The 135,731-nt window shown below is 51.4% G+C and overlaps 10 protein-coding genes, 1 long non-coding RNA gene and 1 other non-coding gene across 22 annotated transcripts in view; 4 read left to right on the top strand and 8 right to left on the bottom strand.

The window, feature by feature from the left end:
• LEUTX (leucine twenty homeobox) overlaps positions 1 to 1,287 on the bottom strand; it is a 5,313-nt gene extending 4,026 nt beyond the window's left edge. The window contains exon 1 of the mRNA XM_044260120.1: positions 1,281 to 1,287. Coding sequence (XP_044116055.1) covers positions 1,281 to 1,287 — 7 coding nt within the window. The remainder of the gene's footprint in view (positions 1 to 1,280) is intronic.
• Positions 1,288 to 12,039: 10,752 nt separating this feature from the next.
• Positions 12,040 to 13,434, bottom strand: LOC122912025 (ferritin light chain-like). The gene has a single exon (XM_044257289.1). It carries the CDS (start codon positions 13,119 to 13,121, stop codon positions 12,324 to 12,326), a length of 798 nt encoding a protein of 265 aa, XP_044113224.1. The 5' UTR covers positions 13,122 to 13,434; the 3' UTR covers positions 12,040 to 12,323.
• A 4-nt stretch (positions 13,435 to 13,438) lies between these two features.
• On the top strand, positions 13,439 to 14,640 carry EID2 (EP300 interacting inhibitor of differentiation 2). Its single transcript, XM_044257290.1, has one exon. It carries the CDS (start codon positions 13,525 to 13,527, stop codon positions 14,092 to 14,094), a length of 570 nt encoding a protein of 189 aa, XP_044113225.1. The 5' UTR covers positions 13,439 to 13,524; the 3' UTR covers positions 14,095 to 14,640.
• Positions 14,641 to 48,108: 33,468 nt separating this feature from the next.
• On the bottom strand, positions 48,109 to 56,797 carry DLL3 (delta like canonical Notch ligand 3). 2 transcript variants are annotated; one of them, XM_044260562.1, is made up of 9 exons: positions 56,729 to 56,797; positions 56,314 to 56,598; positions 55,445 to 55,499; positions 54,182 to 54,424; positions 52,425 to 52,639; positions 51,964 to 52,186; positions 48,847 to 49,438; positions 48,527 to 48,611; positions 48,109 to 48,199 (listed from the first exon to the last, which is right to left on the bottom strand). In XM_044260562.1, exons 1-9 carry the CDS (start codon positions 56,795 to 56,797, stop codon positions 48,194 to 48,196), a joined length of 1,773 nt encoding a protein of 590 aa, XP_044116497.1. In that variant the 3' UTR covers positions 48,109 to 48,193. The 2 variants fall into 2 exon arrangements, with proteins under 2 accessions (XP_044116497.1, XP_044116496.1); XM_044260561.1 differs by lacking the exon at positions 48,109 to 48,199 and having other exon boundaries at positions 48,431 to 48,611.
• Positions 56,798 to 61,810: 5,013 nt separating this feature from the next.
• On the bottom strand, positions 61,811 to 68,087 carry TIMM50 (translocase of inner mitochondrial membrane 50). Its single transcript, XM_044257288.1, has 11 exons — positions 67,726 to 68,087; positions 66,689 to 66,845; positions 66,130 to 66,161; positions 65,893 to 65,914; positions 64,352 to 64,410; positions 64,141 to 64,260; positions 63,640 to 63,744; positions 63,441 to 63,539; positions 62,913 to 63,069; positions 62,473 to 62,579; positions 61,811 to 62,020 (listed from the first exon to the last, which is right to left on the bottom strand). Exons 1-11 carry the CDS (start codon positions 67,831 to 67,833, stop codon positions 61,919 to 61,921), a joined length of 1,068 nt encoding a protein of 355 aa, XP_044113223.1. The 5' UTR covers positions 67,834 to 68,087; the 3' UTR covers positions 61,811 to 61,918.
• A 1,247-nt stretch (positions 68,088 to 69,334) lies between these two features.
• On the bottom strand, positions 69,335 to 97,616 carry SUPT5H (SPT5 homolog, DSIF elongation factor subunit). Of its 3 annotated transcripts, none has more exons than XM_044257282.1 (30): positions 97,516 to 97,616; positions 97,183 to 97,260; positions 92,157 to 92,322; positions 88,394 to 88,459; positions 87,852 to 87,863; positions 87,292 to 87,361; positions 87,107 to 87,175; positions 86,943 to 87,008; positions 86,665 to 86,695; positions 86,256 to 86,324; positions 80,494 to 80,745; positions 79,340 to 79,429; positions 79,160 to 79,230; positions 77,585 to 77,690; positions 77,249 to 77,342; positions 77,022 to 77,158; positions 76,417 to 76,572; positions 76,171 to 76,317; positions 75,189 to 75,335; positions 74,976 to 75,101; positions 74,080 to 74,164; positions 73,633 to 73,752; positions 73,448 to 73,550; positions 73,231 to 73,358; positions 73,029 to 73,134; positions 72,451 to 72,609; positions 72,168 to 72,336; positions 71,616 to 71,819; positions 69,844 to 69,939; positions 69,335 to 69,770 (listed from the first exon to the last, which is right to left on the bottom strand). In XM_044257282.1, the coding sequence occupies exons 2-30, from the start codon at positions 97,255 to 97,257 to the stop codon at positions 69,627 to 69,629; spliced, it is 3,264 nt and encodes a 1,087-aa protein (XP_044113217.1). In that variant the 5' UTR covers positions 97,258 to 97,260; positions 97,516 to 97,616; the 3' UTR covers positions 69,335 to 69,626. The 3 variants fall into 3 exon arrangements, with proteins under 3 accessions (XP_044113217.1, XP_044113216.1, XP_044113218.1); XM_044257281.1 differs by having other exon boundaries at positions 97,508 to 97,607; XM_044257283.1 differs by lacking the exon at positions 87,852 to 87,863 and having other exon boundaries at positions 97,508 to 97,607.
• Positions 97,617 to 97,678: 62 nt separating this feature from the next.
• LOC122912023 lies at positions 97,679 to 99,037 on the top strand. Its single transcript, XR_006385529.1, has 3 exons — positions 97,679 to 97,903; positions 98,025 to 98,110; positions 98,497 to 99,037. It is a non-coding gene; the product is annotated as an uncharacterized LOC122912023 (long non-coding RNA).
• LOC122912020 lies at positions 98,204 to 102,796 on the bottom strand. 3 transcript variants are annotated; one of them, XR_006385527.1, is made up of 5 exons: positions 101,420 to 102,483; positions 100,795 to 100,953; positions 100,632 to 100,676; positions 99,238 to 99,781; positions 98,204 to 99,199 (listed from the first exon to the last, which is right to left on the bottom strand). XR_006385527.1 is itself a non-coding variant. In XM_044257285.1 (4 exons), the coding sequence occupies exons 2-4, from the start codon at positions 100,903 to 100,905 to the stop codon at positions 99,527 to 99,529; spliced, it is 411 nt and encodes a 136-aa protein (XP_044113220.1). In that variant the 5' UTR covers positions 100,906 to 100,953; positions 102,769 to 102,796; the 3' UTR covers positions 98,204 to 99,526. The 3 variants fall into 3 exon arrangements, 2 of the variants coding, with proteins under 2 accessions (XP_044113220.1, XP_044113219.1); XM_044257285.1 differs by lacking the exon at positions 101,420 to 102,483 and adding an exon at positions 102,769 to 102,796 and having other exon boundaries at positions 98,204 to 99,781; XM_044257284.1 differs by having other exon boundaries at positions 98,204 to 99,781.
• Positions 102,797 to 102,849: 53 nt separating this feature from the next.
• RPS16 (ribosomal protein S16) lies at positions 102,850 to 106,492 on the top strand. Of its 2 annotated transcripts, XM_044257287.1 has the most exons (5): positions 102,880 to 102,998; positions 103,134 to 103,235; positions 105,897 to 105,993; positions 106,107 to 106,154; positions 106,296 to 106,492. In XM_044257287.1, the coding sequence occupies exons 1-5, from the start codon at positions 102,951 to 102,953 to the stop codon at positions 106,439 to 106,441; spliced, it is 441 nt and encodes a 146-aa protein (XP_044113222.1). In that variant the 5' UTR covers positions 102,880 to 102,950; the 3' UTR covers positions 106,442 to 106,492. The 2 variants fall into 2 exon arrangements, with proteins under 2 accessions (XP_044113221.1, XP_044113222.1); XM_044257286.1 differs by having other exon boundaries at positions 102,850 to 102,998; positions 105,897 to 106,154.
• A 3,360-nt stretch (positions 106,493 to 109,852) lies between these two features.
• PLEKHG2 (pleckstrin homology and RhoGEF domain containing G2) lies at positions 109,853 to 119,987 on the bottom strand. 5 transcript variants are annotated; one of them, XM_044257278.1, is made up of 19 exons: positions 119,191 to 119,987; positions 118,408 to 118,537; positions 117,287 to 117,558; positions 117,109 to 117,209; positions 116,276 to 116,342; positions 116,081 to 116,127; positions 115,671 to 115,821; positions 115,225 to 115,362; positions 114,817 to 115,017; positions 114,458 to 114,550; positions 114,282 to 114,368; positions 113,888 to 113,921; positions 113,700 to 113,801; positions 113,530 to 113,577; positions 113,412 to 113,450; positions 113,222 to 113,238; positions 112,940 to 113,116; positions 111,903 to 112,830; positions 109,853 to 111,823 (listed from the first exon to the last, which is right to left on the bottom strand). In XM_044257278.1, exons 2-19 carry the CDS (start codon positions 118,514 to 118,516, stop codon positions 110,208 to 110,210), a joined length of 4,227 nt encoding a protein of 1,408 aa, XP_044113213.1. In that variant the 5' UTR covers positions 118,517 to 118,537; positions 119,191 to 119,987; the 3' UTR covers positions 109,853 to 110,207. The 5 variants fall into 5 exon arrangements, with proteins under 5 accessions (XP_044113213.1, XP_044113214.1, XP_044113215.1 ...); XM_044257279.1 differs by having other exon boundaries at positions 117,287 to 117,555; XM_044257280.1 differs by having other exon boundaries at positions 117,287 to 117,555; positions 118,450 to 118,537.
• A 349-nt stretch (positions 119,988 to 120,336) lies between these two features.
• TRNAI-UAU lies at positions 120,337 to 120,429 on the top strand. Its single transcript is given in 2 exon segments — positions 120,337 to 120,374; positions 120,394 to 120,429. It is a non-coding gene; the product is annotated as a tRNA-Ile (tRNA).
• Positions 120,430 to 123,693: 3,264 nt separating this feature from the next.
• ZFP36 (ZFP36 ring finger protein) lies at positions 123,694 to 126,227 on the bottom strand. The gene is made up of 2 exons (XM_044257275.1): positions 126,122 to 126,227; positions 123,694 to 125,280 (listed from the first exon to the last, which is right to left on the bottom strand). Exons 1-2 carry the CDS (start codon positions 126,143 to 126,145, stop codon positions 124,321 to 124,323), a joined length of 984 nt encoding a protein of 327 aa, XP_044113210.1. The 5' UTR covers positions 126,146 to 126,227; the 3' UTR covers positions 123,694 to 124,320.
• Positions 126,228 to 135,731: the final 9,504 nt, after the last annotated feature.

Here is a 135,731-nt window from a genome sequence, read left to right as displayed (position 1 = left end):
AAAGATTTTATTTATTTATTTGACAGAGAGAGATCACAAGTAGGCAGAGAGGCAGGCAGAGAGAGAGGAGGAAGCAGGCTTCCTGCTGAGCAGAGAGCCCTATGCGGGGCTAGATCCCAGGACCCTGGGATCATGACCTGAGCTGGCAGAGGCTTTAACCCACTGAGCCACCCAGGTGCCCCTGAACGTCTGATTCTTGATTTCTGCTCTTCTGCTCAGGTCATGAACTCAGGGTTGGTCATAGAATTAAGCCCTGAATTAGCCTCCCACTTAGTGTGGAGCCTGCTTTGGATTCTCTCTCTCCTTCTCCCTCTGTCCCTCCCAGTGCACTCTCTTGTGCGTGCTCTCTCTCAAAAAAAGAAAAATAGCACAAGGAGTCTCAGTTTCACTAGGTAATAAAAAAATAGGAAATGGATCAAATATTAAGTACTATTTTATACCGTTAAAAACAAGACAATGGGCCCAAAATGGAGTGGCTCATGCTAATCCCCATATCACCATACTGACACTTAGTTTCTGTTCTCCCAAGGATGGAATCTTAAAACCAATCAGAAATTACTTGATCACCACTAGTCAGGGAACCACCTGGTAGACCCCTGCTAGCCCCCGCGCAGGAAACCAACTTTGCAATAACCAATCCGCTTGTTTGTCTAGTCTCACTTCCTCTTTCCCTGCTCCTTTCTACCCAGAAAAGTCTTTCCTTTAGTACAACTCCCCAGAGGTCCTTTCTGTTGGCTAGATTGGATGTTGCCTGATTCACAAATCGTCGAATACAGCCAGCGCGATCTTAACAATGTACTCAGTTGAGTTTCCTCACTGAACACACACCAAATGGCTGACATTTGAAAGTCGGACGGTAGCAAGTATTAAAAAGAACTTGGAGGGGCACCTGGGTGGCTCAGTGGGTTAAAGCCTCTGCCTTCAGCTCAGGTCATGATCCCAGGGTCCTGGGATTGAGCCCCGCATCGGGCTCTCTGCTCGGCCGGAGAGCCTGCTTCCCTCCTCTCTCTCTGCCTGCCCACTTGTGATCTCTGTCTGTCAAATAAATAAATAAATAAATTTTAAAAATAAAGAACTTGGAAAAACAAAATCTCGCGGCTAGTGGTGGAGTCCAGTTATAAAGCGTTTTCCAGTGCTCCCTGTTGGTACAACCCAGTGGTTTCCCAAACTGGCCACTTGGTGTTGGCAAGAGGCTACAACAAACCCTCACCCACTCTCCTCTGCTTGTCCACAACCCTCTAGCATCTCACTGCTATGCTTTGCCTTTGCCCCCAGCTTACCTGCCATATTATCCCCGTTGAAGTACAGACTCCAGCTCTGTGTTTTCCGACCTCCTGAGTTTCGTCTGTGTATCTGCTGGGTTTAGGGAGCTCCCATTTAAGCAAGATTTTAATGTAATCAGCCCCCTGCCCAATCCCTCCCTCCACGTCACACCTTCCAGTAATCCATTCAGTACTTGTGCATTAAGAACTGATTCTGGGGGCGCCTGGGTGGCTCAGTGGGTTAAGCCGCTGCCTTCGGCTCAGGTCATGATCTCAGGATCCTGGGATCGAGTCCCACATCGGGCTCTCTGCTCAGCAGGGAGCCTGCTTCCTCCTCTCTCTCTCTGCCTGCCTCTCTGCCTACTTGTAATCTCTCTCTGTCAAATAAATAAATAAAATCTTTAAAAAAAAAAAAAAAAAAGAACTGATTCTGTGCCTGATGCTGTGCTGATTTCTGGATAAAGCAGAGATCCCAGACAATCTCTGAGCTTCAACAGTGGAGGGAAACAGACGGAAGTCAAGCAAACAGAAAATGGATAAAATGTCCAGAACTTCCACTCAGGGCAAAAGAGGAAGCACATGGGATGCTGGGAGAAAGAGTAGGTTGGTAAGATGAAGGAATCCAGAAGCCGAATGATGGGCTCTGTGCATGGGCAGCTCCCAGGGAGACCTTCAGAGCAGGGAGAGAGGGGACAGGGAGCATGGAAAAGCCCCTCATCATACCCCCTACCAGGCTGTTGTTCTCAGAAGAGGCAGCAGCAGACAAGGGTGAAGTTCTTAGCAAAGCCTAAATCAGAGACGTCCTTGTAAATTCTGTTAAGGAGTTTGCATTTGGGACCATTGAAGTCCCAAGGAGAGTTCTGAGCAAATGCCAATTGCTTTTTTTTTTTTAAGATTTTATTTATTTATTTTACAGACAGAGATCACAAGTAGGCAGAGAAGCAGGCAGAGAGAAAGGAGGATGTGTTAGGACCGATTTAATGTTAAAACCTGTTTACTATGAGGGCCTGCTTAGCCAGAGTGACTCCATATTGCCTCGGTAGCCATATTGTTGTTTATATCCACGGACTTCATTCCGGAAATAAACGCCCCAGTAGTTCCTGATATTGGTTCCAGGTATCAATTCCGGGAGTAAACACCTTAACAATAGAAGCAACATACCTTGGGTCTGCAGTTATGCCCTATAAAACCAGCCTGTGAGATCGAGACGGGGGTTGCTCTCTTCAGAGATGGCCCTGGCCAGTCAGTCTGACTTCTAATGCTTGGCATAGAATAAAGCTTTGCATAACTTTCACTTTGTCTCAGTCTCGTTCCTTTGATAACGCACCCCAACATTCTGGGGGCTCATCCAGGATCAGACGACTAGAAATGAGCCAGGATCAGATTTCTGGGAAAAGCCTATGGAGGTAAGATATAGAGATTTTATTGTGCGAGATCTGGCCTGTCTATCTGTCTGGTTGCGGAGCTCCAGGGTATAGCCCACTGGGGGGAAGCTGGAAGCAACATTGCTCCCCAGGGCTGGTGTGGATGCAGGGACGCCCGGTCCCTCCACTGAGAGATCGCCAGGGGGTATGGGTCCCCCTAGGAGGTCAGGGGACCGAGAGAGTCCCCACTAATGGGTGTTTGCAGGGGACCGAGAAAATCCCCACTGGCCACTGGATCTGTGGTTGTCTTTGTCTTGTCTTTTCATTGTCTATTATATTGTTTGTTGTGTTTAAAGGAATGGGGCAAGCAGGGAGTAAAGGGATTCTGACTTTTACTCATTTCTTGTGTTAATGGCTATAGCTGGAGCCAACTGTGGTTAATCTAACTCGAGACAGAGACTTTAAGGAATATTCCCAAGCAGCTGCTGAAACTCCCTTTGTTTCAGGGAAATTCCCTGTCTTCTCTGGCCCGACATGGACTGCCTAACCCCTCCCCGCTTGCTGGTGGGAAAGCTTGGTGTCTGCTCCTCTGTTGAAGCTGATGAGCTCTAAAACTGGAAACCCTTTCTCTGCCTTCTGGCAGCACTTTGTTCTTCTGTCTCCCCCTTCTGTTTCTGCACCAACTTGGGTGCGGCCTGCATAACTGGCCTCTAGACCATCCTCGGTGCTTCCTGCACCATGGCTCCTTCTCTCTTCACTGTCAAGGAGCAAGAAGAGCAGCCCCTGGACCCAACACCCCCCCACACTCCAGATCTTCCCACCTGGGTCTCAGGTAAACATTAAAAGTGGAGTGGGTCAAGGTGGAACGTAAATCAGTATTTGAACTAAGTTAAGTTTGTTGGTTTAATTAAGATAGACATGTCTTGGGGCGCCTGGGTGGCTCAGTGGGTTAAGCCGCTGCCTTCGGCTCAGGTCATGATCTCAGGGTCCTGGGATCGAGTCCTGCATCGGGCTCTCTGCTCAGCGGGGAGCCTGCTTCCCTCTCTCTTTCTGCCTGCCTCTCCGTCTACTTGTGATTTCTCTCTGTCAAATAAATAAATAAAAACATCTTTAAAAAAAAAAAAAAAGATAGACATGTCTTGGCACGCCTGGGTGGCTCAGTTGGTTAAGCAGCTGCCTTCAGCTCAGGTCATCCCAGCATCCTGGGATCGAGTCCTGCATCGTGGTCCTTGCTCAATGGGGAGCCTGCTTCTCCCTCTGCCTCTGCCTGCCACTCTGCCTGTGCTCGCTCACACGTGCTCTCGCTCTCTCTCTCTCTCTCTCTCTCTGACAAATAAAATCTTAAAAAAAAAAAAGATAGACATGCCTTTAAAGTTACAGCAATAAATGTGAAACTTCAATTAAAGTTTACTGAAGGTCAAATAAGTTCATGTTATTTATTAAAATCTGTTAGCAAAAAATAACTGAACTGATGGTTAATTGTCTGTCTCAAAGTTTTAATGGGTAATTGTTAAAATAGCTTTCAAAGTCTTTGGTAACCTGAAAGTTTAAAGTTTTGATTGGATGACAAATGGAATTAAATTATGAACATCTAGGTCTTAACCAAAAGGGATAAAATGCTAAAGCATTGAGTACTTGATGTAGGTTTGTGCTTTTGATTTATTACCGCAAAGAAACTAAAAATATTTAAATCTATTGGTAAACATGTTTTGTGCTTAACTGATTCATAAATTTGCCATCTAAAAAAATCTGTTATAGGGATGCCTGGGTGGCTCAGTTGGTTAAGGGACTGCCTTCAGCTCAGATCATGATCCCAGCATCCTGGGATTGAGTCCCACATTGGGCTCCTTGCTGTGCGGGGAGCCTGCTTCTCCCTCTGCCTCTGCCTGCCACTCTGCCTGCCTATACTCTCTCTATCTCTCTGACAAATAAATCAATTTTTAAAAATTTTGTTATAACAGTTCACAATTGGTTAATACTTAGCCATCACTAGAGACTGAAGTATTTATAGAATAGAAAATTCTGCTAACTATAACTAAGACCGATGAAATAAAGGAAGCAATTCTATATGTAAAAAAGTAGGAGATATGTAAGAAAGGTATAAGGAATGAAAATACATTTTGTTGAAGGTAAGAGAAGGTAATTTTGTCCTAAATGAGATGGTTGTTTGGAAGAAAATGGCTTGGGACAAAACCTGGATGCAAAAGAAAGTTGTAAAAGGTCTGTGAAGGAAAATCTTCAGAAAAGAAATTTTAGGTATGGTCAGGATGGACTAAGATTAAAATGACATTTTTTAAAAGATTTTATTTATTTCTTTAACAGACAGAGATCACAAGTAGGCAGAGAGGCAGGCAGAGAGAGAGAGTAGGAAGCAGGCTCCCTGCCAAGCAGAGATCCCAATGCGGAGATAGATCCCAGGACCCTGAGATCATGACCTGAGCCAAAGGCAGAGGCTTTAACCCATTGAGCCACCCAGGCGTCCCTAAAATAAATTTTAAAATGTAGCACGTCAGGGCGCCTGGGTGGCTCATTGGGTTGAGCCGCTGCCTTCGGCTCAGGTCATGATCTCAGGGTCCTGGGATCGAGTCCCGCATTGGGCTCTCTGCTCTGCAGGGAGCCTGCTTCCTCCTCTCTCTCTCTGCCTGCCTCTCTGCCTACTTGTAATCTCTCTCTGTCAAATAAATAAATAAAATCTTTAAAAAAAAAATAAAATGTAGCACGTCAAAGTGGCACAAACACATGAAATGACTTCATGTATTCTGGACAACCAAAAGAAAAACGCCGTAAGGTTTTTATTAAAAGTTTTTTTTTTTAAGATTTTATTTATTAACTTGACAGAGAGAGAGAGCACAAGCAGGCAGAACAACAGGCAGAGGGAGAGGGAGAAGCAGACTCCCTGCTGAGCAGAGAGCCCAATGCGGGGCTTGATCCCAGGAACCTGGGATCATGACCTGAGCTGAAGGCAGAGGCTTTAACCCACTGAGCCACCCAGGCACCCTTTTATTAAAAGTTTTAATGCTGTCTGAAAAACCAGAGGGAAGGCAGTTGACTGACAGTAAGTTTAGAAAAACTCTACACACAAAAAAAGAGGGCCTAAGAAAATGAATAGTTTTGTCTTAGAGTAAAAATGTCTGGTTGCACCAGAACATGAAAGGAGATAATAAAAACTAAACTTGAGGGTATATACTAAGTTGTAGAAGGATTGGGGAAAGTGACTTTTCTTTGCCTTGGTTTGTAGGTTTGAAAGGAAACAATGAAATATGTTGAAAATTTGACCATATTAGATCAGTTTTCCCTTCACAAGAAGGGAAAAAAGACTAATAAATCTATTCCTGTAAAATGTTTCTGTTCAAATGAGACATAGTATTTAAGGAAGGAAGACTAAAGCCCTGTGTCATGGCAAATCTATATTGGTGATCCATTCAAGTAAATGTTGACTATTATGTAAACTAAAAAGACACTGGTATAAAAAAAATCTGATTTCTCTCTGTTCAAAAAAACAAAGTTTTCTTAGATTAATTGATCTGCTGTTAAGAAGAAAATGTAAATGGTTTTCTCTTTGCCTGCCCAGAGAAACCAGTTTCTATGTTTTGTTTTATCAGATCTTAAACATCCATAATCCTATTTAGGCATGTGCTTTAAAACTTAGATTTTAGCAATTGTCAACAAGATTTAAATTGTAAATGAGATCTCTTTGACTAATAAGGCTTTTGCTTGGTATGCTAAATTACTCAGGAAGTACTGCTAAACCAATGATAAACCTTGGGTTACATTTGGGTAAATGCTATAACTATTATAGAGATTCTATGCATTTCCTAAAGTTTTAACCTTTTGATAAGGTCATCACTTGATATTATAATTATTGAAATGTTATGTGTCACAGAAGTAACCTGATTTTCTTGCCAGTTAAATTATAAACTCTCATCTCATCAGCTCTTTAACCATATCTATTCTGAGCTTTTGTCACTTACAATTGTTTTAATTCTCTTGTAAAATAAGTTTTACCTTAAAGGAGATTCATATAAAGGACTTTCAGGACAAATACAGGTATTTGATATGTTTAAAATCCTAAAATTGAAATGGGTAAAAATTTCCAGAACTATGTAAAAGCTGCATTCAGATTAAACCAGAATTAATAACATGGGACTAAATAAACTAGATTACAATGTTATATCTGTTAATTTAAACATTGCTGGTTCTCTAATGTCTGCTCTTCCAGACTAAGGAAACTTTTTTCTTAAGATGTCTGTGACTGGGACGCCTGGGTGGCTCAGTTGGTTAAGCCGCTGCCCTCGGCTCAGGTCATGATTCCAGGGTCCTGGGATCGAGTCCCACATCGGGCTCCTTGCTCAGCGGGAGCCTACTTCTCCGTCTGCCTCTGCCTGCCACTCTGTCTGCCTGTACTCACTCTGACAAATAAATAAATAAAATCTTAAAAAAAAAAAAAGATGTCTGTAACTTACAGAAATGTAAAAATATTCATTTGTAAACAAATCAAAGCATTCAACTTTTCTCTGTATCTAAACCCTCTGAAACTCAAAAAGGTCTCAGCAAGTATTCTTTTTTCCATGGCAATCAGTCATTTGTATAAGTTCAGTAAAAATCTGTTCTCCTTGTAACAGGACACCATTGGAAACATTGGTTATTTTACCAAGGCTTTGACTGGAATGTTATATTTGAAAAAGATTCTGATATGACCAGACAGCTTAAAGGAACGAAGGTTGACTTTATAAAACCTGGAGCCATAAAGCCCCTTGGAACTGTTGGCCTGATACCTTGCTTACAGAGTTCCCAGCAGCCTCACCAGGTGAGTAAAGAATGTCACTTCCTGGCAGGGAACCTCAGGATACATTAGGGACCCCAGGAAGAGGAATTTGCCCAAATCGACAGGTATTGCAGGTATGTTTGATGTCAAGTACTTGGCTTGACTTCTGGCCTGGAGAGGCTATTACAAGTTCAACCTAGAGATTCCTTATAAGAATTTCCAGCAAAGGGGCACCTGGGTGGCTCAGGCATTAAGTGTCTGCCTTCGGTTCAGGTCATGATCTCAGGGTCTTGGGATCAAGTCTCGCGTCGGGCTCCCTGCTCATTGGGGAGCCTGCTTCTCCCATTCCTACTCCCCCTGCTTGTGTTCCCTGCCCCCCTGTCAAATAAACAAATAAAATATTTTAAAAAAGAAGTTCCAGCAAAGCAGATTCTATAAGATCTATACGATCACACTCACTGTTCTTGCTGAGCTTATGTAAATAATTAAGCCAAGTTTGTTAAAGCTGGACTTGTTTTTCAAATAAATTAGTCCTGATTTGGCTATCTCTGGAAACGAGGGTTAAAAGAGAAAAAGAGAGAAAAATTACATTTCAGTAACACACCTTTGGATGTTAAGTTCTAGATTTTGTTGTCTTTAAATGTTTGTTTACCTAAGCTAGACAACTAGTTTACCTTCTCTGAGGTAAACTTCAGAGAAGTTGCACAATAGCTCATTTAGACGATCTTGCCTAATATTCGGTAGGGATAATAACAGAACCCATTGGACACAAATATATGTTAGTTTTTAATGGATACCTTTTCAGGCTGGGTAGAGGCTTTTTCTGCCAAACATGAGACAGCAGGAAAGATAGCCAAAAGCTGCTAGAAAAAAATAATTCTTAAGTTTGGGTTGCCTCTTACAATCGGGTCAGACAACAGCCCTGCATTTGTGAGTTCAGTCTCACAGGCATTGGCTAAGGCCATGGACAACAATAATTGAAAACTACACTGTGCCTACTGGCCCCAGAACTCTGGACAAGTAGAGAGAATAAACCGGACTCTTAAAGAGACCTTGACAAAGTCAATTCTGGAAACTGGCAGTGGATGGGTAGATCTTCTTCCCTTCGCCCTCCTTAGGGCACGATGTACACCCTACTTAAACAAGTTTACCCTATTTGAAATAACAAGAGGTTGCCCTAGTGGAAATGACTGATCAGTCTATACTCCAGTCACTGCAAGTGCTACAGTCTGTCTTATGAATAGAACTGCATCCTTACCAACCGGAAACTTGGTTTGGATACGCTGCCACCAAGTAAAAAACTTGGAGCCTTGCTAGAAGAGACCATTCACTGTCATCCTGACCACACCCACGGCAGGAAAAGTAAAAGGCATCAGGGCCTGGATTCACATGTGTCACGTCAAATGAGCCAAAAGCAAGGACACCCTCCAGAAATGGGAGCCACTGCCGGTGGACCCCACCAACTGTGGACTAAAACTAAGACTCAAAAGGGTTTATAACTTGGTCACTTTTTTTTTTTTTTAAAGATTTTATTTATTTATTTGACAGAGAGAGATCACAAGTAGGCAGAGAGGCAGGCAGAGAGAGAGGAGGAAGCAGGCTCCCTGCCGAGCAGAGAGCCCGATGCGGGACTCGATCCCAGGACCCTGAGATCATGACCTGAGCCGAAGGCAGCGGCTTTAACCCACTGAGCCACCCAGGCGCCCCTAACTTGGTCACTTTTAACCCTGTTCCTACTCAGCAGCAGCCAGGGCACACCTTACAGGCCTAAAACAGCCCAGTGGAAAATCAAAAAGACAGCTGATAGAACAACATTCAAGGGGATGCCGTGGCTCAGTTGGTTAAGCAGCTGCCTTCGGCTCAGGTCATGATCCCAGCGTCCTGGAATCGTGTCCCACATCGGGCTCCTTGCTCAGCAGGAAGCCTGCTTCAAAAAAATTCAAGGTTAAATGCAGAATAGAAGAGTGCTTGACATATTATTCCTAAAAAGGGGGGGAGGATTTCTGCATAGCCCTGGGAGAGGAATGCTGCTTCTGGGTATTAACGCCCTAATGTCATTTGTACAAGAAAAGGAATTGGGGCGATAAAAATGTTAGTCCTACAAACTCAATATAACCCCTTACAACTGGCTGAAAAGTCAAGGAATTGACTTATCTCCAAAGAAAAAGGGGGAATGTTAGGGCCAATTTGATTTTAAGACCTGTTTAACTATTAGGGCCTGCTTAGCCAGAGCGACTCCATATTGCCTAGGTAGCCATATTGTTGTTTACATCCACAGACTTCATTCCGGGAATAAATGCCCCAGTAGTTCCTGGTATCGATTCCAGGAGTAAACACCTTAACAATAGAAGCCACATACCTAGGGTCTGCGGTTATGCCCTATAAAACCTGCCTGTGAGATTGGGAAGGGTTCACTCTCTTCAGAGGTGGCCCTGGCCGGTCAGTCTGACTTCTAATGCTTGGCAGAGAATAAAGCTTTGCAAAACTTTCACTTTGTCTCAGTCTTATTCCTTTGATAATGGACCCCAACAGAAGCAGGTTCCCTGCTGAGCAGAGAGCCTGATGTGGGGCTCAATCCCAGGACCCTGAGATCATGACCTGAGCTGAAGGCAAAGGCTTAACCCACTGAGCCACCCAGGCACCCCAGGATTTTTTTTTTTAAGATTTTGTTTATTTGGGGTGCCTGGGTGGCTCAGTGGGTTAAAGCCTCTGCCTTCAGCTCGGGTCATGATCCTCAGCGAGCCCCGCATCGCACTCTCTGCTCTGTGGGGATCCTGCTTCCTCACTCTCTCTCTGCTTGCCTCTGCCTACTTGGGATCTCTCTCTGCCAAATAAATAAATAAAATATTTTTTTTAAAAAGATTGTTTATTTCTTTGACAGAGTGTGTGAGCACAAGCTGGAGGAGTGGAAGAGGGTGAAGGAGAAGCAGGGAGCCCGATGTGGGGCTCGATCCCAGGACTCCAGGATCACAACCTGAATGAGCCAAAGGCAGATACTTAACCCACTGAGCCACCCAGGTGTCCCGATGAAAGATCTTTTATAGCCAGTGGTTCTTAAACTTTAGTGTGCATGAGAACCACCCAGAGGGCTTGTAAAACACAGCTGGGTTCCACCTCCAGACTTTAATTCAGTAGGTATGTGCTGGGATCCATAAACAGACATCTTAAGAAGTTCCCAAGTGTACTGATGCTGTTGGTCTGGGGACCACACTTTGAGAACCACTGTTCCTAGCAATCCCAGGGTCACCTTTTCATAGAGACTAAGACCTCTTGGGGACTTCTTGGATGAACTATGAAGTTTTAGGCCAGCTCTATATCTATTATAATTGTTACCAACATTAAGTTTTAATGATAGTTTGGGTTTTTTTTTTTCTAAAGATTTTATTTATTTATTTGACAGAGAGAGATCACAAGTAGGCAGAGAGGCAGGCAGAGAGAGAGAGAGGAGGAAGCAGGCTCCCTGCTGAGCAGAGAGCCCGATGCGGGACTCGATCCCAGGACACTGAGATCATGACCTGAGCCGAAGGCAGCAGCTTAACCCACTGAGCCACCCAGGCGCCCAATGATAGTTTACTTTTAAAGAGCCTTTTAAATTTAGGACACAGTGAGGTGCCTGGGTGGCTCAGTCGGTCAAGCGTCCAACTCTTGATTTTGGCTCAGGTCATGATCTCAGGGTTGTGAGTTGAGCCCCACATGGGGCTCCTTGCTCAGTGGGGATCCTGCTTCTCACTCTCCCTCTGCCCCTCCCCACCTGCTTGTGCCGTCTCTATCTGACAAATCAATAAAATCTTTAAGAAAAAAACTGCTATAAAGGGGAGCCTGGGTGGCTCAATGGGTTAAGCCTCTGCCTTCAGCTAGGGTCATGGTCTCAGGGTCCTGGGATCGAGCCCCACATCAGGCTCTTTGCTCAGCAGGGAGCCTGCTTCCTCCTCTCCCTCTGCCTGCCTCTCTGCCTACTTGTGATCTCTGTCAAATAAATAAATAAAATCTTAAAAAAATTTTAAAGAAAATGAACTATTTATAACCAATGAAACAATGAAAAACCTGGTGGAATCTCATAAAGACAATGTTGTGTGAAAGAAACCAGACACAAGAGTATATAAAATTTTAAAAAAATAATAAGCGAAACTAAAATACAGGAATGCACCCCTGGGTAGTAAAACAAAAAGCAAAACAAGGAAGCAATCACTGTAAATACCCAGATAGTAGTTACCTCTGGATAGGAAGGACAGGACAGTGAAGCAGGAATGTTAGAAATCGATTTCCAGGGGCATCTGGGTGGCTCAGTGGGTTAAGCCTCTGCCTTTGGCTCAGGTCATGGTCTCAGGGTCCTGGGATAAGAGCACCCCATCTGGCTCTCTGCTCAGCGGGCAGCCTGCTTCCCCCTCCCTCTCTGCCTGCCTCTCTGCCTACCTGTGATCTCTGTCTGTTGACTAAATAAATGAAATCTTTAAAAAAAATTGAAAGAAAGAAATCAATTTCCAGTGGTGGTTACGTGGATGTTGGCTTTCTGATCAATCAACCCACCGTATATTTCCTATACTTTTCTATGTTATACTGCACAGATATGATTTAGAAAAAAAAATGGCCAAGAGTGGCCAAAGAAATGTTAAAGACAAGAGGGAGTATGATTAGAAAGCTTTAGTAGTTCAGAGGATTGTTGTGGGGAAGATAAACAAACGAATAAACGGAAAGTAATAAAGAACACCCTCTCCCTCCTCCCGCCAAAAACCCCACAAATCTAGACTATTTTGGTATACAATACAGGCGGCTTTTTTTTTCTTTCTCCCCTGCAAAAAGCTTTATTGTTTCCATTTGGTCCACAGCTTGGGGGAGGACCTCTCCCAGGTGGTTAAAAAGCTGCCCGGCTGCTGGCTGCTCCGACAAACCCAGACAGAAGCCCCAGGACTAAAGGGACGTCAGAGGGGCCCCTCAAAGGTCGCTGGGCTCCAGAGGCTGACCGTCACGCTTGAGGGTGAGCCTTTCGAAGAGATACTCGCCCAGCCCGACCTGGGTGCAGGACACCCTGCGGAGGTTTGTCAGGTGGTCGCCCATCTTCTTGATGATTTTCACCTCCTCGCCCAGGAAGTGGCTCTCCAGGAAGTTACAGAGATGGGCGTCCGCACGGGAGGAAGCCAGGGCGTGCAGATCCAAAAGGGCCTCGTTCAGGTTCTTCTCCAGGACCATAGCGGTTTCCATGGCGTCCAGGGCTTTCCCCCACTTGTCGTGGGACGGCTTCTGCACGTCCTGGAAGAGGGAGCTGCCGCTGCGCTGTTCTTGCAACATCAAGAGCTTCTGGGCGCCTTCGAGCTTCTTCTGGGCCAACTCTTGGAAGAAGTGGCCCAAGCCCTCCAGAGCCACATCGCTGCAGTCGAAGTAGAAGCCCAGGGAGAGGTAGGTGTTGGAGGCCCGCAGGTGCATGTTGACTAGGCAGTTGACGGAGGCCTCCACCTCGGTGGAGTAATTCTGGCGAACCTGACAGCTCATGGTTGGTTGGCAACAGGGAGCTAAGCTCAAAAACCGGTGTGGGTTCGCCCCAGAGGCAGAGGGTAGCTGAGGAGATGGTTCCGAGGGTTGAGGCTGTACAGAGGGTTGAGGCTGCACCAGCGGCTGGAGGGCTACCGGAGTCTGGAATAAAGGGTGGCCCTGGGTCTGTTCACAAATTCTGTTGAAACACTGGACAGATCCAGGGGCCCGCCGGACGCACTGTTGGTGGGGCATTATAATCATGGGAGAAGAAGCTTTGAGTGAAGCATCTTGGATGGGATCTTGGGAAAGCCAACAAGAAGCAGTCTTGTAGGACTTTCCTTGTAAACGTTAAACTGGTCCAAATGGAATACATGGCTCCGCCCCCGGACGTTCGGTTACACCCTCCACCCCCACGGCAGTTTCAGCTGTGATGGCACATCCGACCGCTAGGCGGCGCCTGGCGGAGAGCGGGTGCCCGGCCACGACGCGTGCGCAGTGCGCCTGGGTTGAGCCGTAGGCCCTGCGCTCGCGCACACGGGATCGCGCCCTGCGTTTCCTGGCGCGCACGGCGCTGGCGCATGCGCACTCAGCTGCACGCCCGTAGTCGCGCTGTACCTTTACCGCAATATTTCTGGGAGCGGCTGAGCTGCCCCCGCGGTCCAAGATGTCCGAACTGCCCGCCGATAGCAGTATCCGGCAGACGGACGCGGCGAATGGCCACCGCGACGTCCGGCAGGCGGAGGTAGGCGGCGGGAGGCGGGAGCCGGCCCCGGCGCGGCCTACGGAGCCCGGAGAAGGTCCGGTGGCGGTGGCGGCGGCGGCGGCGGCGGCGGCTGCCGGGGAAGCCCGCGAGCTGGCAGGGCCGGCGGAGGAAGAGGGCGCGCAGGCCAGACTCCGGTCCCGGCCCGCGAACGGTCCGGGCCTCGCTGCGCTGCCGTACCTCCGCCTGCGTCACCCGCTTAGTGTTTTAGGAATTAATTACCAGCAGTTCCTCCGCCACTATCTGGAACACTACCCGATCGCCCCGGGCAGGATCCAGGAGCTGGAAGAACGCCGCAGGAGGTTTGTGGAAGCCTGCAGAGCCCGGGAAGCCGCGTTCGATGCCGAGTATCAGCGGAATCCCCAGAGGATGGATTTTGACATTTTGACGTTTACTATAGCTCTCACCGCGTCTGAGGTTATCAATCCTCTGATAGAAGAACTCGGTTGTGATAAGTTTATCAGTAGGGAATAGTCTGGCGACGGACCTGCGTGCAGGGGAGTGAGACTTGGCGCCGGCCGTGTCGCTGCGTTGTAAGAAGTCCTTGTATAGGAGATAAGGCCCATGCCTCGTCGGGGGGAAAGGGAGGTTTATCAGGAAAAAGCATCAGGAAGGAGAGAGAAAAGATTCAAAGCCTCGTGACTTCTGTGACGTTGGGTTTGCGACTGATAACATTCTTGACCCTGCTCTCTGCGTGGTGGAAATGTCTTTGAAAAACTGCTTCCCCAACATGAAGGAGAGGTTTCATGCAATTGAGACTCGGTGTGAAATATTGGCCATAATAGAGCCGGTGATGAGGAGAGAAATGGTCAGATACTCATGGTAGCAAGAAGGAGTCACAGCTGAGTTACCCTGTAGACAGACTGGAAGCCCCCGGAAGAGAACTTGAAATTGTCAGAATTTGCGCTCTCCTCGCGTCAGGTTTTAGTCTAAGGTGATTTTGTGTTTTCTGAGGCATTTCAAGTGGCGAACAATGTAACTGTTGTATATATTACGTGATAAATTACGTGTTCGAGAGTTTCTGAAGTTTCTGGATTTTTTTCTTTCATTTTTAATTTTTACTTAAGGTGGGGTTTGGTTTGGTTTTGTTTTTTTGACAAATGTATTCACACATCCCCAAAAGTAAAATATATGCTGAAAAGCCTTCCCTCCCTGTCCCCTCCATCCAGTACCACAACCCACATCTGTAGGTGCCTCTTCTGCCTTTGCAGTGTCCTTATGTATACACAAGCAAATGCGAATTTGGGTATTTGGGGGGGGGAGGTGTTGTTTTTCATTTCTTCACAAAAGTTGGCGTATTTACTGATTTATAAGTTACTTTTCTAGTAAGAATGTATCTTGACCATCCTTCCAAACCACTAGGTTTCCTCATTCTTTTTTTTTTTTTTTTTTAAAGATTTTATTTATTTATTTGAGAGATAGACAGTGAGAGAGAGCATGAGCGAGGAGAAGGTCAGAGAGCGAAGCAGACTTCCCATGGAGCTGGGAGCCTGATGTGGGACTCGATCCCGGGACTCCAGGATCACGCCCTGAGCCGGAGGCAGTCGTCCAACCAACTGCGCCACCCAGGCGTCCCTTCCTCATTCTTTTTTAGAGCTGCATTTTGTTTCATTCTGTGGCTGGTTATGCTGTAATTTACTTATCCAGGAACCTACTGATGGGCCTTTGGGTGGTTCCCCATCTTTTTTTTTTTTTTTTTTTTTTTTAAAGATTTTATTTATTTATTTGAGAGAGAGAGACAGTGAGAGAGAGCACGAGCGAGGAGAAGGTCAGAGAGCAAAGCAGACTCCCCATGGAGCTGGGAGCCTGATGTGGGACTCGATCCCGGGACTCCAGGATCACGCCCTGAGCCGAAGGCAGTCGTCCAACCAACTGCGCCACCCAGGCGTCCCCTAGATTTCTTTTTAAAGATTTTATTTATTGGGGGCGCCTGGGTGGCTCAGTAGGTTAAAGCCTCTGCCTTCAGCTCAGGTCATGATCCTAGGGTCCTGGGATCAAGCACCACATTGGGCTCTCTGCTCCAAGGGGAGCCTGTTTCCTCCTCTCTCTCTGGCTGCCTCTCTGCCTGCTTGTGATATGTCTCTGTCAGATAAATAAATCTTTTTTAAAAAACGATTTTATTTATTCATTTGAGAGAGAGCACAAGCAGGGGCTAGAGGGGCAGAGGGAGAAGCTGACTCCTCGCTGAGCAGGGAGCCCAACTGGGGACTTGATTGATCCCAGGACACTGAGATCGTGACTTGAGCTGAAGTCACACATTTAATCAAGTGAGCCACCCAGGCGCCCCTTGACGATATAATACAGCATTTTTCCCTTAACTTTCTTTTCTTATACTTTTTTTTAGATTTTATCTATTCGACATAGAGATCACAAGTAGGCAGAGAGGCAGACAAACAGAGAGAGAGAAGCAGACTCCCCGCGGAGCAGAGAGCCTGATGCAGAGTTCAATCCCAGGACCCTGAGATCACAACCTGAGTCGAAGGCAGAGGCTTAACCCACTGAGCCACCCAGGCGCCCCTCTCTTAACTTTTATAAAATGATGGAGCAGCTTATAATCAGCAGCTTCTTAGATTCTTTGTTATATATAATACTCATAGTGTGAATTTACAGAATTCAGAATTCTGGGCCAAAGGTACTCATTTTTTTTAAGATTTTATTTATTAATTTGACAGAGAGAGATCACAAGTAGGCAGAGAGGCAGAGAGAGAGAGGAGGAAGCAGGCTCCCCGCTGAGCAGAGAGCCCGACGCAGGACTCGATCCCAGGACCCCAAGATCATGACCCGAGCCGAAGGCAGCAGCTTAACCCACTGAGCCACCCAGGCGCCCCAAAGGTACTCATTTGAAATGTTACAGATCCTGCAAAGTTGCCTTCCGTACATGTTGTACCACATTCCACTTCTGCCAGCAACCGAAGGACCTTTCCTTCCAGTCTCGCCGACATAGTAAGCCACCAATGGTCTGGATTTTTCCAATCTATATACTTGAAAGGTAGTATGTTGTTGTTTTGAGAGAGAGAGAGCGAGCATGTGCACACTAGCAGGAGGAGGGAGGATAGAGGGAGAGGAAGAGAGAGAGAATCTCAAGCAGACTCCCAGGGGCTCAATCCCAGGACTCTGAGATCATGACCTGAGCCGAAACCAGGAGTCAGAGGCTTAACCCAGTGAGCCACCCATGCGCCCCAACAGTATGAGTTTTTTCTTTTAAAAAAAAAATTTTTTTTTTTTTTTTAAGATTTTTATCTACTTATTTCACAGAGAGAGAGATCACAAGTAGGGAGAGCAGCAGGCAGAGAGAAGGGGGGAAGCAGGCTCCCTGCCGAGCAGAGAGCCCTATGCCGGGCTTGATCGCAGGACCCTGAGATAATGACCTGAGCCACCCAGGCACGCCTGGACAGGATGAGTTTTAATTTGCTTCTCTCTTAGGATTGAAAAATCTTTTCTGAGAGTTCTGCGTATTCCCTTTTCTATGAACTGTTCATAGGTTCTATCCATTTCTGTCCTGAAGAATTTTGCCCTTTCCGTGTTGATTCCAGGGCTATTTGTGTAACAGTGATATGATAGAATAGCTTGTAATGTGAGTTACAGGTGTGTTTTCCCAGTTAGTCATTTGCATTTGGTTATCCTGAAAGCCTTTTGGTATGGAGTTGGGATTTTTTTGTTTGTTTTTGTTTTTGTTTTTTGTAGTTTTTTTTTTTTGCTTTTGCTTTTGTTTGCTGTTTTCTTTTAAACGGGAAAGATTTTGAATCTCAAGGTTTTCTTGGAGGAGGTGTGTGTAGTTGAGTATATTTGAGTCTTTGAGCCACTTGGAATCTATCCTGTAGGAGGTAAGGATACAAAATTTCTTTCTTAGAAAGAAACTGGTATTGTTCTAACACCAGTTAATAACCAGTCCAGCTTTTCCCCACTAACTTTGTTTAAAGATGCTTCTAGGTATACTAAACTGTGCTTTTCATTTTCTGACTACATCTATTTTAAATCTGGTAGTGCTAACCCTCGTCACACTTATTTTTCAGAGTATCTTTGGCTGTTTTGTTTCTCTTACTAGTCAGCCTCAGAGTCAGCTTACGTTGTTTCAGGCAAAACTTTTCTTTTTTTTTTTCTTTTGAGAGGTACTTGGGTGGCTCAGTTGTTAGGCGTTTGCCTTCAGCTCAGGTCATGATCCTGGGGTCCTGGGATTGAGTTCCACATCCGGCTCCCTGCTCAGCAGAGAGCCTGCTTTTCCCTCTGCCTGCTCTGCCTGCTGTTCCTCCTACTTGTGCTCTCTTGCTCTCTCTCTCTCTCTCTCTCTCTCTGTGTTAAATAAATAAAATATTTTAAAAACAAAACAAAACTTTTTTTTTTTTTTTTTTTTTAAGAGAGAGAGAGAGTGTGTGGGGGTCAGGCAGAGAGAGAGGAAGAGAAAGAATCTCAAGCAGTCTCCATACCCAGCACGGAGCCTGGCTGGAGACTGGATTCCACAACCGGGAGATCATGACCAGAGCCGAAACCAAAAGTCCCGACACTTGACTGACTGAGCCACCCAGGTGCTCCTCAAGCAAAGCTTTTTTATTAGAATTCCACAGCAGTTAATTTAGGAGTAACGGCTATTGTTAAGATACTGAGACTTGGGGTGCCTGGGTGGCTCAGTGAGTTAAGGCATGTGCCTTCAGCTCAGGTCATGATCCCAGGGTCCTGGGATCGAACCCCCATCGGGCTCCCTGCTCAGCAGAAAGCCTACTTCTCCCTCTCCCACTCCCTCTGCTTGTGTTCCCTCTCTCACCGTGTCTCTCTGTCAAACCAATAAATAAAATCTTATTAAAAAAACAAACAAACAGGGGCACCTGGGTGGCTCAGTGGGTTAAGCCGCAGCCTTCGGCTCATGTCGTGATCTTAGGGTCCTGGGATCGAGCCCCACATCGGGCTCTCTGCTCAGCAGGGAGCCTGCTTCCTCCTCTCTCTCTCTCTCTGCCTGCCTCTCTGCCTACTTGTGATCTCTCTCTGTCAAATAAATAAATAAAATCTTTAAACAAACAAACAAACAAACTGAGTCTTTCCATCCCAATGGTCTATTTTCCCTTTAAAAAAAAAAAAAATTTATTTTATTTTATTTTTTTTAAGTAATCTCTACACCCAGCATGGGGCTTGAACTTACAACCCCGAGACCAAGAGTCCCACACTCCACCAACTGAGCCAGCCAGGTACCCCTATTTTCCCATATTATTAAAAAAGTTTTCCTTTGTGTCCTTCAAAGGAATATTAATGTTTATCCTCAAATGAATGTTCCTAAAGCAGGCCTTTCACAAATCTAGTTATGTATTCCTACATACATTTACCTTTTTTTGTTTTTCCTATGTAAGTGAGGATTATTTCTGTTACATTTTCTCAAAGTTTGCCTGTGTGTTTGAAAATAATTGGTTTAGGGTGCTTGGGTGGCTCAGTGGGTTAAGCAGCTGCCTTCGGCTCAGGTCATGATCTCAGGGTCCTGGGATCGAGTCCCGCATCGGGCTCTCTGCTCAGCAGGGAGCCTGCTTCTTCCTCTCTCTCTGCCTGCCTCTCTGCCTACTTGTGATCGCTCTCTGTCAAATAAATAAATAAAATCGTTAAAAAAAAAAATTGGTTTAAAAAAAAAAAAGGAATTCATTTCTACATACTTACTTCCTGTTACCACACTGAATTCTCTTAATTGTTTATAGAAGTATTTCATGTGGTTCTCTGAGGTTGGAAAACAAGTCCTATTAAATAGCGAAAATATTGCCTCTTTACCTTTTTATACCTAAAACTTATTTCTCCTTATAAATTCCAGTTCCTTCTGTCAAGTGTAAAATTATGTGAAAGACAGACATCCTTGTCTTGTTCCCCATTTTGTGGAAATACCTCACGTACACATTTGTCCCTCTGGGGACCTGTGTTTTACAAAGAATGATGATTGAATTTTGTCAAAGCCCTTTTCAGACTCTTTAGTGATCCTAGGGTTATTTTTAATAGAATACTGATAATTTGTGATGTTTCCATTCTTCAAATGATCCTTATTTACAAGGATGTTTTTTAAGATGTATTTATTTATTTATTTATTTATTTGACAGAGAGAGAAAGAGAGATTCACAAGTAGCCAGAGAGGCAGGCAGAGAGAGCGGGGGAAGCAGGCTCCCTGCTGTTTCTCTGGTGTGGTGTGTATCTCAGGGTCAAGGCCTGGAGTTTCTGCTTATCAGGTTACCCCGGAGGCTGCTTATTCTCAGTTCTTCCAGGATCTGGCCTGAGACAGAAATAGCAGGTTGTTGCCCAGACAGGAAGCAGCAGCGTGATAACTCTGACGTCCACAGTTGTAAAGCCCTCCGAAGACCTCTTGTCCCTTTATTTGTCCAGAAAAGAACACAGAGGCTTAGAAGGCTCCAGGTCCGTCTAAGATCCTGTGTTCTTCCCACTGAAGGGCATTAACCTGAAAGTGGGGATAGCCTCTCAGCAGGGGAGCGGGACCAGGGCTTTGCGGAGGGTGGATATTAACAGCATCACTTGGGGTGTCAGACTCCTGGGGTTCACAATCTGATTTTGACAGTTTTCTGTGAGACCCCGGGCTTATTACTCAATGCTCTGTTTCTCCTTGAAGATACTCCCACTCTGTTCCTTCTGCAATCTTTATTGGTGATGAAATCTTACAGGGGTTAAATGCATATGCTTTTGGAATTTCAGAGGAGGGTACACAAGAATCTAGAGTTCCTGGACCAACACGGGTTCCTTAGAATATGTAAATGCATGTTGTAACATGACCAAGTTAAGTTTTCTTGTATGAAAATCCGCATATATGATTGCCTAGCAGAGTCCCAGAGTCTGGGACTTTTGGTTTGGAGAAATGCTCCCCCACAGATCATCCAAGCGTGGGAAGGGTGTCCAGTTAAAAATGGCACTGGGACTGCCAACTCCGAACTGGATGTAATTAGGGTCGTGGATAAAGCTCTGTTTTCTTCAGGGACTGAGTGGAAGACACAGAGAAGGAAAGTAGGTCATTCTCAGCCCGCTAATGAAAATGACTAAGTGGTTTCCGTTTCCTCCTGTCACCAAGACCTACCCATACCTATTGTTTTCTGCAAGGAAAGGGAAAAATACGGCCCTTTCTCCAGAAATGGATGGGCCACACCGCACCCCCGGGAACAAGCACCCAGCTGAGAATCCTTTCACCTCAAAGCAGACATAGCCTTTATGGTGTAACTAGGTATGTGGTCTTTGCCCCTTGTTCCTGGCACAGAGCTCCTGAAATTCACCTAGGATTCCCTGAATGATAAGAGTGATCCGTGTCTTTTGTGGATAAGCGTCTTTTGTTCGAAGGAGGTGACTCTCAAGGTGGCCCCATAGATAGCTCCAGGATGAGGACTAGCTGCCAGAAAGACCAAGCCTTGATTAGAAGCTCAGACCTTTCAGCCCCACCCCAGGCTCTGGGGAAGGGACAGCGGCTGGAGGCTGAGTGAATCACCCACAGCCACTGATGTCATCAGTCATGTCTGCATAAGGAAACCTCCATAGACAAGAGTTTGGAGAGATTCCACAAGTGGGTGAACACATTGAGCCGCAGGGAGCTCCATGCCCCTTCCAGCATACTGTGCCCTGTCTCTCTCCCAGTTGGCTGCTCCAGACTCATTCTGGTGAATTATCCAACTTGGAAGGAGCTGTGGGAACCCCTGAATTGATAGCCAGTTGGCCAGACGTGCCGACGACAACCTGGGACTTGGAGTGGGGTCCAAAGTGTGGGCAGCCTCATGGGACTGCGTCCTTCCCTTGTGGGATCTAACGCCAACTCCAGGAGAGTGTCAGCACTGGACTGACCTGTAGGACACCCAGCTGGTGTGCAGAGAGCTGGAACTGGTGTAGATAGCACCTATGCACCTGATGTCAGGCCCATCATTCAGGGTAGTCTTCGGTTTGACTAATTCACGGGGCAAAATCCTTTTTGTCATTTATTGTGACATGTCCTGGGAGTGATAGCCCGTCCTATACACGTGTCCCACCCACACTCAAGGGAAGGTGGGGTTATATGAAATGACCCCAGTATGCATCACTAGGGGTCATCTTAAGATTCTGCCTGCCATAAAAAGTAAATATTGGGGGCACCTGGGTGTCTCAGTCGTTAGGCATCTGCCCTTGGCTCAGGTCGTGATCCCAGGGTCCTGAGATCCAGCCCCGGTGGGGCTCCCTGCTCAGTGTGGAGCCTGCTTCTGCCTCTCCACCCAGGTGCCCCCAGATAAATGAGATCTTTAAAAAACCAAAATAAAACAGGGGGACCTGGGTGGCTCAGTGGGTTAAAGCCTTTGCCTTCGGCTCAAGTCATGATCCCAGGGTCCTGGGATCGAGCCCTGCATCGGGCTCTCTGCTCAGCAGGGAGCCTGCTTCCCTTCCTCTCTCTCTGCCTGCCTCTCTGCCTACTTGTGATCTCTGTCAAATGAATAAATAAAATCTTTAAAAAAAACAAAACCCAAAATAAAACAGTAAGGAAGCTTATTCTTCCCTCCTGTAACTGTTCCCTATTATTGCTGTCTCCTTCCTCCGCTCCCATGGACACCTTCCCTGGCTCTTCAGGACGGTGCACCGTCAGAGTCCACATTCCAGGCAACAGCATGGCTGGCACCCTTTCCCTTAAGAGCACAACCAAAAACTGCACACCTCCATTTTCTCACATCCTACTGCCCAAGCTTAGTCATGTGGCCATGCCTGGTGGCAGAGAAGTCTGGGAAATGTAGTCTTCAGCTGGGGACTCTCAGGAAGTCCGGGAGGACAGATACTGAGGGACATCTAGCGGTCTCTGCCACACCCTGGATGGCCAAATCCTCATCTTCACTTTCCAGCAGGAGACACCAAGCTCAGAGTGCAGATGTCACCAAAAGCTGCTGGGTAAATAAATCAAAGGTGGAGGGGGGAAGGGAAACTCTTTGTACTGTACCCCAAGACCAGGGGCTTTTACCAGCTCAGAAGAGCTGCTCTCTCATCCCTGGTGCAGGAAGAGGCAGGTGGGGATAAATGAAGGTGGGGAAATGCATAAATTTGTGACAAGGGCTGGGAGAGGGTCTCTCATGGTTGCCACTTCGTGTCTGGGTGCGGGGTTGCGGGCGGCGGGAGAATGTTCTGAATTTACTGAGGCACCAGTCCTGAATGCTCCCTTCCTCTCATGCTCTTATCTGAGCCATACAGTGCGGTGGGCAGCGCGGGGCTCTGCAGACTGACTGACTGCCCTGGATTCTCGAGGCAGGACTTCCACACTTGCAAGCAGGTATGCCCTGAGAGAGTTAACGTGCACAGAGTCCCTGTGCCAGGAAGCACTCTTCGGGGATTTTCACATACTTAACTTGCGGACTTTTTTCAACAGCCCTAGGTGGTCAGTGCTACTACATCCCCCATTTTACCGATGGAGCGACTGAGGCACAGGGAAGTGAAGTTGCCAGAGGTGCCAGAGCTAGGATGTGGCAAAACTGGGATTCGAATTCAGGTAGGTATTTGGCTCCGGGGTCTGTGCTCTTAGCTAGTAAGTTTTAGGGTCCTCCAGGTCTGCCCCACCCCCAGCTGCACGGGCTAATCACGGTCAGGACTAGAAAGAGTCCAGACTCCTCGAAGGCCCAGAGCTTCACTTTGGAAGTGCGGGCAGCATGTCTGCCGTCTCTCCAATGACCACCGCATCTCAGCCTCTGTGCTGTGGCAGACCCTGTTAGGGGCCTGCACTGCGTCTGTCCCCCCTTCTTCCACTGGAGCCGAACATGGGGCTGACTCAAACCAGGAGCTCTCATCCTCTCCCCACAAGCTTGTACGAGAGTACAAGCAAGGAGAGTGGGAGCTCAGGGAGAGGGAGAAGCATGCTCCCCCACTGAGCAGAGAACCCGGCACGGGACTTGATCCCAAGACTCTGGGATCATGAACTGAGCCGCAAAGGTATACACTTAACCCACTGAGCCACCCAGGCACCCCTGAAGAAGGGGATTCCGACATAGAGGGTGGTACTAGGATGGGGGGGGCGGCTACAAGTCCCTGATGTTTCCCCTCTGTGCCCAGAAAGGTGATGGCTTTGGGGATGAGGCCAGGCTACAGAAAATTGTGAGCATTATCAGTGAAGAGATCAGGAGAAGGTAGTGGGGCAACAGGCAAGCTGGAGGGGAGGGAGGTGAGCTGGGAGGGGCGGCAGAGAGATTGAGGGGCACAGGGGAGCGCGCCATCCTGGCATCACAGCCAAGACTGGGTGGGGCTTCCAGGAAAGGTTTGCCTCCCTAGAAAAAAAAAAACCATGCCCCAGCTGGCATTTCCTTCCTTATTCAACCTTTCTCCACCAGGAATACAGACATGATGGGTAGAGGCACAACAGTGAAATGTGTGTGAACCCAGCCCCCTCCTACCAGTTCATGGGAAAAACTATTAATTGGTCCTGTTGTGTGAGCCACTGGTGGTCTGGTTTGCTGTTAACTTGCAGAGAACACCACTCCAAATGAAACCTACTTGTTCTGTGCCAGGCCTTGAGAATTCCATGATTAAGTAGTGTTAGGATCCCCATTTTACAGAGGAGAATATTGAGGCTCCCAGAGGGAGGGTCCCTTATTGGAGGTCACAGCAAAGGTCTGACTCCCACACTTTGCAGTGACCTCTTGGCTACTGCCCGGTGACCCCATAGCACCAGGTGCAGAGTAGGGGGCCCATCGATGTCCCACGAATCCACACACGGCCCTTGCCCCAGGTCACTGAGACCCCCTCCCAACACAGGAATTCTAGGACCTGAGGCTAGATGACCAGGAGCAAACCTGGGGAGGAACAGGCCAAGGCTTCTTTTCAAAGCTGCCCTCCCTTCCTCTCACCCCCAGTCCAGACCCTTGCTGATGCTGGGACCCAGGAACAGGTGACTGCCACAGTCTTCAGGAAACTGTGGGCCAACATTAGACACCATCAGACCAAACACAGGGAGGCAGACTGTATGTATTTCCCTGTTCCCCTCCCCAACCCACCCCAGCCCCAGCCACCATCAGGAAAGGACCTGACTTGGCAACATTTCAGCCCTTCCCGGCATCCTGCTGAGGCTCCTGAAATAGAGAAAGAGAGAAATTTTTCTAAAATACAGTAAATAGTTATTTAAAATAACAACTGTAGGGGTGCCTGGGTGGCTCAGTGGGTTAAGGCCTCTGCCTTCGGCTCGGGTCATGAGCCCAGAGTCCTGGGATGGAGCTCCGCATCGGGCTCTCTGCTTGGCAGGGAGCCTGCTTCCTCCTCTCTCTCTCTGCTGGCCTCTCTGCCTACTTGTGATCTCTGTCTGTCAAATAAATAAAATCTTAAAAAAAAAGAAATAACAACTGTATTTTTAAAAATAGCATTATATTAGGGTTTACTAGGTGTCAGGCACCATACTAATGCTCCCCACTTGAGACTCCTTGCCATTTCTCAAACACACCAGACACATTCCTACCATAGACCCTTTGCACTTGCTGCTCCCTCTGCCTGGAATACTTTCCCCCAGATATTCACATATGCACATGGTTCAATCCCTTACTTCTTTCAAGTGTTTAGAGATTAAAAAAAAAAAAAAAGTGGTTTTCTTTGTGGGGGTTGGGAGAGATAAAGCGAGAGAGCTTGACATGGGGAAGGGGCAGAGGGAGAGGAATAAACAGGCTCCCCGCTGAGTAGGGAGCCCACCTGGGTCTCCATCACAGGACCCCCATATCATGGCCTGAGCCAAAGGCAGACCTTCAACTCCCTGTGACCCCCAGGGGCCCCTCAGTTTAAATACCATCTTCCAAATAAGGTCTTCCCCACCACTCAATTCAGAATTGCAAAAAATTCCCAGCACTCCCCCACTCCTTTCCTGCTTTGTTCTCTTCTCACTACTTATTTTAATCTTCTGTTTGCTTTGCCTGGCTGTACCAACACTAGAATATCAGTCCCCCTAGGGCAAGAGTTCTTACTGTTTTGTTCACTGTCCCATCGTCCCCAGGACCTAGAACAATATCCAGCACAAAATAAGTACTCAGCAAATATTTGTTGAAAAAAAAAGAAATCCAAGGAGGTGAAGGCTGTCATAGTTTCTGGGTTACAGAGGAGGAAACAGGCAGAGAGAGGTGCAGGCATTTGCCTTATGTCACACAGCCAGTAAACAGCAGAGCTGGGATTTGAAGCCAGACAACACTGACTTAACTATTATCCGTCCTCCAGATTTGTAATTGTTGTTCTGGTCCACCCAACTTTCTCCCTCCTTATCCCTCTTCTTCATGTGGTTTGGGGGGACCAACTCCATCCCCTTGTCCAGGAATGGCCACATGAGAGCACTATGTTCCCTTGGGTCTCAGTGATTGATTCTGGAAGGAAAATGTGACCTAATCCAGGTCAATGGGAACTTTCTTCAGGATTCATGCCACCATGAGGGGGAGCCTGTCTGAGATTAAAGTTAGCCCAGGAAAAAAGCAGAACATGGAGTAAAGAAGAGTCAGATTCCCAAGGCCAATGTTTTGGTGCCTGGATCAAGCCATGCCTGAAGCTAATTAGCCTCTAGACGTTTATTCTTATGAGCCAATTTTTTTTTCTTAAGCCAAACTGAACCAGGTTCTCTATTGCAATAAGAACAGTCATTACTTATTCCAATAACAGCAGCTGTCACTGAAGAAGGGATTTGACTGGCCTTTAATTCACAACGCCTAACATCACCTGCTTCAGCTTTGTGTAGCTGGTGGATCCAGGGTTTGAATCTAAGTCTCTGTAACCCCAGAAGCTGCATGCATAACCATTATGCTTCTTGGCAAGTGTGAAAAACAGACCTCTCATCTGCCTCCCAAGCCCCCACCCCCGGATGGCTGCTGGAAAACAGACTTACTAAGTGCCTGGCACATAGTAGGGATTCCAGAAATCCTGTTTGTAATTTAAAAAAAAAAAAAAAAACAGCTAATATACCATGTGAACACTGTCTGGAATCTGATTCCCAAACCATCTCGACAAAAAGATATTTTTGAGGGGCACCTGGGTGGCTTGGTGGGTTAAGCCTCTGCCTTCAGCTCAGGTCATGCATGATCTCAGGGTTGTGGGATGGAGCCCTGCATCGGGCTCTTTGCTCAGCGGGGAGCCTGCTTCCCGCTCTCTCTCTCTGCCTGCTGCTCTCCCTACTTGTGATCTCTCTCTCTGTCAAATAAATGCAGTCTTTAAAAAAAAAAAAAAAAAAAGATACACTGGAATAGTATTAAATGCCATTAACACATTTTAAGATTTTTGTTGGGGGATGATGGGGCACCTGGCTGACTTAGTCGATAGAGCATGTGACTCTTGAGCTCAGAGTCGTGAGTTCAAGCCCCGTGTTGTTCATGGAGCCTACTTAAAAATAAAATAGGGGCACCTGGGTGGCTGTATCCATTAAGCATCCACCTTGGGCTCAGATCATGATCCCGGGGTCCTGGGATCGAGCCCCATGTCAGGCTTCCTGCTCAGTGGAGTCTGCTTCCCCCTCTCCCTCTCTCTCTCCCCTTGCCTAATAAATAAAGAGGGGGGAAAAAGTCTAGAAAATGCAAACTAATTTATGATAAACAGATCTATGGAAAACAGATCAGAAGGGCACCTGGGTGGCTCAGTCAGTTAAGTGTCTGCCTTTAGCTCAAGTCATGATCCCAGGGTCCTGGGATCGAGCCCCATGTTGGGTTCCCTGCTCAGTGGGGATCCTGCTTCTCCCTGTCCCTCTTCTCCCCCTCGTTTATGCTCTTCTGTCATCTCTCCCTCTCTCTCAAATAAATAAATAAAATATTTAAAAAAAAAAAAGGGGCAAGCAGATCAGCAGTTGCCTGGGGCAGGGAAGAGAGCATGAGAAATTACAGTCCCCAAGGAAATTTTGGGGGTGACATACAGTCATATGTCAAAACTCATTAACTCGTATGTTTTAAACATGTACTGTCTCTTATACATCACTTGTGCCCCAAAAAGGTGACAACTTTTTGTAAAAAACAGATAAACAGATTAAAAGTATTAAATCTGTAGCAGCTTGCAAATGTGTATGTATAGTAAGTGGTTTTAAAAATGCACTACCTGGGGGGGAAAAAAAGTCCAGTATGTGGGGCACCTGGCTAGCTCACTCAAAAGAGCATGTAACTTTTCAGGGTTGTGAATTTGAGCCCCACACTGATATATAAAGATTATGTACATAAATTTTTTTAATGAATAAAAAATAAAAATCCAGTATCGGTGGCAAAAAAATAAATAAAATCCAGTATTGGCGGCAAATAAATTATTGTGCATATGGTTTAATACTTTATACCAGTTCCAACACCAGTGGAACTTTCTGCAGTGATGGATTCTATATCCTCTGTGCTGTCCAATCCAGTAGCCACATGTGGCTATAGAGCACTTGAAATGTGGCCAGTGTGACTAATAACTGCAGTTTTTAAGATTATTTATTTCTTTGTCAGAGAGCGCATGCTCGAGACAGACAGGGGGAGCAGGAGAGGGCAAAGCAGCCTCCCCGCTCAGCAGGGAGCCCGACGCCTGCCCTGGGACTTGATCTCCTGACCCTGGGATCATAATTTGAGCCAAAGGCAGCTGCTTAACCGACTGAGACACTCAGGTGTTCCAAAAAGTGAGTTTTTATTGTATTTCATTTTAATTAACTTAATTGTAAATTGCAAAGCATCGGCCTGCTATTGGATAGTACAGCTTTACAACTAGGAGCTAAGAAAGGAAAGAAGGAACCTTAAGTTCTTTTGGAAGAAAATTTAGCCGACATCCCACTGAGCCCTTCTCTGAGCCTTGTAAATTTATTATGTTAAGTGAGGCGTCTTATGGGAGCGTCTCAACAAACCCATTTTACAGAGGATGAAAATGAGGTTCAGAGAAGGGTAGAGCTGATTTGTCCTGATCTAAACAGGGAGGCTGGGCTCAGCTAGGACTGTGACTAAATCACCTTTGACTCCCAGACAGTGCCCTGCCCCCACCTACCCAGCCCCCCCATCCTCAGCCCCACCTCACCTCCCTGACCTCACCTCCAGCTGGTCACCTGCTACCTTTTGCTGATCTCCTCCTCGATAATGCTGAAAATTTTCTGCAGCCCGGCCTCATCCACAAAGCCATCACCTTTCTGGGCACAGAGGAGAAACAGCACGGACATGTAGGTCTCCCACCCCCAGGGGATCCCAGCACTGCCACCCCCCCGCTCGCCCTGTCTGGGCCTTTGCCAGAATCACCTTCTTTGAATGGACCAGTTTTCCATCCACAAACACTTCAAACTCCCCTGTAGCCTGGGCAGCTCTTTCCTCCTGCTGGAGAGGGAAGGTGGGGGTTGGGGGGAAGGTGAGAGCTCCCCTCCAAGCCCCTGGAATCTCCCAGCCCTGACTGCCCCCCTCAGGCCACTCACAAAGTGGAGACGATTTGGAAATTGCTGCTCCAGACTCTTTCTCAGTAGAATGAACTGCAGAGAGGAGTGGGGAGCATAGGGTCATAGGTCTTGGAGGGAGAAGAAACAGGACCTCCTTCTAGACTTCGTGTCCTAATCCCCCTTCCCCGGCCCCGCCACCCACCTACAAAGTCAAAACTACTTACCCGAAGGCTATAGCTTCAGAGGCCACTGGAGAGAGGGCAGAGAGAGATGGAGGGAAGACACTACATCAGTATCTCTCAAGCCCAGAGGGAGCCTGGGAACAGTTTGATCCCGTCCCTCCGCTGCTTGGAACCCTCCCATAGTGGCAGCTCACCCAGGGCAAAAAACCAGTCCTCTGCATGGTCCACAAGCCCCCCACCCGCTCTGCCCCGTCTCTTCCTCCACTCTCCCCCTGGCCTGCTCTGCTTCAGCCACAGGGACCTTCTCGATACTCCAGGCATGCCTGCCTCAGGGCCTTTGCACCACCTGTTCTCTCTGCAGAGTCCTGGTATCTGCACAGCTCCTTCTCTCCCCTCCTTTAGGTCTTTGCTCATACATCACCTCAGGAAGACCATCCTGACCACCCCAGCTAAAACTGTGACCGCCCCCTTGCCTTCTGCCATTAACACCTTCTAAGATGCTATATAATTACTGTGTGTCGTATTTATTGTTCATTCCCACCCTCCTCTCTACACAAGGATGTGAGTGCCGTAAGGACAAAGATTTTTTTTTTTAAGAATTAGAGAGCAAACGAGAGAAAGAGGATGAGCCTGGGGAGCAGCAGAAGGAGAGAGAAACAGACTCCCAGCCCAGCAGGGAGCCTGATGTGGGGTCCATCCCAGGACCCTAGGATTGTGACCTGAACAGAAGGAGATGCTTAAAGAATTGAGCCACCCAGGCACCCCCAACGATCGCGGTCTTAATCACTGCTGTGCCCCTAGTGCCAAGGACAGGGCCTGGCACGAGGTAAGTGCTTAATAAATGAATTAGTGAATTAATGAATCCATGGAGCCAGAGAAAGAGCTGGAAAGGAGAAGGACAGGGGTGCTTGGGATCGAGCCCCACATCAAGCTCCTTGCTCAGCAGGGAACCTGCATCTCCCTCTGCCTGCTTCTCCCCCTGCTTGTGTTCTCTGTCAAATAAATAAAATCTTTTTAAAACCAGAGGGAGAAGGGCAGAGAGAGATGGAGGAGATGAGGAAACATAAGAAAAAGGAGAAAGACACTGAGTTGTGGGGAGAGACTATCTGGGCACAGAGAAATGGAGTGGGGGGAGAGAGAGGAAGTGGGGGGAAGAGTGAGACTGGAGAGAGGAAAGGGGGAGAGAACATTCTAAAGCAGGAGAGGGGGATGGGGATGGAAGGGAGAGACCAGGCCTCAGCCTCGGAAGGTCAGGAAGGTCACCGCTGTTACTAGGGCCGCTGACGCAGAGACTCAGCTCTGAGACCACCGAAGAGAACAGAGGCCAACTTCCTTCAGCCTTTGTAGCTGGGCTCCTCCTCCCCCACCTTTTACCTAGATCCCTTCCCCACTCCCCAGCTCTTCACTTAGAGGCCGTCTTCTCATCTGGGGAAAGGCCATCCCTGATAGTCTGAAATTCCCACACCCCCAGTGCTCCCTGGTGTGCTTTGCATCTGCAAGGCCCAGCAGGGCCTGGGGAGAAAAGCAAGGGGCTTGAGTCAGCGCTCCATCTGAGGCATAGGCCCAGTCCGTGTGGGGCAGCACACTCCAAAAATGGATAAATGAGTGAGGGGGAAGCTCAGAGCAGGGATGTGAAGCCCCAGATCTCCAGCCCGTATGAGCATGGCAGGTGGAGCCAAGACTGGGACTTGAGACTCCCTCCCTTCCCGCTCCTAGCAAATCCCCAAAGCCCCACCGCCCCGCCCCCCCACCCCCTCCAGCCTTGCTCCACAGGGAGGTAGGCAGGCATGCATCAGGACGACCCTCACCAGTAGATCACTCGAATCAGGATCTTCTTGTCCATCGGGAAGTTCTCGCTGGCGGGGGCTAACGGTCCGGGCCCCAGGATGGGCACCGGCTCAGACTCAGGAGTGGAATCTGTCAACTTCGTGGCGGAGGAGTCGGTCTTCGAGGTGGAGCCAAGGGTGAGCCTTAGTAAATCAGAGGCGGATGGAGTGTGGACAAGAATGGACTCTTGGTTGAACCCGAATTCACTGGTGACGGATGGAAAGTGCTTCACACTAGGCGGCCGCGAAAGATCCTTGTCGCGCGACGAAGCGGGTTCCGAAGCGGGTTCCGTGGGCTGATCCAAAGGTAGGACCGAGTCCGGGAAGGATTGCGACACAGGGACAGCAGTCGTGATCTCGACCCCGACCCGGGATGAAACTGGGGTTGGGGCAGGGACTGGAGGCGGGGTCCAGATTGTAGTAGGTGTCTGTGCCGGAATAGGGGTCTGGACCCGGGTCGGCATCCGCGCCCGAGTTGGGGTCCGGACGGGAGTGGGGTTCCAGACCTGGGTCAGAGTCTGGACGGGAGTCGGGGTTTGGGCCGGGGTCGGCATCTGGACCGGAGTTGGGGGCCAGGCCGGGCTCTGGGCAAAAGTCGGGGACCAGGCCGAAACCTGGGTCTGGGCAGGGGTCCAGGCCGAAACCTGGGTCTGGGCGGAAGCCGGGGTGTGGATGGGAGGCGGGGTCTGGGCCAGGGTTGGGACGGTAGTTGGAGTTTGAGGCGGGGCCTGGGCAGGAGAGGGGGTCCAGGCTGAGGCAGTGGTCTGGGCGGAAGCCGGGGGCCAGGCCGAAGCCTGGGCCTGGGCAGGAGTCGGGGTCCAGGCCAAAGCTGGGGTCTGGGCAGTAGTGGGGATCCAGGCTGAGGCTGGGGCCTGGACGGGAGTCGGGGTCCGGGCTGGGGTCCAGGCCGAGGCTGAGGTCTGGACAGGAGTTGGGGTCCAGGCTGAGGCCCGGGTCTGGGCAGGAGTCGGGGTCCAGGCTGAAGCTGGGGTCTGGGCAGTAGTGGGGATCCAGGCTGAGGCTGGGGCCTGGATGGGAGTCGGGGTCCGGGATGGGGTCCGGGCAGGAGTCGGGGTCCAGGCCGAGGCTGGGGTCTGGACGGGAGTCGGGGTCCAGGCCCGGGTCGGGGTTCGGACGGGAGTCGGGGTCCGGGCCCGGATCGGGTTTCGGACGGGAATTGGGGTCTGGGCCCGGATCGGGTTTCGGACTGGAGTCGGGGTCCAGGCCCGGGTCGGGGTTCGGACGGGAGTCGGGGTCCAGACCCGGGTCGGGGTTTGGACAGGAGTCGGGGTCCAGGCCCGGGTGGGGACCGGAGTTGGGGTCCGGGCGGGGGTCAGGATCTGGACAGGATTCGGTGTCCGGGCGGAAGTTGAGGCCCAGGCAGGCGTTGGGGTCCGGACCGGCATCGAGGTCCTGACTGGGGTCGAAGCCTGGGCCGAGGTCAAGGGGGTTGGGGCCCTTGCCTGGTTGTTCATGGTGGGGGCAGGGGGGGTCCCCCCGGGTAACAGGGGGTTGGGGAGGGGGGATTGGGCTCCTGCCCGGTTCTCCTTCCTCGGGCAGGGAAAGCCTCACCCACACCAGGATTCTAACATGGGAGATGACCACAAGGGGGCACTGTGACATCATTTTCCACCCGGTAAGAAGGTTCTATTGCTCTGGACCAGGGACCAGGTGGGAGGGACCTCTGGATCTCACCTAAAAATTCCCATCCTTAGGGACGCCTGGGTGGTTCAGTTGGTTAAGCAGCTGCCTTCGGCTCAGGTCGTGATCCCAGCGTCCTGGGATCGAGTCCCGCATCGGGCTCCTTGCTCAGCAGGGAGCCTGCTTCTCCCTCTGACTCTGCCTGCCACTCTGTCTGCCTGTGCTTGCTCTCCCTCTCTCTCTCTGATAAATAAATAAAAAATTAAAAAAAAAAAAATCCCATCCTTAAACGCCCTGCCACCTCCAAGGTAAGGAACACAGACATTGCTCCGGTGTTCTCCTCACTGTCACTAAACATTCATTCATTCAGTACCTATTTCTTGAGTGCCTGCGGTGTGCACATTCCTATGCTGAGTGATTCCGAGGTCAGCCCTCATCAGGAAAGCCCTCCCTAGTTCAGGAATCAGTTTCCCTGTCCAATGGGGAAACATACCAAACAGGACAGCCCAGGGTGGCCAGGGCTGGAGGGGTCAGAGATGATGGAGGCCCAGAAATCTGCAGGATCTCCAAAGGTGCTGTTAGGGTCTGTAATCAAAGGAGTGAGACTGATACAAAGCAAAGGTCAAGCAAAGCTTTATTTCGCGCCAAGCGTCGAGAATCAAACTGACTGGTCAGGGCCATCTCTTGCAACGAGGTGACCCCTCCCAGCCTCACAAACTAACTTTTATAGAGGTAGTTTAGTCAGGCTATACACAGGTGGCCAATGAGATTGCAATACACAGAGAAAACTGCACAGTCATGCTAAGTCTGCCACACACAGAAAAAACTGCTAGGTAACACATGGGTGGCCAATTGAATTTTAATTTACCCTAGTAGATATATGCGCACCCCACTGATTGGATGTCTTCACCTGGCCTGACCCACCCTTGTAGCTAGGCTTTGCAAGTTAAGTTCCTCTGGGAGGGGCAGGGTCAATCTAAGTTTACTGCATAAACACAAAATGACTCCCTCTGACCAACCAGGCCCTTACATTCCCCCTCTTCTTTGGAGATTAGTCAAATCCTTGACTTTTCAGCCAGTTCCATGTTCTCTGGATGTAAGGGGTTATATTGAGCATGTAAGTCTAACATTTTTATTGCTCTAGTTTTCTTTTGTACAAATGACACTAGTGCACAGTCGGCTGATGAGTTAGCCATTTACCGCTTCATCTAATTTCCTACCTATACTTTACATAAACAGGTAACAATAAGAGCAACAATAAACTCATAGTCTTTTTTTTTTTTAAGATTTTATTTATTTTACTTGACAGAGAGAGATCACAAGTAGGCAGAGAGTCAGGCAGAGAGAGAAGGGGAAGCAGGCTCCCCGCTGAGCAGAGAGCCTGATGCGGGGCTTGATCCCAGGACACTGAGATCATGACCTGAGCCGAAGGCAGCGGCGTAATCCACTGAGCCACCCAGGCACCCCAAAACTCATAGTCTTTGAGTCTTAGCTTTAGTCCATGGTCAGTGAGATCCATTGGCTGAGGCTTCCACCTCTGGGGGGGGCGTCTTCGTCCTCGGCTCATTTGAAGTGACCCGCATGAATCCAGCCCTGATGCCTTCTACTTTTATCGCTGTGGGGGTGATCAGGATAACAGTAAACAGTCCCTTCCAGCAAGGCTTCAAGTTCCCCACTTGATAGCGACGTATCCAAACTAAGTCCCTGGGTTGGTAAGGAGTGGTTCCACCTCCGTCTCCATCCCAGTGTGGGCAGTCCGGACCCCTGCATGGATTTTTTTTTTTAAAGATTTTTTTTAATTTATTTATTTGACAGATAGAGATCACAAGTAGGCAGAGAGGCAGGCAGAGAGAGAGAGAGGAGGAAGCAGGTTCCCTGCCAAGCAGAGAGCCCAATGCGGGACTCGATCCCAGGACCCTGAGATCATGACCTGAGCCGAAGGCAGCGGCCTAACCCACTGAGCCACCCAGGCGCCCTGCATGGATTTTTTTTTTAAGACAGACTGTAATGCTTGCAGTGACTGGAGTACAGACTGATCAGTCATTTTTGCTAGGGCAACCTCTTGTAGCCAAGGATTGGGGGGGGGGGTCTCCCAAACATTATTTCAAATGAGGTCACCTTGTTTAAATAGGGTGTACATCGTACCCTGAGGAAGGGCGAAAGGAAGGAGATCCACCCATCCACCGCCAGTCTCCAGAATTAGTTTTGTCAAGGTCTCTTTAAGAGTCTGGTTCATTGGGGCACCTGGGTGGCTCAGTGGGTTAAGCCGCTGCCTTCGGCTTGGGTCATGATCTCAGGGTCCTAGGATTAAGCCCCGCATTAGGCTCTCTGCTCAGCGGGGAGCCTGCTTCCTCCTCTCTCTCTGCCTGCCTCTCTGCCTGCTTGTGATCTCCGTCTATCAAATAAATAAAATCTTTAAAAAAAAAAAAAAGAGTCTGGTTCATTCTCTCTACTTGTCTGGAACTCTGGGGCCGATAGGCACAATGTAGTTTCCAATTTGTGCCCACAGCCTTGGCAAACGTCTGTGAGACTGAGCTCACAAATGCAGGGCCATTGTCTGACCCAATCGCAAGAGGCAGCCCAAACCTAGGAATTATTTCTTCTAGAAGCCTTTTTTGCCTACCACTCCTGCTGTCTCATGTTTGGTGGAAAAAGCCTCTACCCAGCCTGAAAAGGTATCTACAAAAACTAACATATACTTGTGCCCATATTTTCCGGGTTTCATTTCTGTAAAATCTATTTCCCAATAAATTCCTGGTTCCTTACCTCTTTCTCTTTTCCCTCTTCCCATTCTAGTTCCTCCCACATTAACTGCCTGGCATTGAGCACATCTATCAACTATATACTGAACCATATGCCCTAATTTAGAAACCTGGAACTGCTTGCCTTTAAGTTCCTTAAGTTTGTGTGACCCCAAATGAGTACCCTGATGTATCTCGTCTACTAACTTCTTACCTAGTCTTCAAGGAAGAATTAACTTTCCTCTTTTAGTCTTATCCCAGTCCCCTCCGTAGTCTAATTTAGCCCATTGTTGTAAATACTTTAAATCTTTGTCTGAATAGTCCGGGTTTTTTGGTAGGGCTAGAGACAGGAGTGTAACCAGCTCTTGCACTGTTTCTCGGACTGCTTGCTTTGCGGCTCCATCTGCTAATTGGTTTCCTTTTGAAATCAGATCAGTCCCCTTTTGGTGTCCCTAGCAATGCAGAACAGCTACCTCTTTTGGGTCCCAAATAGCCTGGAGGAGAGTCAATATTTCTCCTCTGTTCTTAATTCCTTTTCCTTCTGCTGTTAATAGGCCCCTAGCCCCATGTATATGGAAAATACCAAAGGCATACCTGCTGCCCTTATAGATGTTGGTGTTTTGACCTTTGGCCATCTGCAGTGCCTTAGTGAGTGCAATCAGTTCCGCTTTTTGTGCCGAAGTTCTATGTGGCAGGGCTGCTGTCCAGAGTTCCTGCTCAGGAGAAACCACTGCATCCCCCACATACCTCTTTCCATTGACCATGTAGCTACTCCCATCTGTGAACAGAGTCATCTCGGCATCCGGGAGGGGAATGTCTCTGAGATCTGGCCTTATTCCTGTGACTTGGGTTAGGACCTCCCCACAGTCGTGTGGATGGTCAGCTAGCTCCTCTGGCAGCAGTGTGGCTGGATTTAGCACCACCGGGGGCTAGAAGGTCACTCTTGGTTCGTTGAGGAGGAGAGCCTGATACCCTGTCACTCAGGTGTTCATCATCCATCAGTTGGGTGGAGTCCGGAGAAGGCCCTCGATAGCGTGGGTGGTGGTCAAGATGAGATTTTGACCCAAAGTCAATTTACTTGCATCCTTGACCAGGAGGGCTGTGGCAGCAATTATGCAAAGGCATGGGGGGAACCCAGCTGCTACTGGATCTAGTTTCTTGCTAAGATAGGCTACTGGCCTTTGCCAAGGCCCCAGAGTCTGAGTTAAAACTCCTTTGGCCATCCCTGCTTTTTCATCCACATACAAGTGGAAGGGCTTGGTAACATCTGGGATGGCCAATGCTGGGGCACTCAGTAAGGCTGTTTGTAATTCCTGAAATGCTCCTTCTGCCTCAGCTGTCTACTCTATCATAGGTCTGTCAAATAAATAAATAAAATCTTAAAAAAAAAAAAAAAGTTCATTGACCTTATTAAAAAAAAAAAAGAAATAAAGCTTTGTCTTTTTTTTTTTTTAAGATTTTATTATTTATTTATTTGACAGAGATCACAAGTAGGCAGAGAGGCAGGCAGAGAGAGGAGGAAGCAGGCTCCCCGCTGAGCAGAGAGCCCAATACGGGACTCCATCCCAGGTCGCTGGGATCATGACCTGAGCCGAAGGCAGCAGCTTAACCCACCGAGCCACCCAGGCGCCCAAACTTTGTCTTTTTAAACAGAGAAAACCAGCTTTTCTATACCAGTGTCTTTTTTTTTTTTTTTTTTTTGAGTACGCAGATAATGAGTTTACTAGGATTCCCTCCCATCGTTAATGATGTCCCAGACAAAGGGAGGGGAATCTTTCAGATGCTGTCCTGCTCGCATCCCTTGCGGGAACTTAGGAGCGTCTTAGCTAAGGTCTGTCCTTATAAACCCCAGACCAGACTACTCCGTGGAGTAGATGACTGTTATGCCATATGACACCCGGCGAGACTCAGGATGCAGCCCACCCAGACTCCATAGCAGAAGCGGTGGAGCCTTACAGACACATTCACACAGTCAGGCACTCCTCAGATTCAAACAGGTTGGACATCCTCCCCTTTGGGTATCCCTGGCTAATGGGAGGTGATGAGTCTCCCCTTCCATTCTTTTACAAATGGATTTAGCTCCGACAGTGGCTTCGGGGCTGTTTTTCTTTTTACATATCTCCTACTTTTTACATACAGAGTTGCTTTTCTCATTTCCATCAGTCTTAATTACACTTAACAGAATTTTGTACTCTTAGAAATACCTTAACCTCTACTGAAGACTAAATATAAGCCAATTGTGAGTTGTTACAACAGAATTCTTTAGATGGCAAATTTATCAATCAGTTAAGCACAGAATGTGTTCACCAGCAGATTTCAAAAGCACAAACCCAGTTCCAGCACCCAACGCTCTAGCATTTTATCCCATTTGGTTAAGACCTAGATGTCCAACAAATTTAATTCCATTTGTCATTTAAGCAACCCTTCAGTTTCAGGTTACCAAAGACTTCAGAAGCCACTTTAACAATTACCCATTAAAACCTTGAGACAGACAAATAACCATCTCCACTTCAGATGCCATGCTCTCCCGCCAGCAAGGGGGAGGGGCTAGGCAGTCCACGTTGGGCCAGAGAAGGCAAGGAATTCCCCGAAACAAAGGGAGTTTCAGCAGCTGCTTGGGAATATTCCTCCAAGTCTCTGTCTCGAGGTCAGTTCATCCCACAATACCAGTTCTGCTTACCAAAAGTGGCCTACTAGGCACTCATATTCCATGCCCAACTCCAATGAGCATCAGCATTGGGCACCTTAACCAGCATTAGACTAACCCCGGTTGGCTCCAGTCATAGCCCTTAACACATGAAATGAGTGAGCAAGAAGCCTCACATCTATTATGAAGAACAGAGAGATGAAAGTCAGAGTCCCCTTACTCTCTGCTTGCCCCATTCCTTCAATCATAACAAACAACAGACAACAAAAGGGCCAGGCAAAGGCAACCGCAGGCCCAACAATTCTTACCCATAACCTGCCACTGGTGGGGGCTTTCTTTATCCCCTGACCGCCTAGGGGGACTCAAACCCCTCAACCGTCCAAGGGGACTCGAACCCCCCAACCATCTAGGGGGGACTCGAACCCCCCAACCGCCCAGGGGGACTCGAACCCCCTGTCGATCTACCAGCAGAGGGATGGGGCGTCCCCGCATCCACTCCAGCCCTGGGGAGCATGGCTGCGTCCAGCTGCTCCCCGGTGGGCTATACCCTAGAGCTCCGCAATCAGACAGACAGACAAGATCCCAATACCTCTAGAGGCTTTTCCCAAAAATTCTAATGCTGGCTCAGTTCTCGTTGTTTGAATCCAGGTGCCCCCTCCAGTGTTAGGGTCCGTAATCAAAGGAGCGAGACTGATACAAAGCGAAGGTCAAGCAAAGCTTTATTTCGTGCCAAGCATCGAGAATTAAACTGACCAGTCAGGGCCATCTCTTGCAATGAGGTGACCCCTCCCAGCCTCACAAACTAACTTTTATAGAGGTAGTTTAGCCGGGCTATACACAGGTGGCCAATGAGACTGCAATACACAAAGAGAAAACTGCACAGTCATGCTAAGTCTGCCACACACAGAAAAAACTGCTAGGTAACACAGGGGCCAATTGAGTGTTGTTGTTTTTTTTTAAAAGATTTTATTTATCCATTTGACAGAGAGAGATCACAAGTAGTTAGAGAGGCAGGCAGAGAGAGAGAGGAGGAAGCAGGCTCCCTGCCGAGCAGAGAGCCCGATGCGGGACTCAATCCCAGAACGCTGGGATCATGACCTGAGCCGAAGGCAGCGGCTTAACCCACTGAGCCACCCAGGCGCCCCTGGCCAATTGAGTTTTAATTTACCCTAGTAGATATATGTCTTCACCTGGCCTGACCCACCCTTAGGCTAGGCTTTGCAAGTAAGTTCCTCTGGGAGGGGCAGGGTCAATCTAAGTTTATGGCATGGGGTCAATCTAAGTTTACTGCATAAACACAAAATGACTCCCTCTGGCCAACCAGGCCCTTACATTGCTAGAACCAGCCTGGGACAGAGCGGGCTCTCTGAATAGGGTAACTGGGTGATCTGGAGAAAAAGCACCATAGTAGCCAAGATAACGGAGTTTACAAGTATATAGTGCAAAGTGCTACCCCTACAAGCACAGTAAGTGACACTGCCGGGATCCACATGGAAACGGCCAGGCTCGGGTGTCCTGGCTCTTAACCACTGTGGCTCATTCACTGCTGAATCCCAGGCTCCTAGATAGAACAAGGCCTGCCTTGTTTGCAGGAGGTGCTTCCTAAATATTTGTCTTTTTATTTTGAAATAATGAGACACTCCTATGTAACACTTATAGGAAACTGAGTAAAACTGATACTGAGCACATCCTGTATCCTTTCCACCCAGCTTTCCCCAGTGACAGCCTCAGCTGTAACCCTAGCATGTTGTCAGCACCAGAACTCTGACATTGGTCTGAGACCATTAGGTCAGGTACACACCTTATTTTGAATCATGAAAGGGTTGGGTTTGGGGGTTTTTTGTTTTAAGATTTTATTTCTGAGAGAGCAAGCATGAGTGGGGGGGAGGGGGAAGACAGAGGCAGAGGGTGAGGCAGACTCCCCACTGAGTGGAGCACAATATGGGGCTTGATTCCAGGACCCTGAGATCATGACCTGAGCCCAAGGGTGACACTTAACTGAGATGGATGCCAGGGGCCCCATGGGTGTGTTTGAAAGGGATAAGAGTTAGGAGCACCTGGGCAGCTCTGTCAGTTGAATGGCCAACTCTTGATTTCAGCTTGGGTCATGACCTTGGAGTCCTGGGATGGAGCCCAGATCAGCCTCCTTGGTGGGGAGTACCCTTAAGACTTCTCCCTCTTGGGGCGCCTGGGTGGCTCAGTGGGTTAAGCCGCTGCCTTCGGCTCAGGTCATGATCTCAGGATCCTGGGATCGAGTCCTGCATCGGGCTCTCTGCTCAGCAGGGAGCCTGCTTCCTCCTCTCTCTCTCTGCCTGCCTCTCTGCCTACTTGTAATCTCTCTCTGTCAAATAAATAAATAAAATCTTTTAAAAAAAAAAAAAAAAAAAAAAGATTTCTCCCTCTTGGGCGCCTGGGTGGCTCAGTGGGTTAAAGCCTCTGCCTTCGGCTCAGGTCATGATCTCAGGGTCCTGGGAGTGAGCCCCGCATTGGGCTTTCTGCTCATCAGGGAGCCTGCTTCCTCCTCTCTCTCTGCCTGCCTCTCTGCCTACTTGTGATCTCTGTCAAATAAATAAAATCTTAAAAAAAAAAAAAAAAGAATTTTCCCTCTCCCTCTCCCCCTCCCATCCACCCACACATGTGCACTCTCACTCTCAAATAAATCTTAAAAAAGGGGGGGGAGGGTGGAAAGTTATGACCTACTGTACTTTGCAAGCACTGAGCCCTTCTCGTGTTAAATCTTTGGCCTGGGTCTCAAAAACTATGAAGATCATGAGAGACCAAATTTTCTGTGTGATGCCTACAGGAAAATATTGAAAATATTGATGCCTACAGGAAATATTGAAAAGGGTCCTCTAAGCAAAGAGAGAGCCTATAAGTAACAGAAAGGAACAGAGACAATATACAGTACAGTCACCTTACAGGCAATACAATGGCATTAAATTCATATCATTCAATAGCTACCCTGTGTGTAAATGGGCTAAATGCCCCAATCAAAAGACACAGGGTATCAGAATGGATTTAAAAAAAAAACAAAAAAAAAAACCAAGACCAATCGATATGCTGTCTGCAAGAAACTCATTTCAGACCCAAAGTCACCTCCAGATTTAAAGTGAGGGGGTGGAAAACAATTTACCACGCTAATGGACATCAAAAGAAAGCTGAGATAGCAATCTTTATATCAGATAAATTTTTTAAAAAGATTTTATTTTTTTGACAGAGATCACAAGTAGGCAGAGAGGCAGGCGGCGGGGGGGAAGCGGGCTACCTGCCAAGCAGAGAGCCTGATGCGGGGCTCAATCCCAGGACCCTGAGATCATGACCTGAGCCGAAGGCAGAGGTCCAACCCACTGAGCCACCCAGGCACCCCCAGGTAGATTAAATTTTAAGCCAAAGACTATAATAAGAGATTAGGAAGGACACTATATCATACTTAAAGGTCTGTCCAACAAGAAGATCTAACAATTTTAAATATCTATGCCCCTAACATGGGAGCAGTCAATTATATAAACCAATTAATAACAAAATCAAAGAAATACATTGACAATAATATAATAATAGTAGGGGACTTTAACTCCCCCTCACTGAAATGGACAGATCATCTAAGCAAAAGATCATCAAGGAAATAAAGGCTTTAAATGACACACTGGACCAGATAGACATCACAGATCTATTCAGAACATTCCATCCCAATGCAACAGAATACACATTCTTCTCTAGTGCACATGGAACATTCTCCAGAACAGATCACATCCTGGGTCACAAATCAGGTCTCAACCTGTACCAAAAGATTGGGATCATCCCCTGCATATTTTCAGATCACAGTGCTTTGAAACTAGAACTCAATCACAAGAGGAAAGTTGGAAAGAACCCAAATACATGGAAGCTAAAGAGCAACCTACTAAAGAATGAATGGGTCAACCAGGAAATTAAAGAAAAATTGAAAAAAATTAATGGAAACAAATGAAAATGAAAACACAACAGTTCAAAATCTTTGGGACACAGCAAAGGCAGTCCTGAGAGAAAAATATATAGTGATACAAACCTTTCTCAAGAAACAAGAAAAATCTCAAGTACACAACCTAACCCTATATGCAAAGGAGCTGGAGAAAGAACAGCAAAGAAAGCCAAAACCAGCAGTAGAAGAGAAATAATAAAGATCAGAGCAGAAATCAATGAAATAGAAACCAAAAGACCAGTAGAACAAATCAATAAAACCAGGAGCTGGTTCTTTGAAAGAATTAATAAGATTGATAAACCCTGGCCAGACTTATCAAAAAGAAAACACAAAGGACTCAAATTAATAAAATCATGAATGAAAGAGGAGAGATCACAACCAACACCAAAGAAATACAAACAATTATAAGAACATATTTTGAGCAACTATATGCCAGCAAATTTGACAATCTGGAAGAAATGGAGGCATTCCCAGAGACATATAAACTACCATAACTGAACAGACCCATAACCAGTAAGGAGATTGAAGCAGTCATCAAAAATCTCCCAACAAGAGCCCAGGGCCAGACAGCTTCCCAGGGGAATTCTACCAAACATTTAAAGAATTAGTACCTATTCTCCTGAAACTGTTCCAAAAAAAAAAGAAAAGAAAAGAAATAAAGAAAAACTTCCATTCTCACTTTATGAGGCCAGCATTACCTTAATCCCAAAACCAAAGACCCCATCCAAAAGGAGAATTACAGACCAATATTTTTGATAACACAGATGCAAAAATTCTCACCAAAATATTAGCCAGTAGGATCCAACAGTACATTAAAAGGATTGTTCATCACAACCAAGTGGGGTTTATTCCTGGGCTGCAAGTTTGGTTCAACAGCTGCAAATCAATAAATGTGATACAATATATTAATAAAAGAAAGAACAAGAACCATATGTTACTCTCAGTAGATGTTGAAAAAGCATTTGCCAAAGTACAGCAATCTTTATCAAAACTCTTCCATTTGCCAAAGTACAGCAATCTTTCTTTATCAAAACTCTTCAAAGTGTAGGGTTAGAGGGTACATACCTCAATATCATCAAAGCCATCTATGAAAAGCCCACAGCGAATATCATTCTCACTGGAGAAAAACTGAGAGCTTTTCCACTAAGATCAGGAACATGGCAGGGATGTCCACTATCACCACTGCTATTCAACATAGTACTGGAAGTCCTAGCCTCAGCAATCGGACAACAAAAAAAAATAAAAGGCAACCAAGTTGGCAAAGAAGAAGTCAAACTCTCACTCTTTGCAGATGATATGATACTTTATGTGGAAAACCCAAAAGACTCCACCCCAAAACTGCTAGAACTTGTACAGGAATTCAGTAAAGTGCCAGGATATAAAATCAATGCACAGAAATCAGTTTCATTTCTATATAGCAACAGCAAGACAAAAGAAAGAAATTAAGGAGTTGATCCCATTTACAACTGCACCCAAAACCATAAGATACCTGGGAATAAATCTAACCAAACAGGCAAAGAATCTATACTCAAAAAACTATAAAGTACTCATGTAAGAAATTTAGGAAGACACAAAGAAATGGAAAAATGTTCCATGCTCATGGATTGGAAGAATAAATATTTTGAAAATGTCTGTGCTACCTAAAGCAATCTACACATTTAATGCAATCCCTATCAAAATGCCATCAGTCTTTTTCAAAGAAATGGGACAAATAATCCTAAAATTTATATGGAACAAAAAAAGACCCCAAATAGCTAGAGGATGGTCGTAGAAGAAAATCAAAGTTGGTGGCATCACAATTCCAGACTTCAGCTCTATTACAAAACTGTCATCATCAAGACAGTATGGTACTGGCACAAAAACAGACACATAGATCAATGGAACAGAATAGAGAGCCCCGAAATAGACCCTAAACTCTATGGTCAACTAATCTTTGACAAAGCTGGAAAGAATGTCCAAAGGAAAAAAGTCTCTTCAACAAATGGTGTTGGGAAAATTGGACAGCCACATGCAGAAAAGTGAAACCGGACAATTTCCTTACACCACAAAAGTAGACTCAAAATGGATGGAATACCTCAGTGTGAGACAGGATTCCATCAAAATCCTTGAGGAGAACACAGGCAGCAACCCCTTTGACCTCAGCTGCAGCAACTTCTTCCTGGAAACACTGATAAAGGCAAGGGAAGCCAGGGCAAAAATGAACTATTGGGACTTCATCAAGATCAAAAGCCTTTTTTTAAAAGATTTTATTTATTTATTTGACACAGAGAGAGAGACATGATCACAAGTAGCCAGAGAGGCAGGCAGGGTGCAGGGGAAACAGGCTCCCCACTGAGCAGAAAGCCTGATGCGGGGCTCCATCCCAGGACCCTGAGATCATGACCTGAACCAAAGGCAGAGGCTTAACCCGCTGAGCCACCCAGGTGCCCCAAGATCAAAAGCTTTTGCAGAGCAAAGGAAACAGTCAACAAAACTAAAAGAAAACTGACAGAATGGGAGAAGATATTCGCAAATGACATATCAGATAAAGGGCTACTATCCAAAATCTATAAAGAATTTATCAAACTCGGGGTGCCTGGGTGGCTCAGTGGGTTGAGGCCTCTGCCTTCGGCTCAGGTTGTGGTCCAGGGGTCCTGGGATCGAGCCCCGAGTTGGGCTCTCTGCTCAGCAGGGAGCCTGCTTCCTCCTCTCTCTCTGCCTGCTTCTCTGCCTACTTGTGATCTCTGTCTGTCAAATAAATAAATAAATAAAATCTTTAAAAAAAAAAGAACTTCTCAAACTCAACACCCAAAGAACAAATAATCCAATCAAGAAATGGGCAGAACATGAACAGACATTTTGGCAAAGAAGACATCCAGATGACCAACAGACACATGAAAAAGTGCTCCACATCACTGGGCATCAGGGAAATACAAATAAAAACCACAGTGAGATACCACCCCACACCAGTCAAAATGGCTAAAATTAACAAGTTAGGAAACAACAGATGTTGCTGAGAATGCAGAGAAAGGGGAACCCTCCTACACTGTTGGTGGGAATGCAAGCTGGTGCAGCCACTCTGGAAAACAGCATGGAGGTTCCTCAAAAACTTGGAAATAGAGCTACCCCATGACCCAGCAATTGCACTACTGGGTTTTTACCCTAAATATACAAATGTAGGGATCCAAAGGGGCACGTGCACCCAAAATGTTTATAGCAGCAATGTCCCCAACAGCCAAACTATGGAAAGAACCTAGATGTCCATCAACAGATGAATGGATAAAGAAGACGTGGTGCATATATACAATGGAATACTATGCAGCCATTAAAAGAAATGAAGTCTTGCAATGATGTGGAGGGAGCTAGAGGGTATCATGATAAGCAAAATACGTCAATCAGAGAAAGACAATTATCATATGATCTCTCTGATATGAAGAATTTGAGAGGCAGGGCCAGGGACTGTGGGGGGTTAGGGAGTGTAAAATTGAAACAAGACAGGATTGTTTGGGAGACAAACCATAAGAGACTCTTAATCTCAGGAAAAACTGAGGGTTGCTGGGGTTGGGGGGGAGGGATTGGATGGCTGGGTTATGGACACTGGGGAGGGTATGTGATCTGGTGAGTGCTGTGAAGTGTGTAAACCTGATGATTCACAGACCTCTACCCTTGAAGCAAATAATACATTATATGTTAATTTTTTAAAAAATTTTAATAATGGAGGGGGGGGTCTTGGTTCACCTATTATTGATTCTCCTGGTTTTCACCAAATTTTTAGTTTTTATTTTTTTTATTAATTTGCTATGTGCCCTCCGGATCATCCCCGGAAGCTTCAAATGGTCTGTCATTTTGGTTTTTTGTTTTAAAATTTTACTTATTCATTTGACAGAGAGCGAACACAAGCAGCGGGAGCAGCAGGCAGAGGCAGAGGTAGAAGCAGGCTCCCCACTGAGCAAGGGACCCAATGCAGTGCTCAACCCCAGGATCATGACCTGAGCCAAAGGCAGAGACTCAGCTCATTGAGCCACCCAGGCGCCCCTGTCATTTTGTTCCCCAGTGAGCAGGGAGCCTGAGGTGGACTCAATCCCAAGACCCTGAGATCATGACCTAAGCTAAAGGTAGACACTTAACCAACTGAGCCACCCAGGCATCCCTTGTTTCTATAATTTTCACCCGTTTGCCAGCAGGGAGGTCTGCCAAGCTCCTCATTTGGTCAGGTCACTGTAGTAATAACCCCATACAGTCCATTTTAAAAACACAAACGGTAGCACCCTATCTGTTCTTCTGCACCTTATATTTTCCCCCCTTGGACAAAATCTATCAAAGATTTCAGTTGAGCACATCTGTATCTCATCATTTGAACACTGGTGTAATAGTTTCCCTATAAATGGCCCCTAATCAATGTAGCCAGTCCTCCCTCATCAGACATTTAGATCGTTGACAGCCTGTGGCTATTACCAACAATTACTCAACTACAGACACCTATAGTCACCAAAGTCTACATGTAGGGTAAATTCCCAGATACGAAACCATCCGATTAAAGGGAATGTGAATTTTTTTACTTTGGAAGTTATACTAAACGACTCTTCTGATGTTTTATTTTGTGCGAGACCATAAAAACATCAGGGTATTGCAGGCGGCCAACACAGCTGCATTTTGGCTTTTAGAAACAAAGAAGCAGGGGCGCCTGGGTGGCTCAGTGGGTTAAAGCCTCTACCTTCGGCTCAGGTCATGATCCCAGGGTCCTGGGATTGAGTCCCATATCCGGCTCTCTGCTCAGCAGGGAACCTGCTTCTCCCTCTCTCTCTGCCTGCCTTTCTGCCTACTTGTGATCTCTGTCTGTCAAATAAATAAATAAAATCTTAAAAAAGAAAGGGGGTGAGCACAACCCAGGTCCACAAAAATCCGACAAGCTCTTTGGCAAGCTTTCTAGCAGGAAGGCATCCTGCAGGACGACTGCATCCCAAACCCCCCAGTCACTCCCTATCTTTGCAGCAGTTACTTCAAACTCCCTGAGCCTCAACTTTCTCTTCTGTAAAATGGATCCTTTCCACTCTTATTGACTGGTTCCATGGGGTTAAAAAGAAAACACAGGCTTGTGGCACCCTGCTGGCTCAGTCGGTGCAATGTTAAACTCTTGATCTTGGGGGTATGAGTTTGAGCCCCAAAGCAGAGATTACTTAAAATCTTATTAAAAAAATAAAATATTAACAAAAAAACAAAAACAAAACAAAAAAACCCTACAGGCTCAAAATGGCATCACTTAGGCTAAGTCATCAAACTGGGGCTTAATACCTAACCTAACTGCAGTTTCAACTTCGTGGGAAAATTAAGTCTCACCAGGCCAGTCAGGAATTCTCTGATCAGCACCAATAATCTGTAACATGGACCCTCTCCACCCCCAAAAGGAAAATGAGGTAATTCCCCAATGACTCCCTGCCCTTCCCCTACTAGAAGGTGCCCTTGCCTGGAACAATGCTTTCTTTTCTTTTGCTAACTTTCTTGCCCCACTCTCCTTCCTATAAAAATCTTCCTTTTTGGCCACCTCCTCAGAGCTCCCCTCTACTCCACGGACAAGACGCTCACCAATTCATGAATCACTTATGCAGCTCTTCAAACTTACTGTGCTTTTCTTCTGGAACAGTTGGTTTCCCGGCCCGATAGGGTACTGACGTCTAGTAAGTAAGAAACACAGATTTGGGGTAGACACAAGGCCGCTGCTTCACCCACACCCTCCATTTGCTCTGGAAAGCCTGACTGACCTCACTTCCCGCTGCGCGCTAAACAAATTGCCAAGATTGGCCAATCAGAATAAGCCATTCTGCCTGGGCCCCGCCCTGCAAGGCCATGTGACAAGCCGGAGCCAGTGAAAGCCCGGTTTACAAATGAAGTCATTCCCAGACACAGCTGAGTGAAAAGATACTGAAGGCACCGGGTCCGTGAATCCAGACCCGCTGAAACTACATCTACCACCAGATGTTTCATTTTTATGAATAAACTCTCCTTATTTAAGCCACTTTGAGTTGCTTCTGATCCCTCCGGGAGAGTCCTGCTACTTCTCTCAGGAGATAGTAGCTCTCCCCTTCGTCCCAATACTAAGTACAAAGCACTTAGGCAATGAGTCAAAGCTGATCAAAATAAGAGCCTTTATAGACGTCTCTAGAGTGGAGGGAAAAATTTGGATTTAAATAAGCATTATATACAACTCCCAAAGGTAAAATTCTCCCACCCACGCCGTCCAGCTCCAAAGTGTCTCAGGCAGAGATTGGGCACCACCAAGTAAGTACAAAAATATCCAGGTTCTGTCTCCAGGTGCTGATGGAGAAGGGGCAGGTCAGGCCTAGAAATGAAAAGAGTAGGAGGCATTAGACAGGGCTGCCCTCGCTTCCTCTCCCTCTCCCCAGTAAGTGGAAAACTGGGAAGCTCTGCTGGGGCTCCCCACTGTGACCTCTTGAAGGCCTTATGGTCTGGCAAATAGCTCCAAACGACAGAAAGAGGGCTGCAATACAGAACTAATAAAAGCCGTAAGTGAAATGTGGCTTAAGGACCTCCCAGAGACCCTACGCTCATTTTACAGATAAAGTAAAAGAGGGCTACAGGAAATGCAGGGGCTGCCTCCGCCCAGCGTGCCCAATGTGTGGGGAGCAGGTAGAGGGGTGGTAGCTACCTCCCGGGCATAGATGGAAGGAGCCGATATGACATAAATCGCATGAGAGTCTCCATCTTCAGGGTGATTCCAATCCGCTGGCTGGCTGTGGGAGGAAAAGAAGATCAGATCCCTCTAATTCTCCGATCTTCTTTTCCCCACCCACCATGGAGAGACCGCAAAGCCAACTAGGGGAGCTGTCAACGACCCAATCAGAAAAGGCGGGGAGCAGGTAAGAGGAAGGGACCAATCAGGAAGGTCTATCAGGGAATCCGGTCAATTGCACAATGGAGATTGACGAAAGCAGCCAGGAGGGAAGCCAGACACCTGGGGCCCCTCACCTCGGCCCATCCTCCGAACCTTCCTGTGTTCTTCTGTTATTGAGTGCATCTGGGAGCACGTGCACCGATGGCTCCGGGGTTCCCGCCAGCAAGCGAGACCCAGTATCCTGGCCAGGGCCTCGGCGCCGCACGTGGACCAGCAAGAGCGCCGCGCCGGCCAAGCCCGCGGCCACCAGCAGTCCCAAGGCCGGAGGCAAAAGAAAGCGCTGCGGGTCCCCCTGTTTCAGGCCCGGCAGCTCTGCGGGCAATACCCGTGCGCCATCATCCGCGCCGTTGGGGTGAACCGGGAACTCGCAGCGCGCGCCCATGTAGCCGGGGGCGCAGGCGCAGACGAGGCCAGAGAAGTGGGCGTAGCAACGGCCACCGTGGGCGCAGGGGCGCGCGGCGCACGGGTCGGCGCGTTCGCGGCAGTCACGGCCGCCGAAGCCCAGAGCGCAGGAGCAGCGGCGCGCGCCGCCGCCCTCTAGGCACGTGCCGCCGTTGGCGCAGGCGCGGCCGGAGCAGTCGTCCAGGTCGTGCTCGCAGCGTGGCCCCGCGAAGCCCGCGCGGCAGCGGCAGCGCAGGGCGTGGCCCAGGTCCAGGCAGAGCCCGCCTGTGGGGAAAGGGTGTCAGGGGCGCGGCCTCGACGGGGATCCCCGAGCCTGTCCGCGCGTCCGCTCCTCTGCGTCCCCGCTGTCTCCGTCTAACTCTAGGGCCAGCCTCTGGGAGTTGGCCTGGAAAACAGGCCTTCCTCCTCTCCTCCCCAGTGAAGTCTTGGTTTGAGTCAGTCTCACCTCCTGGGCGCTTTGTATGGCCGTTTTTCTCTCGGCTTCAGCCATATGCCAATAGTTAGCAGTCCCAAACATGTTCGAACCAGCTGGCCTTTGCCCAGGGCTTCTGCCTGGGATACCCCTTATCTTTTCCCTTCCTCCTTTACTCCCATTCTTTTCACCTTATCTCTCCCTGAGCTCCCTGGTATCTGCTCAGATGTCCCCTCCTCCAGGAAGCCTTCCCTGACTCTCCATTGCAACCCTGGGCTCCCCTATCACAACCCTGACAACTTCAGGCTCCAAGCACAACTGTGTCTTCCCCCACCCCGAGATGGTACCCTCATGAGGGCGGGGCCCTGAGCTGTCCTAGTCGCTGCTGTGTCCCTAGTACCACTCAACCCAGAGTGAACACTCTGGTTTTTTTTTGTTGTTGTTTTTTTAAAGATTTTATTTATTTATTTGACAGAGAGAAATCACAAGTAGGCAGAGAGGCAGGCAGAGAGAGAGAGGGAAGCAGACTCCCTGCTGAGCAGAGAGCCCGATGCGGGACTCGATCCCAGGACTCTGAGATCATGACCTGAGCCGAAGGCAGCGGCTTAACCCACTGAGCCACCCAGGTGCCCCTGAACACTCTGTTTTGGAGAGAATTAGTATTATGAGAATGCGTGGGGCACCTGGGTGGCTTAGTCGGTTAAGTGGCTGCCTTCAGCTCAGGTCATGATTCCAAGGTCCTGGGATCGAGCCCCGAATGGGGCTCCCTCCTCAGCGGAGAGCCTGCTTCTCCCTCTCCCTGTGCCCCCTAGTGCTTGCTTTCTCTCTAGTAGTCTGTCTCTCTCAAATAAATGAAATCTAAAAAGAATGCACTGAGCCCTTTACTCATAATCTTATGTAACTTTGTAACACCGTTATCAGATCAGATCTCTCCACTGCTCATTCCTGTGGCTCCACCTCCCTCAGGGTAAAACCAAAATCCTCCTCATGGCCCAGGAAGGCCTACATGATCTGTCTGGATCACCTCCCTCCCCTCATCTCGCACCACTCTCCCTGCACTCACTCTGCTCGATCCACACCTGCTTCCCTGTGATCCTCAAAAGATCAGGCACGTTCTGACCTCAGGGTCTTTGCACTTGCTATTCCTGCTTCCTGGAACATAACTCTTCCCCCTAGAACCCACATGGCTCCCTCCTTCTCTACCCTGCAGCAAGGTTTTGCCTAACCACTTTTGCTAAAATGTCAACCCTCTACCCCATACACACTCCCCATCCCCTTCTGGCTTTATTTTTCTTCTTAGGTTTTTTTTTTTTTAATAGCTTGTGTATTTATTTATTCGAGAGTGAGTGTGAGTGTGAGCAGGGGGAGGAGCAAAGGGAGAGGGACAAGCAGACCCCACACTCAGTACAGGCTTCACACAGGCTCATGATCTGAGCCGAAGCCAAGAGTCCTGTGCTCGACCTACTGAGCCACCCAGTGCCTGTTTTCTTCTTAGTTTTTATCACCATCTAACTTCCCATATAATTTACTTACTTGTTAATTGTCTGTTCTGTCAGCTCTATGAGGGCAGGGGTTTTTTTGTTTTGTTTTGGTTTGGGTTTTTTTGTTTATTTGTTTTATTTCATTCCCTGCTGTAACCCTAGTGCCTAGAACAGGACCTGGAACACTGCAGGTGTTTTTAAGTAATATCTACACCCACCATGGGGCTTCAATGTACAGCTTCGAGATCAAGAGTCTCACAATCTACCTACTGAGCCAGCCAGTCCTTTCTTACTCAAATATTTTGGTATGAGAATACCACCTTGCCCAGAACAAGCAGGCTGGACAGGAGTGCCTGGATGGCTCAGGTAGGCGTCTGCCTTTGGCTCAGGTCAGGATCCCAGGGTCCTGGAACTGGGTCTCACATCGGGCTCCCCGCTCAGTGGGGAATCTGCTTCTTCCTCTCTTTCTGCCTCTCCCCCTGCTTCTGCTTGTGCATGCTCCCTCTCAAATAAATAAAATCTTTAAAAAAAATAAATAAAGGGCGCCTGGGTGGCTCAGTGGGTTAAGCTGCTGCCTTCGGCTCAGGTCATGATCTCAGGGTCCTGGGATCAAGTCCCGCATCGGGCTCTCTGCTCAGCAGGGAGCCTGCTTCCCTCTCTCTCTCTCTGCCTGCCTCTCCATCTACTTGTGATTTCTCTCTGTCAAATAAATAAATAAAATCTTTAAAAAAAATAATAAAAAAATAAAACGGATTGGGGGTGGGGGAGGCTCACTTCCCCAGGCCAGAGGGTAGAGAAAGCTCAGCCAAGATTCCCACCCAGGGCTGTCTGAGCCAAGCCCCGCTGCTGCCCACTGACCACGCAGGGCCCCTCCCTGCCTGGCCTCCCCACCTCACCGTTCCGGCACGGCTTCAGGCTGCAGCGATCCACTCTCTTCTCACAGTTGGAGCCTTGGAACCCGGGCGGGCAGTGGCAGATGTAGGCAGAGTCAGGGTCTGCGCCTCCCACACACAAGCCGCCATTGAAGCAGGGTCCATCCGCACATGTCACCCCGCTCACCTCACACCGCAGTCCGTAGAACCCTCGGGGACAGGCACATTCGAAGGATCCCGGGGTCTCCTGCGCAGAGGCAAGAGGACTTCAGAACGGGTCTCTCGGGAGCAAAATCCCAATCCCCCCTCCTGTCTTAACCAAGGAGGGCTGCTCCTTGTCCGGTCCTACCTCCCAGTCTTCGGGGGCCCTCCCCTGACAGCTCCCCACCCCATCTCCAGCCCTCCCCAGGCTGTGATCTCAAGGAGCCGCAGACAGGGGGCGCTTGGAACTCCGGGAGGATGAGGAGGGAGGGGCTGATACTGACGCTACAGCTGCCCCCGTTGGCGCACGGGTTCCCGTCACAGGGCCCAGGCCTGGGTACAAGGCATCCAGGGGTGGCAGGAGACGGGCCCCTGGGAGTGAGGCAGCTGCTGGAGACAGGGATGGTGCAGAGAGGCCCAGTCCAGCCCTCCAGGCATCGACATTCGTTGGGCTGCTCGCAGAAGCCGTGGTCTGGACTGCAGCCCTGGCGACACGCTGCTATGGGGGAAGGAGAGGCAGAGGAAAGAGTAACGTTGATGAGGGCCGGGTCAGGAGGGCAGGAATCAGAGAAGTTTCTGAGGGCTTTCTGTGCACCACCTTCTCATCCCTGTGACAGACAAACAGACAACCCTCTGGGCTAGCGGGTATTGTGATCCCCAGTTTCCAGACAAGGACACTGAGGCCCCGAGAGACACATAGGAAGTGGCAGACGGAGGATGTGAACCCAGGCCATTGAGCTCCCGACTCTTGTGCTCTTAGAAGGAGAATGGAGGGGTGCCTGGGTGGCTCAGTCATTAGGTGTTCAGCTAGAGTCATGATCCCAGCATCCTGGGATCGAGCCCTGCATGGGGCTCCCTGCTCGGCGGGAAGCCTGCTTTCCCCTCTCCCTCTCCCCAAGCTTGTGTTCCCTCTGTAGCTGTCTCCCTCTGTCAAAAATAAATAAATAAAATCTTTAAAAAACAAAAACAAAAACAAAAAAACACTCTCTCTGCCTGCCTCTCTGCCTATTTATGATCTCTGTCAAATAAATAAATAAAATATTTTAAAAGGGGGGGGGGCGCCTGGGTGGCTCAGTGGGTTAAAGCCTCTTCCTTCGGCTCAGGTCATGATCCTAGGTCCTAGGATCAAGCCCTGTATTAGGCTCTCTGCTCGGCAGGAAGCCTGCCTCTCTGCCTATTTGTGATCTCTGTCAAATAAGTAAATAAAATCTTAAAATTAAAAAAAAAAAAAAAAAGAAAAGAAGGAGAATGGAGTGGGGCCTGCAGGGTCTGAACCTGGAGAGATAAGAATGGTCCCCTGGGGCTGGGGAGGGGCCCCTGGACTTTCAAGCGAAATGGGAGGGTCTTCAATTAGGGCAGGTCTGGGAGAATCTGGGTAAGCCTGGGAGTTCTAAGAGCTTCACTGGGATTCAGAAGTTAGGGGAGGAGTCTGAGGGTCCCCATAACGGAGGTCAGGGATCCAAGCTTTAGAAAGCAATGATATCTGGCCTCTGCAGCTGCGGGGAGGGAGCATAAAGTATCCCTTGGTGACCGGGTTGTGGGAAACTGCAAGGAGTTTCCAAAGCTCCTGGGTCGGGGTAGGAAGGGCCCCAGCACTGGAAGAGCTGAATGTCCTAGCATCTGGAAAGTGGTGTGCGCATGCGTTCGAGGAGGAAGCAGGTGGGTAGTGCTTACATGGGAAATGGGTGTGGGGCTCCTATTTGGGAAGAAAAAAGTGCTAGGGAGAGGGGAAGGGGTTGGAGTGCCCAGGCAGGACTGGAGAGAAGTCCAAGGTCCTCAGTTTCCCCGAGAGTGGTAGCTGGATCACGGGAGGGGGCTGAGGACCACGAGGGGGCCTGGAGCGGGGCCTGGGATACTTGGCCAACAGTCAACAACATTCCCTAGTTTCCTGGAGAGGGGTGTGTCTGCCGCACCACGGCAGAGCTCTCGGGCCCCCGGTTCCCTGAGGAGGGTAACCGTCTTGTAAAAGGAACCTTGGGGCCGTGAGTGCAGCTAAGGAAGGAAGTGCCGGGGACGGAGTGGGGTGGAACGCAGGACTCACGCGTGGCCTCACACTCGTCCTCGACCGGCGTGCAGGGGCGCAGTCCCGAGCCGCACCGCGAGGGGGCGCTACGCGAACGGCAGAGGCGCGCGCATGCGGTCCCGACGGCTGGCGGCTCGCAGCGCGCGCGGTAGGAGAAGCGCAGCTCCCAGGCGCCTGCGCGCTGCACGTCCCGGGCCCACGGGCCCCCGGCCGCCAGGCGGCGCCGACCCGCCACGCGTGCCAGCAGGCTCCAGGCTGGCCCTGCGAGGAGAAGGGAGCGAGGTGCTGGGGCGGGACGGGCCGCAAGCGGACTCTCTCTGGCGAGACAGATGGAGCTTGCACTCTCCCTGCCTCTCTTAGCGAGGCCAAAACACCCCTTTTCGAGCCCTGAGAATGGCTGCAAACTCCCATAATGATGTCGTCATCCCATTAATACCCTAGGACCATTGCGAGGACAACGGTCCTCCCAAAGAACCCGAAACACCCCCATATCTTGCCCAGGAATCTTTGCATATCAGTAAGGAGACCTCTAACATCCTGTGACATCTGATATCTCTATATGGCCAAGGTGCAACACGGGTCTTTTGAACTGAGGGCATGACACCCGAAACTGTGCCTCAGGATCTTCCTAGATGGAAATGGTGACAGATACCCCAATTACTAGACCGTAAATTGCCTTCATTGCCTGAAGCCTTGGGATACAGAGAGAGAGTGGCATTTTCTCCCCAAGAAAGCTGTCACAATGCCCCCATATTGCCACAGGAGCTTTCTATATCTAAATGCTGACAGAACCCCCCCAGACACACACACTGTGGACCTTACATGGCTCCAAAATCCCCTCAAATTAAGAATAAAATCACCCCATCTCCCTCCCTGAAACCTTTGCTCAACCTGCGACAACCTCTGCAGGGACACCATGACTGAGCTTGTAGCCAGGTTTATCAAAATCCCACAGTGACGGTGCATTACTGTACAATCCTGTATCCTCCTGCTCTGGGGGCTTTGATTCCAAGATGCCGAGAGTGCCCTCTGCCTGGTATCAGCCCCTGGAGACTCCTGCGTCCAGGACCAGGACAATTCTACAACGACCTGCCAAGAGCCCTGGGACTACTGCCACCCAGCCCCCGCACTCAGGAGCTGGGAGGACAGCACAGGCTGTTGATCCTGGGAATGCCCCACCCTACAGACAGTCCCCTGTCGCTCTCTTGGACCATACACGGGGCGCCAGCTCCCTGGAGTCCCCACACTGTGCACTGTAGTCTGATGACTGAAGACACTCACCTCCAATCTGTTCTAACTCCTCTCTCCAGGTTTCGATGATAAGAGAGAAGGTGCCCTGGTTGGGAGGAGAAAGGAGAGGAAAGAATGGAAGACAGTGGAAGGCCAGAGTTTTGGGGTGGTGATCCTTCCAGGGACCAGGCAGACAAGGGACAATTCCCAGAGGGACTGGCCCAGGGAAGGAATGACAGTTTGGGCTTCCTTTATGGAGCACTTCCTGTGGTAAACGTTAGACTGGAGATAGCTGGTTGAACCCCTCAAGAGGGACCCTTGTGAGGTACCATGATGATCCCATTTTACAAATGGGGAAACTGAGGCTAGAACAGGGAAAGCCACCTTGCCCAGAAGGACAGGGGTCTAGACTTCAAGTACCGGTCCGTTCACCTGCCCACTTTTGGGGTTGTGGGCTAGGAGATAGGATTTTGGAGGTAAAAGTCATGAATACGGGCCCCAACTGGAAGATAGGAGAAGGGATAAGGTGAGAGGAGACTGGGGTTTCGAAAACAAGGTGGAGGAAGGTCCCCAAGTGCAGGGAGATCTGAAGATCAAGATAAGGATTCCAGTGTTTAGGAATCCCCAAGGAGCAGAGATAGGGTCCTTTGAATTTAGGATTTACAGAGGGTGAGTTCGAGGTTCTGGGAATTTGGGGTCCCAAGCATGCAGGGTGGGTATCAGAACATCTGGGATCCCCAAAGGGGAAGTGGGACTCATAAATTTGGGGTGCCCTGTGGGAAGTCCACATGGTAGAATGCGGGATTCTAGGTGATAGTTACTGGTCTGGGAATTTGGGGTCCCCAGAGGGCAATGCTGGGGGCTTGGAGGGCAGAAGGCCATAGAAGTTTGGGTAGGGCCTCCAAGCACGGGGTTCTCACCGGCCAGGCTTCCCGGAAGGGCACGCGCATGAAGCCGTCGGGCAGCGGCAGTTCAGGCGCCAGCGCTTCGGGCTGCTGTTGGGTGTAGAGCGGTCCTCGTGCAGTCAGCGCCGCGCCCAGGGCGCACGGAGACTCGGCGGCCTCCTCGGAGACCCCTGGCTTCAAGCAGACCCTAAAGAAGAGGCGACACGGGCCCTGCGCAGTGCAGGGGGACCGCGGGGCACCCGGTCCTGGTCCCGGCCCGAAAGAGTGGATCTGCAGCTCGAAGACGCCTGCAGGCCGTGCCTGGGGTTGGGAAAGGGGCACAGCGTGAGGAGGCGTGGGAGCCCAGGCGTTCTCCCCCACCCGCACCTCCTCTCCAAGACCTCTTGGGTCGCACCCCTTCCCATTTCTCCCTCTCCACTCCCGCTCTGACCTGGGGAAGGAAAATAAGCGCCAGGATCACTGTCCGGGGCAAGAGCTGGGGCATCTGCGGGCTGACCATGGCCTTTCGGGGTGGTGCTGGAAGCAGCAGCTGCGGGCTCCCGAGCCTTATATGTGAGGGGACGGCCCCGCCCCTTCAGGCAGCCGCCGGGCTCCGGGAGACCCTAGGGGAGGAGGTCGCAGGGGAAGGGGAGCTTGCCGGAGCAACCGTGGATTGCGGTATGGGCGCCGGCTATGCAGTGAGTGTGCCATCCTGCGTGTGCTTTGGGCCTGACTCCGCGTGTGACTGAGGGTGGAGTGGGGTTAGGGGCTTAAGCCAGTGTATTAGGCTATACAGGGTTTTAAGATAATGTGCGTGCATGCGGTGTGAGCAAGAGCTGCTGGCGGGAGGCTGTACGTGACTTGGTGATTGTGTGCCTGGCTGAGACCGCGTGCCTCCACGTGTGCGTAAAAGTGTATACAGTTAAGACTATTTGTGAGGTTGTAAGTAATTCTAAGATTCTGTGGTTGTGTGTGTGTGTATGCGTGTGCACCAGCATGGGAGAATAGAGAAGTACGTGACTTCATGATTGTCTGACATTTGGGGACTGTGTGGCTGTTGTGGATGCTTCTCTGGGCGTGTGTAAGAGTGAACGTGAGATCCTGGACCATTGTGTGGAGTCACGTGAGCCTCTAACTTTGAGGTCTGTGCAGATACCTCTAGGTGGCTGTGCGTGTGTGGTAGGGTCTGTGTCAGCTGTGAATAACCAAGCGTCCACGTGTGAACGAGATTAAGTGTCGGGAAGCCCAAGGGCGTAGCCATGTGTGCGGGCGATGAAGATCCCGGGTTCTTTGTGGACCTGTGTGTATGTGTGTATATGCTTGGTGTGTGCGCTGCCCTCCCGAAGACAAAGCCACCCTTCCAAACCCCGCATCACTGATGCACCAGACGCCGGGTGGGGAGGCCCCGCCTGCGAGGGGGCTCCAGCTGTATGTAAATGTCGCCATCTGCCGGACGCCCGCGCCCCTCCCCCTTTGGGCCGCAGCTGGGCCGCCCATTTGGCCTCCGGAAGGTGTGAGGAGCAAATGGGCAGGAAATTCCGTCTTCACAGATCAGCCACCCCCCGCCCCGCTCCCTCACAATGGGGGGACCAGGCACCCCCCAGGCCCCTCCAGAAGCCCCAAAGTATTCCTGGGGCCACGCCAAGGAAAGCCCAGTGAGAGCAGGTGCTCCAGCCTCAGTCCCAAACTCTCTGTGCCAGGTGCTGAGTAAAGCCCTTAGGTGATGCCAACCCCTTTTCCTAACCCCAGAAAGAAAACATTTTAATACTTCGAGCCTAATACTTATGGGGGAAATACAACTTCGATTTACAAACTTATTTTTCTTTTGGAGAAGATAGAATGATCACGAAAGTGCAGCCCAGCAGAACCCAGCACACACAAGCGCTTGGCAATTTTTTTTTTTAAAGATTTTATTTATTTATTTGACAGACAGAGATCACAAGTAGGCAGAGAGGCAGACAGAGAGAGAGAGGAGGAAGCAGGCTCCCTGCTGAGCAGAGAGCCCCATGCGGGACTCGATCCCAGGACCCTGAGATCATGACCCGAGCCGAAGGCAGCGGCTTAACCCACTGAGCCACCCAGGCGCCCGCGCTTGGCAATTTTTAATCAAGGAGCGAGTTCAGTTAGAGACTTTCCCTCTTAGGGGCACCCGGTTGGCTCCAGCAGTGGAGCTGGCAGCTCTAGATCTTGGGGTTGTGAGTTTAAGCCCCACACTGGGTGTAGAGATTACTTAAAAATACAACCTTTCGGGGCACCTGGGTGGCTCAGTGGGTTAAGCCGCTGCCTTCGGCTCAGGTCATGATCTCAGGGTCCTGGGATTGAGTCCCGCATCGGGCTCCCTGCTCAGCAGGGAGCCTGCTTCCCTCTCTCTCTCTCTCTCTCTGCCTGCCTCTCTGTCTACTGTGATCTCTCTCTGTCAAATAAATAAATAAAATCTTAAAAAAAAAATACCTTTCCTTTTTTAAAAAAAAAAAAAAAAGATTGATATATTTATTTTAGAGCTCCAGCGAGTGCGGGGAGAGGCAGAGGGAGCAGCAGACTCCCCACTGAGCTCAGAGCCTGGTATTGTGACCCCAGGCCAAATCGGGTCCCTCACTCAACCAAGCCACCCAGGCACCCAAAAATAAAATCTTTCAAAAAAAGTTTCCTCTTAATCCTGGGGACTGGAGTCATGGAAAGCTTTTGAGCAGGGGAAGGCCATGGTCACCGCACAGACAGCCCAGGTTCCTTTGCGCAGGTCTTCCCTCTACTTGTGTCCTCTATACTCCCTCCTCTATTGAATTCCCTTCTCAGCAGATTCCCCCTCCTGCAGGCACTTCCCTAACATTCACTAAGGTGGCCAGGCACCTCCTCTGAGTCCCATAGCCCCAATTCCTCTCTCCAGTCAAGACCATTCTGGCCCATGGGATCTAAGAACAAATCTGACCCTGTCCCTCTCCTGCATAACTCCACAGTGCCTTAAGAATACACTCTAAGGGCCACCCCAGTTGGTTAAGTGTCTTGATTTCAGGTTGAGTTCAAGCCCCACAATGGGTTCCACACGGGGAATGGGGAAGAAAGGAAGGGAGGGAGGGAGAGAGAAAAAGAGAGAGAGAGAGAATGAGACAGAGAAACAAAAAGAGAGGGAGGGAGGGAGGAAGGAAAGGAGGGAAGGAAAGAAGGAAAATACACTCCCAAGACTCCAAGGCTGACATTTGAGGCCCCCCTCCATATCCTCCAACTCAAACTGGCTCTGTAGCCCAAAGCAGAGCCAAACCTCATGGTCCAACTGGGAGGCAAGTTAGGCCCTATACTGGGGTAGGTGGAGAAGTGAGCTTCCCATCATAGGAGACATTCAAATGCAATTTGGACAGTCTTTAGAACCAGCTGTGGAAGAAGGCAAAGTCCTGCCCTGGATGGTAACTTGGGAAGGTAACAGATTCCAGGTCCGAGATACCTCTTTTTAAAGATCATATAAATAGCCAGGCTTTATTGAAGGTTTGTGCCAGACAGGATGTTTCAGGTGAATTCTGTCATGTCTATGTGTGAAGTATATTTTCAGGAGTCTCTTTGGCTATTCAGGATTTTTCCTTACAAGCTGCTCTTAGCACCCACAGGCCATGCTGAGGTGACATCTGAGCAAAGACGTAAGGTGGGGGTGGGGAGAAGGGGAAGTGATACGTATCCTGGGAAGATATTCCCGACAGAGGAAACAGCAAGTGCAAAGGCCCTGAGGTGACCATGCCAGACACAGAGATCCCCATGGCTTTCCTTATTTCCTTGTAATCTGTCAGATACCCCCTCCAAGAAACCTTCCTTGACCGTTCCATCCAGTCTAAATCAGCACCTCCAGCCCCCAAACCACTGCCTACTTACCATACCTTATTTTTCTTTATGCATTTCTTAGAGAAATATCTGACCATTGTCTCCCCTATGAGACTTTTCACCTAATTTGCTCACTGATGCAGACTAGTGCCTAGAACAAAGCTGGGGAGTCACCACTTAGGAAATACTGGTGAGTCAGTCAATGAATGAGGGAGGTACTGTTACAAATCTCTTATGAATGCATAAACCAAGACCCCCGAGACCTAGCCCAGGTTATAGACAGTACACCTGGGGACTAGGCAGGTATGCAAATTTTAACACTTCTCTATGAGCCTTTAAAAAATGTATCGAGTCCAGAGACTCAATCTGGTCCACAGAGGTATATCTTCATTATCATCGCAAACACCAGGGGATGTCTTTTTAAACTATTTAACCGGTCCCAGCACTAAGTGCTGGCTGGAGGAGAGGCTGGGCCAGCCGGGGGCAGGAGCTGTCAAACCAGCCCAGGATGCTTCAGTCTGCGAAGCCAGTATGTGAATCTACACACGCTGGGTACGGGCTTTCCCGTGACTGACTCAACTGCTCGAAGACAGGTCCTACCGTCACCCCCTCTCGTGAGCTGAGAAAGCGGAGGCACACGATGCCAGGCCCAAGGTCCACGGCTACCATCTAAGGGCCTCCACGGGACGCCTCACTCAGCCTAACCTGCGAGCTAGGTACCGTTACCTTTACAGATGGGGAAATGGAGGCACAAAAGGCGAAGTAACCTGCCCGAGACCACATGAGGCAGGAAGTGGTAAAGCTGGGATTTGAACATGGCCAGTCAGGAACTCAGGACTGTGGAATGGCTCGTGACTGTGCCATCCCCAGCAGGGGCCACCAGCCACAGATGGCTGCTTAAATCAAGGTTACTTAAAATGATACGAACAGGGCGCCTGGGTGGCTCAGTGGGTTAAGCCGCTGCCTTCGGCTCAGGTCATGATCTCAGGGTCCTGGGATCGAGTTCCGCATCAGGCTCTCTGCTTGGCAGGGAGCCTGCTTCCTCCTCTCTCTCTGCCTGCCTCTCTGCCTACTTGTGATCTCTCTCTGTCAAATAAATAAATAAAACCTTAAAAAAAAAAAAAAATGATACGAACAGAAGCTCCAGTCCTTGGCTACGCTCATGACACTGCAGTACTCTGTGGCTCTGCCTGACCATGACAGTGCAGACACGGGACACGGAATAAACATCACAGAAAGTTCACATGGTGCTGCCACACCGCCCGTCCCCGTTAGGAGCCAACATTTCACAAGAGACTTAATATGAAAATCACAAATTCAGGCTTCTGTCGAAAGAGCAGATCAAGCAACTCCAGGCACACCTTCCCGCAGGGCCATAGGTGGCAGAGGGAGCAGCCCCCCCACTGCTCCCCAAGCCCACACATGGTGCATGCACACAGTGGCCTGGCAGTGATTTGGCTCTCGGACCCCCCAGTGCTGCCCTCTCCTCCCTTTTCCACAGGTGAGGAATCTGTGGAAATCAAGGAGTGAGACACACTTTTTGTGGTCACACGGAACATGGGAAGACGCAGCCAGAGGAACCCAGCTTTGTGGCTTCCTAGGTCAGGGTTCAAACCCATCCTGATCACTGAAGAGCCTACTCTGTGCCCGGTGGCCGATCCGGACGATGACCCAAGAGTCCCGGACCTCGCCCCGATGCCCCCAGCTGGAGATTCTCGGGACACAGGAGTGTGGCATCTGGGATGGACTTTATTGGATGTGGCTGCCCAAGCCACAGTCTGGGAGCACTGAGCCCCGGGCCCAGGACCCAGGCAGTGAGTCTGAGGAGGTTCAGAAGTCAGGGCTGTTTGGAGCGAGGCCATAAGCGGTTGGTAAGAGAGCCAAAGAAGAGGTTCTGCTTGCTTGATTTGGAGAGCTCAGCCAGGCGCTGCTGTTCTTCCTGGGGTGAGGGACAGAGGAGGGTCAGCCCAGGGTGGGTATTTGCCTCCTAGGCTCCCTCATCCAAGGGGCCACCTTCCTTAAACCTCTGACCAGCCCACACCCCTTCCCCAAGCCTCTAGAACACCAGCCCTTTCCCCAGACCTGGCCCAAACCTCCTGTCCACACAAAACTGGGGCCTCCAGATCTGCTGGAAACCATCGCAAACTACCCCTCTCCAAGACCCATGCTTGGCATTTCCTGCCTCCTGCTCTCAGATGAGGCCGTGGAATCGAACCCCCTCCCCCATTACAAGAGGGGAAACTGTCCCTACAGGACAGGTCATGGGGAAGACAAAGGCCTTGCTCAAGCCCTTGCAGCCAGAGTGCAGACAGGCTGCTCAAGGGCCCTTCTCTTGGGAGCCTCGGGAACTGATGCAATGCCCCCCACCCCCTGCGGATCCAGGGGGCCCACCTGCTCTAGCCGGCTCTGGCGCTGTTTGAAAGCCTCCAGGGGGTCATCCTCCAAGGCGTAATGCTCCAGCACGGTCCTGACATCCTCCACACGGTTCAGCGCAATGGCTGTGGGCACAGCAGGCAGGGCTCAGCCAGGCAGAAAGGCCATAGGGAAGCAGGGCCCGCAAGGCTAACGGTCAGATACTGGGGCTGCTCACTGCTACCTGGAATGCTCTAAAAGGGCTCCCCTGGACATTCCCCCCAAGTATTTCCTAAAAATCCCCAAGCACCCCCAAACATTCTTAGAAACTCCTAAAGATGACAAGATGTTTGTAAACCTCCCACACCTCAAGTACCCAATTTTACACTGGAAGGGGGGCCAGAATTAAGCAGTTATCATTCCTCCTAAGAGTCAAGGGCTCCTAGGTCAGAGCCCAGGAGCTCAGGGGTCAGCCTCACTCTTAAGGAAGGCAGACAGGTCCAACAAGACCCGGTCATCGGAGTTGCCGTCCCAGGGCCGCAGGGCGACACCATTGTAGGGCTGCAGGCGGAAAGCTTCTTTCTTGCAGTCCACGACGACTACACGGGCAGGGTCCCGATTCAGACACGAAATGTCCTGGCAGTGCAAACAAGGCCCAGAATTTCATACAAGCTACCACAGCTACACAGCCCCAAAGACAATAGGTTCCAGACAGACATCAGATGGCTTCCAGATCTCAAACCCCTCTGTTACCCCCAACTGACTCCTTTGGAGAGACTCCATCCCCTGCACCCTCACTGGGAGTGGCTCCCAGCCCCCGATACTGGGGAAGGGAGAAGAACCTAGAAGTCCAGCCCATGCTGAGGGCAGGCCAAAGGCCTGTCAGAATCAGACCTGCGGCCGAAGCAGGGTTGGGGCTGGGGTCAGAGCTGGGGCCTCTTTCCCTCAGGAAGTGCCACCCCTCCCAACAAGTCCCAGAGGACAACCCGTGGCCCCCCACGTGACACCTTAACATGGTGGCCATCCATGTATCTTGTGGCATCCCGGAAGAGGCGGTAGGAGATGAAGCCATGGGGGTCCACGCTGTCGATGAGCGGGAAGGCAGTCTGGGGACGGGAATGGGGATGGAGAACAGGGTCAGGCTGAGCCCTGACCCTCCCATCCTCCAGCCACACTGATCAACCCTCTGCTGTCCTGGGGCCTTACCATGCCAGTCTCGGATGTAAAGATGACGATTTCATACAAAGGGGCAAGCTGCTGGAATAAGGTTTCGATGCCTGGACGCTTCTTAAACCTCCAGCCAGTGGCAAGCTGGAGAGGCAGGAAGGACAGTGGAATACCAAGACCCAGAGACCCCCAAGAGAACAAAGCCCCAACCTGGGGGATCCCCAGAACGAGTGCTCTCCCCCATCTTTCTAGCTCCGGGGTGGGGCGGGGAAGTAGGGGCTCAAGAGTACACGGCCGTGACGAGGGTCTTGGAGGCTGGAGGGTCTGGGTCCCAGGCTGACTGACTCCTCGGCAGCATGGAACGTGCGCCCAGGCAGCCTCACAACAAACTACGGGGTGGGAAGTCTCACAGGCGAGCGATGCCTCCTCCCCAGCAACACAGCAGAGCTGGGGCCAGTGTCTCTGCCCTTAACCATCATCACGATCTGGATCCCCAAGTCCACCTAGTGTCCCCAACCCGCTGCTGTCCCCAGGACACACCGACCACTCAGGGTGCAAGAGGACGCCCGTGAGCTCCAAGACCAGCGTGTAGGGCGGCTGGTAGTACGGCTCCCGCAGAGGGTCTGGGAGAAGGCAGGGACTGGTGGGCTCGATGATCATCTGTGGGAGAGAGACGGAGTGGGGGGCACTCAGAAGAGGAGGCAGGGCCCGCGCGGGAGGGCTGGGGACTGGGCTCAGGGCTCCCGCTCACCTGTCTATAGTCTTTGAAATATTTGTATGTCCGACGCAACTGCTGTACGAGAATCGGATCTAGGAGGAGAGCAGGGCACAAAGGGGTTCCAAGATGAGCCAATGCTCAACCTCCCAGACGAAGCTGGGGTTTGTTTACTTACCAGACACAAGTCTACAGATCCACTTGGTTTGAACAAGCTCATTTCTAAGTCCAAAGGTAGAAGGCAAGGATGTAACCGCCTGGCAGGAGTAAATACATCCATCCACCTGGCCAGTTTTAGTGTGGATACTTACACCGACCCGCCCCACCAGATATAAAAACGAACACTGATACGTCTCCCCACTTAAAACCCACACCCACAAGACTCTGCCGACATGATGTCTGTGTGTTCAGTCCATTGGAACCACCAGGCTTCCGGATCTGCCTGCTTCGAGCTAATATGCTGAGTCTACTTAAGCCACACTAACTATGTACACACACCTACGTATTTTATAATCTAGTGTTTCTCAACTTGGAGCTATCTGGTCTGCCACCTTCCGGGGAACTCAGGCGATGTCTGAAGACACATGCGACTGTCAAGATACTGGCGTCTAGAGGACCAAGGCCCACGATGCTGCTCAACACACTCCAAGGCACAGGGCGCTCCCCCACAACAAGCACTACCTGCTCCAAAGTACTGAGAGGACCAAGACTGAAAAATCCTGGTTCAAATGAATATACTGAAACCCGTTGAAAGCAGCAAATCTACCTGACTGCCTCCTTCACTGCGGTACTTTTGGTCTAGTTAAGCCACCATCTATGTAAGGGCCTGCCTTTTCACAAGCAGAACACCGCAACGAGTTATGCTAGCAAACACACACTTCTTCAACCCGTGTGTTTACTGCCCCACTTAAATCAGTACGTTGATTTATTTGAACGAGAAAGATTACCCAGTTAAAAGAGCATACTTACCCACCTGCCCAGCCTAAGCAACCAGTGTATTAACATGTAGGTCTGCTAATTTCCCCAGCACAAAGGTGGCTTTCTGGACCTACCAATCTTATTTTTCTCCTGGGAAAGGCCAGATGTGACAAGACTGACAACTACTCTCTACTATCCAATTTGTCAGAAACTCTCCACCAAAAGCTGGTTAACTAAAAGGAGGAGGGAGGAAAGAGACATTGTTTTGGAAATGAGGAGCCTCATGGGGTGGTGGGCTGGGGGTGAAAAAGAGGATGTCTTTATGACAGGAGGGGATTAAGGGCTGCAGCCGCTGAGATCTAAGGCACAGGAAGCCATGTGTCTGGTGACAGACAGCCCCCTCTCTCCAAGCACTCCTAGGGTGGACTCCCCTCCCCCATCTGTCCCTGACCATCTGCTCCTGGGCCAGTGAAGAGGGCTGAAGAGGACTAGGGCTTTGTAATGCCCCTCCCCTCAAAGCCATCCAGCTGCTGACTCCCCTACCACCCAGTGGAAGGAGGAGGGGTGGGGGGGCACCAGATGGGAAAGCAACATCCCCATAAACAGCAGAATAGGGATGTTCGGGGGAAACCTCAGAATCTGTGCTTGTTTTTACTCACCATTGTCGAATTCATCGGGAATCTGGAAGGTGGAAACAAAAATATAGGGTTTGGGATGGCAGAGGCAGAACCCCATCAAACCCCAAAGAGGACTCTCTGGGGCCCTGGGAAGAGTCAGCAAAGGTCCCTGGGAGGGAGTCTCACCCCAAGACCAGAAATGAGCCTGAGTAGACCAAAGGGGAAAGGACCCACAGGATGGGACCCCTGGCAAAGCCTCTGGGTCTCTATCTCCCTCACCTTGGCACCAGTTTCATCCACAGAGTTGTTTCCTGTAAGGGAGACAGGGAGGAATGAGAGAAATTGGGGCCTGGTGTCCTGGGTCTTGAGGAGGGAAGAGGGCAGGGGGCCTGGATTCCTGGGTCTGGGGGAACAAGGAAGAGGCATGGTCTCCTAAGATCAAGAGAGGAGGGGGTTGGTAGTCAGGATCCTGGTGTCTGAGAGAAGAGGGACTGGGGCAGGGTCTCAACAGTCTCTGGAGGAAGGGACGTGGGGGAGGGCTGGAGCTTTGGGTGCTGCAGGAAGAGGCAGCTTAGGAGGCTGGTCAGGCCCCTCATTCCCCAACTTTCCCTCTTCCAAGTGACTCTCTGGATCCTGGTGCATAACCAACTAAGAGTGAAACCTTGAGCAAAGTGGGTAGAGGAAGAAGAAAGATCTCCCGTTTCCAAGGTAGATATTCTAGTTGGCGGCCTTAATGAGGGAGGATCCAGGAAATGGGTCAAACCCTTAGGGGAAAGGGCCTCTCTGCAGAAGAGAGGGCCAAAGGAACAAGTCTAAGAAACAGGCATATGTCTCTCACCAAAGATATAGACGACGCTCACAGTCCCACCGGCCCCCAGCAGCCCAGCAAGCCAGAGTGCGACTTTTTTGGCGTAGCTGGGACCCTCTGTGCCCCGCTGCTGCTGTGGCCCCTGAGCCTGGGCCTTGGTGCCCGTGCGGCTCGCAATTTCCGTGGCCTGCAATTGAGAGGAGATAGGTTAGCCCAGAGAGAAATGAGAAAGGGCAGGATGACTCTGGTACCCTAGTAGAAGACTCAAGGTCGGGAGCCAGGAAACAGACACCCACATAGCCTCAGAGTGTTGTGTCTCTGGAGGAGCAACCAGGAGACTGGGTCTCTTAGAAGAGTCAAAACTAGACTGTCTGGGGCCAGGATCCCAGAGGTTCAAGAGTTGATAGGCCAGGTGCCTAGGATCCTGTAGGGCAGGGAAATGAAATCAGGCAGACTAGCTGGACACTGGGATGCTGGGAGCAGGCAATGGAGGGCACAAAAGGGGATGGGACGGGTAGTTAAAACATCCGGATGCCTAGAGCTCACAGTAGCGGGTAGCGAGGGGAAGGGATGGCAGCAGGGACAGAGGGGCACTGGCTTGCCTGGGGAAGTAAGGGCACGAAGTGAGGTCAGAATGGCTGGATCTCTGTCAACGTGGAGGCAGGGTGAGATTAGAAGCTCGCATATCTACCTCATCATCACCAACACCACCACCGCGGGGAAACACCCCTAAGGCCAGAATGGGACCCCAGCATCCCAGGCCCTTCCCCTCAAATATTACCTGAGAGGTCACTGAAAGGGGACACAGGTGACCTACCTTCCCCCCTGCACCCACGTGGGGTCCAGAGAAAGTGGCGTTCAGAGGACGCACTTCAGCCCTCAGCACCTAGCTCTGTAGGGGGGGAAAGCTCTGCCCACCCCGGGAGGCAGAGAAGCGCCCCGAAACGCGTGCGGCATTCCATTCAGCACCCTGAGGTGTTGCGTCCCAGAGCCTTCGCGCGGCGGCGGTCCGCCCGGAACGCCAGAAAGGCGCCCCAGCACTCGGGGGCCACCCCCATTCGGCTCACCTGGTCCGGGGTCCGGGGGGGCGGTGTCGCCAGCCTCGCGCACAGCCCCCGCGCGCCGAGCCGGAGCTCGCTCCTCAAGCGGAGGAACAGCGCCGCCGAGGCCGCCATCTTGCCCTGACGCCACGCGGCCCCGCCCACTCGCTCCGTCCTCTCGGAGCCCGGGCCCGAGTCCTGGCCAATGGGGGCACAGGGGTGGGGCGGGCGGACGGGAGCCCGAGAGAGACAAAGAGCTGCGGGCGGAGAGCTGGGGGCGTGCCAGCCTCGGGCGGACCCGGTGCGCGGACCGGGTTGGAGTCCGACGACCTCACGCCTCCTTCGGGCAGTGGAGCGCTCCCCGGCCCCTGCGGCGGCACCGGGCGGCACACGCAGTGTCCGGAGGTGAGACTAAGGCCACCGCGTAGGGACTCTGTAGCTGCGGATGGTGTCCTGAAAGCGAAAACCCGCGAGCTAGTCCGTCTTGCCTGCCCAGAGGGGGGCTGTCCAGGAAGCGGACCGAAAGCCAGCCCTTCCCGAACTCTTCCCCCACGTGGAGCCTGGAGGCCGAATCAGCCTTCTCTCCAGTTCTCAGAGCTCTTTTTCGCTCCTCCTCCCATGAGCTTCTAAGAAAGGGTCTGGAAAGCCAGCCATTTCAGCGAGGCCTCAGCCGGGTACAGGTAGCCATGAAGAATCTCCCTCCTTATGTTGAGAAAAGTAAGATAAGGCTTATGTAAACTTGGAACAAAACATGGAAAGACGACCACCTGACATTTAAGGATAAATACTGAGGTCAGGCTTCTGAGCATTCCCCGCTGGAGGGAAATGGACTGGGTCTGCTGCTTAAAGTGGGTCCTATCTGCTTCGTACTGCTTCCTAAGCTGGTGGTGGTGGACATGGGTGTTCCGGGTGTTGTAATTTCTTTTTTGAATATCTGAAGTATTTTATAATACATTTGATATTGCGTTTATTTTTTTTAAATATTTTATTTATTTGACAGGCAGAGATTACAAGTAGGCAGAGAGGCAGGCAGAGAGAGAGGAGGAAGCAGGCTCCCCACTGAGCAGAGAGCCCGACATGGGGCTCGATCCCAGGACCCTGGGATCATGACCTGAGCGTAAGGCAGAGGCTTTAATCCACTGAGCCACCCAGGCACCCCTGACACTGCACTTATTTTTTAAAGAAGACATTTGTTGGGTAAGAAAGGTCAAGGTACTAACAAGCCCCATTCTCTACCTTGCTCCCCATCTCCACCCCCAAGCCATGAGACAGGCCACAGCAATTCTGGTGTCACTGGTTTGTGGGCTCCAGGGAGAGAACCGTCAGCTGTGGTATCCTGCACCATAGGGGGAATTTAGGTTTTCCTGGAGAGTTACGGATTTTCACTTCACATAACTGAGAAAGAGATGAAACTTCAATCACAGGCAGGCTCTATCCTAATAATCTCTTTCCAGTGTCTCATACATTCATCCTGAAGAGCCCTCTGGCATGGGCAGTATCATTTTCTAGATGGGGAAACTGAGGCTTAGGTACCATCCAGTTATTTGCTCAGGAAGTAAGTGGGGTCTGCAAATAACCCCACTTACGAAACACACACACACACACACACACACACACACACACACACACACACCACTTTTGACCAAACAGCTTTTTATTGAAAGACCATAACACAAAAGCAAGTTGTGGAAGGGAGGGTGCAGAAGGTGGGGACCCTCCTGCAGACTCTACTCCAGACTCTACTCTGATTCCCATGAACACCAAAGAGGGAGACAGGAACCCAGAAAGGAAAATAAAGGAAGTCCTGAACAACCACATTAGCCCTGGTCCGGGCCCCAGACCCTGCGTCAGAGCGGAGGGCCAGGGAAGTTAGAAGGGACGCTCCCTGCCCGCCAGGTATCCACCAAGGTCTGCCCACCCAGCACTTCTCAGGCCTCCAGGAGCTTCCCCAGGAAGCGGAGATTGAGGATCTTGAGCTGCTCGTCAAGGTCCATGCGGACGATGCCGTCCTCACCATCGATGCTCAACAGGACCCCTGTGGCTTCCCGGTCCTCACCCAGGATCACCTTCACCTGGGTGGAGGGACACAGGGTCAGGCTCCGCATCAGCAGCCCCAGGCCCCCATGTCTCCTGGCCCCTCATTACCTTGTTGTTCTTGGTGGGGGTGATGGGCTCCAAGTGCTCGCTGGAGATGCTGACCACCTTCTCACTGTCCTTTAGGTACACAGAGCACATGCCTCCCTGTAGGCAGAGACAGCCCGGTCAGCCTGGCCTGTTTCCAGTGTAGGACTGCTGCCCACATTCAGGGGGTATGGGCTCAGGGCTCATTCCAACAAGTCGCTTTCCCAAGGTGACACGGGCAGGAGAGCCCAAAAGCTAGGCCTGGTTCCTGGGCCTGTGGTGTGTGGGGACACAGCCTGACCAGGCCAGCATGGGAAGCACCATAATGAAGCTGACTCAGACCAAAAGAGACTGCTGCTCAGGCACCTGACTCTTCAAGTCCCCATGCGGGCCTCATCTTTCCTCCCCTGGGCCCGCCTGTTATCTCAGGGATGTCCTCACACTCCCTAGTGCCTGCCCGGAGCTCTGGCCTCATGTTGGTCAGCTCTTCCACCAACAACCTCCAGCTCTGACGTGTGTTCATTTGGCCTCCTGAGGGCCTCTGCCACCTCTCTCCTCTCTTCCTCACAGCCTCACAGGGCGGGCTGACCTCCCCCCAGGGCTCATAGCCCTCTGTCTCACCTCCCTAGTCCATCCCTGCTACAGCAACATGGTGAATTAATTCCAAACCACAGACCTGAGCCCACAGTTTTCTGCCTGCTTAACTTCCTCAGGACACAGTCCAAGGTCCCCAGTCTGCCACGTGACCTGGCCCAGTCACTTCTCTGGCCTTGTCACTCACCTTCCCCCTAGGCTATGTTCCAGCCACAATGAACATACTTCAGCTCCCCACATGTGCCAGGCTTTCCCTCACCACCAGGCCTCAGTGTGTCCCTTTCTGGGACACACTGAGCCCCTCCCCAGCCACTTCTCTCGGGTTACTCCTATTCGTTCTTCAGGTCTTGGTGCAGACACCTCATTCTCCAGGAAGCAGCTCGCAAGCCCCTCCAAAGTTAAGTAAGGGTGCCTCCTCTAGGTTCCCATAGCTCCCTTTGCCCTTGGGGCTTCCCCTGTCCCAGCTCTGGTCACTCAGGCTCTCTTTCTTTGGGGACATGTCTGCCTCCTCAACCAGAATGTGAGCTATGTGACGGCAGGGCCTGGAGCTGTCTTGGTCCCTGGTGTTTAATTCAAATAATATTTACTGGAAGGCCAGCACACTCTTGGTCCCTCATCTAGGAACTAAGGCTACTTACTTAGGAACAAAACAGGCTTAGTAATCAAAGAATCAGCCCTGAGTCAACTTTAAGCTTTTAGGCAGCAAGTAAGTAACATGAAAAAAACTACATGGAGTTACAAGAGACAGATCTGAGATACCTCAAAAGGTTTCCCTGAAGGATGATTAGCAGTTTACTAGTAAGAGGATAGAAGGAAGAGTGTCCTAGCCAGAGGAAAGTGATGAGCAAAGGCCCTGAGGCTACAGAGAACTTAGTGAACAGTGAAGAATGGAAAGGCCAGTAACGCTGCAGCAGGGGTGGGGTGCCTGGCAGAACACGCAGTCCCTGTTACGGAACTGGTCTCAGAGGACTATGTTAAAGAGTAACCTAGTCCCTGGGTGCCAGTCACTGCTCCAGGCTGGGAAGGCCCCAGCTATGCCCTATGGGGCCTGCAGGCTGGCCCTGCCACACCCACTTTTCCAGTTATAAACAGATACTGGAGAATGTGGTTAGGTGATTAAAAACAGAAACCCAGTGGCCACAGAGATTGGGGATCCCAAAGGACAGGACAACTACCCACCCCCCAGCCTGGGCCCCACTTACTGTGACGCTGCGGATGACTCCTGTCTGCCCCACCACCTGCGTATCCAGGTAGGTGTCCCGCACCTTCACCTGGATGTCTGTGGTTACCCAGTCGCTGGAGTTCTGCTCAATGCCTGAGCCTGGTGTGTGTGGGTTGTAGCCCCCAGGGGAAGGGGCTCCAGGTGTCATCGGACTGTAGCCAACAGGGCTCGGGCTCGGGCTGGCCTATGAGTGAAAGGGGGACAGCGTCGTTGGGACTAGGTCATCTAGCTTGGCTGTCCCCACAGACTCAAGGCCCATTCTAACCCATCTCCCCCCCCCCTTTTTAAAGATATATTTTAGAGAGAGAATGAGAGAGAGTGATCATTCGAGTGCAGGGAGGGGCAGAGGAAGGGAAAGAAACTTTAGCAGACTTCCCCGCTGAGTTTGGAGCCTGATACAGGGCTTAGTCAGTCTCAAGACCCTGAGATCACAACCTGAGCCGAAACCAACAGTTGACAGCTGAACCAACCACTGCACCACCCTGGCCCACTGTAGCCCACCGCCCTTAAGTACACGCAAGCTGGTCAATACCTGATAGGCCATGGGGGAGGGTGTGGGGTGGTAGCTGGCCGGAGAGTGGGTGTTCTGGTACCCTGCTGGGCTTGGCGCCACCTGGTGGTAGCTCTGGGGGCTGGGGCTGGGCTGGTAGGAGCCTTGCGGAGAGGGGGCAGCATAGGGGGAGAACTGGTCTGTGTTGTACCTGGAGAGTCAGAGACAGAAAGGGGCACTTGCTGGAGATGGTGTTGAAGAGAAGGTAATGGCAGTGGGGAGGGTCGGGGCAAGGTCTAATTAGGGTCAGCCCCAGTGGACTCACATGGCTGGCGTCCCTGGCGTCTGTGGGTTGTACTGAGGGTTGACCTGTGGGGATGAGGGGTCGGGATAGCCGGGTGTTTGGGGATTGGGGGTGCCCCCATAGGCCTGTGGGGATGGGGTGGGCTCGTCGTCAAAGGCATACTCATATTCTTCCTCTGCCCTGTTGGAGAAAGAAGTCTGTTGAGAATGACTGCGGTGATCACAGCGATGCAGCAAATGCTTCCAGAACAGCACTGGACACCTCACAACAGCCCCGTCCAGAGGCTTCCACTTCACAGCTCAGACTGGGAGGCAGAGACAAGGCTGCAGCCCAAGGTCACAAAACTGGTCACACGACTTCAATTGCACAAATCTGTCTAGGAGCCCAGGACTTAACCACAGCAGGCTACTCTGGTGGGGACTGGACACTATCTGATCCCCAGCCCCAGCCCCAACCCCTTCGCACATAAGCAGCCCCAGGCTGGGAGCAGAGAATTCAGGGAGGGCCATTCAGACCCCTCCATCCCGCAGACACCCGGCATAACCACTTGCACACACACAGGGGCTCAGGTAACCCTGTCCCCACCCCCCAATCCTCACCGGGATGGTGTGTTGGGATTGTTGGGGTCCCACGCCCCACTCTGAGCAGGAGTACGGCTGCCATCATGCAGGGGTGTCTGTGAACCGTAATGCGGGGTGCGGCTGCCTAAAACGGGAGAGTGGGAGAGAGGTGTTCGTCTGTTATGCCCTGTCTCTAGGCCACGCCACATCACCCCTCATCCCTGTCCCCGGGCAAGCTCACCATCCTGGAGAGGCGTCTGAGAGCCATACATGGGTGTGCGGGAGCCAGAGCCGTACATGGGCGTCTGGGAGCCGTACATGGGCGTCCGCCCGTAGGTGGAGGTCATGCCTCCCGGGCGCCGCGAGCCCCTGTGGACACAGAGAACCAGTGGGGTGAGGAGAACCCTCTAGCCACCTAACAATCCCCACCCCCGGCCCCACACTGCCCTGGCGCGTACACTGTGGTGAGCCGCTGACGGTCCACAGAGATGGTCTGGCAGGTGGAGTGCAGCTCCACGCGGGCTGTGGACTCAGTGGCATCCTTCACCACACCAATGTAGCCTGGTGAGAGGTAAGACGTCAGGCTGGGTGGGGTGCCCCGCCATGCCCCTCCTTAGGCCTCCCACATGGCCCTCAAGGTCACCTTTGTAGGGCCCCTGGGAGATGCGCACGGTCTGCCCTATGAGCTCGTTGTCTCTCCGCCCCCGGCCCCTGCTCATGCCTCCGCTGCCGCCACCGGGGCTGCCAAAGCCACCGCGCTGACCTAGGGAAGAAGGATAACATCACCAGTTCCCAAGGCCATGTCCTGCCCTACATGCTGTGTCTACAGACAGAGCACCCTCAAGCCTCCTCTCCCCCGGCTTGACTCCCCCAAGGCACACCCCGGGTTTAAGAGCTTCCTCTGGGCAGCCTGCACTGCCATGACTGCCCTGGCTGCCACTGGGAGCTGTGGGGCAGGGGGAGGATCCTGGTCACTGTGAGCCGAGAACCCCATCATAGCCAGGCCAGTGGAGCAGGCACCCAGAGAGTATGGGCTGAATGATCTCCCTCCTCCAGTCCCCAGCCCCACCCCTGCCCAACTCGCTCTCACCTCCAGCGCTGGGGTGCATGGGACTGCTGATCCGAGGGCTCATGGGGGCAAAGCCGCCCACTGTGAAGTTGGTCACATCTCGGGGCTAAGGAAGGGATGAGCAATGAATGGGCAGGCAGGAGCCTGAGGGATGGCTCCCCCAGGCCACCACCTGCCTCCATTTGGGAACAGCTCCTGCCTGAACTGGCCTGGAGGCCATCCCTCACTGGAGGGATTGAGGAAATGCCTCAATTTCCCTTTGGGGAAACTGCCACCTCCATGCCACTGTCAATCAAGAGGCCCGGTCCTCCCCTGGCCGAGGTCTGAAGAATTCCTCACCCCGTGCGTAGGACCCTGAGGACCAGCTCCTGCTCCCAGCTCCCCATAGTCTGGGCCTCATTTCCTGATGCCTGCTTCTGTGCAGCTTTCCCACGCGTCCCACCTCATCTACATTTGCTGCTCCCCAGAAACATTCACATAGCTCTGGGTCCCTTTGTTCAGGTCTGTGCTCGGGTGTCATCTCAAGGAGGCCTTTCCTGAACCTTCTCCCTCTAAGGCAGCACCCACCCCCAACAATTCTCTCTCCCTATTCTGTTCTACTCTCCTTCATGGTGCTTGTCCTTGCCTCATAGGCACTACATCTGTATTTACTGATCTGCTCATCTGCGGCTAGCAGCTCTAGAAGCATACATACGTTCGCCTTATTCGCTGGTGTATCTACAGTGGCAAGGCACCTGTCAGGTGCTCAAAAAAACTGAATGGATGAATGATTTGGTAAAAAGTTTGGAATCTCCGTAAACTCTGCCAAGGACCTGAGCCTGACATGTGCCCTCCTAATCCCCAACAAGCCCATTCTCGTTGCTGCTAGGGCCAGGGAAGGCCAGGAACCCAAGGGCCAGGAACTGCACCCGCCTTACCTTGGAGCCCCCTGCCAGGACGAGGTGGCGGGTCTTGCAGACAAACATGCCCCCGTTCTCCACCAGTTTCTTGCAGTGCAGGAAGGCGAAGCTGCGGAAGAGATGGCGAATTTCGCCCTCCCGGCCCTGGATGGGGAAAGGATGGTCACTCTTAGGGCTGTGGCCCACTCTTGCAGTTTCAAGCAGGGCCAATGGGTGGGAGCTTATACTCACTGAGTGGGGGCCGTCAATGACCTTGACGATGTCCTTCACATGGATGTTATTCTGTTCCGAGTCCAGGGCCACCGCAAATCGGTTGTCCTTCTTCCGGGTCACAGCCTGATGCCTGACAGTCACCACCTTCCCATACATGTTCAGCACCTACAGATGGAGAGGGGGATGCTGAGCCATGAGAGTACAAAGGGGTGACATGGAGCAGGGTTTCCCTAAGGTGGGACGATCCTTCCTTGCGGAAGACCATCCCAAGCTCTGCACAAGTCCAAACTCCCTGGCAGTCTCAGGGCACCACCGCCCAGGCACTGGGTCAAACAAAAATGTTCCGAGTCATTTCAAAATGCCTTTCGGGAGGACAGTCCATCCCGACTAAGCATCAGGGATCTGAGAAATGGGTGGAGAAGTAGATGTTAACATAATGTTTACCCATCACGGTGTGCCAGACCCCCTACTAAATTCTTCACACAGTATTTCACTGAAGCCTCAAAAGATGGCTGTGGTCATGATTCCCATTTTACATGGCAGGGGGACTCTCAGGCTGAGAGAGGGTGAGTCACTAGCCCAGCATCACACAGCATGGAGCAATAGGCACCAGGTATGAATCAAAGTCCAGGGTCCTAAGCATTAGGCTCTGCCTCCCATGTGCACTGGGTATGGGTGGAGGGGAGGAGGGCACCTGCAGTCCCCAGCCCTGAGCAAGCATCTAGGTTTACATATTTGATCTCAGGGCCTCAGTCATAACAAATGAAGTGCATGCTACTATTATTTCTGTTTTACAGGGTGCGAAACATGCATGGAGAGAGTCAATGACCTGCCACTTGCCCAACACCACAGAGCCAACCTGGGCTGACAGCCCTGATCGGCCCCCTAAAGCACTCTGGGTTCATGGCTACCATACTCCACTACCTCCCAGGATGAAAGGAGCTCAAGGGAGAGGGAGACCCCTACAAGGAAGCCCTGCCACTGAGTACAACACACACACCTGGAAGGTCTCCCGCTCCAGTCGCACGATGACACCCACGGTCTGGGGGTCCAGCTGCACCAGCTCCCCCCACTCATGCTGGCCCCCCACATCCACGCCCGATGCCGTCTCTGAGCAGAGCTGCAGGTCCCGGGGGAGCACCTTCAGCTATGGGAAACAGGAAAGTGGTGAAGCAGGGTCCCAGTAGCTCCTCAGCCTGGGTCTCCTCCTGGCACATTCCACGCTGCTTCCCCTCCCCGCACCTACCTCATGCATGGTGAGGTCAGAGAAGAGGATTACGAAGTTCTCTTCCACTCGCACAATGAGACCTGTGTCACCCTCAAATCGGCCAGCAATCACCTTCACGTGGTCCCCCATTTTAAAGTACTTCCGAAGTTCCTGGGCTGGGAACTCCAGCATGTCCTGGGGACCGGGTGTGGGGAAGCTGAGCAGGGGAAGGGAAGCCACCACAGCCTGCCTCTCTTGCTGTTTCCAGAAGCCACTCATATTCTCAGAAAACCTCTCCAAGACCCACTCTAGGCTCAGCACCCAACCACAGACTCCTGTAGGCTGCCTGGACAACCCTCAGACTGCCCCAGAGACAGCTCACCTCAGACTTGTGGTATCAGCCTGGACAACCCTTTACTCCACACATAGAAAGCTGGTCCCCGAGACACTTCCTCAGACCTAGCCGGAAAAAGCCTCACCCCGGACACACCATGCTAGCTAGCCTGGACAAACCCTCACACGGGCACAAAGGCCCAGGCACATGCACCCTTACAGCAAACACAAACCAGGCAGCCCCCTCAGATTACTCCAGACTACACCTTGCTCTCAACCCGACCCATACATATAGGCAGCAGGGAGCCCACCTTGAGGTCCTCGTGCTTGGGCATGATGGTGATCTTGTTGCCGTCCACGCTGAGAATCTTGCCCTGCAGGTTGATGAGTTCACCCTCACACACCTCCACGTTGTCCCCAGGCTGGAAGTTGTGCTCCCTCTCCTTCCCTGCAGGGCAGGTACATGGCTGACTTGCGGGGTGCCCACCATGAGCCGCCCCCTCCTCTTTGGCCTGAATTACTGCCAGAGACCAAATACCTGTGCTCTCAGTCACGACCTCAAGGTCAATACCCTCTGGCTGGTCCTCAAACTTCTCCAGCTCAGAGAGCGTGGGCTTCACACCCTCCGTGATCTGAGCCCCAAAAGACAAGGGGAAGAAGAGAAAGTAGACGAAGGTCAGTGTCACAGCCCAGCCAAGGGAGCTATATGGTGAGATTTATCTCCACAGGGACACTCCTACACTCCTGACTCGCAAGATTGTCCAGGACAGCCCCCAATAACCCCCTGTTCTGGGGCCTGGACTGAAGGAGGGAGAGAAAGCCTGGCCTCCCGGCTCCCCAGCATGGTAAGCAAGATGCCCCTCAGGACCCTCACCACAGCAGACATGGCAAAGCTCTTGAAGAGAAAGCCCTTCCGGCTGTAACGGTTCCCCTCGAAGATGAGGAAGTCACCATCGGAGGCAACATCGCCGCCAAGGGACCTGGGATTTTGTGGGGGAGAGAAGATTGGGAGGGGGACTAAGGAGAGAATCTTGCTAAGCCTCAGGCTCCTTTGCTGGCAGAGGGGGAAGGATCACAGGACCACTGCCCATCCCACCCCACTGCGTGCCCTACTAGCCGCGTGCCCTACTAGCCGAGTGCCCTGTCCCTGCACTCCCTGCGCTCCCTCCTGTGTGACCTCTCAGCACAGCGCAGCTCACCCTCCCATGAGCTACCATCTGATGCATCTCCCTGACCAGAATGGCCGCTCCCAAGGGCAGGAGTCTCACCTTTTCCACTCACTGCTAGTCCCCCAGAGCAGCAGCCTGCACACCGGAGGCACTCGGTGAAATACTAGCTCAACACAATATTGGACCATGTCAATGGTTATCACGCATGGAGCACTCAGCCTGAGCCTAACCGGGCCATGTGCCTTTCAGACTGCCCCCAAAGCCTGTGACGTCACTCACATGCCCTGCATTTCCCAAGGAAATGAGGGAGTGAAGCATGCATGGGGCACACTTCCTGGCTAGGGTGGTCTGAGTCTGGATTCGAATTCGGGGGCTGGGACTCCCAAGCCTCTGCCCTAACTCTCCCGGCCCTCCATGTGGGTGGGCAACATTCAGTTCTGGCCCACGCTTCTACAGAGAGAAGGGGAAGCCTGCCCCACTCCCAAAAAGGGAGTGTGGGGGAGCACGGCGTGCTCTTCCTGCCACTCGATCCTCTTCTCTGTGTGCTGAGTTTGGCAGAGGCCAGAGCAAGCTCTGTGGGCGGGGCCGGGCACTCAATAAAAGAAGGTCTGGTCAAGTGGACAGCAGTGGGGTGAGAGGGTCCAATTCAGGCATGTGAAGTAATAGCCAAGTCCTGGGGTGCAGCTCAAAAGGTGTTCTGTAATTCCCCTTTAAAGGCATGAAAAACCACCTGGTGGCTGACAGGGGGTTCTAGAACAGGACCAGTGGTTCACGTTCCTCCGTCTCCACGTCACCCGCCCTCCCCATCAGGAGCCTTCTGGTTAGCCCTGGAACACTGGGGTCCCTGGGCTGCTCCAAAGCTCCCTCCAGCTGGGGAGGGTGAGGGACACCCCCTGATGGGGAAGGGCTCTGCAGCCCTGTCTCCACTGTCCAGGCATGAGGATGTCAGGAAAAGAGACCTCACATAGCCTGACATGCCGAGGGATCCAACTGCTGTCCGTGATACCGGGGCCAAGTGCTACTCAGGGTACACGTGCACATTAACTCATCTGAAGCTCATGACAATCCCAAGAGGCAGGGGGCATCCCTGTTGGTGGTTATAGCAGAGGAGTCCGAGGCCCAGGATGTTCAGTAACTCGGCCGAGGTGATGCTGCCAAGCTGACCAGTCACAAAGTAAACCAAGGATGGGTCAGGGGGCACAACCCTGCAGGGGAGCCTGGAGGCACACTCTGCGTCACAGCTCAGGGGACCTCACCCAGCCAGGCCCAAGGACACTCACCTGATCTTCTCGGCGTCAAACAGCCTCTGTGGAGGCCGCTTAAACTTCTTCCTTTTGGCAAACCAGTCTTTCTGTGGAGGAAAGAGGGCGCGGGTGGGAAGGGTGGAGGAGGAGGGCTCGGCCACCAGCATGGATCAGGCATGCTCCCCGCCCATGGGCCACAGGGTGTCCCCCTGGTACCAAGCTCATGCGGGCCTTGATGCGGTCGTAGTCAATCCGGGGGATCATCTTCAAAGAGATGGTGTTTTGGCTGGGCTCCACATAATCCACCTGAGGAGAGGGGGGTGGTCAGGAGGGCCCTGGTCTTCCCTCCCCCATCCCAGACACAGAAAAGGCAGGAAAGCGGGTGATGGGGAAGAAATCACACTCCTGAGAACTCCCTGCCTACTCTCTAGCCTGTCTCCCCTCAGCTCAGAAGCAAAATACCTACTACTTGCTTGATAGCTCTCCACGGACATCTGAAAGGCCCCTGAAGTCTAGCACAACCACAAACAACCTCCGGCTGGCTCCCGAGTCTGCTCCTTGCCCGGTCTTCTCCCACTCCATCATTCCTTCTGCTCTGGCACACAGCCTGGGAGTCATTCTTGCTCCCTCTTACTCTTCCATCCATCTCCATCGTGCTACCAACCCCTGGCAGCTCTGTCTTCAGAAACTAACCTCATCCTCCTCCTCCTCCCTACTGCCACCCTGGGCCTGCCCCACCATCACCTGCCGCCAGGACTATGGCAGTGGTCTCCTCGCTGGTCTCCATGTTCCTGTGGCCCCATCCAGTCCAGCCCAGGGTTTGACGGTCAGGTAATTCTTTATTGCAGGGCGCTGTTCCCTACACTGCAGGACAGTAGCATCAATCCTGGCTTCTATCCACTAGATGCTGAACAACTCGTTCCTCAATTGACCCAACCAAGAACAGTGCCCTGTGGGCAATACTGTCCCTGCCTGACCAGGAATCTATCCTCTAAGAAGCTATCAGAGCAATCCTATTAAAATCCAAGTCCCACCACATCCCTCCACCTCTAGTAGAAGCCAAAGCCCTATGACAGGCCACAGGCACAGTCCCCTCCCTGGGCCCTCTTCCTGTTACTCTCACTCTGGGGCACTCTGCTTCAGCTAGGGCGGACCTATGTACATGCTGTTCCTTCCGCTGCAACTCTCTTCCCCAAGAATCCTACAAGGTTCCCTCCCTCACCTCCTTCAGATCTTACTCCCTGTGCTTTGAAGATGCACAGAAGATGTTCATCCATTTCAATGAAAAGGGAGGGGCACAGGAGAGCAGGAGTGTGACAGCAGCAAGCCCTGGCTCCTCAGCCTCCCTGCCCTGCCCCCAGCCCTAGCACCTGGGCGATGTCGTCCTTATAGATGCCCCTCTTGAGGCGGACCCAGGATTTTGGCTTCAGGTTGGCCACCTCCTTCACAACTTTGAGCACGTCTGTCATCTCCTTGATGGGCACCATCTGTTGGTTCCAGTAGCCAAGCCGCAGGTTGCCCACACCCTCGATGGCCTGCTTCACGTGCGTCTGCTTGTAGGCCTCCACGTAGATGTAGCCCTTCACGTGCTCCGGCGCCACCACTGACTTAATCTGCAGGGGCTGCAGGGCCGAGCCCGTGGCAAGAGAGAGTGAGACAGTAGTGTCACGAACAGTGACAGCTGCCATAACAGTGCCCGCTCTTCCAGGAATTTATCCCACAGAAACATCCGTGCTATGACCAGACACAAGGATGTCTGTGGCAGAGTTACTGATTACAGCAAACAAACAAGACTGGACATTTGTAATGTCCTCAAGAGGGAATTGTTAAACTACAGCATAACCACTCCATGAAATATAACGTAGAACTTACATACTAATGAATCTGTATGTAGTGACATGGAAAGGTAACCAACACAGGGGCACCTGGGCAGCTCAGTCGGTTAAGTGTCTGACTCTTGATACCGGCTCAGGTCATGATCTCAGGGCTGTGAGATCGAGCGCTGCGTTGGACTCCACACTGGGTGCGAAGCCTGCCTGAGATTCTCTCTCTCCCTTTGCCCCTCCCCACCCTCCTGGCAAGCATGCTGTCTTTAAAGGGGGAAAAAAAAAAAAGAAAGAAAGAAGGAAAGGTAAACAGTGTATACTACGTGTAAAAAATAAATGGATGGAAGAGAACTGGAATAAGTACACTAACAGCAAACAGAACACATTTTAAGACAAAAGCTACCAGAGATAAAAAAGGACATTTTATACTGATAAACCATTCAACCGTTCAAGAAGATACAAGAAGTACAAATACATATGAACATAACAACAGAAGCTCAAAAAACAAAAGGCAAAAAGCAACAGAAATAAAAGGAGAAACTGACAGTTACTAATAATAACTGGGGACAAGACCCCACTTTCAAAAATAGACAGGACTAGACAGAAGATCAACAAGGAAACAGAGCACTTGAGGAACCCTATAAACCGACTAGACCGCACATACATCTACAGACAAAACTCTGTTGAACATCACTAGTATGCATACTCTTATGGTACACTTAATACTCTCTAGGATAAACCATATGTTAGGCCATTAAGTTAAGTATCAACAACTGTAAAAGAATTGAAATTGGGGGCGCCTGGGTGGCTCAGTGGTTTAAGCCTCTGCCTTCAGCTCAGGTCATGATCTCAGGGTCCTGGGATCGAGCCCCATGTCGGGCTCTCTGCTCGGCAGGGAGCCTGCTTCCCCCTTTTCTCTCTCTGCCTGCCTCTCTGCCTACTTGTGATCTCTCTCTATCAAATAAATAATCTATAAAAAAATCATTAAAAAAAAAGAATTGAAATTGTATGAGATACACTCTCCAACCACATGCAAGTGAAATTAGAAATCAGTAACAGATTTAGAAAATTCAAAACTATATGGAAATACACTAAGTAACCAATGGATCAAACGTAAGAATTACAGGGTGCCTGGATGGCTCAATGAGTGAAGTGTGCGACTCTTAATCTTGGGGTTAAGGGTTCAAGCCCCACAGTGGGTGCAGAGATTACTTAAAAATAAAATACTGTATCATCTATCTATTTATTTTTTATTTTTTTAAAGATTTTATTCATTTATTTGACAGAGACAGAGATCACAAGTAGGCAGAGAAAGAGGAAGAAGCAGGCTCCCTGCTGAGCAGAGAGCCCAATGCGATGCGGGGCTCAATCCCGGGACCTTGAGATCACGACCCAAGCCGAAGGCAGACACTTTAACCCACTGAGCCACCCAGGTGCCCTCTATTTATTTTAAATATTATATTTATTATATTTATTTAAAGATTCTATTTCTTTAGTCAACAGAGAGACAGCGGAAGAAGAGGGAGTGGGAGAGGGAGCAGCAGGCTTCCCACTGAGAAGGGAGCCAACACGGGGCTCGATCCCAGGACTTGGGGATCATGACCTGAGCCGAAGGTAAAGGCTTAACCACTGAGCCACCCAGGCATCCCTAAAAATAAAATATTTAAAACAAAAGAACCCAAGAATTACAAGGGAAATTAGAAAGTATTTTGAGATGAATGAAGACAAAAACACTAAAACTTTTGGGATATGAAAGAGCTGTGCTGTAAATTTACAGCTGTAAAAAAGAAAAATGTCTAGGGGTGCCTGAGTGGCTCAGCTGGTTAAGCGTCTGCCTTCGGCTCAGGTCATAGCAGGGTCCTGGGGCACAGCCCCGCATGTGGCTCTCTGCTCAGTGAGAAGCCTGCTTCTCCTTCTCCCTCTGCCTGCTCATGCTCTTACTCACTCTCTGATTCAAATAAATAAAGTCTAGAAAGAAAATAAGAAAGAAAGAGAAAAAGAAAAAGAGAAATCTCACATCAATAACCTAAACTTCCACCTTTAAGAAACTAAAAGGAGGGGCGCCTGGTTAAGTCTGTTAAGTGTCCAACTCTTCATTCCCACTCAGGTCATGATCTCAAAGTTGTTGGATCGAGGCCCACGCTAGGCTCCGTGCTAGGCATGGAACCTGCTTGGTATTCTCTCTCTCGTTCTCCCTCTGGCCCTTCCCGCCTCTTAAAAAAAAAAGAAAGAAACTAGAAAAGGAAAAGAAAACTAAACCCCAAGCAAGCAGAAGCGAAGAAGTAACAGAGTAGAAATAAATAAAAGAGGGAGTAGAAAAACAGAGAAGTCCGTCAAAACCAAAAGCTGGTTCTTTGAAAAGACTAACAAATTTGACAAACCTTTAGCCAGACTGACCAAGAAAAAGACAAGAGACTCAAGTCACTCAAGACTCAAATTACTAAATCAGGAATGAAAGAAAGGTCATTACCACCAACCTGACAGGATTATGAAGCAACAGTGTGAAGAAGTGTACACCAATGGATTAGATAACCTCAATGAAACGAATGTTTTCTGTAGAAAGACGTACATTACCAAAACTGACTCAGAAAGAAATAGAAAATCTGAATAGACCTACAAGAAGTAAAGATAATGAATCAGTAACAGAAAAAATCTCAACACATACCCACACACAGAGCCAGGACTAGACAGCTTCACTGAATTCTCCCTGATTTTTTTTTTAAGTTTTTAAAGGATTTTATATATTTGAGATAGAGTAAGAGCAAGGGAGGGAGAGAAAGAGAGCGACAGCATGAGTGGCGGTGGGAGGAGCAGGAGGAGAGGGAGAAGCAGGCTCTCCACCGAGCAAGGAAACCCAGCATGGGGCTCAATCCCAGGACCCTAGGATCATGACTTGAGCCAAAAGCAGACACTTAACTGACTGAACCACCCAGGCGCCCCTCTACCCAATGTTTTATTTTTTTAAATTTACTTTTTAAAAAGATTTTATTTATTTATTTGAGAGTGAGCGAGCACGTGCATGAGAGGGGAGGGGTCAGAGGGAGAAGCAGACTCCCCGCTGAGTAGGGGACACCCCCCCCCCCCGCCCGCCACCTTGGAGCTCTGATCCCAGGACCCTGAGATCGTGACCTGAGTCCAAGGCACTTGCTTAACCAACTGAGCCACCCAGGAGTCCAATGTTTTAATAACATCGATCCTTCACAAACTCTTTTTTAGAAGAGGAACATTTCCCAATTCATCCTATGGATCTAATATTAACCTGATACGAAAAACAGGCGTCGTTAAGAAACTACAGACTGGGGGCGCCTGGTGGCTCAGTGGGTTAAGCGTCTGCCTTTGGTTCAGGGTCCTGGGATCGAGCCCTGCATCAGGATCTCTGCTCAATAGGGAGCCTGCTTCCCCCATTCTCTGCCTCTCTGCCTACTTTTATTCTCTGTTAAATAAAAAAATTCTTTAAAAAGAAAGAAACAAACAAACTACAGACTACGGGCCCCCTGGGGGGCTCAGTCATTAAGCAGCTGCCTTTGGCTCAGGTCATGATTCCAGGGTCCTGGGATCGAGCCCCACATCAGGCTCCCTGCTCAGTGGAAAGCCTGCTTCTTCCTCTCCCACTCCCCCTGCTTGTGTTCCCTCTCTCGCTCTGTCTCTGTCAAATAAAATCTTAAAAAAATAATAATAAATAATTTAAAAATTAAAAAATAAAATAGAACTGGATTTAGCAACATACACCATGTAATACCATTGTCTTTAAAAAGAAAAAAAAAAAAAAAACTGACATTTTTTGACTTGCAGAGAAGATAACCCAGAAAGACACACACCAACAGTAATTCCTTCTAAAATCTGGGACTCAGGGAGAGAGGTCTGGCCGTCTATAATATGCACATAATACTTTGGTCATCAAAAACAATAATCAGGGCGCCTGGGTGGCTCAGTGGGTTAAGCCGCTGCCTTCGGCTCAGGTCATGATCTCAGGGTCCTGGGATCGAGTCCTGCATCGGGCTCTCTGCTCAGCAGGGAGCCTGCTTCCCTCTCTCTCTGCCTGCCTCTCCATCTACTTGTGATTTCTCTCTGTCAAATAAATAAATAAAATCTTTAAAAAAAAAAAAAACAAAAAACAATAATCAGGGGCGCCTGGGTGGCTCAGTGGGTTAAGCCACTGCCTTCGGCTCAGGTCATGATCTCAGGGTCCTGGGATCGAGTCCCGCATCGGGCTCTCTGCTCAGCAGGGAGCCTGCTTCCCTCTCTCTCTCTCTGCCTGCCTCTCCATCTACTTGTAATTTCTCTCTGTCAAATAAACAAATAAAATCTTAAAAAAAAAAAAAACAAAAAAAACCCCAATAATCAGTTGTAACTCAGATGGTACTAGAATTCTGCCCAGAACACATGATAGTGGTTTGAGTGTATTTCAAATGATCTGCAAATCCTACAACTATCCGCTCGGCCCCACAGACACACACCCACTGCCTCAGTAGGTAAAACCAGTACACTCGGCCTAACACGGAGCATAGTACGGGAAAGCATCAGCAGCCACCATAGGGTTGGCAGGAACGCCCTGTTTCCTGAGTTTTGAGTATACCCTTCCCAGGGCTCGCTCCTGTTCCCAAACTGACAATTACGCCTCCGACAATAACTCTATTTATTGAACACAAGCTACAAGACGAGTCCCAGCTGAAAGCTAGACACGTCCAGAGCTATCTGATCCTAATGATGCTGAGGGGCAAGCAGGGCACCCAGAAAAGGGAAGTGGCTTGATCAAGGTCACAGGGCTAGGACGCAGCAGGGGCAGGATTCAAATCCAACAGTCTAAAGAAAGATCTGGGAACTTAATGCAGCCTCTTCATGCACTGTGGGCTGCAAGTGAGCCCTGAAGGGGCGGAACAGGCTCCAGCAAGGTCAAAGCACCTCCCAGTGCACACACCTGTCCAGAGCAGAGGTTCAGTGGATATGTCATGACTGCATAAGGAGAGAAGGAAGGAATTCTCCCCCTGGCAGGCCTGTCCCCTGACCCGCTCAGCCACACTGTTCCATCCTAGGACTCCTCCCAAATAGTGAAAGGGTGACAGCGGCCAAACAGGGTTGGTGAACAGGCAGAACTCACTCAGAAAAGGCTCAGGGGCTGCTGACCCCTGCCAGAAATGCAGACAGTGAAGACACTGTCGGGCACTGAAGAGCCCTTCAATCCAGGGAGGGATAGTTTTAGCTAAAGCAGCTCATAATGGGCACCTAGTACCCTTGGACCTATACTGTCCCTTCCTCTGGGGTTCACTCTGTCTCTTTTTTCCAAGCTGCCTGCCTACCCGACTTACCGTGTCTGTGAACTGGTAGGCAATGAACTTGCGCATCAAGGAAATGGCTGTGGCCCGTTCCTCCCCAATCTGAAAGACAGACAGACTTCAGAGAAATGAGAACATGAAGGACGGACACATGAAAGGGGCAAGAGACAACAGCAAGGCAGACAAAGTCACCAGGCAAGAAAGATAAAATAGACGAGAGAGAGAGGGGAACAGGAGAAGAAGAGGGATGGGCAGCAAGACAGACAGGGTGGGAGACAGTGAATAAGGAAGGGCAGCAGAGGTGGGTAGGGGGCTGGGAGATGGGAGATGACCAGGGAGAGACAGGACCGGGAGACTGCAGGCCAAGGAGACCCAGGACAGAAAAGATCATGAGCTCTGACAAGGCCACCTCCCCCACTCCCCAGCCTCCCAGAGGACACACCTTACATTTGACAGTCCACAGATTTGGATCCCTAGACAGGAGAGGAAAAGGAAGCCCTTCAGTGAAATGGTTTCATAACAAAAGATCCGAATCACCACACCATCCTTCTTCCTCTTCCTCCACCCACCTCTCCTTCTCCCTCCTTCCATCCATAAGCAAGAGAAAGAGGTCGAGTGCCAACTTGCTACTAGTCCCCATCACTGACCACTCTGTGCCTGCAGATGCACATCATCACCACACAAGATTCCCCCATCTCAGCCCAGGCCACCCCCCCTTACTTGACTCCTGGGAGCAGCTGTTGCTGGGTGATGTCATCCGAGAGCTCGTCGGATCCTCCATACACCCTGGAGAGAGGAAAGCAGTTGGGAAGGGGCGTGATGCTCTGTTAGAGGCCTGACCCTTCCGGAAAAGGGACCACCCACGCCCACCCCCGCGCCCTTACGTCTCTCCCACAGATGACTTGGCATATTTCTTCATGTAATACTCGCCCAGTTCTTCCTCTCGCTGATCCCTGGGGTGTGAAGGGGGAAAGCAAACATGAATGAAAGGCTGTGGAGAGAAGGGTGGGCTGACTTGCCCCCAGATCTCCCCTGGGAGCCAGTCTCACCCTTTCGCCTCCCTACTTACCTCCAGAGGTTTTGTAGGCGGCGAGCCCCAGAACGGTCTTCATCCAGGACAACATTATCGATATTGGAGGCTGCAGAAAAATGGACAAACAGGATAAGGGGAGATGAAAGGCAGGGACCTGGAGGAAGTGGTGGGGGCCAAGAGGGCCAGAGTTGGGCCCTGGGGCAGGAGACACCTCACTAAGGAACTCTCAACCCTTACCCGCTACTCTGTCCTGCTCAGTAATCCTGCTTCTCACAAAAAAGACTTCGGGGACAGGGCCCAATATGTGGGGGCATCCAGCCGTTCCCCATCTCACAGCCACTGAGTACGCCCTGAACTCCAACCCACCCCACCCATCCCTGTTGCCCACCACACTCACACGTACACATAAACACATACACACTTCCCCAGGCCAACGGCTGCAGACCTGGCCTCAGAACTCCCTGATTCTGGACCCTCTATGAGTCAGAGCCCCCAGGGCCAGACAGGGTCAGGGGTGGAGGGAAGGTGCTGTGGGCAGGAAGGAGATGTCAGGATATGGGAGAAGGGCCGGGGAAGCACAGTTTCCAGATTCTTACCTTCAATCTCTTCTACTTGGAGGAAGAGGAGGTGGTGGTGGTGGTGGTGGTGGTGGTGGTGGTGGTGGGCGAGGGCAGACAAAGTATGAGCCAAATTATAGCAGCGAAATCAACCAATGGGTTGGGGGGAGGGGAAAGGAGGGACACAGGAAGGTTGAAAATCAAAAGTAAAGGCCAGGCACCAGGTGGTTGGGGGAGAAGCCGAAATGTATGAGGCGCACAAAACGGAAAATAACAGGGAAGTGGGGGCACTGGCCCAGGAAGTGGGGGGTACGTTGGGACAGAGCCCACCCCCTACAACCCCCAGAAGGGATTCACTGGGGCCCTGGGATCCCAGAGTCCTCTTCCCACCACACCCACCACCCACAGCCCCCGCCCCCAACTCATGGGCCTAAAAGGAAAAGGGTACAGAGCTGGTCTCTCTGGCAACGACAGAAAGAAGCGAGGTGAGGGGGGGTGTGGGGCATGGGTGGGGGATGGGCTCTCAAGACCCTCTAGGTCACACCCCAAAGCAGTTTTGCAGAGGTGGGGCCCCCACACACCTTTCTCTAGAATGTCCTCTGCTCCGTCCTCCCACTGGTCCTCATCCTCATACTCATCGTCCACATCTGCAACAGGAAAGCCAAGTGGTCGGGGAGGCAGCCACAGCAGAGATGACCTCTTGACCGTGGCTCCCGGGAGACGGCACTGGGAGGTGGGCATGACAACCACGCACCTTGCAGGTCAGCATAGAGATGCCAGCACAGGTCAGGCTCTCGCCTGGATGCCACGGAGCTGCTGCTTTAAGCCACAGGAATGGGTCTCCCCATGCAGCTCCACCTCCACCTAGCTCTGAAAGCCACCCCCCCCATCCTACCCACAAGTCCATTTAAATAATCCGATCAGGGACACTAAGCTGGCTCAGTCAGCAGAGTGTCTGACTCCTGATATCGGGGTCAAGAGTTCAAGCTCCACCTTGGGTGTAGTGGTCACGAAATAAATAAATAAACTTAAAAAAAAATCAGATCAAAATAAACAAAAACGAAAATTTCCTCCAAACTATTAAGACCAGTATATATATGTTTTTTAAAGACATGAATCACAACCTATTGGTGTTGTTATTATTCCTTCATGCCTGTGACCCTAATGCATACTGAGTGTCCCGTGTGCCCTGCTCTGCTGGGAGCACTTGCCACAGACTCCTCATGGAATCCTTGATCCCAGCACCGTTCGGATTTTCCAGTAAGGGCTCTTGAGGCCCAGAGAGGGGACCTAACTGGCCCAGAGCCTCTCAGCTGGTCCCGGAGAATCAGACTAGGTCCAGGGCTCATGCACCAAACCTCCTCACTGTGTTTCTCATGCTCTTTTGTACACAGTGAATATTACTCAAAAAACTAAGCAGCGATACCCGCACGTGACGAAAAACTCCAAAGCTGACGAAAAACTCCAAAGCGTTCAGAGGCTACGTGTGCAGGGAAGTCTCCCTCCCATTTCTAGCCCCTGCCAACTCAGTCCCCTTCCCCAGACGCAACTCTGTGAGCAGTTTCTTGCCTAAAGATCACCTGAGCACATGGGGGAAGTGCATCTAAACCCTCGACCACCAACCGCCTCAGTACAACTTTTTAACACTGTTGGGTACCTTCCTCTTTTTCTAAGCAATGCTACCATCCTGGGGCTCTTCCACAGGAGCACATGCCTCATTTGCTATCAGACAATCCACCCCATGACTCATTTTACCAGGCCCTTACCATCAACCTACACTTAGGTCATCAGACATTTACAACTGAAAATGGGACTACCGCAACTATCTCCTGTCTTTACGCGCACCTCTGAGAATTTAATCGCTGGGTGAATTCCTAAAAAAGAACTTCTGGATCAAAGGGTCCCTGCCTGTTAAACGTCAATGGGCACCTCCGCATAGCCTTCCCACATGCAGTGCCCAACCACGCTCCCACCACCAGTGCCTGCTTGTCCCTGGCAGTCCACATCTGTCACACAGCATGTTATCCCTTCTACTACCTAAGATCCCTTCTCCAAGAAAGGACTCCCTCCCCTCAGCCTTTAAGGGGAGGACCAGGACTGCGCTAAGCATGTCCTGCCCATCTGCTCCCTGGTTCTCCCTTAGGGAAGAGGTCTCATGAAAATGGCCGATGGCATTCCAAGTGGCTCTCCTTGACATGGTTGTGGGGAGCAAGTGCCCTCACGGATGGCTGCTGGGAGGTAGGACCTTTTCAGGGCCAATATTTGGCTGCAGACATCGAAAGGCTTTAAAGCCATGTGCATCTCCTTTGCCAAGGAGTTTGACTTATAGGACTTTAGCATGTAGAAAATTTTCAGGATCCATGACAGATAAAATACATTTTCACTTTTCTCTAATTAAAAAGTCACATTCATGTCAATTACAAACAATGGAAATATATCACAATAACATTAGCAGTAAACTCTAGTATTTTCCATCACACTATAGCTGCTGATATCTCAAAATGTCATCTGCACTCATCACGACTTCAAAATTAGATTTTTATCAGACCCTATTAAGTCTTGTTATTTCAATGCATTCATGACAAAACCCACACGTTCTATAAATATTTAGCTCCCGTATTTCAGTATAATTATTCTCTTTGGAATCCTATGTTATTCTTCCCGTGAGCATTTCAGATCATGGTTCTACGAAGGGGTCTGCAGACTTCACCAGACTACCAAGGGAGCCACAGCACAAAAAAGGTTCAGAACACCCAGGCTAGGTAATAACTTGTGTCTTTGTGTCTAAATACATAGGAAGGTGTTCCCAGCAGGGCTTCTTGTAGTGATGAAAGACACAAACTTCAATATCCAGTAAGACATTGGTTAGAAACAGATTAAGGGGTGCCTGGAAGGCTCAGTTGGTTAAGCGACTGCCTTCAGCTCAGATCACAATCCTGGAATCCCAGAACTGAGTCCCGCACTGGGCTCCCTGCTCAGCAGGTAGTCTGCTTCTCCCTCTGACCCTCCCCCTTCTCAAGCTCTCTCTCTTAAGTAAAATCAAATCTTTTTTTTTTTTTTTAAAGATTTTTTTTTTTATTTATTTGTTTGACGGACAGAAATCACAAGTAGATGGAGAGGCAGGCAGAGAGAGAGAGAGAGGGAAGCAGGCTCCCTGCTGAGCAGAGAGCCCGACGCGGCACTCGATCCCAGGACCCTGAGATCATGACCCGAGCTGAAGGCTGTGGCTTAACCCACTGAGCCACCCAGGCGCCCAATAAAATCAAATCTTAGGGGCTCAGGTCATGATCTTGGGGTCCTGGGATCGAGCCCCGCATCGGGCTCCTTGCTCGGCGGGGAGCCTGCTTCTCTCTCTGCCTCTGCCTGCTTGTGATCTCTGTCTCTCTCTCTCTCTGTCAAATAAATAAATAAAAAACCTTAAAAAAAAAAAAATCAAATCTTAAAAACAAAACAAAACAAAAGCCCAGATTATGGAAAAATACTATGTAGATATTGGAGGAAAAAATGGGTATTTCCAGGATGATGATAGCAACTAAAGTTTACTGAGCACTGAGGTGCCAAAAGTTGTTTAGAAAACTTTCTTTATGTGAATTAACTCATTTAATCTACGTCATCTATGTTATGTGCTCCTCCACAACCGTTGAAAGTAGAAAAAGCAATTTACAGAACATAAAGTATGACATGGGCCTGCAGAATGGTAATAGATAACCCCCATTTTGGAGGACCTGCTCTGGGCTGGGCATGTCACTTTGGGCGGCCATCTACTTGATGTGTTTTACATGCTTGGCCCCCAAATCCTCAAAATATCCCTGCTGGAATGCAAAGGACTGTTTGTCCCCCTGTGTGGAAGGGAAAAGGCGCTCTGAGAGACGGACAGCGACTCACCCAGGGCCACATGGAGAAGAGAGCAGAGACAGGCCAGGAGGGACCCAGGCCTGTCAGCCTCCAGGACCCTCTCCTGGCTACATGTAGGTCACTGGAGCTTTTCACGACAAGCTCAGAGTTCAGGTTTTTAAAGGAAGGTAACAGTATTTTAACAGCATATTTTGAAAGGACTGATGTTTTAGGAATATGAAGAGGAATATTTTGGGGCAAAATTACATGTTCGGGATTGGCTTCGACATCATCTAGCAGTGGGCGGGAGTGAGGAGGAAGGAGCAAAACAAGACTGGTACTAAGCTCTTAATTCTTGATGCCAGCTGCTGGGGCATGGAGGTTCCATGCACTATCCCACTACTATGGCATTGACATTTACCAACACAGGAAAAAAAAAAAGTACATTCAAGGAACAGAATTGAAGGTGAAGTCCAGCCTCTGCCCAGCACTCGCTAGCCGGTGACATACCAGCTTCGTCCAGAATGAAGCCGCCATGGCGGGGTTTCTTGGGAGGTCGGTCGTCATCTTCTTCTTCCTCTTCCTCATCATATTCTTCCTCCTCTTCCTCCTCCTCTTCTTCCTCAGGCTCTTCCTCCTTCTCACTGCCTGCTACACTCCGCCGCTCTTCCTCTACCTGGAGAGTCAGGCAGGGTTGGGGCACAAGGTTCTGTACCCCCAAATCCAGACACCAAGCCTCCCCACCCCCAAATCTGATGCCACCTCTGCCTGGCTAGTCGTAACCCCCCCTTCTCTGCATACACTCCCCTGCCCCCTAGGCTGGGCCTCTCTGCTAGCCATCCTATCTCAGTGAGAGCACTGGTTGGGTGACATCCACCCAACTGATACCTGGAAGCTGGCCCAGACCCCTGCTCCGCTAGACCTCCTTGATAGCCTCCCCTTGGCCTGTAAATGTAGCTCCATGAAGTTTGGTCCTTGACCCTCATCTCTTTCCACCCTACAACTCCCTAGGCCATCACATCCACTCCCTTGGCTGGTGGGCGTCTCTGTGACAATGATTCCTATATCTCTAGTTCCAGTCTACACTGCTCCCCAAGGCCATGGCCTGCCTCTTGTTGCTAATTCCATAAACAATCTTTACTCCTTACCTACAAAACGCTTCACACCACTGATCCTCCCTCCCTGGAGAAAAGCTCTTCCCTTAGCATCCATCACAGCACATTACCCTGGCTTTTCTCCAACTGCTCTGGCTGATCCTCTGCAAGCCCCTCTTCCTCTCCTCACCCTCCAATGCTGGCTTCCATCCCCAGGCTTCAGCTCGGGATCCACTGTGCTTCTCGCTGCACACACTCTCCCCCTGGGCCACTTTACCTTCCCCAGTCTCAGCTCCTGTCTCTGTAGGTGATGCCCCATCTGCCTCCAGTTCACACTCTCTTCCGAAACTAGAGGCCCCCATGTGTCAGCACCCTCCACAAATGGCTCCCCCAGATGTCCTCTAAGCCTTACACACACTTCACGTCCCTACACTGACCTCAATGTCTTCCCCCAGACCTGTGCTGGCTCCCTCTGGCTTCTAACAGGCACCAAACTCTTGGCCTGTTTTTGGAAAGTTGTCCCTTCTTCTCCATCCCTACAGCCCATAGCCTGGGCCAGAACACTGCCCTCTCTAAAACCTAGCCCCTTGCCCAGCACTTCTGGTCTCTTGACTTCTAAGCTCTTTTTCCAAACCAGTCACAAAAGGAAATGTGATCTCAAACTTCAATCTTTTCTTCACTAACTTCAGGCCCTCTTGCCAAGCTCACATCAGTACAACTCATTTACCGGATATTTTCTCTAAATCACTCACCTTTTCATTTAGATTAACAAAGAAACTCTTCCGTACTTTGAAATAGTTCAGAAGTAAAAATGTTTTTAAAGTTAGCCTGTCACAAGCAACAAGTAACCATAAGGATAAAAGCAGGGGTGCCTGGGTAGCTCAGTGGGTTAAACCTCTGCCTTCAGCTCAGGTCATGATCTCAGGGTCCTAAGATGGAGCCCTGCATTGGGCTCTCTGCTTGGCAGGGAGCCTGCTTCCTCCTCTCTCTCTGCCTGCCTCTCTGCCTACTTGTGATCTCTGTCAAATAAATAAATAAAATCTTAAAAAAAAAAAAAAGATAAAAGCAAAACAATGTTATTAAGTCCTAGCATGATACTGTTGCAGGCTGCAGGCTCTAAGTCAAAAGCCTGTTCTCCCGAAAACAAGGAAGCAAGCAAATTTCAGAAAAGTGTTCAAGGCACAGTGGCACCAAAGTCGAACTTTCTCCATGACCCAATCAAAAGACAGGATGCGGGGCGCCTGGGTGGCTCAGTGGGTTAAAGCCTCTGCCTTCGACTCAGGTCATGATCCCAGAGTGCTGGGATCAAGCCTCGCATGGGGCTCTCTCCTCAGCAGGGAGCCTGCTTCCTCCTCTCTCTCTGCGTGCCTCTCTGCCTACTTGTGATCTCTCCTCTCTGTCAAACAAAAATAAATAAAATCTTTAAAAAAAAAAAAAAAGACAGGATGCGTAACTTATACAGCAAATAACTTCATGATGGATCAATGTGGTTTAAGGGCTTGTTCTCCTACCTAAAAGCACCTCCCATCACCCCCAACCCTGTAGTTTGTTTCAAACATGGCCATGGGTCTCCACTGCCCTCAGGTAAAGAACCAACTTCCTAGCTGCCTACACTAGAAGCACACAGTCTACCCACTGCTCTCCCTCTCACCCTGCCTCTTTGGGCTCCCCCTTCCAAATGCTAGGTCCCAGGCACACTGAGCCACTTGTACCAAGCTCTCTTGGTGCTATCCATCACTCACGCTAGTCCTCTGCAAAAAAGCTATTCTCCTTTGCCTCTCACTCTTACTTCAAAGTATCCCCCTCCCTTCCAGGAGGTCATGCCTACCCCCTATCCCCAGCAAAATCAGGCATATCCTCTAGCTTCCTCCATCACAGCCTTGACCACTTGGACTTCCTAAGAGCAAGGCCCAGTTTACCTCAGGCACTGATGGGTCCCCAACACCACCCAGTCCAGGGATGAGAACAGAAGACAATTGAAAGACATTTGGTATATACTCCTGACTAATCCACAATGTCCCACATTTTACCAACTCAAACCACAACAGGACCACAGCCTGATTTCAATGAACCTTGTCATCATTCCACTGGCTCAGTCCCAGCAAAACCTTCTCTCCAAACCTGGCTCCCCAATCCCTGAGGTGAGGGCTTCCATTACTATCTTTGTGTTATCTTGGGGCTTGAATGTGCTCTTCCATTGTTCATCCTCACAATCCCCTGAAGGAACCATCCGTATATAAAACTATCTCCACCCCAGGACAGAGAGCTCCATAAGGGAACCAGTGATCCCAACATGATAGAAACTCTAGGAACATGCGTTCAATGAATGAGTGAGCGGGTTACTGGGACTGAGAATGGTGAAACAGATCACTCCCCCAACAGGGGCTCATCATCTGCCATCCCTACCTTCTCCGTTCCACAAAGCCTGGTCCTTCAAGGACATGCTAACGTCTGGCTGTCCAAAAAGCCTATCTAGTCCCATATCTGGCTGGCCTCTCACTGTCCTCCTGCCAGGTGAGTCATGAGCCTGGTGTGGTGCTAAGGAAGTGACATTTGCACACAGCAAACCAGAAGTCCTGGCCAGGAAAAGGACCCCAGGATCCTGGTCTCATTAACACCAGGATTTAACCACATGCAGCACCCTGAGGCCATGAGTCAGAGAGACCAAGAACCCAGTTCTACTGCTTAAAGCAAAAACCCTTCCTAGCATCCTCCCACCTGCTTTACCCCCACCATGGCTTCCCAATTCCTCTAATTCTTCATTGGAAGCTGAGGACTCCCTACAGGGCACAAGGATTGACAACCAAATGCCTACAGAGGTCAAGAAAAGATGTAAGTGGGGCAGCTCAAAGGAAACCCATGGTACTTTCTGTTTATCTGACACTTCCCAGGACACAAGTACATGAAATCTTCCCTTTACTTAAATTCTCCATAAGGTATGCATGATGATAAATGGCAACTGATATATACCAGAATTGGGAGAAAATTTCCCATTCCACAGAAGGCTGACACTTCTTGAGCAAGGACCTGCTGGACAGAACAACGCTGGGTCTCAGGTTGCTGGCCTCTCTCACTTTCCCAAAAAAGCAGAAAAATCACGATTTCTACATGAAATAGCCCTTACAAGTGTTGGCAACTAACTTTAAAAAACTGATTCACGTTTCCAGAGGTTAAAGGAGTTATCTACAATCATCGAGTTATCTCTTCATTAGTTTGTTAACTGTTGCCCACTAAGTGTAAACTCCGTGAAAGCAGATTTGCCTGGCTCCACTCTCTCCAACACCTGGAAGAATCTGGAACACAGCAGCAGATGCTCAAACATTTACGTAAGGGGCGCCTGGGTGGCTCAGTGGGTTAAACCCTCTGCCTTCAGCTCAGGTCATGATCTCTGGGTCCTGGGATCGAGCCCTGCATCGGGCTTCCTGCTCAGCAGAGAGCCTGCTTCCCCCTCTCTCTCTGCCTACTTGTGATCTCTGTCAAATAAATAAATAAAATCTTCAAAAAAATTTACTTAATAAATAAATAAGTCAGAAATAAGCAAAAGCAGAAAATAGTTAATAGCAGAATATTTAAAATCACGTATATCCCAGGAAATGTTTATTTGGTTCCCAAAACAGTAACGTTTAATAGACCCAAAGCCAGAGAGACCCTTTCAAAACATGAGATCACACCCCTTCTTCGCTCCAAAACTTCACAGCTCTCCTGCACTCAATCAGCACGAACTCCTCACCAGAACCTTCAAGATCCTATATGATCTGGCTCCTGTTATTTCTTTGTTGCACTCACTCTGACCACCCAAACTCAACTCCTTGTTCTTTCTTCAACATGCAGACATGCTCCCAGCTTCCCACGTGCTGCTTCCCCTTACTGCAACACTTTTCTTCCACAAATGACTCACTCCCTCACCTCTCACAACATTTTTTTCAAGCATCACCTCTGAGACTCACCTTATTTAAAACTCACCAAGACTCCCTATTCCCCTTCTCTACATTTCTCCAGGGTACCCTCTGCCTTACTAAACGATATACTTATCATTTATGTTTATTTATGACCACAAGGGCAAAGACTTTCAAAATCTGTTTTGTTTACTGATGCTGCCCCCCCCCCGACAAAGAACTGTGCCTAGTACACAGCAGGCACTAAAAACATATTTCCGAAATGATGGCGCACATCCCAGTATAAAAGCTAACAATGAGTGCTTGCTATAGTCCTTTATACACATCACCTGTTATTTCACTGTACCTGAAGCATCCCTGCTCCCCCCCACCCCGCACCTATCCCTCTGCCTGACTTAGGCTTGCCTATTTCTCTATCACTACCAACAACCCGGAAACTCCCAAAGGCCAGAGCTCGTTCTGATCTCCTCTGAGCTCCCACAGGGGCCTTTCTGCCCTGGTACTGTCCCAGACGCGATGCCTCCCCACCATGTCCCCGCCACACACCTCGGCCTCCTCGCCGTCACTGCTGCGCTCGCTATCCTCCTCCTCGGAGAAGTTGCTGTCCTCGCTGTCCGACATCTTCTACTCTTGCAGGAAAAGACGGCGGCCTCAGTGCGTCCCCCGGACAGGAGCCCCACCCCAGCCTCAGTTTCCCCTCCAGTTCCCGGGAAGAAGAAAAATCCCTTAGCGCACTTCCGGCAGCCTCGTTCTGGCAACCGCGAGACCGAAACACTACCCTCTAAGCCACCTTCCGTGTCCCCGAGTCCGGGTTCTAAGCCTCCCTGTGCCCCGGCGAACCCCAAACCTGCCACCACAGCGTCCGACCCACCCCCTCACCGCTCCGGTTCCACCTCAGTCTTCGGTACCAGCAGCTGTTCACACGACGCCAGGCCGAGACTGACGTGCCCTCTCGCGAGAACCTACTCGTTGGTCTCGTCTAACGCGAGATTTCCGGGGCTAATCTCCGGCGACGCACTTCCAGGGCGCCATCTTGAACGTGGCAGATCTGTCTTAACGTAGAGCTTGGAGTCGACATCTCGGGAAGGTCAAAGAGGGGTAGAGTTACTCCCCTTCTCCGAACCGGCTTTTCCAGCTACAGGAGTTCGTGCTTGAATTTACTAATGAGGTGTGCCAAGCCGTGAGGAGTCAGGGAATGACCAAATAATAATGAGTTAGCAAAGACATCAGACTTTATCTCCTAGACCCTCTAAAACATTCCTAGGAGGTAAGTATCCCCATTTTGCTGACAAGGAAACTGAAGCTCAGAAAAAATTAACTGCTCAGTGGCCGACTAAGGCTCCTTCCCAAGTTTAGGTAATCCTGAAAACCCTTGTTTTCCTTTACAGATCCCCAAGTTTAAGTCCATGTGAATTTACATATTAGTAATTATTTGTCTGACGGTGGCAAAGAGGACCGGGCATGAGAGAGAGAGGTAAGAAAAATTAATCTGATGAAGGGAGAAACAGATCAGAAACCTTAAAAACACATTGCTAAAATTTCTTGCATAAGCATTGAGACACCTGGATTCAATTTACAGAAATTTAATATGCACCTAGTTACAGGGTAGTATAGTGTGGTTGGCCCACCAGCTGGCTCACAGGACAGCTACCAGGGAATGAGTATACCACACGTGGGTGCCTATAGGAGCACACACTCCCTGATCCAACAACCCCAGACTGAAACCAACGCGGGGGTGGGGAGGAAAGCCTGGTTGCTCTATAACAATGTTTCCCCTTCTTAAAGGAAGCTTGGTTCCCTTAAACAGCAGCTCTTCAAAACAGGATTCCACATACAAAATGCCTTTTGATGTCGCTGCAGGAATGAGAGGGAACAGTAATTTCCCCGCCACAGGAAGTTTGGTGTGTCCGTGGTTCCCAACGCTCAACCCCAGCAGTACAGAAGATGATGCAAGAAGAGAGCGATGCACTGTAGCTGCAAAGTGGAAACAAGGTAGCCGGAAAGTGGAAACAACCCGATAGCCATCATAAAGACAGTGGATAAAACAAATTGGGGTGCATCTATACAATGGGATAGTAATAAGCTGTTGATAAGCACATGAATGAATCTCAGAAACATCATGCTGAGTGAAAGAAGCCAAACACTAGCATGGATATATGTACCTAGTACAATTCCCTTCATATGAAACTCTAGAGAAAGCAAAACTGATCTCTACACTCAGCAGATTAGTGGGTGTCTACTACTGTAGGTGAAGACTGACAGGGAAAGGGCATGAGGGACGCTCTGGGGTGATGGAAATGTGGCTGTGGGTATACCTTTGTCAGAACTCATTGAAATGTACACTTAAAATGTATGCTATCTATCTGTAAATTACACCTCAATGAAGTTGATTTTAAATCTATGGTGTTCAGAATCTGCCAGAGACCAATTATCAACATCTCTGGGATGGGGCCTAACCATCAGTATTACTTAAAAGCTCTCCAGGTGGTAATTATTTGCAGTCAGGGACTTGAGGTACAAGACTCCCCTTGTCCTCTAGAGGTGGGATTAGGTTAGAAGACACCTGTGCCAAAAAAAAAAAAAAAAAAAAAAAGAAGACACCTGTGCCATGCTTTGTCCCTTCCTCATAGAGGAGAGAGGAGGGAGTATCTGAGAGGGAGAACAGGACCAGATGGGGGGGCCCCCACACCCTAGGAGGCCAGAGATTTCAGGCTTCAGATCTTCCTCCTTCTCTCCTCTTCCCCTTGGCTCCTTGGACTGCACATGAAGTCCTCTGGCCTAGAAGGAGAAGGCTTAGGACTGGAAGCTGGGGCTAGAGACCACATCCTCTCCCCCTCTCTCCAACAAGCCTCTCCAGCAGCAGTACCAGGCAGTCTGTGTCCTCCAAGACTCATGCTGAGGGCCGGTGCCGAGCACATGCCCCCTGTAATAACTCCAAGAGCTTGGCCAGAAAGAGAGGGACAGGTCTCTGGGGATGTCCTTCGCAGGGTGGACAAGGGCCCTGGCCAGTCACCCACAGCCGGGACCCCAGTGCATCCAGCAGACGCTGTAGCCGGAACACGGCAATCCCCAGGGATGGGCCCTCTTCGAACTGGATCACAGACAGCTCTAGCCGGAAGCACCCTAGAGTCTCAGCAGGACACACCTGTGGGGACAGAGTAACTTGGTGTCTCTGAGCAAGGGACTGATCCCAAATCCCCAATTCTGAACTATGGCCTGGGATAATCAACCCGCCTCGCCTCTTTGGCCCTCAGTTTTCTCATTTGTAAAAGAGAACTCTGAAGAATTCCTAACTTCAGGGTTGATGCCCGCCTCTACCTAGGAAATGACACTTCTTTCTTAAAACACTTGGAAGTGCTGATTTTGTTAGAACAAGATACATTACCGCTCTCTACCAGAAATTGACGAGCACATCCAGGGTGTGAATACTGCTCTTGTGGACGCGTGACCCTTGTGCAGTGTGCATTCTGCACATCTATATGGTGTCCCTAATAAATAAGCTAATATACTTAGAACATTTAGACTAGTACCTGGCAGAAGCATCACTATCTAAATGTAGCTGTCATCCTCACCACCATCACCATTGTTTGTTGCTATGTGCCAGTCACTGTTCTAGTAGGTGCTTGGGATAGCATGGGCGCCTGGGTGGCTGTCAGGCATCCAACTCTCGGTTTTGGCCCAGAGTCATGAGATAGAGCCCTGAGTCGGGGCTCCCCACTCAGCGGGCAATCTGCTTGCGATACTCTCCCCACTGCTCAAGGGCATGCATGCATTCTCTCTCTCTCTCCCTTTCAAATAAATCTTAAAAAAAAAATAAAAAAGAGGTTTTGGAGACAGCAGTGAACAAAATGTATCTGTGAAGGCTGGGAGTTGGGTCAGAGCAGCTGGACAGCCAGAACACCATACCCCTGCCTCCTGCCCCCAACATGTGTTTTGAGCCTAGTGGATTCTCCCTGAACTTCCAAGGTCCAGTATGCAGCTAATGAAATACTCACCGAGAGGTCATCTGGTGTGTAGAGAGTGCCATCATTTTTGTTTCCCTATAATTTGGGGTAGGGAGAAGAATCAGATCTTGGAGGGGGAACCCTGACCCTTCCTTGAGCGTGCTCCCCACCCCCTCCCTGCCTGTCTCCACTCTTTCCCCTCCGTCCTCCTCACCAGCATCTTCATGATGGCAACAAGGAAGTAGAAAGGCTCCCGAGGACAGAGGGGTGATCCTAGGCCTCCCAAGGGTCGTACCAGCAGGAGGATGGTCCAGAGCGGCCACATGGGCACCCTGCCCACCGCCCAGGCTTTCTCTGGTCCCAGCCCAGCATCCTGGAAGCAAGAAGTACAGAGAGCTAGTTAGAAGACTAAAGTCCCGGACCTCTTCCTGCCCAGCTGCACTCAACCCAGATACTCAGGGAATGTTCTCCAATAGCCCTGCGGGAAGATGGTCATCCTACAGCAGGGTGGGTCCAGGTCAGAGGGTTCCCTGACACCTCTCCCCCAACCCCCACAGGAAGGTAAGAGACTCAGCAAAGGTGGGAGTTATCAGCCCAGAGAGACTAGAGGATTTGGGGAAGTCCCATCCCAACCCCCTCCCCAACAGGTCCATAAGGCAGTACCGAGTATGTGAGTGCTTGAATCCCGCCGCCTGTCTTCTCATTGGAAAACACCCCTGCTAGGCTCTATCTGTGTTTGCAGGTGCATATTTGGGGGTCTCTGCTCTCCTTTCTACTTCTAATTCTGTATCAAGTATTCCATATTTCAAATATCTTGGAATCTCCATGCTTCCATGTACCTGTCCGTCTTCTTTCTCTGAGGGCTGGCCTCTCTGCCTCCGAATCGCCGCCACTTGTGTTTTCTGGGTCATTCTGTGATTGACCCTGTGTCTATCTTCTTTCTCCTCTTCTCCATTGGCCCCTTCTTTGTCTTTTTCCTTCATGTGTGCCTGTCTCTCTTGTGCTGTGTATCTGTCTGTATGCCCCCCCCAAGTCAGCCTCTGGGGGGCCCCTCCCTTCACTTCTCCTCTCTCTTACCCTTTTGGAGCTAGACTCTGGGCTGGAGGATCCTCCCTCCCGCCACAGGCCCGCCCAGCAACCTCCACCCCATCTCCACCTTCCAGGCACAAGGTGAGTCACCATGGCCCTTTGAACTTTGGACCTCTGACTCAGGGCTGCCAGAGAAGCTGAAGAAACTGTGGGCTCTCTGCAGGTCTGAGAGAGAAACCTTTTGGCTGGGACCCTAAGGAGTATCCTGAGTTTGGGGGAGCAAAGGGGCAACTCAATCCTGAGGTTCCTCAGATGGGATGGGGGGATACTGGGGATAGAGAACTCTGTGGGGGAGAAGCCTGGAGAGTAGGATGATTTGCGGGGGGAGGGGATGAAGAGATGATTTGAAAGACCCTGGAGAAAGAGGGATTCTAGGGTGGGGACCCTCAAGTGGGGCATTCTGGAGGGTGGGATTCTAAGGAGTGGAAAATCGAGGGGAAGCCAGCTGCTGGCAAGAGGAGGCTCTGAAAGGAAAAGAATTCTTAGGGAAAAAAAAAAAAGAATTCTTAGGAAATGTAGATTTTGAAGGAGGGGGCTCTGAAAACGAGAGAGATTTTGTGAAAAGGGGATTCTAACGGGGCTATTCTGGGAAAGGTGGATTGCGGGCAGAAGTAGATTCTGGGGCTCTTGAATGGAGAAAGATTCAGGGAAAGAGGAAGTCTGGGTGAGGGCTCTGAAGAGTGGGATTCTGGGAGAAGACTTTAAAAGGAAGGAAATTCTGGTGAAAGATGGATTCTGAGGGGCGCTAAAAGGAAAGATTCTGGGAAATCATTCTCGGAGGAGTTGGTTCGGAATCCGGAATTTGTAAGTCCTGACTTCCTGCTGTGGGTTCTGACAGAGAAGGATTTGGGGAGAAGGGTGTCCACAGGGCAGGATGGAGTTCACAGAGTATGGTCAGTGCTAGGGGTAAAAAGAGCCTCTTTAGACGAGGTTAAGAATCGATTTTAGGGCGGAGGGAGATTATCAAAGAGCTGAAATGCAAAAGAACCAGCGATGGCCAGCGAGGACCGAGAATGTGAAGAACAGCCCGCCCTCGCCCTTCGTCCGCGATCGCACCCCGCACACGTCAGGTCCCGCCTCCTCCGGTCCTGGGACCCACCTTGTCGCCACTATTCCCAAGTCCAGCCCTCTAGCCGCAATATGAGCCGTAAAGCGCTCTCCCGTCGCGACACTGCACCCAGAGCGCCTGCGCAGACCCTGAAAAGCGGCCAGGGAGGCCCCGCATTTTCCTTTTCCGGTTGCAGCGCCTCGCGGTGAGGAGTTCTGGCCTACGTTCCAGCCATGCCATCCAAGGGTCCTCTGCAGTCCGTGCAGGTCTTCGGACGCAAGGTAGGCCGGGTGCCTGATAAGAGGGGCGGGGGGAGGCCGGGGTTGGCTGGGGCCTACGGGCAGGTTCTGAGGTCGACGTAGAAGCGGGGGACCGAAGCTCACGTGGCTCCGCTCTTTCTCCCTCGCTTTCCGCAGAAGACAGCCACAGCCGTGGCGCACTGCAAACGGGGCAACGGCCTCATCAAGGTGAATGGGCGGCCCCTGGAGATGATCGAACCCCGCACGCTACAATACAAGGTGCTGGCATTGAGGGTGGGCGTTCGGGTTGAGTGGAGGGCTTTAGAGAGAGGTGTTTAAATAAATGGGTTCTTGGAAATCCTTGGTCTTGGAAGCTGAGGGAATCTGGTATCAACAATGGGATGTTTAGAAGCTGAGTTGGGGACAGAAAAAGGGTCATTTGGGGGGGCGCCTGGGTGGCTCAGTCATTAAGTGTCTGCCTTCAGCTCAGGTCATGATCCCAGGCTCCTGAGATCGAGCCCCGCATCGGGCTGTCTGCTCGGCGGGAAGCCTGCTTCTCCCTCTCCCACTCCCCCTGCTTGTGTTCCCTTTCTCGCTATGTTTCTCTCTGTCAAATCTTTAAAAAGGAAAAAGGGCATTTGGAGATGGAGTTGGATTTTCAGGGGGTTCAGATATTGTGATTAAAGTGGACAGAGTGAAAACTTGGAGATTGAAAGGGTGACTTCAGAAATGGGACATTTGGGGTGCCTGGGTGGCTCAGTGGGTTGGGCCTCTGCCTTTGGCTCAGGTCATGATCCCAGAGTCCTGGGATCGAGCCCCGCATTGGGCTCTCTGCTCAGCGGGGAGCCTGCTTCCCCTTCTCTCTCTACCTGCTGCTCTGACTACTTGTGCGCGCTCTCTCTCTCTCTCTCTCTCTCTCTCTCTGTCAAATAAATAAAATCTTTTTTTTTTTTTTTTTAAATGGGACATTTGGGGTGCCTGGGTGGCTCAGGGGGTTAAGCCTCTGCCTTTGGCTCAGGACATGATCTCCGGGTCCTGGGATGGAGCCCCGTGTCCGGGCTCTCTGCTCAGCAGGGAGCCTGCTATCACCCCTCTTTCTGCCTGACTCTGCCTACTTTTGATCTCTGTCAAATAAATAAATAAAATATTTAAAAGAAAAAAAAAACTGGGACATTTGGAAGCCCACTCATTTGGGGACTGCAAGGTAAGGGGAGTTTGTGCGGCCTGGTTTTTTATAGTATAGTAAATTAATGGCAGATGTGTGTCGTGTTTACAATCTAACCTCTCTTTTTCCCTGTTAGAGTATATATTCTCTGAAGACAGAAATCAGTTGCTTTCTTAAGACATTTTGTTTAAAAGTAGGGTTTGGTTGTTGTAGGTGCTTAATAAAATACTGGAAGAACAGGAGAATTTGGGTTTGTTGTTCTTTGCTGTGAAAGGGGTTCCTCCCCTGCCTGTTTTGGCCTTAGTATCTTCAGCTCAGAATGGAAAGAGCAGTATCTGGTTTTTTGCCTTTTTTAACCTGTGGTGTTACTTGAGTTAAGTAACATTTTCTCTCAGGTTCATTTATAAAAGGGATAATTTCTATCAAAGGACTGTTGTGAGGATAGAGTAGTTTGTCAGTATAAGCTTCTTGGTGTATGTGAGAACTTACTTGTTTTTTTCAGAGTGTTGCTTTTACTTTATTAGTTCCAATTATTTTTTAATTTTACTGATGTTGAAATGCAACGTTAGTTTCTGTCCCAGTTTTTTTTTTCTTTTAAATATTTTATTTATTTATTTGACAGAGATCAAAAGTAGGCAGAGTCAGGCAGAAAGAGGGGTGATAGCAGGCTCCCTGCTGAGCAGAGAGCCCAGTAATAAAAGTCCATATCGGGGCGCCTGGGTGGCTCAGTGGGTTGAGCCACTGCCTTCGGCTCAGGTCATGATCTCGGGGTCCTGGGATCGAGTCCCGCGTCAGGCTCTTTGCTCAGTGGGGAACCTGCTTCCCTTCCTCTCTCTCTGCCTGCTTGTGATCTCTCTCTGTCAAATAAATAAATAAAATCTTTTTTAAAAAAAAAAGTCCATATCATTTCTAACTCTGAGAAATAACATTTGTGTTGTAGGTTTAGTTAGAATTTAATATGATGGTGTCTGAGATCCCTTTGTATTATGGTTTGCTCTTACCAGCTGCTGGTTATACAAAGCTTTGGTTTGTGTGGCCTCTGTTGAGTGCTGGGGACACAGCAGTGATCAGGTAGCCCCAGGCCCTGCCCTCACAGAGGTCCTAGTCCAGTGGAGGCAGCAGACTGGACTCAGTACTAGACCCTGCTCCAGCATAGTCTGGGTTGAGATTGGGGAATCCAGAGAGGGGTTCTGCCTGGATAGAAGGATTGGGACAGCCTTGGGGAAGATGAAGGTGGGAATCTGTGAGCTGAGACCTAAAGCAGGTAAAACAAAAACATCAGGCACCTACAAAAGATCTAGAGCTGGAAGGGGAGAGCATGGCATAGGTGGTTGTTGTACTGTTGTAATTTGGAAATGGGATGCCCAGAGGGCTGGGCAGAGTGCTCAAGGGGGGAAATCCAGAAAAAGCACTGGACGGGGCTTTTCGTGGTTTCTGAAAGCCTTGGTGGCTGGAGAGGTTGGCCTTGTTGAACTAAAGTGCCAGCACTCTTAAGAACAAGTGCTAGAGATGGGGTTTCTGAGGCCCCAGAGGGACACAGATGGGAGGGCCCAGCTCAGGTTGCCTTCAGCAGTCTCTCTTCAGGCTTCCAATCTTCCCTGCTCCCCTGCCTATGCAGAGGGGTCTGCAGTGTCAGCCTCCTCCTCGTCCACAAGTGCTCTTACATCAGTTGTGGTAGAAGTTACTTGGAGAGAGAGGAGTCGGGTGCTCAGTGAGGTAGCACTCAGCTGTCACGGTTGTCATCTAAAATCCTGTCGTGTCCCTTGCTCCTCTAGCTGCTGGAACCTGTTCTGCTTCTAGGCAAGGAGCGATTTGCTGGGGTGGACATCCGAGTCCGAGTGAAGGGTGGTGGTCACGTGGCCCAGATTTATGGTGAGTTCCAGGAACTGTGGGCATGGTGGTGGGGAGGTGGCTCTGAGAGCAAGGCCCTATTCTTGGGCCTTCACAAAGCTGACAACACTCTCGTGCATGTATTTCCCTCACAGCAATCCGCCAATCCATCTCCAAAGCCCTGGTGGCCTATTACCAGAAATGTGAGTGAGCATGGCTCCTTCCGGACGGGTGGGTGGGTGGCAAGTGGGGGACCAGCCCCTCCCCCAGCCCAGTCTTTAGCCCCAGAGAATTGGAGGGCATTTCCATGGCTCTCTCAGTTCTCATTCTCTTTTCATTCCCAGACGTGGATGAGGCTTCCAAGAAGGAGATCAAAGACATTCTCATCCAGTATGACCGGACCCTGTTGGTAGCTGATCCCCGGCGCTGCGAATCCAAAAAGTTTGGTGGTCCTGGTGCCCGTGCTCGCTACCAGAAGTCCTATCGATAAGCCTGTCGTGAGGATGAGGGTTCATCTTTATAATAAACAATTGTTACGGGATTTAAGGTTTCAAAGACTGCTTTGGTGGTTTTTGGTGGGTCTTGGACTGTAAGAAATGCAAAAATGCCCCAGCCTGGATTGTAAACTTATCCACAAGACAGCACTCTAGGGTCAGTGTGAATGGGTGGGAGAGGCAGGTGGGCCCAGTCTCCCTGCACCTCCAGTAGAGTCTGGTCTGGGGAGTTCTGGGCTATTGGTTGTGTGGGGTGTCCTTGTGAGTTTGTCCTTTTTCAGTCCATTTGCCACTGTCGAAATGGCATGTCGAGGAGCAGTAGAAAGTGTTAAGATCAGTGAACTAGAATACGGAGACAGGAGAAACCTCCTGGGTGCATTCTGAAGTCAACCACTAAGGGCCATGCTGGATTAGAAAGCAGTTTACCCTAATGCCAACCTGTAGGGAGATAGGCTTGGGATGGGGGGGGGGATTTCCCCCTGACTAGTTTGATGTTTCAGGATGGCAGTACTCCTGAGGAAAGGTTCCCAGTTAAACTCATGGTGGTGATTGTCTATACAGGGCTCAGAACGTGTCTGAGACCTTAGCTTTAGTACCCACCACGTAGTAAGAGCCAACACTTAGTGGGCTCTTGGTTGCTATTCCTGGGCTACACAGGACATTTCCATTGTCAAAGTTCTGTGGGACAGTACTGGTGTATGTATAGGGAAGTGAATGTTGCTTGTGAATTCAGTTACTTTGTGCCCCCCCCCCCCCCGGGTCTTTGCAGGAAGCCAGTGAATGTCATTGAGTGGAACGTGCATCTCCACCCACATTAGCCCTTGAGCCAGCCTAACTACCTCAGCCATCTGTCCCCAGCCTAGGGCCCACACTCCTCTCCCTGCTGCCAGGGTACTGGCAACAACACTGGACATGGAAGAAGGAAAACCTTACAAATTTTTTTTTTTTTTTGTAAAAGATGGAACTTGAAATTTACTGTCCAGTTGCCCTTTTTGTCTCTGCCCAGTCAGTAGAGTAGGCCTGTGTGGCTGCCATGGCTGGGCTGCAGACAGGAGAACATGGTTCATTGTGAGGCCAGTTCTGTAGGAGGGCACAGATCTACAGGGAGCGTACACGGATAGTGCTGCGTACAGATGGACAGTGGGGTTGATTAGCTGGGCTGGCACCAACTAGGTTCCCAGCTAAGCATTGTGCCTATGAGGTTGGTGGCAGGCAGAAGTCGAGATGTTAGCTAAGAAAGTTAGCCTAGTGGCCATGAAAACTGTAGCTCACCAGGCTCTTCATGGGAGATGTGGTTAATGGGTTAATGGTTTGGCTGTCCCAAAGAGGGCAGCAGGGCACTACCCTCCCACTTTTGAGCCTGATCGAACTGTGGCTCTAAGGACAGCTAGGCTGACCTAACAGCGGGCAGATTAGTGGACCAAGAAGGAGTGTATCCCGAGGCGCTGTCAGCAAGGACTGTGAAGCCGAAAGCTAGGAGCCTGGCAGGTGTCAGGAGTCCTGGAGTCCAGGGGTGGGGAACAGGAGGGGCCAAAGCAAGCCTGGTGTCCATGGTTTTCCTCCAGGGTTCGGAGACCCCCTTCCGAGGCTCCTGGCTCCCTGCCAGAGGCACAGCTGGGATGCATCTTGCATCTGGAAAGGCGGAGGGTGTTCGCCTCTCCTTCCCCACTTGAGGCTTTGGAGTAGACTGCCCCTTTCTCTCCCAGCCGCCTCCTCAAATACCGGGAATTCCGGCGCCACTGGGAGCCCAGGCCAGGCTGGGAACTTTCCTTCAGCTGGGAATGTGCAGCTGGAGGTGGAGGAGGGGGAGGGCAGCTGCTGGGCGCAGGCTGAGGAGGCTGGCCCAGCCCTAGCCCTGCTGGATAGCCCAGTAACCATCTGGTAAGTGACTAGAAGTCAGCAGCTGACATTTACTGAGCCAGGTCTTGTTTCTGCTGCCTTACGCAGCTAAGGATCACTTAGGGCCCTTCAGGCACTAGGCTGTAAGCCTTATCTCAGAGGGAAGGGGTTCCTTTTATCCATTTGGGCACAAGATAGACACTTAACAGTATGGACTCAAGCTAGACTGTGTGGATCGGAGTTCCAGCTCTGCTTCTGCCTAGCTATGTGACGGGGCAGACCCCCTTACTCTCTATTCTGTTTCCTCATCTCTTGAGGATCAGAAACCATCCTCATGTGTCTTTTAGGGACACTGAGAGGATTCAAATTGAATGAGTTCACATAAAGCGACTACTGCCATTGCTATGCAGTTAGTACTCAATAAACCGCCACTTTTTTTTCTTTCCATTCACTGTTCAAACTTCAGATTCCTAGGATGGAACTGGATCCTGGAGGTTCTGATTCCATAGGATGGAACTGGATCCTGGACCCTGGGGAATCTCTCTGGTAGTCAAACAGTGCCCCGGGAAGTGAGGCCATGCTCACTGAATTTACCATGATCTTACAAGCCAGGTACTGCTCTAGTTTCTCGGCTGGCCCAGCTGAGAAAACCAGACTCAGAGGATGTACACCAACTAGAAACATCAGGATTTGAACTCAGCTTTGACACTGGTACCTCAGGGAATTCCAGGGAAAATGAAATAAAACAAGGTGCTAAGTACAAGAGGTTTAGCATTCAATGAATGAAGCTAGTATTACCAAAGAAACTGCTTAAGTTATGCTGCTTGCCCAGCATAACACTGCTGGGAGGGGGCAGAATGATTCTAACATAAAAACCTTTGTCTCCGACCTGAATTTCTCTTAGGGGTGGGGACACTTGAGAGGTCCCAAACTAAAGTGAGGGAGTAAAAAGATCCAGTGTGTGTAGGTGGGCACAAGAATTAGAACATTTATGTGTTGGGGAGTGAGAAATCAGATGTGGAATGGGCTTTGCAGAATCCCAAACCCAGTTCACTCTGGTGTTAGTATAGTAGAATCTCTGAAATTTTGTAGTACCAAGACTCAGAAGAATCTGATTAAAGAGGGATGGACGAAGAGAGATCGGAAGGGATGGATGGATGATAGGGAACGTAACGTGATGGCACTGATGGATTAGATGGTTGAATGAGATGTAGGGATGGGTAAAGGACATATGGAGTAACAGAGGGATGAATGGAGAGGGCTGGTTGGACAAAATGGACAGGTGGGATAATGGAGGAATGGGTATGAGAAAGGGGGTAGGGCGATGGATGAATAGGGCAGAGTTGATTAAGTCATGGCATATGGATTGGAAGATGGGACATGGAGTTGGGGAGGAGATGGGACAGCCAGCCGATGGATATACATAGAGATGGCTGAACAGATGAGATACTAGCAGACACAAACTGGGTAAACTTCTAAGTTGACCTGGAACCAAGCTGCTTAACTGGGTTTTCCTGGATGGCATCAAGCAGTTCATAAACTATCTAAACGCAAACACCAAACTAATGGGCGGTTGTCAGTAATTTTCCAACAAGTTTGAGATGCCTCCTGTTTTCAGAACCACCGATTCATGCTGTGTCAGACCTTCGCATTCATTGTCTTGTCATCCACCCACTACCTCCAGAATGGGAAAATATACATAACTTCATAATATTAACAAAATATTAATGACATCCCCTTCCCCATACCTGCTGAGTTAGTCAAGGTAAGTAAAAAGGACCATTCACCAAAGCAGCTCCCAGGAGTTGGAAAGCTGCAGCAATTTCTAGACCTGTGCTCAGTGTCTGGACTTCTGGGTGAAGTTCTGAGGGTCTGCGGCATCCGGCTGAAGTCCTTGCTTTTCAAGAAGCCCCATATCTGGGCTCACATGTGGAAAGGGGCATCAGGAGCTCCCTGGGCCCTGCGAAGGCCCACAGATTCCTGGGCAGAGGCCAAGAGAGCAGGGTGGTTCAACCTGACCTGGGCCTTGGCTGGCCGGAGCCGCCCGCCACCCCCAACGTGGATGTTGACCGTGGTGGCATAGCTGAGCCTCTGGGCTGGGGGTGGTGGGGGCTGGGGCTGGGGTGGTGGTGAAGGGGCCCGCGATGCGGGGGCAGAGGAGGACCAGGGACCCCGGGAGGCCAAGGGGGCTTCTCCTCCAGACCCTTGCCGCCGAGCCAGGCTCTGGCTGATGTATGAGGCTGCCAGGTACCTTGAGAGGGCAGCTGCGTTGGGGCCCAGGAGCTGCCGGGTTGGAAGAGGGGGACTGTGGGGCGGGGTCAACTCTGAAGACTCTGACCTGGTGACAGGAGAGGCCAAGTAGTGTCCTGGTTTGGACAGAACCATGGTGGTCTGAGCCGGGGTGGAAAACAGGCCCTGAGAGTCCCGAGAGCCTCTCTGCTCAGGCAGGAGTGTCGGGGCTGGACCACGGACGTCGGGGAGGCTCCTCTGCTCCAACAACGGTGAATGTTTTTGGATCTGAAGGTCTGTGAAGCTTTGTTCCTGAAGCAAAGGTGTAGCAGATGGACCCTGGGTGTCTGGGAGGCCTCCCTGCTTGGGCAGAGGTGGGAGGGCCTGGACTTGGGTGTCTGGGAGGCCTGGTTGCTGGGGCAGAGGTGCAGCAGCTGGAACATTCGAGTTCTGGGGCAAAGACAGTGCGGTGCTGGCTGGGAGCTGATGGTCTAGGCAGCATTCGTGTGCAGGCAAGGACGAGGTGCCCAGAAACTGAATGTCTGAGGGGTCTTGGGGCAAAGACGGCGCAGCGCTGGCTGGGATCTCATGGCTCGGGGGGCCTTCCCAGGCAGCTAGAGGTGAAGCACCCAGAACCGGAACGTCCGGGAGGTCATGTTGTGAGGGCAGTGCAGCGTTGCCTGGGATCGGACGGTCCAGGCTGCTTCCATGCGTAAGCGAGATGTCGACAGCTTGGTCGCCAACACCAGCCAGAAATGGAACATCCCTGGGACCTCCTTGTCTGGTTAACGGGGTATTGCTCGGGCTCTGGCTATGTAGAGGACCTTCTTGCTTGGGCACAGTGACGGTAGCTAAAACTGTGACGTCAGGACAGCATCTCTGCCCAGGCAGGGCTGGGCTGGTTGGAACTTGGGTGTCCATATGGCCTCTATGCTGAGGCAGAGGAGTGGTAGCTGGACGCTGGACTTCCAGGTGGCCTCCTGGGTCAGGCAGAGCTGTAGCCAGCACCTGCACATCTGGGGGGTCTTCCTGCAGGGGCAAGGCTGTGGTGGCTGCAGCCATGCTCTGTGTGTTCTGGGGGTCTCCTTGCTCAGGCAGACGCCTAGCAGCTGGTACCCGGATGCCCAGATGGTCTTGCTCAGGCAAACTGGAAACAGAGAGACCCCGGCCACTCGGGCAGCCTCCCTGCTTAGACAAAGGTGTGGCAGCTTGAACCCGGGCGGCAGGACCCAGAGGGACAGACTCCTGGGCACAGGTCAGAGGGAAGGCCAGCTCACACACCAGCACGTGTCCAAAGGCAGGCAGAGGCCCTGTGTGCACAGAAAGAATGGAGTCAGGACTGAGGTCTCTATGGGGGCCATCTCTGCCAACCACACACCTGGACCTCACCTGGCTCAGCATGCTCTTGGGGCAGGCGGGGGGACAACTGGGGCTGGGCCAGAGCACGAGGCCGGCGGCGGGGGGCATTGGCCGATGCCCGGGTCTCGGCCCGCTGCATCTGCTGGATCCGCTCGCTGTAGAGCCGGGCTAACTCTCGCACCCGGGAAGCTGCCCTCTCCGAACTAGGGGCTCCTGCCTTCCCGCTCCCGCTGCCTCCGCCCAGATCCGAATCTTCCAGGATCAGCAGTGGCTCTGGGAAACCCGGCCGGGCCAGCTGCCCCTGCTCCAGAGCCCGCCAGGCGCTGCGGATTTCTGAACAAGAGCGGAATTCCAGCTCATCTGGGAATCCCTGATCTTGGGGGACATCCTGGGGCTGGAAGTCTGGGAACGGTTCCCCTTCTTCGGGCTCCTCCTGCCCTGCCCTGCCACCTGAGGAGGGTTCCCCCAGTTTTGCTGAGCTGCCTCCAGGGAACAGTTCTCTCCTGGTGGCTACAGCCTCATCGGGCCCTTGCAGAGGTCCCTGGAGCCATGAGTCACAGGGAAGGGCGGGAGCGCTGGCGAGACTAGGAATGTCCGGGACATTAGGTATGGCTGGAAGGCGGGGCATTTCAAAAACACTGGAAATGTCAGAGAGGCTAGGAAGGTGGGGAATCTTGGGAATTTCAGACAGGCCGGGAATTTCAGGGAGGCTGGGTGCGTCTGGACTTCTGCTAAGGCCGGAAACGTCGGGAGCTTCAGCCGCGCTGGAACTTTCGAGCCCTTCCAGGACGTGGAGCGGGGAAGGCCCCCGTTCGTCCATCTCTAGCTCCTCCTCCTCCTCCTCTTCTGAAGAGTCTCGGCCGGGCAGGGCTCGGAATGTGAGGGTTTCACTGTCGCCTGGCACCTGGGAGTCTCCAGAGAACTTGGGAATGTCGTGGGGGGATGGCGGCAGTGGGCACTGGGGAAGAGGCCAAAGATGTCAGGGCAGGCTGGGCCCCTGGCCCCCTGGGGCTATTCCCCTCCCAGCTGAGAGCCCCAAGGACACCATGATGTGATGCCCAGCTCACCCCTGGATCCCGGAGGCCTCTTTGGTTCAACAGTTCCAGAATCTCTTCAGTGATGGAGGTCCCAGAGGGCTCCAGCGTGGGGGGTCCAGTGTCCTCCAGGTCCTCAGGGGGTCCGGAAATTGGAACTGGTGGCTGAGGCTCTAAGGGGGGGTAGAGCTCCCCCTCACTGCCAGTATGCTGCAAGCAAGGAGAGAGGATGGAAGGCTGGAGTGGAGGGCCCCATCCCTTTCTCCCAGGCCCAGGAGTACGGGTCCGCAGACCCTGTCCTAGGGTGTTTCTTACCTTGAGTCTAGGCTTAGCTGGGGATGGAGAGATGATAAAGAGAAAAGAATGAGATGCGGGAACAAGGTCATTCCTTACAGCTGATGAGCTGCCTGTCACCCTGCACCCATGCCCATGGGACATCCCCTGGAAAGAGACAGACAGACAGACAGATGGGGCTGGACCCAGCTGGGCTGGGGCAGTCACTTACCGTTTGGTGGAAACATAACGTACGGCTCCTTTACTGGCTCTGGGGAGAGAACACAGTGATGTCAAGGACCCAGCTCCTACCGCATTCTCTAGTCAACTTTTAGGTGGAGGACACTCACCAGACTGTCTACGGCCACGGCGGGTAGCAGAGGGTCCTGGAGATGGAGCTGGGGGACAGGGAGATTAGAAGCCCATGAGGGGCCCAGCTCCAGGCTCCCGAAGGAGAAGGCTGGGGGTACAGTTCCTGGGGGAGAAGCCGGGGTGGGGGAGCTCAGGGTTCCATCTTTACCTGTGTTCCTTCGTCCAGGGGTGAAACTTCTAGCATCTCGAGGTCGGGGAGACCCAAGTGGGGGTGTCAGGGGCTCTGGGATAGGTTTACTTTTAGGAGCACCTATGGGGAGAAATTGGAACCTGATAATTGACTTTTCCTCGGGAGTCATGCCTCTACTCCCACATAATCCCAAGGCCCCAACTCACAGTGCAGGCTGTTTTCAAGGAGAACTTGTTTGGCCTGAAAGAGACAACGGTGGGAGTTGTGTGGCAGAGCGCCTGTCTCTGAGCGCCCCGGTCACAGTCCTGTTCATGGGTGCTGTACGCATGAGGCACCTCCCATGACTTGTGACTGTCAGTAATCCCCCCAACTCCGTGGGGTTAGTGCTGATTCCGCCAGGTGAGGAAACAGGGATCAGAGAGGTTGCCCAAAGTCACACAGCAGAGACATGGTGGAGCTGGGCTTTAAACCCAGGCAGCCTAACTCTGCAATTTATGGGTCATGGTCTAAGAGAGTCCCCTGCCCTCAGGGTTTTGCAGAGCTATGGTGGGGGAGGTCCTCCAGCTCGCTCAAGGCCCGTGGACATAGCAGGAGCTGTACCTTGGCAGGGATGGAGGCAGGGTGGTTCTCAAAAAAGAGACGCTGGAGACAGTGAATCCACAGCCTCTTCTCTTCTTGGTTCTTGGCCTGGGGGTGGGATGGGGCGGAGTTGGGAGCCGGTGTAAGGTCTAGAGGCGGAGGGGAGCCCTGACCACCCAGCCCCACCTTGAACCCACCTGGAGAAGGTGTCTGTGTTTGGGAATGGTCAGATCAGACACCTTGAACCCTAGAGGGTCTCGAGGACTCTCGCTCACACTCAGGTTGCAGCACTAGATGGGGGGGGGTGGACAGAAAGGGGCAGCAAGCTTAAATCCAGGCCCCCCAGATCCCCAGGCCCTCACCGGCATCCTGCTGGCCTCGCCCCTTATTAAACCTCACCCCTATCCTCGGACTCAAGAAAATGTGGCCCTTTTAACCTGGGTGGTTCCTCCTTTGCAGACCCTGCCACTAGCCCTCCCTGTAGGTACCCAGCTATAGGTATAGGTGATAAACCTTGCTGGGGACATTCTGGCCTCACCCCCAACCCTGAACTCACGAAGATATGGCCTTTGTAGGTGTACTCCGGGCCCCGGCGCTTGGCCACGAGCAGCATCCGTGAGAACAGAAAAAGCAGCCGCTCGCCCCCTCGAAGTCGGGGGCCACCCCCTCCGCCACCTCGGAATGCGCCCTCCAGCACCAGCTCCCCGAAAGCGCTGAGCTCCGGGCCAGTCCAGCCGCCCAGCCGCCGTTGCACTTCCTGCTGGGACCCCATCAGGTGCAAAAGGCACCGAAGTGCACACGCACCGAGACAGGAAGTGCACACACAACGAGACGGGGGCGTCAGCCACAGGGCTGTGCTGTCCCAGACAGCGCTCGGAGGCCGATGACCCCCACCAGAGGCCCTCCTGCCCGCTGCCCCCATCCAGCAGCCCCAACACCCCCCCCTCCATCTTCCGGGGCTCACCTGGAGGCGCGCCGCATGCTCCTGCTTCCGTTTCATGTCATTGATATACCAGGCAACCGCGGTCATGGACACGATGGCCTCTTCCACCATCTCGCGTCCCCCAGCGCCTGGGCCCTCTGCCCAGTGCTTGCCTAGCTCCTGCCAGGCAGTCCCCAGGCACCCAGGGAGGGGACAGAGATGAGAGAGAATGATAACGACAAAGAGGGAGAGAAACAGAAAGGTAGGGGCAGAGGTGGCGACCCAGTGAAGGACAGAGAGACACAGGCAGAGTCAGAAAGTGGGATCAGATGGCGCCAGTCCCCACCAGCCATAAGCCCCTGCCCCAACTGCTGTCCCAGCTTCTAGGAACTTGTCCTGGGTCCACCCTCCAGATGTCCCACCAGGGGGTCGCCGGACAGGACCTTGCCCTTGCCCTCCCCGGGCAGCCCCCTGGGGCCACAGCCCACCTGCAGCAACAGATGGTACTTGAGGATCCGCTGAACAGGTTTCAGCAGGAAGCTCTGCAGAGGCAGTGAGTGGCGGAGCTGGGCCTGGCGCTCCTGCAACCACAGGGCTGCGGGTGGGGACAGCGACAGCTCCCGGAGCAGGGCTAGGGAGCTGGGGGTACAGCATAGGTCAGGGTTGGGGGGTGGCTGGCAGCCCCGGGTTGGGGGTGCTGGGAGGGGATGGGGAGTGGTCAGGGTTGCAGGGGCTGGCTGCAGGGGCTGGGGGCGGTCAAGGGCAGCTTAGGGAGAGGTCAGTTACTGTCCTGGTCTGGTAGGGGTTGGAGCTGGATGGGTCGAGGTGAGGGAGGCCAGCTGACACAGCAACTCAGGGGGCAAGGCCTGGGGCCCGGCAGGAGCTCCTCACCCCTCACCTCGGGTAGTTCATGCAGTACAGCGTGTAGATGTCAAAATCCTCACTCTGCAGGTGACACAAGAGTCAGGGAGACCCAAGGTCCCAAATCCCGAGGGCCTCCCTCCTGCCTAGCCCAGGCCTGCTCCCTCTAACCCCCCACCTCCCGCCCCGCCCCAGGCCTCATCTCAGACTGAGCGCCCTCACCCTGACTCACCCTCTGCACAAAGCACTCAGCAATGCCCCCCGCGCTGCTGCTGCCCTCCAGGTCCTCCAGGAGCTCACTGTGAGGGAGAGAGGGCGGTGAGGGGCTGCCCCATCCGCGAAACCCCCTGTGGGAGGACTGGGGCCTTGGTGGCGGCCAGGGTCTCTCAAGGGGTCACCACACCCAAAGGAAGTCTTGCTGTGACACAGCAAGCTGCTCAGACTTTGTCCGTGGACAGCATCCTATTCCTCCGCTTGAAACACTGTCACAGCTGGCATGGGCCTGGGGTGGGGGTGGGGATCTTGTGATATGACCCAGGGAGAGGGGTGTCATAACCCTCAGGGCTGCAATGAGCTTAAGATCCTATTGCGATCCTGAGATCTTGGCATGCCTTCTCAGATCTCCTGCAATCATCCGCAGATCTCATGAAGACCCTCAGAGGGGTCAGGATCCTTAGACCCCAGCATCCACCTTCCTGGGTCCCGGCCAACCATCTGGTCTATCTGGGGTCGAGGGGGTTCCCAGGCCGAGACGGTCGCACGAATGCTCACACTGGCATGATCTTCGGGCCCCACGTGAGCCCTGGATTCATCGTGACCCCACATCTGACACAGCACTGAGACACATCTCAGGATTTAGGCCTCCTCGGGGTCCTCAAGCTCCCATCTACCTCACCCTCCATCACTCTGGTTCCTTGCTCCCCATCATGATCCCTGCCCCAAGTCACCACACACAGATACCAGCCTGGACAAGGCATTATGGGGCTCCAAGGTCTGGGTTAGGATACAGCCCACCATCCCTGACCCTACCCACTGGTACCCGTGCCCATCCCTCCCACCTCTGACCTGCTGAACTCGTAGATGTCCTCGATGTTGGCAAATAGCATGCCCACCTGCTCCGCACTCAGCCCTAGGACCCCACCATCCATCAGAGGGGCCAGGTAGTCCTGCGGGGATGACTGGGGTTATGGGTGCGGAGGGCTGGCCTGGGTTCCCATTGTGCTCAGGTGCCGGCGGGCCTCACCTCCACAATGCTACGAAGGTCCCGGACGTAGGCCCTCTCTGTCTCCACGATCTCTCGAACCACTCGCTCCAGCCTCGAGGGTTTGGCCAAACCTGGGGTTCCCACGGGTGACAGATGCAGGCGGATGGGGGGCCCTGGAAGGGGCTCTGGCCTGGACACTGAGCAGACTGGGGTGGGCCCTGGAGCCGGGTCCCCCTCAGAGCCCACCGTGCTCAGGGATGTGGAGCTTCCAGAACCTCGGGGGGAGGCCATGGCAGGGGTTGCAGGGCCTGCTGGGAGTGTGGAGCAGGAGATCAGGGGGTGTCCCCACCTGAGTGAGTGCTCTCAGCTCTACACTCATCCACACCACATCACTATCTTTCCCCAGGACTCCGGTCTCCTCTCCCCACTGCGCTGCCCCAGTCCTGGCCAGTCTTCTCCCATCAGGGTCTCCTCTGGGCTTCGGCTTCCACTCTTCTAATCCACCTCCATGTGTCAGCCTGGGAGATCTTTATTAATCTGCCCATTTGACCCTGTCACTTCAAGTGCTCGCGTCCTTCATGTCCTCGGGATAAAGTCCAAACTCCTCAGATCCACAGGGCCCTATGCAACGTGGCCATTCGAGGCCTTTCCATTCTGCTCTCTTTCCATAACCATACCACTTCTCACACTCCAGACTCCAGTCCTATTTGCCTTTCAGTTACTCAAGAAAAGCCCCTCTTGCCTCTGCACACACTGTCCCCTCAGCATGGAATATTCTTCCTTGCTTTTTCCAACTCATTCCCCCTCATCTTTCAATTCTGTTTAGATGTCCCCTCCTCCTTGAAGCCTGTCCCCTCCTCCATGAAGCCATCCCAGGCTAGGCTCCCACAGTGAGGGGATGGGGCTTTTCCACCACTCCCCACAACCCTGTCCCAGCCCTGACCATTCTACCACAGGTTTTCCCCTCTGGACTGTCAGCATCTGGGGATGGTTCCATCTGCTCTAGGCGACCTGGAGTTCTGTGTAGGCAGGGCTGGGATTGTCTTGATCACTTGTGTTGCCAGCACTGCACAGCACCGAGGCCAGCCATAGAGGTCCTCACAGTGCCTGGCCTAAAGGACCCAATGCCCAGCAGACCCCACCCTCTCTTGCACGCTCACCTGTCTGGCTCTCACACACAGCTGCGCAGTCACACACTTCACCTGTGGGGCCACGGCCAAGGCTAGGGCTGGGTTTGGACAGGCTCGGTCCACGGGCTCCCTCGGGCATGGCTGAGTGGCTCAGCGCCTGCTGCAGAGAGATCCCCTTCTTGGATATCAAGACCCCATCAGCCTCCCCACACTGGCCACACTCACAGATTAGGCCAGAGAATTGGGAACCCGGTCTAAACCCAGGTGGGACCCCCTAAGAGTAACTAAGGAGGCAGACGGAAGCACGGTGACAGAAACAGGGGCACAAGCGGCGATAACACAGAGAAAAAGATGGAAAGGTTGAGACAAAGAAGACTGAAGCTGGGAGTCTGGTCTGTCTGGGGCTGGAGGCTCAGGGATCCTGGGAACGTTTGGCTGGAGCCGAGGGCGAGGGGCAGGGCTGGGAAAAGCCGTGGGCGGGAGGCCGCGGGGTCCCAGGGGAGGGCGGAGGAGGCTGGGGGACCGGATGCCAGGGTCCTGCAGACGGCTCCCTCCCCCGCCCAGGGCTGCGAGTTGGGGCGCTGGCCATGAGCCCTCAACAAACCTCCCCTCAACCCCCCAGCCAGTCCCTCCGCGATCCGCTTACTGTCCCCACCGCCGCGCCGGGTCCCCTGCGCCTCCCCACACCCCTCCAGACCCAAACTCCCGCCCGCGCCTCCGCTCGCCCCCCGCCGGCACGCCCCCTCATTGTTCAGCGGCTGCGGCGCCGCCCCCTCCCCCAGCCCGTCGGGGCCCCTCGCCTCCCTCCCTCACCTCCCAGGGAGTCTCCAGCCCAGAACCGAGGTTGCTCGATTCTTATTCGACCCTAGTACGGTCCTCGGGGAGCCGCAAGGCCGGACTCCTGGGTCTCTGCAAGTCAGGGGCGTGAACTTCGGGTGTTCAGGCTCCGGGAACCACAATCCGGGATCTCTCGGAAAGGGATGTAGCAGTCCGAATTTCTTGGTCCTCTAAATGAGGGATGCTGGGAGTCCCGACACTTAGGTCTCAGATGGGGCGCTGGAGACCCAAATTCCTGAGTCTTCTAGATAGGGCCGTGGGGCGACCGGATTCCTGAGTTCCCCTAACTCTTGGAGCAGATATTAAACCATCTCCAGGCGGGAGCGCAGGGGAGTCCCAAATTCCTGGGTCCCCTTGAAGTGGTGGGCTTTTCAGCCCCAGACAAACTGGCTGGGGCGCTAGGAGTCCGTATGCCAAGTTCGGATATCTGGGCTCGAATATCTGGGAACCCTTGGAGGTAATCACCGGTCTGGGATCCTAACTTCTTTAACCAGGGTGCAGGAAGCTCGGCCTCCAGGATCGCGCGGAGTGATGTCCAGGACTCCCGGCTCCTCCAGGAGGGGGCGCTGGGCACCTGGATATTTGGGTTCCTTTAGCCTGCGCTTTGGGGTCTCTCAGGGCGCGGTACAGACTCGCTACTCCGGAGTCCACGACTTTGGACCCCTCAAGGCTCTGGGATGAGTACCGCTGGGCTTTGGCGGCGGCGGTGCGACATCTGTGGCGGGAGAGTCCGGTCCCAGCTGTGAGGCGGGGGGCGGTCGCCGGGGCCTTCCCCTCCCCCCCCAGCCACCCGGGCTCATATCCTGTTCCCGCCCGCGGGGGGGAGGGGCTGCCTTCCGGCCAGGCAGCCTTTAAAGGGTTAAGCCCCTCCCTCGTATCTGAATATTCATGAGAAGGCGAGTCCCAGGCAGGCTACGCCTCCACATTCCTAACGTCTCTGAGACTTTTCCCTTTTACAGCAAGGGCCTTCGGGGCGTGAGAATCCGGAACTGGAAGCGCACTCTCTCCCATTGGTCAACCAAAAGACTCTTATTTGCATATGCAGCAAAAGGCGGAGTTGTCCAGCTAGGTCACGTGGCCAAGAACAACTGAAGGACTTCACGACGCGAGGGTGCGGCCGGAGCTCCAGTGGCGCAATCGGTTAGCGCGCGGTACTTATACGACAGTGCGAGCGGAGCGATGCCGAGGTTGTGAGTTCGATCCTCACCTGGAGCATCTTTTTCCTCTTAACCTCTTTTTACGAATTTATACATCTTATAAATCAACCAAAACATCTACATCCCCACTTAGAGGAATGAACGTTTCGATATTCGGAGTTTTCGGGTTGGAACTCCTGGAACTCTACCTCCCGGGAAGTGTGTCGCGGGGAGGTGCCGTTTTCATCCCGGCCGCCAGAGGGTGGTATCGCCTCTTAAACGCTTGAGCTTTTACTTGGGTTGCAAATCTCAGTTTAAGACTTCTTAGATGTGTGAGGTCCTCCGCAAACTGTATGGCACTGCCTCTTTTTCCATATTCCTGTGTTGGACTTTTTACCAGCTATAATTGCCATATAACACCGTATTAGTCCAAGACATGCAACATGGTTCGATATATGTATAAATTGTGAAATGATTACTATAAGTTAACATCAATCACATCACAGTTAATCGTTTTTCTCTCCAGTGTTTTGGGGTTTTTTACTCTCTCTTTTCCTCCCTTTTTCTGAATTGTTTTTTTTTTTTTTTCCAACAAATGCTAAACAGCACTATATGACTGACTCCTGTTTAGGGTTTAGGAATGAGCAATACAGCGAAGACAAGACAAAGTCCCGGCCCCTGAGGATTTTACACTCTAGTGGGAGAGGCAGGTTTCTATAAGCATGAAAACTACATCTTATATGCCTGGTAGTGGTGAATATCACGGAGAAAGTAGAGTTGGGAGGATGAGGGTGACAGAGATTCACTGTGGGTTGTAATAATAGTAGTCAAATACCATTTCACTGAGGAGACATCTGAGCAGAGACCTAAAGGCGGGGAGTAAGCCATGGAGATACCTGGGGGAATATTCCAGGCAGAGGTAGAAGCCAGTGCAAAAGCCCTGGGGCTGAAGCAGCAAGTCAGGTATATTGGTGAGCAGCCAGAAAGCCAGTGGGACTAGAGCAATAGTGGCCAAAGAGCCAGGCCATGTAAGCTGGTGAGGACTTAGGACTTTGCCTTTTATGTGATCTTACCGACTCAAGTGTTAGGTCAGGTTCCCTGTGGTTGTCTTGTTGGGGAGTGGGGAGAGACTGAATGTAGGCCCTGAGCCATTAAAACCAGGAAGGGGGGGCGCCTGGGTGGCTCAGTGGGTTAAGCCACTGCCTTCGGCTCAGGTCATGATCTCAGGGTCCTGGGATAGAGTCCCACATCGGGCTCTCTGCTCAGCAGGGAGCCTGTTTCCCTCTCTCTCTCTCTGCCTGCCTCTCTATCTACTTGTGATTTCTCTCTGTCAAATAAATAAATAAAATCTTTAAAAATAAATAAATAAAATAAAACCAGGAAGGGGGTGTTAGGAAGGTTCAGATGTTAGATGGTGCTGGGTAGGACCAGGGTGGCCTCCGCGGGAGGCAGGTAGATCTATGGAGAAGGTGAATCAGACAGAATTGCTGCTGGGCTGGGGTGTGGGTTTGACAAAGAGGAGTCAAGGGGACTCCTGAGTGTTTGGCACTGATAGCTGGCGGTAGGGATCATTTTCTCAAATGAGGTTTTTGATCTTAGAAGGGGCAGAAAATCTCTTTTTGCTAAGGGAAGGACCAGAGATCTGTTTCTTGTTCTTTCAGTGTCTGTAAATGTCTCTGCATGGCACGTTCTTACTTTCTGCCTCCCCAGTGTCTTTGGGTCTCCGTGTTTCTTTTACTCCAACCCGTTCCTCTAAGTCTGGGGATCTGAAACCTTTCCCAAAAAATGAGGGGAAGGGCAGTTTCCGGGAAGAGGAGATCAACGGTCAGGGCCTGCCAGTGGGCAAGGAGAGAGAGGCAAAGAAGAGAGGGCAAGGAGGCACGAGGAAGCGAGGGGAGAAGGCAGAGGAGGGGAAGGGGTTGGAGAGGGTGAACACCAGCAAGAGGGAGCAGGGAGGGGTTGGAGAGGGTGAACACCAGCAAGAGGGAGCAGAGGGGTGGGGAGGAGAGGTGGAACCGAGGAGACAATGAGTGAGTGAGAGGCCGGGAGGAAAAGGGTGGAGAGGGGAGGAAGTGGGAGGAGAAGGGAGAGGAAGAGGGGAACTGAATAAGAGAGAGGAGGGGGTCAGGGACAGGGTAGTGGGGGCTGGAAGGGGAACCTGTTAAAAAGGGGAAAGGGAGAGGACTACTGGGGGAGGGGAAGAGTTGGAGAGGGTGAGGGGGGAAGACCGGCGCAGGCGGGTAGGGGAGGAGGAACTGGCAGGGGGGAGGGTGGGGAGAGGAGAGGGAAGTCGGGGAGAGAAGAAAAAGAAGGGGGAGAAAGGGGTAGAGGGGGGCGGAGGAGGCGGCGGAAGGGGGGCGGGGCGCCAGCGCTGACGCGGGGCGGCTTCCGGGCGCGGGGCTGCGGGCTCCCCCGCCCCAGGGTGGTTCCCGCCGCCTGTTGCCTTGTATGGTCGAAGGACGCCGCAGTACCCGCGGCCCCGCCCGACGCGGCCCCGACCCACAGTAGGGCCTGGCGGGCCCGACCCCCACCCCGACCCCTCCTTGGAGCGCGAGCCCTCTAGCTTCCAAGACCCCCAAAGGGCGAGATCCCGCAATGCCGGACTTCTCTAGTCCCGACGGGCCAAGACTCTGCAGTTCCGAGGTTCTGGGGCCCCGGAAAGCCAGAATGCTGCGTTTTGCTGCCCCTGTAAGTTTTCGGAGACACCGAGAAACTAGAATTCTAAGTCGCAGAGACTACCTCGCAGATCTGGAATCGGGCTTTCAAGCCGCCTCCCCAGGGGTTCCAAAAGCCTGAGTCCCCCGGGCTTTCACGTCCTGGAACGCCGGGTGGTAGGACCCCCGGACGCCCCGACTTTAGGGATGCCCCCTCCCCCACCCGCCGCGCCACCCTCGTCTGTCCTGGGCTCGCGCCCCGGCACATTCCGTCCTCTCCGCTCCGCCCCGCCCCGCCCCGCCCTCCTCCCTCGGCCCCGTGGGGACGGAAACATGCCGTCCCCGCCCGCGCCCGGCCGCGAGCTGGGTCAAGGAGCGCGGCTGGACGGGGGCGCCCGCGCCCTCACGCCCCGGGAACTGGCTCTCCGAGTTCCTAGGGTGACCTCACCTGGGCCCCACCCTCTCAGGTGAACGGCCGGGCCGTGTGACGTCACTTCCTGCCAGGTAAGCGCCGCGGGCGCCTCGGTCTGCGCGGAGGTTTTGGAGAGCGGTAGGTCTTCCGCACTTATCCTGCTTCTGAGAGCCCACGCCACCCTCCCCGCTCTTCACTGCTTCTAGACCGCGGAAAACCCGGGATTCCAGTTTACACACAGATTCCTTTTATTTAAAAACTCCAAAAACCACAAAAATAAACTTTCAACAATATATTACTTAATATATTATTATAGTATACTTATAACAATAATTATTCCATCGTTTCCAATATTACAAAAAGGAGGAAGAAAAATACAAGGGAAGCAGACGACCCATATATATAAATACTATAAAATCTAATAGAATAAATAAAGTCGTCATAAATAAGGGGCCCAATGGGTGGGTTGGGGGTGTTTGGCAATGGCTTTGGCTACTTGCTTTTGGAGGGAAATTTGAGCACCAGGATTCCCCCTCAGGGGGAGGCTCCAGTCACCACCAGGCACCGGAACCTCAGGGTCTAGGAGAAATTGGAAGGGGGCAGTGGGAGCCTACTATTCACAGCATTGGGAAAGGGAGGGGTGGGTAGAGAGCTCACTGCCTTCCTCAAATCTGCTACATTTTTTTTCTTTTTACAAGACCCCAGAAAACACTCCGTCCCCCAACACCATGAACACAGCTTGCACACTGGGGACCTGCCCCAGCGTGGGGTCAGGGGAGTGGGTTAATGCACTTCGGAAGGTGGGGGAGGCTATTTGATTGAGTCCCCGGGTTACCCGGAACCCCCAGCAAAAGAGAAATGGCCCCCTTGAGATCCAGCTGATCTGTACCGGGTGGGGCACTTGTCACTCAGACACCGAAATTCGGTTGAAGATGGGAAGTCGCCGGGGGGCTGCAGCTGCAGGCGGCTGGGGGGGCCCAAAAACCCCAGCCTCGAAGACAGGTGAGTCGGATCCCCCCAGGCTGCTGCCACTGCTGGCATATTCATCAGGATCAGATCCCAGAGAGTGTGCAGAGGGGCTCCGAGCCAGGCCACCCAAGGGCCCCCAGACGCTATTAGCGGTAGCCCTTCGACAGGAGGGGCAACAGGCTGGGGTGGGGTCCCTTCGGGCCACTGGGGTCCCAGGGGCAGCAGAAAAGGCAGAGGGTGAAAGTGGAAGGTCCCCAGGTGGTGGTGGTGGGGAGCTGGAGGGAGAGAAAGAGCAGGAAGACAGGGAAGGGCCTGCCAGGACTGCCGGTGGCGGTGATGTCCGGCGGCCGGAGGGCAGGCCTGAGAAGCTGATGCTTTGGCGCAGGACAGGGGGGTGGCCCGGGGCAGCCAAATCTTCATTGAGGTTGTGGATGAAGTGGCAGCGGGAGCCGTAGGGGCAGCGGCCCTGGAGGTAGAACTTGTGGCAGAGTTCGGTCTTGTATTTGGGGTGGCGGCTTGCCTGGCGCAGCTCCCCCAGACCATGGGCAAACTGGCACTTGGCCCCATAGCGGCAGCGCCCGCTCTCCGAGAAGGTCCGACAGAGCTCAGTCTTGTACCGGGATGAGGTGGTGGGGGTTGCAGTAGGTGAGGTGGGTGAGGGCGACAGTTCAGGGCCCGGGCGGGGAGCCAGGGGGGCGAAACCCGGGGGTGGCGGCACCCAGCCACAGCTTCGACCCTCCACCAGGCTGGTGGAACGGCCAGGCAGGCGGGCACCCACCCCAGCCGGGTTGTTGTCGGATGAGCTGAGGCTCCAGAGTCCGGAGGAGGACCAGGTTGGGCTGGACTCGCTCTCTCCGTGGTCAGATAGCAGGTCAGTGCTCACCGACAAGAGGCTCTGTGGGAACAGGGATTGGTTAAGACACCGAAAATGCTGGGTGACGCCCCACCACAACTGCAGGGCACCTAAGAGCTTGCCAGTCCGGTTTGTGGGCTCCTGGCCTGAGCCCCACCTGCGCACATTAAAATATGGGTGGCGGATCGCAGAGATCCCGATTTGGACGTTCTGAGTTTCCTCGCGACAGGAGCCTATCCCGAGGGATCCAGGCACCCCGGCTCCCCTGACTTGATCCCTGAATGGATCAAGAGCAGAACCCCAGAGTCAGGCAACACCACTGTCCTCCCAATTTCGAGCCTCTGGGCCCCTCGGGATCTGACCCCGCGCATGGGGTTCTCCAGTTTCACAACCGGAGAAGCAGACAACTTAACCCCGGAATCGGGATCTCTCCGGTTTTAGAGTTCCCAAAGTTCCCCGCTGGGTCAATGGGTGGAGAGACATTAAATCGGCTTCCCCTTACCCCGAGACTCCAACCCCAGAAACGCCTCCGCGCAAAACCGCGCCCTGAGCAACTACCAGGGGGTAAGCCAGGTGTGGGGCCATTTCCGCCTCCAGACAGCCCGGGTCTGAAAAAAGTCCTCCAGCTTCCTTTCTCCAAGGCCACCCCACCAGTTTTGGGGCGGAGACCCGAAAGTCGCGAGCTCCGTCTGCACCTCCCGAGACGCGCACTGGTCTGAGAAGGGAGGCAGGGACCCGGGGCCGGAGTGTGCTACCCTCCCGAGCTGCGGTTTGAGAAGGGAGCCGGAGGTCCCGGTCCCGGACTTTTCGGCGCTAGTGAGCCCTAGTTTAAGAAGGGAGTCAGGCCAGAGGGCCCCAGGGATGTCGGTCGGCGGAGGCTCACCTCGTAGATGGCGGAGAGATCCATGGCGGCGCGAAAGGCCGATGGGCTGAGGATCCGGCCAAAAGTGGGAGCGCTGAAGTCAGGCTGCGGTTGGTTGGTGGAGCAGTATTTTTATAGAGCTAGTCGCAATTCTTGCTGGGAATGGTAGTCTTCTTACGTCTCCGGCCCATAGTCAATAGTACAAAGCAGACTACAACTCCCATGTGACAGAGTGCTGTAGCGCCAAAGAACCCGGGCGAGGAGAAAAAGTCGGACAGGGCAGTTCCTCTAAGTCTCCCTGAACACCGGGAGCATCTTAGACCCAGGGCCCCGACTCACCCGGATTCCCGGCTCTGGCGTCGCTAGTGGCTCCTCTCAGTGGCGGCGGTAGCGGCACGAGGGGGAGGTGCGAGTAGCAGCCAACCGCCACCCGCAGCCCCGCAGCCAATCAGCGGCGGCCGGGGCGGTGCAATGACCTCACCGGGTTCTACTCTGTTACCCCTCCCCCATGTGGTTGTTGCTGTCTGTAGCCGGGAGTAGGGAAGTTTGGGGGGGGAGGGGAGGAGAACGAGTGATGTCACCTTTCCCCCGCTTGATTGGCTGTAGGGTGGCCGGGACTATAACCAATCAACAGCCTCAGAAAGTCCGGCGCGGCCCCGCAGAAAGCCCTGTTGCCACCGGGAGGGGAGAGAACGTGCGCGTGTGGGGAGGCGCGCGCTGCAGTGGAGTAGTGAACGCGCGGGGCCCGGGGCTTGGGGACCCGGGGGGACAAGTCTTGTCTTCCAAGACTTTGGCAATTAGAGCGGTGCAGTTTTCTGGCAGCTCGGGCCACGAGATGGGAAAATACGGCGCTTCGTGGGGCTTCACACCAGATTCCCTTCACACTACGTTCTGTGGAGAGCTGCTTTGTGGGTGTTCGCACTTGGCGGAGCGAGACTTTTCTAAGGTCTCTTTACTAAGGGTGGGGGGCGCGTTCACACGAGGTGGGAAGGAGAGGGATATGCCCCGTCGGTTGTAGATTCCCGCAGCCCAGACACAGGGTTTACCACAGGTGTGAAGCTGTCTGCAGTGCGCGCAGACTCTCCGCAGCATTTGCCAGGACAGAGGGTAATGGGGAGCCGTGACCGCGGGCCTCAGCCGAAGCTTCGGCCGCCCGTGATGGGTTCCCAGTATGCGCACGGTGTTCACACCTGCTGTGAAGGAAACCCACCCAGCCGCCTGCAGGGGCCATGCTGTGCAACATTTCCCGCGGCCGGTGACATGTGGCCAGTTCTCCGCGGGGCTGGGAAGAAGTATCAGGGGTCCTTGACTTTAAGGGAGATTCGCCAGGAGATCTGCTTTGAGAGAGGGGAAATTCCACTGTCTGCAGGTTCACACCGAGAAGGATTCTTACACAACCTCTTACGCTGTTTTCTTTTTTTAAAAGATTTTATTTATTTATTTGACAGAGAGAAATCACAAGTAGATGGAGAGGCAGGCAGAGAGAGAGAGAGGGAAGCAGGCTTCCTGCTGAGCAGAGAGCCCGATGCAGGACTCGATCCCAGGACCCTGAGATCATGACCTGAGCCGAAGGCAGCGGCTTAACCCACTGAGCCACCCAGGCGCCCTTACGCTGTTTTCTATTATGACTTGCATCTACTATTTTATAACGGTAGTATTTTATACTATTTAAATAACATTCTAGAAGAGTGTGCACTTAAACATTGCGCAGGCTTTGTGGGAACTTTTACAGGGCAGTTGAGACTGGGTCAGTGCTGGGTCTGAGGGAAGTTTATACTCATCAGAGGGTTCCCATTGACTACTTTTGTAGATCTACCTTGGAAAACGGTTCACCCTGGCACAAAAGGGGCTCATAGTACATGGCAATGTTCCCTGATCTTCTTCACTGTGTTGTGGGTAGGTGACTTCATACTGTCCGCAGGGACACACGCCCTGGGTGGGAGTTCGCATTGCCCATGGGAGACTCTGCTGGATTAGAGGGAGACTAACATTGATGGGGATGGTGTTTTACAGTCCACAGTCAGTTCACATCAGGTGCGAGCAAGAATCCCACTGTCCGTGGGGATGTCTGTCCTGTCCACGAAGGTTCGAACTCATCCTGCCCAGGAAGTACTCGGCTGTGGTGAAAGGGGCCTCTGCTGTCCCATTCAGGATTGTCTTGGCTGTGGCGAGTTTACAATGTCCACAAAGGAGGGGCACCCAGGTGGCTCAGTCGATTAAGCGTCCTACCCTTGGCTCAGGTCGCGATCACAGGGTCATGGCATTGAACCCCACATCAGACTCCATGCTCTGTGCGGATGGAGCCTGCTTGTCCCTCTCCCTCTGCTCCTCTCTCCCTTTCTCTCTCATAAATAAATAAAATCTAACACACAAACAAAACAAACAAGCAAAACTAAAACAAAAGCCAGCGTCCACAGAGGAATCCTCAGTGCTTACTGGAGTTAATAAGCATGCACGAAGGAGAGAGACCTGTCCACAGGAATTCATGCTGCCTAAGGCCTATTTTCCCTGTCACTGGGGAAAGGTGTGCACAGTGAGCTGTACCCTTGCCCCTGGGAGAATTACATAAACTGTAGTTAACTTAGCTCTACAGTTCACTGCAATTACACTGTCCTGTGAAGGGGAGGGTGATGTTACAGGAAGCAGGATAATACAGGCTTAGCCAGGCTGCTGGGGTCAAATCCAGCTGGGCTTCTTTCCTAGCTGTGTGACTATGGGAGAGTCATTTCAGACCTCTGTGCCTCCATTTCTACATCCGTACAAGGATAATTATAAAAACAAAAAAACAGGGGCACCTGGGTGGCTCAGTGGGTTGGGCCTCTGCCTTCAGCTTGGGTCATGATCTCAGGGTCCTGGGATAGAGTCCCAAATCCGGCTCTCTGCTCTGCAGGGAGCCTGCTTCCTTCTCTCTCTCTCTCTCTGCCTGCCTCTCTGCCTACCTGTGATCTCTCTCTGTCAAATAAATAAATAAAATCTTTAAAACAACAACAAAAAAATCTTTAAAACAAACAAAAAACAAAAAACAACATCTTGGCATGTTGTAATGAGCTAACACATGCAAAGCATTTAGGATATTGTCTCCAGCAGAGCAAATCCTAAAAAAAACTTAGCTATTAGTGTGATTGTCAATATTCAGGAGGTTATTACTGCCTGAAGAGTTTACGCTGTTTCAGTCTCACTGGTCACCTTGTCCTCACACTTTGTCTGTGTGCTGCTGGTGGTATTGGTGGCAGGGCTTCAGGGAAGGAGTTCAAGGTTCAGCATATCTTTGGGGTACTTGCCAATCTACTGGGAGGCATTCCTGTCCAGTACTTGATGCCCCAGCTGTCACCATGTTTAGCTGTGTTGTCTTGGGCTTGAAACCTAAGTCTCACTCTCCTCATCTGAAAAATGGGTATCATTGGAGTCCCTGCCTGATAAAGCTGAAATGACAGTGAAAGCAGATGTTGAGGGGCGCCTGGGTGGCTCAGTGGGTTAAAGCCTCTGCCTTTGGCTCAGGTCATGATTCCCAGGGTCCTGGGATCAAGCCCCGCATCAGGCTCTCTGCTCCACAGGGAGCCTGCTTCCCCCTCTCTCTCTGCCTGCCTCTCTGCCTACTTGTGATCTCTGTCTGTCAAATAAATAAATAAAATCTTTAAAAAAGAAAGAAAGCAGATGTTGAAACCAGGGCCTTGCATGTCGTACATGCTCAGTAAATAGAAGTGGTGCTTTTTATGTGCCCTGTCCTGTGTTGGGACCTGGGAAATCCCTGCCATTCACAAATTCACCATTTTGTGGTCTTTCTTTGGGGTCTCATTGTCTGTGACAGGTTACACCATCCTTCAGGGAGTCCTACTGTCTTAATACATGTGTGTGTTGAGGGGCATTTGGGTAAATTTTAATGGGAGAATTAGGACTTTGGGGAGGGAGGGTGGATAATATAATCTTATGAAGGTTACAAAGGCCCAAGAGGCTTAAATGGAACATGGGGTTTTTCCTTGTTTATGGAAAAGGGCTACATTATCAATGACTTATTAAAACTGACATAGTGACATTGAGGTTTATTGCAACCAATGGATTTTTTTTTAAAGATTTTATTTATTGGGGCGCCTGGGTGGCTCAGTGGGTTAAAGCCTCTGCCTTCGGCTCAGGTCATGATCCCAGGGTCCTGGGATCGAGCCCCACATAGGGCTCTCTGCCCAGCAGGGAGCCTGCTTCCTCCTCTCTCTCTGCCTGCTTCTCTGTGATCTCCCTCAGTCAAATAAATAAATAAATAATCTTTAAAAAAAAGATATTATTTATTTATTTGACAGAGAGAGAGGGATCACAAGTAGGCATGCAGGGGGTGGAGGAAGGGGTGGAGGAAGCAGGCTCCTCACAAACAAAAAAGATTTTGTTTATTTGACAGAGAGAGAGATAAAGAGACCCCACAGAAGCAGGGGGAGGGGCAGAGAGAGAAAGGGAGAAGCATATTCCCCACTGAGCACAGACCCTGATGTGGGGCTTGACCCCAGGATCCTGAGATCATGACCTCACCTGAAGTCACACCCTTAACTGACTGAACCCCCCAAGTGCCCCTACTGTAATCGTTGTGAAATCTATGCTATACACCGAGTGGTCCACTGAGGCAGATGGCACTGTCAACGCAAGGGTACAGCGTCCATGGGTTATATTGCATGAGGCTGTAGGACTATGGAGCTATACTATTCACATGAAAAGTCCCACCAGTGGAGTGCCTGGGTGGCTCAGTGGGTCGGGGCCTCTGCCTTCGGCTCAGGTCATGATCCCAGGGTCCTGGGATCAAGCCCCATGTCGGGCTCTCTGCACAGTGGGGAGCCTGCTTCCCTTCCTCTCCCTCTCTGCCTGCCTCTCTGCCTACTTGCGATCTCTGTCTGTCAAATAAATAAATAAAATCTTAAGAAAAAAAAAAAAGGCCCACCAGTTACAGAAATGACCCTACTTACACGCTCGTCTTCACTGCGCATGTGGGTTTACCTAGGTTGTACTAGTTGACCATGTGGCTAAAGGAATTCACACAGAGTTCAACAAGCCACGCTGCCTCTTTGGCAGAGCACAGTAATGAGAGCTGTTTTAGGGGGACCTGCACAGTTTATTTGCTGTCCCACCACCATGTATATGGGTCTCGCACTGTTCATGAGCGTTATGCTGGCAATGTGAGGTTTACACCATTTTTGTGGGTTGCCTTTTTTTACGAGGCTCACAAAGTTTATGAAGGCCGTGCTGTTTGAATGGGGCTCATATCATTTATGAGGGTTACCCTACCTGCATGAGGTTTACGGGGGTCGTGCTGCCTGTCCTGGGTTTCACGCCATTTCTGAGTTTCCACCATCCATACGAGAGCCACCCCGCAAATGGGAATTTGAATCCGTTTTGGGCTTTGTTCTGTCTGTATGGTGGGTTCCCACGGTGGAGTTATGCCTGCTGTACACGGACTCAGTTCATTTCAGCAGGTATGTATTACCAGACTGTTCTACGACACCCACCCGCCACCACCGGTGTAGGCGCCAGTGATAGAGCAAGGCTAGAGGAGGGATTCAGATGACGAGTTAGAATTCTAACATTCTAGGGACACTTGGGTGGCTCAGTTGGTTAAGCAGCTGCCTTCGGCTCAGGTCATGATCCCAGTGTCCTGGGATCGAGTCCCACATCGGGCTCCTTGCTTGGCAGGGAGCCTGCTCCTCCCTCTGCCTCTGCCTGCCATTCTGTCTGCCTGTGCTCGCTCTCTCTCCCTCTCTCTCTCTGACAAATAAATAAAATCTTAAAAAAAAAAAAAAAGAATTCTAACATTCTAACAATGTTAGAAACACTGTAGTTTCTAAGAGAACTACAATGACATAGAAATATATGTCACTTGAGAAAAAGTGCCATGGAGAAAAACAGTGCCTAGAAGGGACGCAGGGGCCTAGTACGAGGGCTCCAATTTAAAATGGCGTGATCATGGGTCACCTGGGTGGCTCCATGGGTTAAAGCCTCTGCCTTCGGCTCAAGTCACAATCCCAGAGTCCTGGGATCAAGCCCCGCATCGGGCTCTCTGCTCAGCAGGGAGCTTGCTTCCTCCTCTCTCTCTACCTGCTTCTCTGCCTACTTGTGATCTCTGTCTGTCAAATAAATAAATAAAATCTTAAAATAAAATAAAATGGCGTGATCAGGTAGGGTCTTTATTGGGAAGGTGCTTTCTGAGTAAAAAGCCTGAAGGAGATGAAGGGCAGAGCTATGTAGACTTCTGGTGGCTTGGGGGGCTGCGGGGAGACTTCCAAGCAAATGGAACAACACTGGCAAAATCCCCGAGGCAGGCATCTGCCCGGCCTGTTTAAGGAATCTCAAAGAGGCTGGGAGTGCAGCTGGCACAGAAATGGAGGGGAAAGGTGGGAGGCAAAGTCAGGGAGGAAGGGTCCTGCTGGTCACTACTGGGAGCTGACTTTTACTCCAAGGGAACAGAGGATTTGGGACAGCACAGGGAAGTCATGTGATTTACTAGAACCTCTCTGGCTGTGGGTGCATGCAAACTGTAGGGGCTGGTGGCAACCAGGAGAGCGCGAGGAGTCCCAGAGCACGAGGAGTCCCCAGACCAGGGGTGTGGTGGTGGCGGTGGTGACTAGGAGCTATATTCTGAAGCAGCTGAAAGTTCACCCCATGGGAGTTCCCTTCTGACCGGATGAGGGAGGAGAGAGAGTCAAGAGGACTCCAAGAATTCGAATTAGGCCTGAGCAGTTTGCAAAATGGCACAGCAGGTGCCCAAGATGGGGAACTTTGGGGGGAGCGGATGGAAGCCATTTTGACTTGGCAAGCTTGAGAAATCCAAAGGGAGACACGGGTGAGGCAGTTGGGTGTGTGAGATTGGAAACCAGGGGTGAGTCCTATGCTGGAGAGAGAAATTCGGGTGGAACCAGCACCGAGAGGGCATGTGAAAACACGGCGCTGGTGGAGATCACCAAAGGAACGAGCAACAGTTGGAGGAGAGAAGAGGACCCAGGTCTGAGCCCAGGGGCCCTTCAGCACTTCGATACTCTCTAATGGGATCACATTTTGTGTTTGAGGGCGTTCACCCTGTTGAGGTGGCTGCACTCTCTCTCTGGGGTGATTCGTGTTATTTCTTTTTCTTTTTCTTTTTTTTTAAAGATTTTTATTTATTTATTTGATAGACAGAGAGAGATCACAAGTAGGCAGAGAGGCAGGCAGAGAGAGAGGGGGAAGCAGGCTCCCCGCTGAGCAGAGAGCCCGATGTGGGGCTCGATCCCAGGACCCTGAGATCATGACCCGAGCCGAAGGCAGAGGCTTAAACCACTGAGCCACCCAGGTGCCCCGATTCGTGTTATTTCTAAGGGAGCTACAATGTTCACACTGTAGTAACGGCTCACTCTCGCTCATTACAGGTGATGGGACTATGATTTTCATCCTCCATACAGTTTCCTTTCCAGGAGTGAGGTCCGTGGAGTGTTGGGACTTCTTTGAGGACAAGTTCTGTCCTTGCCTTAGTCTGACAGCTACAGGATAAATGTTATCTGTGTCAGGATAGTAAACTGGAACAGGGAGTGCTAGGTCCGTGGGAGCCGAGGGCGCCTTCACTGTCTAGACAGAGTTCTTTTCTCCCTGGAGCATGTCTTAGGTCTTAGTGAGAGGCTGCACTTTTCACAAGCCCCAGGAGGGATCTGTGGAGGTTCTTCCAAGGGGGCGGGGGTCCCCGGAGGAAGAGGGTCCCCTTGTTCAGTGGAATTGATATGGCCTTGATTGGATGGCATGTCTTTAAGGAACGACCCGATGTGATGGGTCCACTTTCCTTGAGGATGGCTCTCAGCGTTCATGAGGCAAGTGAACTATCCAAAAAGGTCCACACTTCTGTGGTACAGTCGCATCAATCCCTGAGGGGTTACAATATCGGTGGATAGGTTTTCACAAACCACCAGAGGTCACACTACCCAAGGGACATTTTCACCAGGAATGCCCATGCTCTGTGATGGCCCAGACTCTATCACGAGGCATGCCACCCTCCATGATTGTATGTCATAGAAACAGTAAGACTGAGTTACCTGACTGGGTCAGGGTGGGACTTATGCCATCAAGAGGCCTTTTCACACGGTCAGTACACTGTGTTTGTTGTCTGTGGTTGGGGGTCTATACCATGAGGGGTACCTACATTATCTACGGGGTATACAGTTCGTTCTGCTACTAATTATTCCCAGTCTTTTCTGCATGCCCACTTCACATCTCCGATTTCTTTTTTTTTTTTTTTTAAAGATTTTATTTATTTATTTGACAGAGAGAAATCACAAGCAGATGGAGAGGCAGGCAGAGAGAGAGAGAGAGAGAGAGAGAGAAGCAGGCTCCCTGCTGAGCAGAGAGCCCGATACGGGACTCGATCCCAGGAACCTGAGATCATGACCTGAGCCGAAGGCAGCGGCTTAACCCACTGAGCCACCCAGGCGCCCCACATCTCCGATTTCTTAACACAACCTGGTAACGTAGGATCTAATAATATCCCCATTTTACAGATGAGGAAGTTGAGGCTTAAAGAGGCAAACTTCCTTGCTCTACGTCACAGACAGGAAATAGCAAAGTTAGGGTTGCCATCCAGGTCTCTCTTGTTGATGGGAGCGTGGGATCCCTGAAGTTGTTACAGACCTATTAGCTTTGAAACTCTTCTTGGTCTTTTTCTGGCGGGGATGGGGGGACAGAGAGCAAATGCATTCCTAAAGCTGAGTGGTGAAGGGTGGTGGTTTCGAATGGGATAGGTCGAGTCCTGACTCCTAACACTTCCTGGCGGTAGGAATTTGGCAGACTGATTTCCCCTCTGAGCCTCACCTTCTTAATCTGTAAATGGGGATAACAATAGTAACTTCCCTCTTTGGGATTTTGTGAGCATCAAATGACAAGATGCCCCAGACAATGCTTGGCCCAGTGCCTGGCACATCATGAGCACCAGGAATTCGGGAGCTGTTATAATAACAATGATGGCGATTATTATTGCTGGACCACACAGCTCCCAGAGGGTTACAATATCCGTGGGGGAGTTGCACTGGCCGTAGGCAAGGTTACATAATTCCCCAAGGAGGTGATGCTTCCCTGGAGGCTTTGGTCTCCACGGAGGAAGAGGCTAGAGACTTCTTTGGCGATGGTGACAGACGGCTCTAATGCATCTAGGAACGCACCGTGGGTTGAAGACCTAAGGAGTCTGAGTCTGACCCTCCTGACTTGTTTTTCCCTGCCCATCTTCTCAGTTTCAGTTTCTCTGAGCATCACCCCCCAGCCCCTGCATTATTCCCCTCCTTTGGTACCTCCCAGTCTTCTTTGAAACCCACTCCAGGGTCTGTCTGTGGGTATTGCTTGCTTCTATTTGCCCCCTTCCTATCCTGCTGCCGGCTCCAACTAGCCATCTGATCGCGCTGATTTCCTGTTTCCTGAAGCCTCAGGCTCCATCCATCCCTCCCTGCTGCGGAAAACAGACTTAACACTGCCCTACGCACTGGCCTTCATCTTTAAACCCTACCTTCCTCTCCTGGCGACCCCCCAGTGCCCCCTGGGAGCACATTTGTTCAGACTTTGGTCGCCCCCTCGCATCCTGGCCCCACCTCCGGAACCCCCGCGCTGGTGGTGGAGGTGGGGGGTACTTCAGACACCAGCGTCGTCCTCAGGA

This window comes from Neovison vison, chromosome 7 (assembly GCF_020171115.1).
Source record: "Neovison vison isolate M4711 chromosome 7, ASM_NN_V1, whole genome shotgun sequence".
Taxonomy (NCBI): domain Eukaryota; kingdom Metazoa; phylum Chordata; class Mammalia; order Carnivora; family Mustelidae; genus Neogale; species Neogale vison.
This window is presented reverse-complemented; position numbering and strand designations above follow the sequence as displayed.

Excerpts from the sequence above, each read along its gene's own strand:
- ZFP36 (XM_044257275.1), bottom strand. The coding sequence starts at position 126,145 with ATGGATCTCTCCGCCATCTACGAG. Across the intron at positions 125,281-126,121 it reads ATCTCTCCGCCATCTACGAG|AGCCTCTTGTCGGTGAGCAC; the intron begins GTGAGCCTCCGC and ends CTGTTCCCACAG.
- DLL3 (XM_044260561.1), bottom strand. The coding sequence starts at position 56,797 with ATGGTCAGCCCGCAGATGCCCCAGCTCTTGCCCCGGACAGTGATCCTG. Across the intron at positions 54,425-55,444 it reads GGAGTTAGAACAGATTGGAG|GGCCAGCCTGGAGCCTGCTG; the intron begins GTGAGTGTCTTC and ends TTCTCCTCGCAG. Across the intron at positions 48,612-48,846 it reads GGTTCGGAGGATGGGCCGAG|CCAGCCAGCGGATTGGAATC; the intron begins GTGAGGGGCCCC and ends TTCCTCCCACAG.
- PLEKHG2 (XM_044257276.1), bottom strand. The coding sequence starts at position 118,516 with ATGCCCGAGGGAGCCCGTGGACCGAGCCTGTCCAAACCCAGCCCTAGC. Across the intron at positions 116,343-117,108 it reads GACATCTACGAGTTCAGCAG|TGAGCTCCTGGAGGACCTGG; the intron begins GTCAGAGGTGGG and ends TCTCCCTCACAG. Across the intron at positions 112,831-112,939 it reads GAGGCCTCCGGGATCCAGGG|TGCCCACTGCCGCCATCCCC; the intron begins GTGAGCTGGGCA and ends CCTCTTCCCCAG.
- LOC122912025 (XM_044257289.1), bottom strand. The coding sequence starts at position 13,121 with ATGATTATAATGCCCCACCAACAGTGCGTCCGGCGGGCCCCTGGATCT.
- SUPT5H (XM_044257282.1), bottom strand. The coding sequence starts at position 97,257 with ATGTCGGACAGCGAGGACAGCAACTTCTCCGAGGAGGAGGATAGCGAG. Across the intron at positions 73,551-73,632 it reads CTCCCAGGGGCCCTACAAAG|GCTACATTGGTGTGGTGAAG; the intron begins GTGACCTTGAGG and ends ACCTCTCACCAG. Across the intron at positions 72,610-73,028 it reads AATCCCAACACACCATCCCG|GGCAGAGGAAGAATATGAGT; the intron begins GTGAGGATTGGG and ends TTTCTCCAACAG.
- LOC122912020 (XM_044257284.1), bottom strand. The coding sequence starts at position 101,563 with ATGAAGGAAAAAGACAAAGAAGGGGCCAATGGAGAAGAGGAGAAAGAA. Across the intron at positions 100,677-100,794 it reads TTGCCATCATGAAGATGCTG|GGAAACAAAAATGATGGCAC; the intron begins GTGAGGAGGACG and ends CCCAAATTATAG. Across the intron at positions 99,782-100,631 it reads ACACACCAGATGACCTCTCG|GTGTGTCCTGCTGAGACTCT; the intron begins GTGAGTATTTCA and ends CTGTCCCCACAG.
- TIMM50 (XM_044257288.1), bottom strand. The coding sequence starts at position 67,833 with ATGGCGGCCTCGGCGGCGCTGTTCCTCCGCTTGAGGAGCGAGCTCCGG. Across the intron at positions 66,846-67,725 it reads CCCCCCGGACCCCGGACCAG|GCCACGGAAATTGCGAGCCG; the intron begins GTGAGCCGAATG and ends TCTCAATTGCAG. Across the intron at positions 63,745-64,140 it reads TCTTGCACCCTGAGTGGTCG|CTTGCCACTGGCTGGAGGTT; the intron begins GTGTGTCCTGGG and ends CTGCCTCTCCAG.
- RPS16 (XM_044257286.1), top strand. The coding sequence starts at position 102,951 with ATGCCATCCAAGGGTCCTCTGCAGTCCGTGCAGGTCTTCGGACGCAAG. Across the intron at positions 102,999-103,133 it reads TGCAGGTCTTCGGACGCAAG|AAGACAGCCACAGCCGTGGC; the intron begins GTAGGCCGGGTG and ends CGCTTTCCGCAG. Across the intron at positions 106,155-106,295 it reads GGTGGCCTATTACCAGAAAT|ACGTGGATGAGGCTTCCAAG; the intron begins GTGAGTGAGCAT and ends TTTCATTCCCAG.
- EID2 (XM_044257290.1), top strand. The coding sequence starts at position 13,525 with ATGTCCGAACTGCCCGCCGATAGCAGTATCCGGCAGACGGACGCGGCG.